The sequence below is a fragment of the Polyodon spathula genome, chromosome 6, assembly GCF_017654505.1.
Source record: "Polyodon spathula isolate WHYD16114869_AA chromosome 6, ASM1765450v1, whole genome shotgun sequence".
Taxonomy (NCBI): domain Eukaryota; kingdom Metazoa; phylum Chordata; class Actinopteri; order Acipenseriformes; family Polyodontidae; genus Polyodon; species Polyodon spathula.
The window spans coordinates 60,507,962-60,626,529 of NC_054539.1; the positions used below are offsets into that span (position 1 = coordinate 60,507,962).

The window sequence follows — 118,568 nt, forward strand, 5'->3', positions numbered from 1 at the left end:
TATTGCTTTTTTTTGTGCTAACATAATTAAAAAAGGGTTTTATAATGATCAATTAGCCTTTTGAAATGATAAACTTGGATAAGCAAACACAACGTGCCATTGGAACACAGGACTGATGGTTGCTGATAATGGGCCTCTGTACGCCTATGTAGATATTCCATTACAAATCAGCCGTTTCCAGCTACAATAGTCATTTACAACATTAACAATGTCTACACTGTATTTCTGATCAATTTGATGTTATTTTAATGGACAAAAAATTTGCTTTTCTTTTGAAAACAAGGACATTTCTAAGTGACCCCAAACTTTTGAACGGTAGTGTGTGTATATATATATATATATTAATATATATGTGGGTGGTTGTGGTATGTATGTATGTGATGGCACCGTGCTCACCCTAGTCACTTGACAATATAGATAAAATATTAATATATATATATATATATTAAATATATATGTATGAATATACATATACCTTAATATATATATAGGATATATATATATATATAATATATCACCTATATATATATATATATATATATATATATATATATATATATATATATATATATATATATATATATACTATAACTAGATCACTTCACTATGGAAGTGACTGGGGTGAGCACTTCTATTAAACTTGCTGCGTTCTGACACGATAAAAGGGATTGAATGAACAAGGAAGTCTGGGACACAAAGATTCAATTCTTGGTTATCACATCTTTATGATCTGGATAGCTAATAGATGATACTTTTTAACAACCATATTTTTTAGCACGGTACATAGTCCTTACCTTTTTATTCTGGTTGATCTTTCTTGTCGAGTTCAAATCTTTCATTTTAATGACTAAAAATATGCCACTATATACCTAACAAAAACATTTTTAAACTATGAGACATTTCAACACCAACAAAATTTTTATTTAAAGTCATTTATAAAATAAGGTTTCCAGTCTCTGGGTTAAATTAACCCTTGGAGTCCTTTTCTGTTCTTGATTAACAATAATTCAACGCACCATTTTAGGCATAAGAGCAGAGCAATGGTCCAGTACTAGAGATGTATTAACTAGCTATAACAGAATAGCTGATTAGTAACTGTGAATACATCTAAATCTAAACAAATTTAGTACTGAATTTAAACAAAAACAGTGACCGCCCAGACTGTATCCATTCAATTCTGTTTTGCAAAGGAGTTATCCGGATGTTTTTTTAAATCTACATACAGCATGTACAATATACAGTTTTGATAGCATGGTGAATTAGCCTAATATATTCTTCAATATCAATCCATAGGGGATGGAGATGTGAATGAATGAGAAAACCAAAATGCGTGGGAAATTAATGCACCGTCACATCTCTAATTGGACCTAAACCTAACCTTAACCTTTACCCTCACTCTTATGTATGTAACCCTAATGCCATGCAAATATATCACAGAATATGGAGGGCTGGTTTTGAAATCGTTTTAGGTCACTTCTAAACCCATCGGATTCCTACCTAAAAGAGCTTTACTTGGTTGATTATTAAGAATTAATTTGTTTTAAAGGAGCCACTTTGATTAAACACATTGTTACTTTCAAATGTATGTCAGACTGTATTTTTTCTTATTCAAAGGTGACTTTTAACACACTTATTAATTATGACAGATGCGCAAACACAGTGTCTTAAGTAAGTGAGCTGCTCAGAACAGCTCAGTGAAAGAACCCACTGTTCCACTCCTTCTGAGCATTTCAGAGAGCTGCAGAGCAGATTTCATTGGTGATCCAAGTGAGCATTTTTTAAGAGTGAGACTCTTCGAGCCAATTAATTAACGTGCACCCAAAATATATAAAATATATATATATATATATATATATATATATATATATATATATATATATATTAATCTTAAAACGAGTTTTTTATTTTTCTTAAAAATATTTCCCAACATAAAACCAATGTCATCATATAATAATTGATTTTGAGTTTAAGTGTTTTAAAATAAAATATCAACAGAACGAAATTTCAATGTACAATTTGTAATTCAGTAATATGAGAGAATTGGTCAGGGGTCTGAATACTTTTGCAAGGCACTGTATATATACACACAGTGCCTTGCAAAAGTATTCAGACCTTTCCTATGGTGTCCCATTTTGTGAAATTACAAAATGATGCATACACATTTTTTTAAACTTAATATTTTATTCAAAACTTGAATGTTCAAACTTAAGACTTCTAAGGGTAAGATAAGTTACAGTAAATGTCAGTAAATGTCAAGTTGATTGTATAAGTATTCAGACTCGTCAACTCAATATTTGGTGGAAGCACCTTTGTCAGCAATTACAGCCGCAAGTCTTTTTGGGTAAGCCTCTACCAACTTTGCACACCGGCCTTGTGCAATTTGTGCCAATTCTTCTTGGCAGATTTGCTCAAGCTCTCTCAAGTTGCTTGAGGATCGCTTATGGACAGCAGTTTTCAAGTTTTTCCACAGATTCTCAATAGTATTCAAATCAAGACTTTGACTGACCACTCAAGGACATTCACTTGCTTATTTTTAAGCCACTCCAGTGTAGCTTTGGTCTTGTGCTTTGGACCATTGTCCTGCTGAAAGGTGAATTTTCACCCCAGTTTTAAGTCTGAAACAGATTTTCCTCTAGTATTTGCCTGTACGTTGCTCCATCCATTTTTTCTTCAATCCTAACAAGCCTTCCAGTCCCTGATGAGGAGAAGCACCCCCATAGAATGATGCTGCCATCACCATGCTTGACTGTAGGGATGGTGTTGACTGGGAGATGTGCTGTGTTGGGTCTGCACCAAAAGTAACGCTTGGCATTTTGACTAAAAAGTTCCAATTTGGTCTTGTCTGACCACAACACCTTTTGCCACATTTTTGCGGGACCACTCGGGTGCTTTGTTGCAAACTCCATGCGGGCTTTGAGATGAGTTATTTTTAGTAATGGCTTCCTTCTTGCCACCCTGCCATACAGGCTACTTTTGTGAAGTGTTCTGGATATTGTTGACTGATGCACATTTTCTCCCATCTCAGTAGAACAGTGAACTCTGTAGCTCTTTCAAAGTTGTTGTTGGCCTCACAGTGGCATCCCTCATCAATTTCCTTCTTGCCCGGCTGCTCAGTTTGGAGGGATGGCCTCAGAGAGGCACCTTCCATTTCTTGATGATTGAGTGGACTGTGCTCACAGGGATATTCAGAGACTTCAATATTTTTTTGTACCCTTCTCCTGATCTGTGCTTTTCAGTGACTTTATCCCTGACTTGCTTTGAAAACTCCTTGGTCTTCATGGTTGTGTCTTTGCTTGGAATTCACTACCTGTCCAAGGAACCTCACAGAGACAGGTGTTTTTATTCTGAAATCATGAGAACCACTAATATTGCACACAGACAAAGGCCTTTCAATTAATTGTGCGGCTTGTTAAGGTCATTTTGTTTCACTTGAATTAATTTAGGTTTGCCACAGCAAAGGGTTTTAACACTTATGCAATCATCACTTTTCCATTTTTATTTCATATTAATTATCTATTCACTTCTTTCTTTTTGTTTTTGCTTTGAATGTGTGGAGTAGGTTGTGTATATAACACATTTAATTCCTACTTCAAAGTGTCATGACTGCAAGCTTTAAAGCAACAAAATGTGAAAACTGTGAGAGAGTCTGAATACTTTTGCAAGGCAAATAAGCTAATAACAAACACTGTACAACAGGGCCCAATACAAATCTTCTGTGCAACCCGCTTTCTCATTTTTCATATAAAAAGCACCATCCTGTTTTAATTAATACTGCGGAGGGTAATTCAAATAGAAGTGATGCTTCTCATCAACTTAAGTCTCCAATTAATTTCATGAGTCTTCGTCTCCTTTTTTAAATGCACAAACCCGCTGCATTGAGCTTTGTTGCTAGGGAGCTGACGTCACTGCCTTGTGGCTTTTGCTAGTGCATTGCTGCCACACAAGAACACCTCTGGCTAAAATAAAAACTGCTTCAGCAAGGTATTTAATTTGGCTTGTGTTATTGTGAGGTGTGTGCATATATGATAACAGTCTGATATAAATGTTTTGTTTTTATTTGTTTTGTGTATTTTTGTTTGTGATGTGTAGTACAAAATAAAACGAACAGTAATTCTAAGTGCCTATGTATATTGCAGCGAAGGCATGCACAGTTAGATAGTAAAAATGGGGAGCCAACTCCAGGACCGATATATATCCGAATCCGCAGTATAGCAAGGGGTGTGTGTGTGTGTGTGTGTGTGTGTGTGTGTGTGTGTGTGTATATATATATATATATATACACACACACACACACCACACACACACACACACACACACATACACAATGGCTCTCGAAAGTATTCACCACCCTTGGACTTTTCCACGTTTTATTGTGTTACAACATGGAATCAAAATTGATTTAATTAGGAGTTTTTGCCACTGATCAACACAAAAAAGTGCATAATGTCAAAGTGAAAAATAAAATCTACAAATTGTTCTAAATTAATTACAAATATAAAAAAGAAAATAATTGATTGCATAAGTATTCACCCCCTTTGCGATGACACACCTAAATAAGCTCTGGTGCAACCAATTGTCTTTAGAAGTCAAATAATTAGTTGAATGGAGTCCACCTGTGTGCAATTAAGGTGTTTCACATGACTTCAGGTTAAATACACCTGTCTCTGGAAGGTCCCACAGTTGGTTAGTATATTTATTAACAAAAACTACATCATGAAGCCTAAGGAACATTCAAAGCAAATCCGGAATAAGGTTCTTCAAAAGCACCAATTAGGGGTAGGATATAAGAACATTTCCAAGGCATTGAATATCCCCTGGAGCACAGTAAAGTCCATTATTAAGAAATGGAGAGAATATGGCACAACTGTGAATCTATCTAGAACAGGCCATCCTCAAAAACTGAGTATCCGGGTGAGAAGGGCACTAGTCAGGGAGGCCACCAAGAAGCCTATGGCACCAGTCAAGGAGCTACAGTCTTCCACAACTGAGCTGGGATACACTGTGCATACGGCAACAATAGCCTGGGTGCTTCACAAAACTGGCCTTTATGGGAGAGTGGCAAAAAGAAAGCCATTGTTGAAAAAACTCACATCCAATCTTGGCTAGAGTTTGCCAGAAGGCATGTGGGAGACTCTGAGACCAAGTGAAAAAAGATTCTATGGTCTGATGAGACCAAAATAGAGCTTTTTGGCCTCAACGCTAAGCGTTATGTTTGGCGCAAGCCTAACACCGCACATCATCCTGAGAACACCATCCCTACCATGAAGCATGGTGGTGGCAGCATCAGGGCCTGGAAAGCTCGTGAAGATAGAGGGTAAAATGGATGCAGCAAAGTACAAAGAAATCCTGGAGGAAATCCTGCTGAAGTCTACAAGAGACCTGGGACTTGGGAGAAGATTCATCTTCTAGCAGTACAATGACCCCAAACATATAGCCAAAGCCACACTGGCGTGGCTTAAAAACAAAATGATCAATGTCCTGGAGTCCCAGTCAAAGCCCGGACCTCAATCCAATTGAATAGTTGAATATTGCTGTTCACCAAAGGTCCCCAATCCAACTTGACGGAGCTTGACCAATTTTGCAAAGAACAATGGGCAAAAATGGTAGTGTCCAGATGTGCAAAGCTGATAGAGACTTATCCAGATAGACTCCTGGCTGTAATTGCTGCCAAAGGTGCCGCTACCAAATATTCTCAAGAGGGTGAATACTTATGCAATCAATTATTTTCTGTTTTGCATTTGTAATTAATTTAGAACAATTTGTAGATTTTATTTTTCACTTTGACATTATGGACTTTTTTTGTGTTGATCTGTGGCAAAAACTCCTAATTAAATCCATTTTGATTCCATGTTGTAACACAATAAAATGTGGAAAAGTCTAAGGGGGTGAATACTTTTGAGAGCCACTATATATATATATATATATATATATATATATATATATATATATATATATATATATATATATATATATATATACACACACACACACACAGTGCTTTGCAAAAGTATTCAGACCCCTGACCAATTCTCTCATATTACTGAATTACAAATGGTACATTGAAATTTCGTTTTGTTTGATATTTTATTTTTAAACTCTGAAACTCAGAATCAGTTATTGTAAGGTGACATTGGTTTTATGTTGGGAAATATTTTTAAGAAAAATAAAAAACGGAAATATCTTGCTTGCATAAGTATTCAACCCCTGTGCTGTGGAAGCTCCCAGTTTGCAACGATGAAAGAAATTGCCCTAACGAGGACACATTTACCTTATCATTGGCCTCCACCTGTGAACCATTAAAGTTGCTGTCACATTTTCTGGATAAAAACCCCACTGTTGAAGGATCATTAGTAAGGCTGTGAATCTGAAGGAAAATAAAGACCAAAGAGCATTCTACAGAAGTTAGAGATAAAGTAATACAAATGCATAGATTAGGGAAAGGGTACAAAATAATATCCAAGTGTTTGGATATCCCAGTGAGCACAGTTGGATCAATAATCAGGAAGTGGAAGCTGCATCACACCACCCAGGCACTGCCAAGAAAAGGCCGTCCCTCAAAACTCAGTGCTCAGACAAGAAGGAGACTTGTGAAAGAAGCCAGCGAGAGGCCAACAATCACTTTGAAGGAGGTACAGAGTTCAGTGGCTGGGAGTGGAGTAATGGTGCACCAGTCAACCATATCAAGAGCTCTGCATAACACTGGCCTGTATGGGAGGGTGGCAAGAAAGAAGCCGTTACTCAAAAAGTACCATCTGAAAGCACGTCTGGAGTTTGCCAGAAAGCATGAGAGTGACCCATCTGTGATGTGGAAAAAGGTTTTGTAGTCAGATGAGACCAAGATAGAGCTTTTTGGCCAAAACTCAAAGTGCTATGTGTGACGCAAACCTAACACTGCCCATGCCTCAAGACACACCATCCCTACAGTGTAGTATGGTGGTGGGAGCATCATGCTGTGGGGATGCTTCTCATCAGCAGGGACTGGGCATCTTGTTACAATTGAAGGAAGAATGGATGGAGCAAAATACAGGAAAATACTGCAAGAGAGTCTGCTTCAGTCCACTAAAAAACTGAAGCTTGGGAGGAAATTCACCTTTCAGCAGGACAATGATCCCAAGCACAAGGCCAAAGCAACATTGGAGTGGCTCAAGAACAAAAAGGTGAATGTCCTACAGTGGCCCAGTTAAAGTCCTGATCTCAATCCCATTGAGAATCTGTGGCACTATTTGAAAATTGTGGTCCACAAGCGTGATCCAACCAACCTGAACAACCTGCCAAGAAGAATGGGCCAAAATCACTCCGACACTGTGTGCAAAGCTGGTACATACTTACTCCAAAAGACAAAAGCTGTTATTGCAGCAAAAGGTGGCGCTACCAAATATTAATGTGTGGGGGTTGAATACTCATGCAAGCAAGATATTTCAGTTTTTTATTTTTCTTAAAAATATTTCCCAACATAAAACCAATGTCACCATACAGTAATTGATTTTGAGTTTAAGTGTTTTAAAATAAAATATCGAACAGAACGAAATTTCAATGTACCATTTGTAATTCAGTAATATGAGAGAATTGGTCAGGGGTCTTAATACTTTTGCAAGGCACTATATATATATATATATATATATATATATATATATATATATATATATATATATATATATATATATATATATAATTTTGTAGGAATCAATCATTGGAAATTCTGGCATGTGATTGGTTATAACCGCATCACATGACCAAAAATAGATTGAACTATTGCCCAACAACCATACACGACAGAACAACAGTCTAATTTCTGACATGTGATTGGTTCACATCACTGTCAGTCCAAACAACAAGAGAAAATGGCTGAAACCATTTAATAACCTACTTATGGGCCAAAAAAGCTTGCTTGAAGAACAAACTAACAACACTTTTAATCTGCAACCTTGAACATGTGCTGTATGAGTAGGCCTATCATTCTGCTGTGTATCAGGTGGTATGACTGTATGTTTAATAAACATGAAGAAACCATTGGGTATATGTATGCATGTATGTAGGCCTATGTATTTATTAAAACATCCTCCAAACAAAAAAGTATAAACAATTATGCGAGTTTAAGTGAGTGCCTTATGAATAATTGAAACTAAAGCATGAAATGTATAAACATCCTAGCTGTTTTGCATAAAATATTTTTCCAGGATGGTATTTACCTCTAATTAGCAGAAATCCTGCATTCCTTGGTTAAAACGTTTAATGTTCGCATTAAACACAGATTAGGTGACATGTCAGAAAAAAAGCCCAAATAGGGATGGAACACACAGTGTGGAGAAGTGGTATTTCTGCCAGCTAAGGTATAAAATAGGGTGCGACACATGGTATATGGCACCAGACGACCATCAGAGGTAAATAATGGCAAAGATGGACTATTTATTTATTTCTTTGTTGGGAAATGAGTAAACTCCAATCACTGTGTTGCAGTGCAATAGTTAATGATTTCATGCAGATATTAAAGCTGGAATAGGCCTGGTGGACTGGATTAGGTCTTTGTGTATTATCCCTGGTTTAGGTTGTGTCTCATCACATGCATTGATTGCGCCCCTTTTACCGCAGATTTCCTGGTGCTACACATAATCTTCACGGTCAACACTGGTATCAATACTTTTAATACAGCTTAGACTGCCCTCTCATTTTAAACACCCTGGACATGTATTGACTATGAACATCAATGTGGTCTTGCTTTCCGTGGGAATGTGAACAATTAAAAACGAAATATAGTTGTGTGGTGTGCCCTCCAAAATAAATAAATAAATAAAATGAAAAAAGCAGCACGCTGTCAAGGTGAACACGTCAGTGTGTACGGGTGCGGTACTTTGCTGACAAGTTTCCACGCCAGTAAACATGTGGAAGAAAAGAGAAGTTTAGCGCAGTCATCCAAATTATTGTCCAAGTTAACAAAGGCGATTGAACAGCAGTGCATAACACCCGCATACTGATTGTTAATACTTAAATTAAAATGTAATCAAGCCGTCAGCCTGGGTTTCTGATACTACGGGTTTAGCCTCGGTTTGTGGAACCATTTTTCGTTCGTGTTGCGTTTACTATTATTATTATTATTATTATTATTATTATTATTATTATTATTATTAATAATAATAATAATAATAATAATAATAATAATAATAATAATAATATATAATAATAATAATAATAATAATAATAATAATAATAATATAAATATGATGATGATGATGAGGAGGAGGAGGAGGAGGAGGAGGAGGAGGAGGATTGTTGTTGTTGTTGTTGTTGTTGTATTAGTAAACATTATACAATTAGAATTAGTTAATGTGTACAAAGCTACAGACCATATTTATAAATACACTCGAAAGTTTGCAGTTTTGTCGTTTGGTTGGATTTTAAGATTTTTAACGATAGGAGAAGTTTTGGAAATAAGATGTTTGAAGATGTTCTATAAGAGTCAACACCAAATTTACAAAAACAATTAATTTATTCCAGTATACTTACCTGTAAAGTTTGACAGAACAGAAAACTGTGTAGACGTGGGTATACCGATAGTGTCTCAGTTCAAGCTATAGTAAGAGCAGCGATTTAAAAAAAAAAAAGACACGTATGTAAATACATGACTAAATGACAATAAAGAAAAATAATAATTAATTTTATTCCAGATTAAACACGCCAACCTATAACATGACTTTGTCCATATTAAAATTAACATTCTACTTGATGTTCAGTGTGAGCACAGCAATAATCGCATTCCTTTCACCAGAACGAACAGACAGATAACCTGGATCACCTATAGTTGATCACAAACAAAACTTCCCTTTCAAAATAAAGGATTTGCTCCAAATCCCGGGTAATAACTACACCGTGACAAATTTTATACAGCGGGCGAAGGCAGAGATCCCACTAGTTACGTAGTTAGGAACTGTAGCAGACTTAATGAAACGTGCTGATAACCCAGCGAGAGACGTGGAGCCCGGGGCTAAATACATACCCCGACAATGTATTAGGGAAGCTGCTGGTTAGCTTAAATCTACCTTAAATCTCTTAACGATAATATCATTTAGAAAATATAATTTCCTTCACCCGAGTCCAAGGTTGAGTTACTCCACTTTATAAATTTGCGTCTTTCACACACCTGCTACCTGTATACCATGCAAATAGCAACATTAAATGAAAACTAACAAATAATCGATACACCCTACATATATTATATCTGCACTGAACACAAGCACAGAGGATACCTAAGAGTTTTACTAAAAGTCATCACTCAGAGAGAATTAAATGCGCTGCCTAGCATTGTAATATACCCTACACATCTGTGTGACTGCTGAACATAAAACCTGAGTCGAGGGAATGTGAAAATACATCCGTAACTAAAGGCCTCTGCTTTTTAAGTCCTACGTGGTTTTAGTTGGTCAACCGCAAATTCAATACACTAAACGTGTCCTAACTATCGTTTTTATTATAGCCGCTGGGAGGTTTAGACATTTCATTAGCATCTAAAAAAAAAAAAAAAAAAAAAAAAAACGAAGATTGGTGACGTCATACCCAAACAGGAGTTAGGGGGAAAAAGCAGAGAAAAGCTAAGTGGAAAAGAGAGTCCAACACTCCGCCCCTCGGCGCTTCAAATCTTTGCATAAATATTGTAAGCTTTAAGCTGAGGACTCACAGCACAAAGTCACGAAGAGTAATTGTACTTAGAAATACGTCTTTTTTATTCCTTTATAAGTTCATTCAGAATTCGCTGGCAACCCCTGCAATTTTGCTAACTTGTATGTGGCAGTGTTATGTTAAGGGCACCAGATGCTCTGCGCTCTTCGCTACTTTTCTCTAGAAGTGAGGCGCATCTTTTGCTGCTTCAGGCTTTTGTGTGTAGTCGGATCCCTGGACTAAGAACAGAGCATTTGCTTTTCATTGTGTTTCATTTATCACCAGTATCCTGAATCGAAAGATCGCAACGTTGTACCTGGCTACAACGACTCGCCGAAACATTTACGGATTTGTATGCAATCATCGATCTGGGACAGCTCAGGAGCAGTTGTCAACTCATCACAAAGACAGCGGGATTTTAAAAACTGTGCACGACTGCTTCAGCCGAGACCATGAGCAAACCTGCAGGATCAACAAGTGGGTTATCTATAGAAATACCACGTTTAATGCTTACTCTATTTGCACAGTTATTTTTCACTTTTTAGGTAACATGTATTCGAATTAAATACTCGTGATTTCAGTATTGTGTCTAGATATATAGATGTTTTAGTACATGTCTAAGTAGTAATAATGAAGCATAAGACTGAGCAATTTATTTGACAATATGATAGTGTGATATGATTGCATTTATATTTGATTTTCCGCATGGCCTTGTTAAAGCAAAAATACGACCAATGCTGAATGGATCTGAAAGCATATCACTTTATATATATATATATACACACACACACACATTGTGATATAAACTGTAACAATAATTATTGTGTTACACATTACAGAAAGCAATATACAATCCCTTGACATATATATCGCCAGCCTTTCGATAATGTTAGGAAGAAAATGCTCATAGATAATTTTAAAAGTCACATTTTCCCAAACCCTGACTACGAATAGAAAAATACAATAATACAATATTACAACACTGAGTGCAAAGGCGTGCAGCTAATGATCGTTAAACTGAAATACAAAATTAACATTGAATTGTAGCATTTAAAAAAAAAAAATAATAATAATAATCAAAAATCACTTTGGAAAAATCAATTACATCTTTCATTATTCTGGCTAATTTTGCATTGTGTTATTATCTACTGCATAATTTAAGGGGTTACAAAGTTAACTGTACCATCTACAAGTCACGATTGTCACTTTATACACCTGGCACGGAGTTCAGCAAAATAAGTAAGTTAGTTAACAGGTTTCACACTCCCAGAAAACCGTTTCTTATTTTCAGCTATTCGTTTTCTTTTCCAGCTAGAGTAATACCATGCTGTTGCTTTGTGAATGTTGTAGTCAACATATTTTTATTTATTTTTTTTAAGTGGAGGGTTTAGAAAAGTAGGGGTTAGGAATAAAATGATATTTGTTTGTAACTACTAAATTTGTTTAAAAAAAAATTGCAACTGCTTTTATTATTCTGGGGGAATTGTTATTGAAACATTGCCTATATGATTCCATGATTAAAGCCAGAATTAATATGTGTGTGTGTGTGTGTGTGTGTGTGTGTGTGTGTGTGTGTGTGTGTGTGTGTGTGTGTGTGTGTGTGTGAGTGTGTGTGTGTGTTTAATATAACATTTACTTCTGAATAAATAGACTATTATATTATGGCCTATGAGGACTTTAATGGTGCTGTACTGAAGTTACAAATGTAACCTTAATATTTTTTATCAACACTAATGTGAATGAGACGTAGATCAGTGTATAATGTTTTCATTTTTCATTTCATAGATGCAAATTCGGAAGTGTTGTATGTTGTTAGATCAACATTTGTCTAATATACATGTACAATGGTATCTATACTTAAGAACAATTCAAATGAACTAGACCTAATGTTTAAGGGAACCCCAAATCAAAATTATAAACCTGCATACAGCACAGTTGCAAAACCGAATTGATTGTGATCAGATTGTGACTCTGTTGTGAATTGGTATCAGACGGAATGCCATTGAAATATTTGTTCTTCATTATTTTATTCTTTAAACATGTTCGTAAGGAACATGCTCGGCAGGTGTAGAGCAATGTACAGTTCAGAAATGTACACGAAGTTAAAAAGCTGTTGTAAAGTTTGAACAAAATCGTGGTGACTTATTTTCTTTAGCACAGTAGATTGTGTTTCATTGTATGTGCCAGGCAGCACAAGTACAGTAATCTATTACGCCTGGGTGGTAATAACAAACCGTTCCCCAGTCTCTAACTTCTTTCAACAGTCTCCGAGGTTGATTGTAATTACAGTAATAAAATATGTCATATATCTTTAAGCAATTATGACACACAATAAGCACCAATGGACCCCCTGCGGGGAGAAGTTAAAAACGGTTTCCCTCGCTAAATACAATTGTGGTTTATTTTACTCTGCTCTCTCCTAGACTAAACCAGTCGATTGCAAGGCTCAAGCCATTGAAATGAAATCAAATTAGAAATAAACACCCAATTAACTTAAAATGGCACAGCGTGTTTAAACACACAGAAGAACCAGTGCATAGACTGTTTCACACTCGGCAGATTTAGCAGCGATTACAGTGATTTGTATGTTGTTCTATGATTTGGTATATTAGGACAACATTAGGCCTACACTTCACAAATCAAAATGCTTTCGTGTGGTAGTATTCTGTAAAGCCACTTTTTTTAAAAAAAAAAATGTTCACTTATCTAACATATGAACCTGGATTTTTTTTTTTTTAATGATGAATAAAAAAAAAAGATTGCTTTAAATGAATTTAACTTTTGAAGTTATGATTAAAAACTGTAGGTTTAATCTTATTAATTTTCGATGATTTATATGTAAAGCATTTATTTTTAGACATGCAAACAAATACAATTAATGGAGAGCATCATGACTATCTCGAGGCACGCATTGTTATTTTTTTATGGTCTGAATGGGGAAGGTGACCCTATTGGAAGTCAGTGTATATGTTGCATTCCTAAGGTATTCCTAGAACAACAACAACAAACTATGTAAAACACCTAGCGGCTAATTATCAAGCTCCCAAACGAAAGTGGATTGCTTTTCCCTGTCTGATATCGGACCATATTTGAATTCCCATGCTACTCTTTTTGACGGTTCCCTGGCGAATCAATAAGCAGGTGGCAATGTGTCATTGTAATTACACGGTCACCAAAATATATATTTTTTTTCCCGACAGCACTTCTCCTTGCAGCAGCAAGCACCGTATAACACTGCTTATCATTTACTTCTAGGAGATGTAATTTTACCTCCCTCTGGTTTGTGAACAGAAATCTTTCCTATTATTTCGATTGCTATGTCACTCTCTAATCCCCAAGCCTATAGACCTGTTGTGTAAAGCAGCTGTCGAGTTTCATTATAAGGAAGGAGCTGGCGGCTTGTCGAGATCGAGGCAGTCAGACGAGCTTCAATGGGAAAATCATTAAGTTAACACTTTCTCTAATGTCCCCATTGTCTGTCTCGAACATTGTTTTAGAGACCCTGGCTATGACGCTCGCTCCTAAGAAAGCCACGCATTCCCATGGACAGCAAATTAAAATGCACAGTCCATTGTTACAAACTGTGGCTGTTAAAAAGGAGAGAAAAAAGACAACAGTAGAAGCCATTGACAGTACATTGTACCAAACTAAACTTTTACGTTTATATTAGGTACACGCCCAGCTATTGTACAGTTTTAATATTGATTTCAAAATCAGTCTGATTTTGTCAAAAAATATAACTAGACCCACTAGGCTTTATTGAGTATAACAATTTAACTAAAGCTTTAAAGTGCTAAAGGTTGTATAATATTAAATAAGTATGTTTTGAATGGATTGTAAACTAATTTAAGCAATGTCATTTATCAAGCTAAGATTTCTAGCATTCTGTACATGTAAGCTGTTTTCCCTTTAGTCATGTGGTACTTTTCGTTCTGCTAATAAGTTTATATATTATTTTAATATCAGTCGAAAGATCAGAAATTCCTTCATTCTAAAATGTTTCAGAGAAAAGGGGAGAGCGTTTTTTCTCAACAACAATAAACAACAACTTAATTTATTATATTTTAATGCTGCAAAAAGCATTTTGCATTTGGTAAGAACATAAGAAAGTTTACAAACGAGAGGAGAGCATTTGCCCTTCTGTAAATCATTTTTATATTGTACTATAAACTGTTTTTACATTGAAATTTGGCGCACTTTACACAAGAGGTTATACGATACAATGCATCTAATAATGGATTTTTAATTGCCATTAATTAAAGATTACATATATGAAGATTTGCCGTGTTGTGCTTAAATGCCTATGGTTTATTGAAATATTTTCGTTTTTATTATTTTTTTTTTTTTTTTTTTTAAGGTCGTATTTTGGACATTCCGTGTAAAGTGTGTGGTGACCGCAGCTCAGGAAAGCACTACGGTGTTTACGCTTGCGACGGCTGTTCTGGGTTTTTTAAACGAAGTATTAGAAGAAATCGGACTTATGTCTGCAAATCTGGTAATCAGGTAAAGTTGTCTGTTTTGAAATGCATTGCATAGAAATACAATGTTCTTTTTTTTATTATTATTATTAAGTGTGTTCCAAGTGTGTCTTTAAAGAGCTCAATAGTTACCAGTGACTGAATGTTTTGAATATGTTATGTTTATTATTTTTAATAACCATTCAATCTGACATGTACAGTCCATTGCAAAACTTCCTTGTATATACATGTATATAATAATATAAAGCCCGATTTTGTGTTACAAAAGGTAATAGTAGGTCACTTGTCTTTTGTATTTGTATCTATTTGCTTTGCTGACTTTCAGGTAAAGTAGTGCTGTAAGAGAGACCTGGAAGCTGCACATAAATCTCTTGTACAGGAAGGTGGCGCTGTCTTAGGTGCTGAACCAGGCTAACTAAAAAGTACATCATTAGCGCATTTATCAGTATCGCAACTTTTCCATTTTAACAGACTGAGCCTAAGAGAATCAATTATATTAACAATGCAATTCATTCCTAGAATTGGAATGGAACACCCATGTAATTAAATATTTAAAACCAATTATACGAAATAATATTTTTTTTAAAATGCCTGTTTTTTATGGTATTGTTTATGATAATTCAATCGAAGAATATTTAATAATATTGCAAGATCGTAAAACTAACTGCCTTTCCTCGTTGTCTTCAAGAAAGAATTAGTCCAAACATTCGTCAATTTTATGAAGTTTCTTTTAGTTGCCTATTACTGTGTTTTATGTCTCTTAATTACTTGTGTCGCCTTTTTGTATTAATTTTTAAACTTGTAAAGTTGTTTTATTTAAGATTGAACAATCGTATAATTAAGTATGTAACAAATCGATGTAATGTTTGTTGTTTGTATTACTTTTCATAGGGAGGTTGCCCTGTGGATAAGACTCATAGAAATCAATGCAGAGCCTGCCGATTGAAAAAGTGTCTGGAAGCGAACATGAACAAAGACGGTAAATGTCACTTCCTTAAATTAATGAACATGCTATTACATTGATGAATGTAAGAATTTGATATCCTACATGACTGGATGACCGTCTCAATTAAAACGTAAAGGATACACATATATAAACGTTTGCGATTTTAAAAAAATGAATTCAGAAGCGACCTTTCTCACGACTGTAGCGTGTCACCCTCAAAACCTACTTATGTTTGGCCTGTTGTGCAGCTTCTTGGTGAATGGCCTCAGCCAAACGACGCAGTCAATTGAAACAGCTACACTTTTTTAGTTAATGACCTACAATTATATTATTAAATGTACATCATATAAAACCGTAATAACACTATTATCAATTTATTTTAACGGTATGTGCTTGGTTTTAAATTACTGTACCAGGGATTGTTTGCAACAATTGCTATTTAGCAATCGTGAAAGAAAATATTCGAGATATTTCAAAATTGTATCAGAGTTTATAAAACGTTTCCATGTCATGGGAAGGTCATTTATCCGTGGTCTAATCTAGACTAACTCAATTTGATTTCACCAAATGTTTCGTTTTAGTCGCACAGTGCTTCCATGAATGTGACGTTAACACGAAGAGGAAATGTGTTTGCTTTGTTCTGTCTGCCTATGAAGAACACCTAATTCACACATTCGTAACCAGATATACAATTGCGAGTCTGTTCCCCGTCTGAACACAGCTCCAGATCTAAAAACTGAACAATCAGAAGGCCACTATTCTCCTATTGTACGCTTTTGTAGATCACAAAAAATAAATTAATTAATTAAAAATCTGATAATGTATTTTAACACATGCAATCTATGTTAACCTATAATTAGTCGTTACATTGTTGTTTTTGGTTTTTAAAGAAAAAATGACAAGAAACCAAAAAACCTGATGGTTTTGTCCATGAAAAAAGCTTGTATTTTCATATATCAATTGTTTTTTTGTTTTATTTCAGCTGTGCAACATGAAAGGGGTCCCAGGACGTCAACTATACGAAAACAAGTGGCACTGTACTTTAGAGGACACAAGGAGGTCAGTGGTGCGACGCCCCACTTTTCATCCAACGCTATACCGGGTCAAGCTTTCTTCACGACAGTCTCCCAGATAGAACCACACAACCTGGAGCTTGCTACAGTCTCCAGCACCCCAGAACGGCAGCCCATCGTAGGGCTGGCGCAACCCACTCCTAAGGTATATACCATGATATTTCCATTTTTAGTTTTGATTGAACCAGAGCAATTTCAAACTTTAACGAGGTCAGATGCGTCTGCTAGGATGATCTAGCTGGCATATGAAAAACTATCTCATTTATATGTTGGGTTATTGTGTTTTACACGTGAATCTTCAAGCCGCTTTAAAATAAAAAAATTTTTTAGGAGGGGTGGGGGCAGGGGGGGGGGGGTCGGGGGCGGTCAACGACTGCGTTACCTAATGCCGGTTCTACAGCGCTTGAACAAGTGTGTTTTCATTCCACATTAAAATGATGCCACACCCCTTAAGGCGTCGCATTAGATAAGCTGCACCCTCCACCCCTCCCCATTTCATTTCATAATTGGACGGCATTTTTATCGTTGTTTTATAATACCAAGATGTATCCTGCCTTAGCTAAGGCGGCGCCCACTATTTAGACATAGTCTACTCTCTAGTACAGAAAAAAGTTAGTGCACTAAAGTTAAATAAATGTAGTGCTTTATTCTCGGCTTATTATAATGACGAGTGCTTTATTAAAACTCAATTACATTGTGCACATATGCAACTATAATGATTTTGCCTTTTTTTTTTTTTTTTTTTTTATATGCTTATAACTTTTTATTTGTATTGTATTACAGTATCCACATGAAGTGAGCGCCGCACCAATGTATCTGTATGAAGTAGCCACGGAATCAGTATGTGAGTCGGCAGCAAGGCTATTGTTCATGAGCATCAAATGGGCAAAAAGTGTACCAGCATTTTCTACTCTGCCTTTACAAGATCAAGTAAGAATCCAAGAATGCAAGTTGCGTGTTTTATTTTGTAATGGAATCAAGATGGCGGCAATTATCTACCACCACCATTCGGAGATTTTACTTTAAAACAATTCGAATTCTGTTAACTAAGCAAAAATTGGGAAGGGCCGTACAGCAGCCATGAAACATCACAGAGGCACTTGCCCATTCACAATATAATAACACCTAACACAGCAACTATTCCAGTAGTTCATTTTCTGAGCAATATCTGCCCACTTGCTTATTTATTTATTTTTTTATTTATAACACTTTTTTTCAGCTCGCCAAATACAATCGCCTTATTTGCTTGTATTTATATTTCATTTTTGGTACATATTTTTTTAAAATTATTTTTTTCTCCATCTTCAAACATTTTTTTTTTTTTTACTTTTAGCTTTTTGTTTTCAAAAGCGAACTGAAAAGGCCACTTATGTGTGTTTCAAACGTGCTTACGCCCTTAAGTGCCAATCAGGCGCCACCATACGATGCACTTCAAGATATATATACACACACACACATATATATATATATATATATATATATATATATATATATATATATATATATATATATATATATATATATATATATATGTATAGCCCAATAAAAACATGTAGGCACACTACAAGAAGTATCTTGTCAGGTGACACATTTACTTTCACCTGCTGATGGGATATACAGTATGTGGTATATTGAGAGCTTGTGTTTTTAACATATTAGTCTGATAAAACGAATACACATTCCTTTAATCTTGGCATCAATACAACCACCCCAATTAATTAAAAGGCTAATTTAATCAGCAGCTACCCACTTGCTTTGAAGCGAGAATTCTAATGTTGACAAGCTGCATCTATCATCCAGTAGGCCACATTTTAACCTTAATACTGTTAGACTACATTAGATTACTTTGATGGTGTTGTCTAAAAATAAACATTTCATATAATTGCTTGTTGAATTTATAATATTTTCCGGCTAATATGTATGTATGTATGTATGTATGTATGTATGTATGTATGATTTATTATTATTATCTCCATGACAGTTAATTCTTTTGGAAGACTCCTGGAGAGAGCTGTTTGTTCTTGGAATTGCACAGTGGGCCATCCCAATTGATTCCAACACTCTACTGGCTGTTTCTGGTAAGAATTGGGATTTTTTAATTTTTTAATTTTTTTATTTTTTATGTGGAATTACATTCCAATATATTATTAAAAAGGGAAACACGTGAACAGCATATTCCTGTAGAACAATAGGATGTACCTGTCATTTATTAAATCACATTTAAATGCTAATGTTATTTTGTTGAATTACTTGATGCTTTTTCATTGTTATTTGAAATTCAAATTACAATTATTCATAGCAAGCTTTTACAAGTGTTTGGCTTTTTTCCGTTGACCTTAAATAAAGTGAATACTATTTTATATATATAAAACTGCAGAACTGTAAAAGTATTTAATTTTAAAAGATATTTTGGAATGTTAATATACTGACATGGAATTTCTGTTATGTTTGAAGGCATGAGCACAGAGAACACGGACTCTCAGAGATTAAACAAAATTATTACAGAAATCCAAGCCCTGCAAGAGGTAGTTGGCAGGTTCAGACAACTTCGACTGGACGCAACAGAATTCGCTTGCCTCAAGTGCATTGTCACGTTCAAAGCTGGTAAGTAAAGATTGGTCTACGGTGATTGGACAAGTCAAGGGGAACACCTGCCGTAACATTGTCAGTGGTGTGTGGCGTCATGCATGTCGTTTATACCAGTGGCGGCTGGTAGTCAAAAAAGAGTCGTTGTATTATTTTATTCTGACTAACATGGTCTCTCGACTTACTGTGATTGTCCAATGCTGATTTTCAGAATCAACAAAGCCATTCTGTGATCATGCGAGCGCATTTACTGAAATGTAAACATGGCCGGCAACAAAGACGGTTATTTGCTAACCTCCAGTCAGCCATTCCACTGTCATACCAGCCACTATGAAATGACCTGTTCTTATTAACAATTTCAATTTTTGGTTGTGGCCTCCTTTCAGATTGTATTTAAATGCTTTATTATAATCTAGCGTGACAAACTGAGTGATTAATCATCGGATCAACTGCATTATCCTCCATTTTACATTGAACGCCTGTGCAACAAAATAAAACAGTAACTAAAAATATTGTGGTTCTTATGCTGACTCGATGCGAGACGAAACGATGCAATTTTAATAAACAGTCATTAATTAACATGTGCAGTGAATTTCAGTACTGCTTCAGCGGGGGGGCGGGGGGGGGGTTGTTGATGTGGGTGGTTCCTCCAATTAACTGATCAGATCACGCGAGCTGCTAGTGGAGTATTATTTATGGAGCGCCATTTGTGCCAAAACTATTCAGCCGTTAGTTTGTCAATTTGTTTCCCAATTCGTGAATTTGTCAATTTGTTTGTCAATTCGTGAACTGGTCAATCTGTTCAGCAATTCGTCCATTAATTTGTAAATTCATTAATATGAAAGGCTGTACGGACCTGCAAAATTCGAATCAACCAGAAAAACTTCCAACTGTCAATTTCTCACTGTGCCGAAAACACAGCAACCTTTCTAGCCAATGAGAGCACACACTAATATTTTTCAATGAAAATCCATCCTCACTTAAAACTGCTTCAGCCAATAATATTTAGAAGGGCATTTCAAAAGAAATTCTATTTAATATACTGGACTCCGCTGATTTTCAATGGAGACTTCCGTCTCACTGCGCGTAAAACATTGTGGTATATAGAGAGTTAGACAAAAAAATTCTACGGAGAAGCAATGCAGGCATACGGACTGTTGCTGGGTTTCGCCATGTTAAAAAAAATGCCAGCAGTTTGTTTACTGTACTATGTTGCTGTGTCTTTATAATATTTTATGTTGTAATGTTATGTATTTCTAAAGTAACCGGTGTTACCAGACTGTTAAATGTTAATCAACTGTTAATAATGTGCTTCTTTAGAGCGATTTTCTGCGCAGAACAGGACAGTGCTCAAAAAATTTCATAATAACTACGTATTGTCATAATTTGATAATGTTTCCGTTTTCTTCAAAAGGCCTTGGGCAAATGTGAAATCTACTTCAAAAGTTTTATGCGTTTTTTTTTTAACATGGCGAAACCCAGCAACATTTTGTATGCCTGCACTGACTCTCCAATTTTTTTTTTTTGCCTAACTCTCTACATACCACAATGCTTTGCCACAGAGTGCGAAGGAAGTCTACATTGAAAATCAGCGGAGTCGAGTATCTTGTTAAATAGAATTTCTTTGGAAACGCCCTTCTACATATTATTGGCTGAAGAAGTTTTGAGTTAGGCTGGATTTTCATTGATAAAATATTAGTGTGTGCTATAATATTGTAATATTGTAATATTGGCTAGAAAGGTTGCTGTGTTTTGGGCACAGTGCGAGATTGACAGTTGGAAGTTTGTCTGGTTGTTGGGACATTTATCTGGTTGATTGGAAATTTGCAGGTCAGTACAGCCTTTCCTATTATTTAATTGACAAATTAATGTATCACTGAATAATTAACAAATAAGTTTATGAATTACTGTATTAACTGACAAATTGATCAATAAATTGACACGTTCACGAATTGACCAATAAATTGACTAACTAATGGCTGGACAGTTTTGGCACAAATGGCGCTCCATAGGGTATTGTGTTTCACGCGGACAGGAATTCGCAATCGGAGGCAATGCCTCCTCTTATAAAAAATAAATAAATAAATAAAAATACTCCCTGGGCTTCTTCAGTTAAACCCTGTGCTCAGATCACATGATCTGCTTCTGCCACTACCGTGTTTAATGGGAGATGGGAGTTTGCCATGGAGGCAAAGCCTCCCCATAAAAAAAACAAAAAACAAAAACAAAAACAAAAAAACCTCCTCCAGGACCAGAACACCATCTGCCACTGCAAGTACTCTAAGTGCATCTCTCAGCAGCCAGAATTGCTGTTAATTTATGAATGTTGAATCTAAGGCTTAGGGTAAAATGTATTTTTTCTTACATTTTAGTCAATACTTGTATTTTATTGAACATTGAAAATAACAGCCTCTGATTGGTTAAACAGCATCACATGACTGTGCGTATAGAAAGCTTATGCCATGTCTTGCATACTATTGAGGTGTTTCACACTGTATAAATCACTACGCCTCACTATATTCTAAATTCCAACTGCCATTTTATTTGATTTAAGTTACAAAATCACTGCCAAAAAAGAGTGACATACCACCTATTTCCTTTAATATATTTAGGGATGAAAACAGACAACTGGTACAACACCAACTTGTCGAGTAAAGACAGCAGTCCACCTGAAATAAATAAATAAATAAATAAAATAAGTGCACCAGCAACTGTCAACAGTAGACACATACCAGTAGACGAGGAACAGCTAAATGAAATAGAAGAAAACTAAGATTGAAAAACCAAAAAAATAACAGCATGGGTTGTTAATGTACTTAAAGGCTGGTTTAAAGAAATTCATATGGGCATTCATTTTAAGAAAATAAGTCCAAAAAAATCTCACAATTAAAGGGGAATTTATGCCAGTGCAAGAAGTTCCAGTATTCCGTCTCCAGTTTTATAACGCGGAGAGCTTCACTAAATAGATATTTTAACAGTAGAAGTGTTAACATCTCTGCTAACAGCGAGTTTAAAACCAGCAATAATGTACTCCTGTCAGTCATGACAACTTTTAGAAAAGCAGTTTTAGAATGCATTTTTAAAGTGCAATACAGTAGCCTACAATGCAATACATTATATCACTATGATAATCGCAAATATTTTATTAAGACATTAACCATAACTTAACTTAGGTGAAGGTCTAATTCACTATGTATTTCTTCTAGTGCCCACCCACACCGGTTCAGAGCTAAGGACCTTTCGCAATGCACCAGCTGTTGCCTCACTACAGGATGAAGCGCAGCTGACCTTGAACAGCTATATACACACAAGGTAATATGACAGTTCTTTTTAGTTCATCGGGTAGTTATTAAAAAAAAACTAAAAACGTAAGTTTTCAAAATGTATTGTGATTTTTGCAGTTTAGTAGCTTGTTAATAATAGTAAGCTCATTACCGCTAAATGTTAATAATAGAGAATAACACCAGCTAGCAGTAATAATTAAGACAACCTGTGCCAAATTCTCGAACTGTTTCATATTATATACAAAAGGATATGCTGTAACTGATAATCTGTTCTAAAACTCTCAACATTCATTTGGTTAAAACAATAGCACTGATTGCTCAGAAAAATAATTATATAGTTTCTTTTTAACCTTTAAAATAACAACATGCTATCCTGTAATTCTTATAGGTATCCAACACAGCCTTGTCGGTTTGGAAAACTGCTGTTACTTCTGCCAGCTTTAAGATCAGTAAGCCCCTCCACCATTGAAGAGGTCTTTTTTAAGAAAACAATAGGAAATGTGCCAATCACAAGGCTGCTTTCTGACATGTACAAATCCAGTGATATTTGAACATGAATGCTTAATGTTTCATATGTCAACAGAGACGCGAGTCCCCAAACCTGAGGACAAATTAAATGTCTTTCTGACAAACTTTTTTACTGTTGACGATATTAACAGTAATTTATTGAACAACATGAAATGTTTTGCTTGGAGATGAGAGTAATTTCACTCGCACAATTTGTTCTGAATATTTGAGTGAAGTTGGGAAGGACTGTCTGGTAACAGTATGCAGAAGTTCAGCGCCATTTAACTTAGAATAGTGAATGGTTTTCAGACCCGTGTAACGTTTTATTGAAGGAAGACGCTTTCATTTTCAGAACATTGCAAAACTTGATTGTAAATGTATTACGTTGATCTATATTGTGTGGTACAACAGTAAGGTTTGTGATATACCTGAATACTAAGGTACAATTAATTCTAAATTCAAGGAGAGGTATACTGTACTTAGTTTTATTTGGGTTTTTTTTTTGTGTGATTTACTCCTGTTTTTTTATATGAAAATTTAACTCGCATCTCAAAGGCAGACAAGCTTTACAATCAGCGTGCATTTTCAGTGTGTAATATACAGCAAAAGAAACCAAATAAAGTAGAATATGTTTGCTCCAGGCAGCTAGTCGCTGTCCTTGACACAGTGCTGAAACCAAAGGCGATACTTTTGGAGAACGCTAGGTGTGGGGAAAGGGCGTGCTGTGCCAAATACATGGCATGGTCAATGCCTGGATTGTTTCTGAGGATTAAACAGAAGACACAGCTATGATATTAATTTAGCCTTCAGTCAGTACTTTGACAAGTTTAATCATATATAAGCAGCTGCAGGCAAAATATTGCTTTTACTTAAAAAAAAAAAAAAATGTTTTTGCGCTGATGTGGCGGGCTGTTGTTTTGTAAGTACTGTAGACACTAGCACTGAGAAATTCAGCACTTAGACTTTGATAGAATATGTTAAATTGTTTTGTTGTACAAAAAGTGAAGTATTACCTGACTTGTGAAATAAGTACTGTTGTATATGATTAGAATAAATAATATTGAACGCTTTTTTGTTATTTTTTTTTTTCACTGCACGGTGCACGGTGCATGGCACTGCATTACTCACAACACAACTATTGAAGTTTCTATGGAACAAGTTTATTTTTGCATTGCTGGCAATGCACTGCTGTGTACTATATGGCAATAAATGACTTTTACGTCTATGGAGAACCTGTTCTAGCCTGGGTTACCTATGTCTTTGGCAGGTAACTAAAATAGAAAAATAACTTCTAAACTCAGGGCAAAGAACAGAAAGCATCAAAGTAAAACAAAAAAAATGGGGGCGTTCTAAAACTTACCACATTACTGTCTGTATATTCTTGAATACATACAAAAAGAAAATCAATAGCTCATGATTTTGTTCTCCCTTTCATACTTTATTGGTAAATATAAAGTTGTATATTCAAATCTGAAATCTTACAGAAGAGAAACCATAAAAAACCTGCATAAAAACACCTAATTGTATTGAGACAAAAGAAACTCTCAGGTGTTAGCAATTATTTCAGAAAAATCAATTATATGCAAATGCAGATGATGGAAAACAAGCTAGTCAGTTCCAGTAATGATGTGTGTGCTGACAATAAAATATAAAGCTGCATAATAGATTCAACAGGCAAAGGGCAGTGCTGTTCATTAAGCAAGACCTATGGTCGTGAAATCTGGGTGTAAAAAAATAAAAAATAATGCTGCATGCTGCACACACTTTCTGCAAACGGGTGGTCCTTCACACGAAAGAGAGCCCCTGCATTCTATATAAAACTACATGGTTCTTTCTGACTTTCTCTAGAATTCTTACCATGTTTAACTTGTATAAAACTATTAATGTATACTGAAGAACAGACTAAAACTGTAACAGAGGTTCCAAATGAAATTATTCACATTTGGAACCATTAGTCAGGTTATTGGATTACAGAGCCCTTTATGATTAATATTTGAATTAATATTTCCTATTGAACTTTACAAAAAACCCTGTCGTTCAGTATATAAGCACTTATCATTAAATATCATAGAAAACATAAGGATCACAAGAACCCTTTTTCTAAGCATGCTTAACCGATTCATTTGTCACACAAATTGATTTCTGTAATAAATGCTAGAAAAATACAGCTTGTCCTTAATAGAAAACGTGATAACTACTGAGTAAATAGTTTGATGGCAGTTATAATTATCAGATACATTTTGCAAGAGCAAAACTGGCACAGAGGATACCATATTATATGTATATATTTTAAATCCAATACATTTAAACAGTGAAATTGTGTTGATTAGTTCTGCTGTGGTTGTGGCCGTGGTCGCAGGTCTAGCTTTAGACTGCAGATCTGATACAGTTTGATACAGGGCTGATAGTACACTCTCAATTGGTATGTGTTTCCATATCCACATTTGATATACAAATACATCAGATTATGGGACAGAGAACTGGACACCTGGGAACGTGGAATGGCAAATGTAAACAAAAAAACATTACACTGTAAAACCAAATGTTTAAGAATGATACACATGGAACAGTCAAGTCTCCATCTCCAGAGTGTAATGTAATTTGCACAGATGTCTTCACGCCCTCTCTCTTTACAAACATTTCTGTAATGAATTCTCCATTCACCCCAGAAATCAAACTGATAATTATATGTCAATGGCTGGAAAACTTGCAATCTGATTGGCTAATGAAACACTCTGTAATCCCCGATATAACTGACCTCATACCTCATCTCCAGCTGGAAGCAATATCCTGACACATTGCAAGAAGAAGAAATTGATAAATCAGTAGCAAAATACACATACTGTATTTTCATTGAAAAATAAATACAATAATACCCTCCATGTACCAGGTGTCATGAAGAGCTTTTTTGCAAAAGGAAGAACTGATCTAAAATAATGTTTGTGATTATTAATGTATTGATGATATGCACACTGTGCAAGGCCACAAAATGTCTTTATCACTATTCACACTATGCCTTTAAACCATATTAGTTGCCGTTAAACCGGTTTAAAAGTGATAAATATGGTTAACGTCTAAACTACGCAGCATTTAATACTATCCTCGAGACCACCACACCGGTTAGTACGGTTTGTCAAATGTGTGGACGCTGTAATAGCAAAGTACATTTTTTGTGTATCCTCCAATATCCCATAGTGCTTTCTGGTATGTTTTGGTGTGTGGACATTATAAATACAGTACTCAGAACAGGTGCCTGAAGGAGTTGAGAATGACTATCAATACTCCTGTACCATTTTTAGGGTTATGTTGTAACAGTGGCTCATGTAGCAATGTGGTCAGATACCGAAATCAAGGCACTTATTGATATCTAGAGCAATTAAATTGTTCAAGAGAACTTCAGAGTTCAAAACGAAATGCGCACATTTCTGATAAAATGTCTATTTGCATGTGTCACGTCAAGCACTTCTTTAATTCTCTAATAGAATAAGAGGCAAACAGGAGAACAAATCTATTGCATAAACTCCTATAATGTGTTGTTCGTGTAGGCTTACAGATTTTCACACGCCCAGAAAGAATAACACTATGTAACACAATTTTTGTTCCTGGGTAGTAAGTGTTATTTCCTAATTGCTTATGCCTCAAAAGTATAGAAAATGGCTATACAATAGCCATTTTACAATTATACTGTAAATACAATAGTAAATCTCGAAAAACTACTCACTTCTAAATCTTTTGTAGTCATCTTTGTATTACTTTAGTATAAATACATGTTAATTTGGATTCATATGTTGTTTTTTTCTGACTTTATGTGAACGAAAAGACACACATTTTCCCATTTTCCCATTGGAAATAGTGATATTTTGAAATATCACTGTCCTGGTCACAAAAGCAAAGTTTGTGGGGAATAATAGCCATGTTCTATACTTTTGAGGCACAAGCAATTAGGAAATAACACTTACTACCCAGGAACAAAAAAAAATAAAAAATTGTTACACAGTGTAATCACACGGACTCGGCTATTCAAAGTTTAATGAATCAGAGTATGTACTTACTCCTTCGGTTTATTAACGCTGGATCGAGTGATTGCAGATCTACTTTGAATTCTAGCTTATAGACAATCCAGGCAGTCTGGTGTCTTTGCAAACTAACAGCATTTATAACATGTAAAGCAATATGGTTACATTATGCACCCATTTTACACTAATGAATAAAATAATAACATCTCTAAAGCTAATAAGAATCATATCACATAGCATCATGCTTCAATATAGGTGAGATATAAATTCAAGATTATGTTTCTCATTTAGGCCAACGCAGATTTCTGCAATACTATTTCTGCCTGTAGCTTTTTAACATTTTCTAAATCAGTACAGAGCTTTACAATAATATTAATGCCTTTAACAGTTTGTTTTCTTCCAATGGTCTCTTGAACACAATATCAAATTTGCATTCAAGATACTGGAGTGCTCTCAGCAGAATTGGAAATCCTTTTTCGGTTGTTAAAGATTCCTTAACCTTTTGCTGCCGAAGCGCTTTAAAATCAATTGTATATGATCGATGACCTTTCATGTCATATCTTGGCCATCAAATCACCAATCTTTTTTTTTTTTCATAGCCGTGATAATAAGCCATTATTAGTTTACTTTTTCTACATCTTATTTGTTTCTCTCTCTCTCTGTAAAATGGAGTCATTATTTAACTGTACATTATTTTGCTGTATTTTATTGTTGTTATTATTATTAATATTAGTTCACCTTCTTTGTTTCTGTGTGTGTGTGTGTAAAAGGATGGAGAGTCATTATTTAGCTGTATTTTATTGTTAGTTTACTTTGTCTCTGTGTGTGTAAAAGGATGGAGTCATTATTTAGCTGTAGTCATTATTATTATTATTATTATTAAATTTAGCTAAGTATTCTATTATTATTATTATTATTATTAGTTTTTCTTTGTTTCTGTGTGTGATTTTTATTCTAGTTTTGCAAATAAAAATCTTGCTCTTAATAAAAGTGCAATTCCCCGTGCTCACATATTATTTTACCTGCACGTGAAGTGCTGTGCAATCCTCGTGCCTAAATACAAATATACATTTTAAACACTTGTGCTCGTAACCCATATTTATATCCCGAGTATAAGCATTAACACACTACATACAACATAAAACACTGATAAACATAAAGGGGCGGGACACTCCACCACAGACCTCTCTAATAACTATACTTTTATCAAAAACAGGGTAATAACGTTTCCAGTCTCAGTTTTTGAAAAGTCATAGAGCTTGTCTGCATTTGCCATTCCAGCGGTTGATTTTTTGTTAAATACCACGCATCATAAAACCTTGTGTAGCTCTGTAACTGTACAAGATATTTAATTTCTGATCAGAAATACAACAAAATACATTATATCACTGGAAACAGCTACTTAATACCTTTCTGTAGATATATTGGGTTTAAATTTCTGATGTAAGGTTGCCAAACTACAAGCACTAAAACACAATGTTCATGCCCGTATATGATCATTTTGTATAGGCAGCAAAGAGTTAAAAGCCACCACAGGGTGCGGATTCCAGCGCTGAGCATCGCAAGTGTGTGTAACACTCAAATACCTGATATCTGCAGGATACCTTAACTTTCCCATCTTTGCGTTCTAACTTTCCCAAATGACCCCATCTCACCTGGTGAGTCTCATCACTTCCCAAACATGCAATTCTCCTTACATCATCTAATTTAACATTTAAATGGGAAAAGGATAATCACTGTGGATCATCAGGGGCACACTCAGGCATTATCCTACAATGCTTTATCATGTGGGTACATGCAGGACACAGTGTTGGTCCTGCTAGTGACAGCCAAGTTCTACACTTTTGACATCCACACAGTAGTCTGGGGATATGCAAACATGTCCCCCTTTTCAGAGTTTCCCACAGGGAATAATGTACTGGATTGACACCTATTTCGTTGATGTATTTCAATTTGATCAGAGGGTTATTTTATTAGGTATCACTTCCATCCAAACTATCGAGGTGGACAGAACTCACTGTTTTTCATGTTAGAGGTTTCCCAAGCCCAATTATTTTTTCTACTTCATCATTAGGGAACCCCATGAGAAATGAGGTTGTTTCTATGGAAAGACCAGTTACTTGGCTGCATAGGCCTTCATTCAAAAGGAACCAAGACCTTATACAAGAGGTTTGAGGGTCACTTGTAACAGATGTAAGAAGCAGACTTTGAAAGAACACCTAACCGGTGCAGAAGCCTGTGCAAAGCTTGCCTATGGCGAGACTGTTGCTGCCTTCTCCACTGCCGACACCTTGTGTTTTTAAGAAACAAACCCATTGGGCTCTATTTAGCAAATATGTACACAGCCGCTATCACTTTGTCAAAAATGACTGTGTTTGAAAAGCCATAGCGCACAAAAGCACGATTTAGAAGTTGGGTCTCATGCATGGGCTAACTCATTGTCTGCAAAAGTGTTTTGCGATTGCATTAGGGGTTTGCTAACGTTGCTAAATAGGGCCCAAAACGTTTTAAAATCAGAATGCATATTTGCTGAAACAGGTTTCTTTCAAAACTGCATATTGAAGACATATATAATGAATGGATGTGCATGGCATCAAAATGCATGGAACGATTTTGTTAGCTACAATTACTTGAATGTCTATTACAGTTTACATTCCTCCAAATGCATGAGTTAGCAGCAACAAAAATGATGACTCTACAGATTTGTGTTTCATATTTTTCTTTATTGAAAAATTTAAATGTAAACAAAATGGTATAGCATGAAGTAAATTTGAATTTACAGTGTATAAATGAAGTTATTACCTCAGTGCTTTGTCAGTAAGATAAATCAAAATAAGCTTCAGAGTTTTTTTAATGCAAGGAAGGCATTAGTTAGAAATCAAATTAGAACCAAAATAACATTTTAAAAAGACATCTGACAAAACATTTTATTAAGGCTGTGTACACTTTGACGAACATGTTTTTTGTAGGGCGTTCATATTTTAAAAGATCAGTTTCAGGGTTAGTGACCAATATCATGAGAATTAGTGGGGTTTTTATGTAAGAGATTATCAGTGCCTGATATGCATAATGTTTGTAGTGTTCATACTTATTAAAAATTCAAACAGGAACACTGGACAATTAATACAAACAAAAAATAATAATTTGTTTAGAATGAGCTTGCTGATGAGTTAATCAAGTAATTGTCGGCAGCGTCCTCTACTCCGAAATCAGCCGTAATCTCTGGGCTTTGGGTCATAAAAATACAGATCGTATTAGTGCTCTGTCCATCCCTACTGTATTAGATCTGTTTTATTTTGCAAGGCGTGTAGCTTTTGTCCACTGACTCATCTTGCAAAAACATATGAAGACAGCGTTCATTTTGTGCCAAGGGGTGTCCAGACACTCTGAAAAGAAACAAAACACGTAAAGAGCAGGGTTTCTGATGATGCAGGTGAAAATCTGGTGCTTATCCTCTAAACTTAGATACTTATGCTGTGTTCACTGGTGTAGGGAATGAATTTGATTCTGATAGAAATGACCACTAGGGGCGTCTGTGTAACTCACTTTGGAGGTAAACCTTTGCCAAGACTATGTAACATACAAAGTTTATTAAGATTTCAAAAGCCAAACTGCAACATTCAATAATGACAAGGCAAAAAAAAAAAAGATCTTCTACTTATGAAACACTACAAGGACATACCAGTGGGTTACTGCTTCATTGTAAGCCAGCTGTACCAATATTATGCAACTGTGGCCACAAAAATGCAATTTATATGCCCAAATGATAAACTAGTAGGCATTGCCCAATAAGTGTACATACATTACAGCACACACCTTATTATTATTATTATTATTATTATTACTATTATTATTATTAAATGTATTTATTTATTATTATTTAAACAGTTTGTAGGATGTTTCATTAAATCAAAATCCCACTGGAGTCTTTATCAGAAAGTAATTGAAGTAGACAAGCATGTCGGCTAATACCTTCATCAATGTTACATTCTAATATTAACCTCAAAAAACAGAAGCACTAAATCATAGGATATTGATAGCTTTACACCCACCCACACAAACACACACACACACACACAGGATCCTCATGCAGTAAAATGAAGTTGTGTTGTTATGTATTGCTTATTTATTATAATGTTAATTTATTTTCAGTAATCATATGAATAAGTGATAATCATTTGACAGTTTAAATAAAAAAAGAAAATACACAGTTTGTCCTAAGATGTTCCATGATTTGGCAAGGAAAAGGCTATTTATTCCAGTCTCGACCTTAAATACATACCTTAGAAACCAGCAAATAACTACTACCAAGACAAAAAAAAAAAGCCACAATTGATAGGAATTTAAATGACAATTTAAGAGGGTGGCGATTACCATGATCATTTTAGTCTTTTTCACTTTTCATATTAAAAACTTTGTTTACACTCAAACATTCTAAAAATAATTCTTTCCAAATATGTTTTGAATCATGTCCAAGGGAAAAAAAAAAAAAAAATCCCAAAAAAACCAAAACATATTCATACCAATTACAGCACTCAAAGCTGTAATTATATTATGACTGACAAATATGAGCCAATAATATTCAGCACCTCTCTTAGAAATGTCTGAAGCTAACTGTCTCCCAGTTTAGAAAGGACACCCATTCACAGATGTACAGGAATAATACACATTTGTATTCACTAGAGAGTCTCAGAAGTAACTGCAGTTGGAAAACAGGCAACAAAATGTGCTCAGAAAAAGATGCTATGTGTTATATCCCATAAATTCACCCACTGGTAGTTATTGGTATAAAATGTGTAAATGTCTTCTGCTACCTCTATATTTGCCTGACAGTAAAGAAATATGTTTGAACAAAAACAAAAAAGAAAGCAGCCCTGCGTGTGAGCACGTTGCATTCATTTTCACCTCATAGTCTAATGTAGTCAGCGGTAACTTCCTTATAGCTACATACAACATCTGATGTGTGGTTGAGACAGAACCACAAAACATTAAAATAAAAAAAAAAAAAAAAAAAAATGTTGGACTAATGAAGAGATTGTGAAAAAAAATGTTTCATTAGAAAATAGCAGACAGTGCTTTTAAAATACTGATACATACAACTATTTGTTGCATGATTTAAAATTACAGCACATCATTATTTAAAGAAGGTTCTTATTTTAAAAATGATTACAGTCATGCATATTATCATTGTTTCATATGTAAATGAGGCAGCACTACTTGTTTGAAAAATTTTAATATTTATATAAATTGGATGAAAGAACTGCAAACATTAGTAGTTAAGAAAAAAAGATGCTGAGGAGTTAAATGGCATTGTGTGGTTTTTTTTTTTTTTTTTTTTTTTTAATTACTAATGTGTTACCTCTGCCAAATTATCAAGTTTTAAAGATTACAATTCAAATGGGAAGCTTTGGCACATTTACACATGAAACACAGATAATCGCTATGCCTGTAATCACAGCAAATAATTACAATTACAATATAACTTTTATTGTTCAGGCAAGTAAAAGAACACCACCTTAGATCAAAAATAAGCACAGGAGCGTGCAACATTCTTCCAAAGAATAGTGTACTGTAATTTCAATTGTAATTAACATAAATTATACATGCAAAATTCAACACATTGGAAACTCAGGTAGACTCCACTGTGCCCTTTCCTCAATTTTAATCATTCTTCAAGTAATTACCAAAAATTGCATTCTACATGACATGAATGATATATTCTGCATTTTATTTGTTAACTCCTCTGAAGTTTCGTTTTGTTGAGGACTTGGAAACCCTCCTTCTCAAACAGCCAGCTTTTGTTTGTGTATTCGGACACTTGCTAAGTTGCTTTTGAGTTCCTTTCACAGAATTAAAGGGATTCTTCCATCCCCACTTACTTGTTTAGAAACTGCTCCAGCCCCTGCCTCCTTTCTTCAATAAATGAGTCATCGAAGATCCCATCGTCTCCTCGAAAAGGAAGCTGACGGAAGAAAGCTTTCCCTGGTAGAGGGGGCACCACAACCTAATGTACAACAAAACAGAATTCAAAATCAACCTGCCAGTCTAAAGGTGAACCGTCCCATACAGTTTACATATTAAAATAGTTTGACAAAAACACATCATAAATTATAATGGAGGATTGTGATTTTCAGTTTTTTATTCAGTTATATTATTGAAAACTTCTAGTAGTTTCCTTGTAAGTTTGTAGTGAGTATTTTTTCTTGTAGTGCCCAAAAGTTCTGGAATGTGCAGGCATCCTAAGAACTGCTAAAATTAAGAGAGCTGTAGAAAATACAGTAAACTGCATCATGAGTTTCTAGTGTTGTTTAGGTCGTTACAGAATAACAGCTGTTTAATTTGCTTTGTTTCTGTGTTGTTTTATCAGTTAAAAGATTGAATAAAAAACTGTAACAGTTAGGACGGACATTTTCGCTAGTAACACTGATGAAGAGGCTGGGGGTGCAGTCGTCAAAGAAAAGGACTTGTAACCAGGAGATCTCTGGTTCAAATCCTGGCTCACTCACTGACTCACTGTGTGACCCTGAGCAAGTCACTTAACCTCCTTGTGCTCAGTCTTTTGGTTGAGACGTTGTTGTAAGTGACTCTGCAGCTGTTGCATTAGTTCACACACCCTAGCCTCTGTAAGAAGTCTTGTATAAAGGTGTCTGCTAAATAAACTAATAATAATAATAACAACAACAACAACTAGCCAAAACTTTTACTTGAAGTCTTACTTTAAAAGAGTAAGTAGTGGGGTTATGAAAAATATAGCAACAGTCATGGAATTTTACTGCACAAACAGAATTATGAGACTGTTTCTGAGTAAAATGGAGTCTAATTTCCACATGAACGTTCCATTACTCTGAAAAATCAGAAGCAGCGCAGACGGTGTTTAAAACTCACTAAAGTACTTAACTGACTAGTTAAAAGGAGAATTGCACAGTAAAGTGGACTTGATAGGACCCAACTGTATTTATTACCATTTTTGTCTCTCAATCTGAAGTGTTCATGAAGTATTCATGATTCGTAAAAGTGTTTTTTAGATGGAGTTTGGGACATATTAAAATACACTTGTACTGAAGAATGCATACGCATAGAGGGAGTCCACTTGCACAACCAGTATACCATGCTAGACATCTTAAAACTTAAACAGGTCATCTTTTTAAAATTCAATTCACAACCAGTGGTAAGTAGCACTACTGTACTTAAGACAGCAACTTGGTATGGATGTGTAATATCAGAGTTATCGTAACCAAAGTTCTTTAGGATTCACTTTGGATCATTTTCTGTTCCTGTCATCACATGCTAGTGACTTGTTTTAAAAACTCAAAACTTCAAAAGCACTACTGCAGCCTCTACAGAGCTTGTTCAGATAGTCTGATACATGCTAATTTTATTCTCTTGGTTCTGAAAGTAAATGGGCAGATTTCTCTCGCCATTTACTTCAGTTGCAGATCCTCAATCTACCCTCAAAAGTAGCAGACACACAAAACCGAATTAGCAATATGTTCTGTACAGGGCCCGAATTTAGTTCCTCTTTTCCGGACTGCACTCATATCTAGGGAACACACCAGTTATACTCAATAAAATTAAGTGAGGGCCACAGTGTGTATGTTATTTAATGGTCTGTTAGAACATTACCTTGCTTTCCCGTTCTAATTCATTTCTCAGCCACTCAAAGTCACTGTATCTTCTTCGGACACGGGTTTCCTTCAATTTGAAAATTGGAAGATTTGTCTGAAACAAACAGACAAACAAACAAACAAAACAAATAAATAAATAAATCGTATAGGCCAATAGTTTAAAAATCTTCAGAAGGCTTAAACTGTGTGGAAGCTGTCCTGCCGATTTTTGCCAGTGAAAACAGTTCATCGTCAGGATCACAGGCACAAGTCACTAACCTCATGAAAGACCCCTGTCTCTGTCCCAGTCTGTGTGCTGTCTGGACACACTGCACTATTTTAATGCTGCTGGAACCATAGTAACCCCCCAAAAAAGCTGTGGATCACCAACACCTGTTGCTCTATTACTCTTTTTGTTACAGTAAACACTCATGTCCTTGGTGCAGTAGTTAAAATCAAGCACAACTTACATTACCGGACAATCAAGCCTGACTTGTGTTTGTGTTTTTCCTTCTGGCCTGCCATATGCTCTTGACTCAGAGACTGAGCGGTTACCCACTGTAGATAACTTCTCAGAGTACAACAATGACGTTCTACGTCTTATTGATTAGATTAGTGTCTAAACCACAGATTGGGGGTCTTTATATATATATATATATATATATATATATATATATATATATATATATATATATATATATAAATACAAATAAAGAAACAAACCTCTTTAGGACAAAAAAAATACAACATGGTTATTTTAATTAACCTATACCTACCAGGAGAAGCCATAGCTGAATTTTATTATAGCATTTTTCAACTCTGGTGAAATCACCCCGGGTTGCATCAACCACCTATTTTTTTTTTATTTTTTTTTTTACTATCAATACATTCAGCACCAAAAATCTTTTTCTACAACCTGTTGTACTAAATGGCTACATTTACAGCACACTATTGGCCTGAAATTGGTAGGTCATATGGTCTTATTTGAACAATACAGATAGATATGTTATCTGAGTAATTACTTTAGACTACAAATTCAGAGACACTAGTTTTCCAACAAAGGTTCCTTAATCAATGTAATGTATGCAGGAACTAAACAAGCAGTAACCCTTAACACCTTTGCTTCAAAAGGAGGGCCACTTGGCCAACCTGACAGTGGTCCACACTCCCTGGACTCTCAGCAGTGACATGGGGGCTGTTAAGACCAAAATAAGTTGCAGAGATATTTTGGAAAATTAAAAGATTTAAAAAAAATAAGCAATAAGGAAAGTGCATAAGAATTAAGAAAACACTGAGACTAAATAAAGACATCCCAAAATCAAACAAATCAGTAAAAACTAAGATTTTAAGAATAACACAAATGAACTAAATCTAAGCTCTGATCTGCCTGCACTGAACATTCATGTGTTTTATACCAAGAGAAAGGTATGTTTTATAGGAACGTATAAGGAACACCTGATATAAACTAGGAGTGACATAGCAAGTTATATTTACCTTAAGTTAAGCACAAATTTTAAAATCATTCTGAAATTCATAGACACAGAGGAGACAGTGCTTAGCACCTCTAAAGCTAGACATGTCAACTCTGATATAAACTAGCCAGAAACTACCTCTAGAGTCCTTTGTTTCAAACTCACATAAAAACAAGAGCTTTAAGATCTGTCTTAAAAATGGCTTCCAAGCTATTACTGTTGCACCACAGCCTTGAAACTGCTCTATGGCCGTACTTGCTTTGAAATTAGCTGTTAGCAGCGAAGAATGAGAACAGCCAGACTCTCTATACGCAGGATAGTTTACATGTTTTCAGGGTAAATCTGCCAAAAGCACCATTTCACTTAATTTGTAGTTCCCAACATCATCATCACCTTCTTCTGAAATTGTTCACCTATGATGAACTCACAATTAATATGCACCAGAAGCAGGACCGGGTTTATGCCAATCTGCTTAACCGTGCCAGACTCTGAGTCACCAACAAAACTGATCACATTTTGTTGAGTTAACGACTGATACCAATCAAGGGAGAAGGTATTTACAGCTGCAAAAATGAAATTATCCAACACATGAAACATTTAGATGACAAACATAGAAGTTCAACCTGTCTCATGCATACAGTAGACATCTGTAACCAGATACAGACCGCGATGCTTGATAGTATGCCTAAGGAGGACATTGATCTTGTGGCAATGAATACTGTAGACTGCTTATAAGGATGACTGCAGTCGTACAGCTGGACTGCAAACTAGCATACAAGTGAAAATAGGCTGTAAGCTGATGCTTCGGAAAAATATCCATATTGCCACTGGTCTTATCAATGGTGCAATAGGGAAACTTCAAGCTGTTTCCTATTATCTAGAAAACCCCATGATGGTGAAAACCATAACCATCCATTTTAACAATGAACACACTCATATCTTTGAACGATCAATGTGAAAGTTTGAAGTCATGGACAGGGCATTTTCCAGTCATCGGTGCTCACGCAATCACCATTAACAAACGTCAGGGCATGACACTCAAAACGGTGATGATGGACCTTGGTAACTCAATTTTCTCCTGTGGCCAAAGATTTGTGGAACTTTCTGGAGTTACTTCCTTAAGTGGCATCCACCTCATAAACTTTGAGCCCACCTGCATTAAAGCACTTCCATCTGCAGGCTGAGAAGTATTTACTGCCCTGAGTTGATAAGCTTGAAGAAGACCAACATGCACAAGGGATCAATGGTGAAGGATCATGTGCATATCGTACGTCAAGCCATCACCAACGTTCAGGAACAACAAAAGCCACCACATTCTGAGGGAACAGTTGCAGTCACACATTCAATCAGAGGCTTGAGTAACACTCATCTCACCTCCTGCTATGCAAACCCCTTGTTACAATGTCTTCTTCACTGCCAACTTCTGAAACAGTCATTAAAACGGAGTGAACAACATACCCTCAGGACTTTTGTTACCAACAATGATCATCTGCCATCCAATACATCTCTCACTATTGTGGACATTGGTCACTTCTTAGAACCCTTCAGTAGAGTTCCGCAGCAAGATGTTGTTGAGTTTCTCACCAAATTATGTCAAGCCTGCCCAGAAATATGTGATCTAGTTTCAGCTACCACAAGGCAGAACATGCTATGTGCAGAATGTTGGTACCGCACTTCAAATCAAGAGGTGGGGCATGTTTACTCTCTGCATGTATCTGATGGTACACATTCCATGTGTCTGGAACAACTAATTAATATGGAACACAAGTGGGCACCCATTGATGGTGGAACATGTGACCACTGCCAAAAATCTACACTACTTAAACGTGAAGTCCTTCACTCAGCAGGAAGAATGCTTGCAGTCCAGCTTATGCTTTGGCAAACCAGACCAAACAGGAATACTACAAAGCGACAAGATGTGAAGTTTGTTGGTGTACACAAGAGTAAAATTAATGTGGACAACTGCAAATTATCTTCCAGTATACACAAAGGATGTCGCTTTAGGACACTACGTGTGTGTCCTCTCAGTTCCTGGCACTACAAAGTGGGTGCATGCAAATAACACACTTACTGAAGTCAAACCATGGCCAAGAAATACAAGACATGTACATTGCCTTTTATGAACAGATGGAAAGCTTTAAGATTGGACTAAGTTGATCAAATCACAAGATTAGGAGGCAAAAACAAAATAATTTCTACAATTAATATGTTCATGTAATTCACTTCAGCATTCATATGCATATGTAAGTTTGTTACCAAGTACAAATTAGTAGAATGTTGAAAGATTCTAGAAATGTATATTATTTTTTTACCGTTGATATGCTTGTACACTTCTGTACCAAAGTAAAAATCAGTAACAAGCAATAAAGACTTGGACATTTCAATGTATTTTTACTACCCATTTGCATAGGTAGGTTAACTAAATAAAAATAACTTGCATCTTGAAACTTTGAATGCTATGAAAATAGTCTAACATTATAACTTTCAATTCAATTGCTTTTGCCATTACACATACACCCCCCCCCCTGCCCACACTATATACATATCCATTAAGTGAAAAAAGAAGTGATATCTGAAACAAAAACACATTGTAAATGTGAAAAAAACGCAAACATGCCCAGCCATTTAAAGTGGAGATATCAAAAACACAAGTCAAGTTTCAAGAAACATTGGGGCAACCTTGCCCAGCACAAAGCAAATAAACAAGTCAAGTTTCAAGAAACCATTGTAAAACCGATGGGGGCCAAGGTTGCCCCAGTTGTGTCTACTAACTTGGCACAATAAAAGTGGATTGAACTTGCATAAAAAACACAAAGCCAAGTTAGTAGAAACAATTGAGGCAACTTTGACCCCCACTGTTTTTACAGTTGTGACAATTTCCTTAGTGCTAAGTTATAGCATGATGTCTCAAAACTTTTACTTTCCTGCTTTGTACTATAATAGTAAGGAACGGACTACAGTAAAATACAACGCTGTGAATGTATGTGTAGAACAAACATCGTAGTTGCAATATTGCCTGGCAGCAGGAGGAAAAAAAACCCCCAAAAAACAACATCTCCTGCATGACTTAAGTCCAACATACCATGTCAGTGTCCTGGCCTTGAAATGGTTTCCCTGGCAGCAACATTAGCTTTCATTGTACAGAACCTTGTGTATCACTCAGTTTGCAATCTGAAATGCATTTCAGATGTACAGTTTGAAAATTTCTTTGCGTGGATTTATAAATCGAAACACAATTTCACTGAAGGGGCTATTATCCCAAAGTCAGGACTGAACAAAAGACAACATCTGATTTATTTTTGCTTTTTCTGTTCAGCATTCTTACCCACAACAGGGTATAAAGTGGTCCTCCAGGGAGAAAGATTAGCCGTCTCAGAAGCAAGGCCTTGGATTACCCTTTTATTTCACCTATTAGCTTTTTACCTGAGTTAGCTCTACCTGGCCTTAAATATCACAGCTTCTTTGTGAGCCAACAAGAGGGGAAAAAAAAACCTAGACAATGCCGATATTTTTTTTTTTCAGGTGAGACTTTACATTTTGAATTCCCTCCACTCAGGTTACAGAAACAAGCTGATTAGCGCTCCCTCTTTGTCAGCCGTGTAAAGATCAGGCTTGTGAAAAGCGTTCCCTCAGAGTTCTGTTACCTCTCGGCACGGAAGTCTATAAAGTTAATCCCTGAAACAACATATCATGGTTACAGGTAATAGGCTGCTGAAGATGTACTAATCCACTTCAATTTGCCTTGCAATTCCCTTTTAAACTCCTGACACGACCCTTGAAGCTGAATGGGAAATAAGATTTGTTAATTGAAAACCATATTTAAGAAAAAGCGTTGAGGTGGGTAAAATACAAATGCTTAAAAGATTACCTCATACCCTATACAGATATAGATATTAACCTGTTTATTATTCCAAATTATAAAATGTCTGACGTCACCCTTTGATTTTTTTGATTGTTTAGTTCTATGACTCTTCTAACGAAAAGTGGCTGAGAGGCTTTGAAGAGAAGGGGAGTGCGGGGCAGATATATTGTTGATTAACATATCCACAGCTTGTGCTACAAATCCACAGAAAACTGTTGATTCGTCAACAAAAACACAGAACAATTCAACAAAAAAGTGAATGCCATTTTATTACGCAACAATCAGTTAATTACAATGCAGTATCACACATTTCAAACGTAACACTTAGCAAAGGGCTTGTGATTTCAGTTTAGCATTCATTTCACATTTCATATAGCTTTTGCATTTGTTTTGTTTAACCATTGTTCAAACAAGATTACAGCCCACTTACATTTTGCTGAAGTACTTCTTGAAAACCGATCGTTGGCAATAATACTTAGGTCTTCATCTGTTTTAGGTTCAGCAAAACAATCTATAACTTTAGTCTCCGTACCTGGTTCAAATTCCTTAGTTTTTTTTTTATTTTTTTATTTTTCCACTTTCATGTTCTACAGCTATGTCCAAAAGTTTTGCATTACCCTATATAATTAATACATTTTGCTTCATAATCAAATGAAACCTGCTGAATAGTGTTACATGCACATTTTGCTTCAGTACTACTATTTTGGCTTCCGGTAGACTTTTGAGATATAATTCTGTAGTTGTTAAAGACAATATCTAAATTATGTTCATAATTATTTTCATAACTTTTTATTTTGTCTCAATCCTAAAATTCTAGGTAATGCAAAACTTTTGGCCATAGCTTGTACATCTAATACCTACTCACTACTATCTTCACTTAATAATAACAATAATAATTTAATTATTTAGCAGACTATTATCCAAAGCAAACATGTCTACACATACACACATACATATATATATATATATATATATATATATATATATATATATATATATATATATATATATATATATATATATATATACACACACAATAATTTAAAATACTAAAAAAAAATATATAAATAGGAATTTACACAAATAAAGATTGAATAAGTTGGTTTTGAGTAGACGGCGGAAAGCAGTAAGAGACTGAACCGTCCTGAGGATAACTGGTAGCTGGTTCCACCATGGGGAAGAGAAGGCATAACAAGAGGATGAGCGGAGAGGGCGAGAGGGAATATAAGGAGACACGAGGGATTGGAGATAGGAGGCAGTATAATGAATAGAGCGACAGGCAAGAGCAAGGGTCTTAAATTGGATGTGAGAAGAGATTGGTAGCCAGTGGAGGGTGTGAATCACACTTTTGTCTGCAAGTGGGATTTCAAACAAACTCAGGAGGAACTTATGACAGCATTCCCACAACGTGAAAAACAAACATTTTATCTGAACTAAGCAAAAGAGCAAATCAATCAATTTAATCTTGTTATCGAACAAGTATCCATCTTATCGTTGTTTATCCCTTACTGAATGCAAGGCATTTTTTACCTTTGGGGACATCTCCATGCAAGCCTGAGTGTGACATATGTACACAACATAAAGTACATTATACAAGGACAGACAAACTGTAATCTCCTTACATCCCCAATACTAATATTATCCAACACATAAGGATTTTATTGTAACCAGCCTATATGTAATATGTGTGTTGTCTCGCTGATTTAACACTTTTTTCAGCCATACAGGCACAGCAACCTATTAGCTTATACATGATGGGGGGTGGGGGGACCTACTGTAATTTGTCTTCAGATGCTACAGAAAGCCACGTACCCCCACTTGAAGAAACAGCTCACCCAGCACTACAGCAGCAGCATGTACAGATTCCCTGAATTCTAATTTCCCTTGAAAGGGCTTTGAAACGAAAGACTGAATCAGCACTTCATACTGGAATGCTGATGATAAATCTGCACCAAGCTTTTCAATGCGTGGCAGCTTAGCCTTTAATTGCTGTACAAGCCTGATGTTTCCATCAATCTCAAATATTGGTATTGGACATAAACCAGCTTCATTTTCACAAAGCCCCTTTAAATGGTAAGATGCAGTGGGCTGTGTACTACTAAGGGCTTACCTGTTCATATATGATGTTGTAGAATTGACGCAATGCACTAAACTAGGTATACAAACAATGGCTGCTCATTATACAGGAGAGCTCAGTATTTACATCTCATTATAAATAGGTTTGGAACACCGTACGTCAAGGTTGAGAACTCCCGGCAAAGTTAAACAAGTTTTGTACACTGAACAGAGAGAAGTAATATCACTTACGAGTTAAGGGTTCTGTATGGCTCCAGCCAAAAAAAAAAAAAGTCCAGAATGATCAAATGTATATATTAGTTTCTGAAATAGATCATCAGAAAAGATTAAACACCCAGCGCAAACACATCTGAAGAAAACAAACATGGAATGAAATAACTAACACAATAAATTCACTGGGACACTGTAAGAGACAGACTCTTGAAAAAAAAAATGGTATGACCTTTGGAGGCTTACAAAAAAGAAGGCAGCAGCAAATGAAAATCAAATAGGATAAACTGGACATGAGCCATCATTCGAAGCGCAATTGACACCTGCTTCCGTATTTCATGTGTAGAATATTTAACTGTTTTGCTTCTATTAATATATGAAGATAGATATACATGTGTATGACCCATACAAATAAGCAAAGAATAACTGCAAGAAACCCTTGAGTGATAAATAATGTAAACGTTTGAATAAAGCGTGCCTGGTCTGGAATAACAGGTGTGAATAATGCGTAAGAGAGGTAACCTTTATCAACGCTGCGCCGAGGTGTCAGCGTAGATGTAATTGGTACAGTTATTATTTTTAGACTCACATATCACAAATCAACTAGATAAAATAAGCTAAACATTTATTTAAAATCGCAAACAATTAAAGGGTACCTGTGTGTGGCCTTACACAAATCTTTTTTTTGCAAACGGATGCACTTCTGTTTCAAAACGTCAGTCTCAATCGCTCATGCAATAGGAGGACAGTGAGATGAGCTGTTTCTGGACCAAACCATTCAGTATGAATGGGGGTGTTACACACAGGATTAATCATAATCATCACCATAATAATAATAATATTAAAAATTAAATCCTTATTTTTTTATGTTTGTTAATAAGTTGTATGAAGATTGAGTATAATTGCAAAAGTGAAGTGATGAGATTTCACTTCATAGTCCCCCACTCAAACAGCACAATATTACTGTGCATTTCTTAATATAGCTGAAGTTAGAGATGAAACCCATCATACAGTCACCATTGAGACTCACGGGTTCATGTTATGTAACTTTGTAGAGCTATAAACTGTGGTTCTGTTGCGTGTATGGGGAAAAGGGGATGGCAAGGGGTGTGGTAGTGTTGGGGGGGGGGGGGGGGGGGGGGGGGGGGGGGGGGGGGTAGATAATAATGACCCCTCACTTCTAAATATAAGCACTATACCTCTGTAAATAAATCTGATCTTAAACAATTGCAACTGCACCTGTAGCATTGTCTAATTTTTTCTCACACAGAAAATATGGCAGAGATGCAAATCAAACCAGTAAGAAAGATTGTAATATAACCAGGGTAAGTACAACAATTCTATATTATGAGATTCATAGGACATGCATACGAAATGAGTTTGAAACTAACAGACATAACAAAATTACAGCGACGGGGATGAAACTAAGTTACAGGGCTAACATATCTTAACCCAACAAAAGACGGGAAACAAAATGGGGAAAAATTATATTAGGTTCACTGCTATTTAGATCACAGGACAATGACATTTCATCTAAAAAATAAAATTGAAATTAGTTTTGTAGAAAGGAGTTTTTATTTTATTTTAAGAATTGGATTTGTTACATAAGTATATGCTGAGCCCTTGCTAGGCAACAATTACAGTACCAACTAAAATGTGAAAAAATATTAAAATGAACAATGCAACGTAAATCTAAACACCATATTATAAATCATCCATTAAGTGTTAGTGCTCACTTGAGTGTGCTTTCTCAATGTTCTTGTGCGCAAGAGTAAAAAAAAAAAAAGGGCACAAAAGAGGAACAAAATTCCATTTTTCAATAAGTCTTGTATTGTTTAGAATGACTGTGCAACATATATTCACAGAAAGGTTACATATTTGAACGGTATATGTGAAAAGATATTCATCTTTTATTTTGAAATGACTTGGAATCCAGTTTTAAGGGATCTCTTTTACTTTTTTAAATTCATTGTGGAAAATGGCACCCAACACATTTGGCAGTATTTATTTATTTATTTTAAATTGTAACCCACTCCCTACCAATAAGCCTCTTCTAACAGTGCACGTTGTTCTGAATTGTGTAGTGGAGATGTGTTGAGGCTTAATAAGCACAGGGGGCCAAGTCATTCCACTTGTTACCTGTGCCAGACTGAAACACTTACCAATAACTGACTCCCTTACTCAGTCAGCAGTATCTATTCCAATGTGGGAGGCAGCATTTTTCTATACATTGTCATTGTGTAGAAGGGATCACGAAGAGCAAAGAGTCTATGAATAAACTTTTTATGAACCAGTATTAGTGCTGTGTGTAGTGCTACGATTTTGACATCTACTTCTTGTTCACAACATCAGCCACATCACTGCTTCCACTGGCATAGGTCTGGTATTCAAATATATGCCTGGTAGCCAACATCACAGTTACTGTAGAAATAATACCAGCCCTCATTAAAAAAAAAAAAAAAAACACAAAGGATGTGCCACACAACTGTGAACAGCACAAGGCTGACTGTGCATCAGCTTTTAAGAGGACAGATCAAGTCAAGTAAAGAGCCTCCTGCCTCCCTCCCTGGAAAAACAAGTATGAAAAATGGAGGCCAGGCACAATTACAATGCCATCTCATCGCATCATATTCCAAAGAAAAGCACAAAGAGCTACATCCCTCCATCTCTCTGTATTCTCTCTACAGAGTTCAAATCTGAAGCAGAAAGCTGCTTTGTTACCATAGTATCAACTTCTAATTTTAATACTGTCATTTCATGTAGGCTACGCTAGCCTTGATACAATATGCTCCCTATTTCCATTAAAATAGTTGGCTGAAAGGATGCTGTATAGTTTGGATTACACTTGACTGTGGTTGACAGGCTGCCCAGTTTTATTAATAAGCAGAGGTCAAAGGGGAGATGCTGAAAAAACAAAAGCACAGACAGATCTTTAGCAAAGTAGGTTCTTCTGAAAATGCATTACACAACTCAAAATTTGAAAGGGGTTTGCAATGTATCACCATCTTTCATCTTCATGACATGGATGAAACTAATTTAACATAAAATCTCAAACGCTGGAGCCTTTGGTCAACACATACATACACAGTACAATCTACATGTTTGCTGATATGTATACAGTATATAGTATTTAAAAAAAGAGCTCTAGATCATAAGTTTAGTTACTAAAGCAAGGAAACATAGAATGAATTCCTTTCAAAATGCATTTCTTCCCTGGTCCACTCTTTCTCGTTATTTAAGCAAATATCCTAACAAACAATAAAGTTCACTTGTGATTCTGGACTGTAGCGAGTTATTTCTCAACGGAAACTGAACACTTTTTTGCAATATGGGATCGACCAATCAGCTATAAGAAACTGGATGAGCATTTTTTAAATAACAATGGTCTATAAAAGCTGCAACTGTAATAGACTACGTCATGCTTGTTTTGTTGGGGGGGGGGGGGTGGGGGGTGAAGACAACCACATGTATATAGTGTATACTCATGACTACTGATTGGGGGGGTGGGGGGATCCTAGTACATGAAGCAGAGGATGTGACAAGGGCCAGTTGAGGCACATCTACTTATGTTCTAAGTATTTTCTTCACCCTCTGAAAATGTGCCTTTGTACTAAAGATTAGGGCCCACAGTGTTGTCACAAGTTTCTCAGAATTTGTTTGAAATACCACCTACAGACAAAAGTGTTCCTCATACTGTTCACTGGCTACCTATCTTTGCTCTTATCCAATTTAAGACCCTTGCTCTTGCCTATCACTCTATTCATCATACTGCCCTTCATATCTTTAATCCCTCTTGTCTCCTTATATGCCCTCTCCACTCATCCTCTACTGGCCAACTTGTTATGCCTTCTCTTCACTCTCCTTCCTCCCGTGCTCGCTCCTTCTCTTCCCTCACATCCCCGATTAAGACACGATTGGTCAACTCTTCTGTCATAAGCTGGATCCAAACAACACCCTGCATCAAAACCAGCCAGTCACACTGGGTGCGTTAAGTGAGCGCTCCTGAGCATTTCTCATCAGTGATCAGAGTGAGCGAATGGAATGGCCACCTGCAGGAAACAAGTGGATATGACAGGCAGGATTGACAAATACGTTTGTCAAGAAGGATGAACTGGTTTCGACTTATGAAGTTATATATTAATTGGCTAAGTAAGATGGTAAAAATTGTTGTTTTCAAATTTGTATCATTTAATTTAATTTTTAAGAAATGTAGAGCTGTTTAATGTCATAATAACAAAAACTTTTTTTCTCTACACTATTCTAATTATGTTAGGGACTATTTTCCTCAGCGGAAGGTTACCAACAAAAAAATCAGAAGTTCAAGGTAAATATAGGTTTTCAAGTTTTTTTTTTTTTTTTTTTTTTTTTTTAAAGAGAAAATAAAGAAATAAATCATTTTCTAATAGAGCTAGAGCCCTCTCGATATGGCCTCTACCGTGTGGTAGATTACCTTGACTTTGATTAGCGCCCTCGTCTATGGCTTGGGACTCGTAACTCCAGTCGCGGTCAACTACCACATGGGCTCCATCGCTTAAATATATCTCAAACAGCCAGCTGTCCAACGCTGTGATACGTTGTACATGTCTTTCTAAACTTATATGTATATTATCATACACGTTTGTTTTGCATTTTAATGCCTGAAATTTACAGTATTTTCTTTTATATTTGGTATAAAAGTGTCTGCTAAATAATTAATTAAATAACCCATACATTTAAAACACTCAATGGTGGTACATTTAGAATTACTAAAAGAAACAACAGCATTTTACAGATATTGAAGCTCACTTATTCAAAATGGGGTCGTTGAATTTTTCTTTTAGTAATTCAGAACTAGGCCTCGGCTGTCCCTGATAAATTCAGCTCTAGAAAATGAAAGTAGTTACACAGCAAAGATGCGCAGCAACAGAGACCTGAGAAGCTCTGATGCTGACCTTGCCCCTTAAATACAAAAGCAATCCCAGCAGTCCGCAAGGGTGGATTCTGTTGTCTCTTTGCTCCTTTACAGCTGTTATTTCTCAAGAGATGCTTATTTTTGTGTTTTTCCTGAGGGGGCCTGTGGGGGTCTCTTACCCTTGTTCATTATTCTGCATTCTGAATGGGAGAGGATTATTAAAAAAAAAAAAAAAAAGAAGTTTAAGTAAAAATGTCCAGGCCTATTCTGTTTCATTGATTCTTAGTTATTCTCATGCAAGCGTCAGTGCAGCAGGCAAATTTAAAATTCACATATTTTTATGCTTGTTTTTGCAGATGAATTGTCATTAAAATATTTTTTAAAAAAGCAATAACTATAAAACTTGAAGTTGGGCTGGTAGTAAATGACAGGAAAGTTAGGTTACTTGTGTGAGATGTTCTACTTTTCAGCAGTCATATGTAAAGTAGGGTCAATGGAGGTTTCATTTTACACAATCATGCTGATTACATGCGTATGCTAATCATTACACACAAATCAGTACAGTAGTGCTATATTTAACCTAATCTGTGCCAGAGCTTGGGCAAGTTACTTCTCTCTAGCCCAATTACACAGCTTGATGAACTAGGCCTAAATGCTGAGCTAACTGGAACCTGTCCATGGATTTACAGTCAGCTTCTAATAGACTGAAACCCAAAGCTATTGAAACATATATAAATACATACACTACAATATTAAAATAAAGTATCTAAGTAATAGTCTAAGTATGGTATTGTAAAATATATGCAACTAGAGTAATGATGAAATTTGATTGGCCCACGGCAGCCATGATTTTCAGTGCAGCAACTTCATTTGGCCAAACTTTAAAGAAAATCATACCTGGATGGTGCCAAGTTTTGCTTTGAGCAGATTGGCGGTTTTGTGTGTTAATTAGACTATCCGTAATTCTATTTGTAATAACAATCTGAGCATCACATCAAACTTGCCCAGTTAAAGAATGATGATGTTTTCAATCCTTGAATCTGGGGACATTGTAACATGTGTGCAATCTATTACACCTAGCACGTTTGGGAAGCCAGACAACTGCTAATACTTGTTTTTGGTTCTATTTGTTCCACATCCCCAACTGGAAATAGTATATACCCTTGCCCTAAGGAAAAGTGCATCTGTGACAGCAGTCAGTATCTTTGACAGAAGACTGACAGATGCCTGATTTGTCCCCAGCTGTTGACTGGATGGCACTTGTTGCATGCAAATGAATGGCTAGTGTAACCTTGTAACAGAAATATAATGAGTTCTGGTTGGAAATCTCCCTCCCGACCTGTGAGGGTGCTAAGTAGCGAAAGGGGAAGTCTTTGTACGGACTGGCCTGACAGTTCATTTCCCGGGTTGGGAAGTTGGTCAGCCTGGAAGAAGGCGAAACTCTGTTACAGGAAAGTATTAACTTGGAAGGTAAACCAACACTGTACCAATAGTCACAGAAATAACTCTGTTTATCACCCCCCCAACTTATCTGGAATTGCAACTGTGTTTTGTGACCTGTTTTTCCCCCCTGCCCCTTTTGAAAATCAAGCTGTTAATGTGTGATTTACATATTCACACATTATCAAATGGTTTCTGTTAACAGAAAAAAAAAGAAAAAACATACAGTGCGTGAATACCGCCTGATGAACCTTTGGCGGTTTAGAACTACTTTTGAATTCCTGGCTAGTAAACGAACCTTTGAACACAGCCCTAACCACTAAGAATCTAAATTATCTTAATTCACTAAATTTAGGGGTGAGAATTGCTTTGACTAACATTAGACATCATATTTGGAATGATATTTGGAATGATGTTTTCGGAGGCAGTGTGGTCCAGTGGTTAAAGACCAGCAGGTTTCAAATCCCACCTCTGCCACTGACTGACTCACTGTGTGACCCTGAACAAGTCACTTAACATCCTTGTGCTCCATCCTACGGAGTAAATGTTAAATCAGTGTTCTATTCTAAGTTACTCTGCATATAACGCACGGTTCACAGCCTACTTCTGTAAAGTGCTTTGTGATAGTGGTCCACTATGAAAGGCGCTATGTAAAAATAAAGATAATAACATTGGGTAAAATTAATTTCTGACTTTGTTGTTTCAAATTGCACAAAATAAAAGCACAGCTTATTCCCCCTGTCATTTAAAAATATGAATTATAAACAAGAATTAGTTTCACCATTCTAGGTTGGCTAGGCAGACGCTGCATAGCCCTAATCTTTGATGACATTACCCAAGGTGCTGTGAAACCAGCCGCCTGTCTCATCAACATGTACAAGAGAACAATAAATACATGGATTTTTCTGATCCCTGTCTATTTCACTGGAAAAGAAATTCAGTTAGCAAGTTGAAGAAATCATTAAGGAGTTTTCATTGGGATCACTGTTGCCCCAAGAGTGCAAAGACTGAACTTTATAGTGTACTATGATTCTGAGCCCACAGGCCACATAAAACATGACAGTGACAATGTCAAAAAAAGAAATAAACAAATCAAAACAGCAAATTACCTTACAAATGTGTAGGCCTACACATTTTGTGCATACATAATACACATTTAAACCACCCACGTGGCTACATTTCCATGAACTTCTTTTATGTGATGTCAAAACAAATCTTTTTTCCCCCCCATTGTAATGTACTGCATTGTAAACACATTCTATTGCTATATACAACGTCTAAAATTAAAACCAACACTGTTTACCAAACGCTAATAATCACAGAATACAAAATATTTGAAGACATAAGTCATCATTTATCTCTTTTTTTTTATAATATATTTTGACAGAAGATTTGACAGAACACCGGGTATGACGAATGCATTTCTCTACAATCAGCCCATGCACCTATCAGAAGGTACGAGCTTTGCACTGCCTGCTCGGTTCTATTGCCTTGTAAAAAGTAAAAGATTACCGTACAGTAGCTTCAAATGAGTTCAGGGAGCAATTGTTTAACTAATAAAGCTAAACAAGAACAATTGCTATCATGTAATATATATAGCTTTCCACTATATATCATGTATTATACATTTCTCTGTATTTCAAGTATTATGGATTTTCTTGTTACTGCATGTTGTAAAGCGCTTTGTGATGGTGGTCCACCATGAAAGGCGCTATATAAAATAAAGATTGATTGATTGATTGAAAGCTAAATACAGTTTGTATCTGGGATTTTTAAAATATTCAAAAGTTATTATATTTGTTCCAACACAATACATTCAAATGTAACATAATGTGTTATACATAGAGAAACATACTTCAAAAAATATAATCCTGTCTATTTCTTCTCCATGTAACAGTCTTTGACACACAATAACTCATATCTTATGAATAAGACAATGAAGTGCAGCTTAATGCTTTTTGCATGAGGGTTGAGGCTTTTGCATTTGGCTCCTATGGATTGTGAAGGATGATAGCACCATGGAACAGTTCAGGATGGGGTCATAGAGTTCAGAAATTCCTTTACAAAGCATAAGACATCACTGACAGCAGGTAGCACTTTAGTATTGCATGAAATTTCCACAGTTAAGACTACAGGGATATCTGCTTAAAAAAAAATTCTTAAGTGCAGGTATTGGCTATGAAGTTGCAACACGAACTTTCTCGCCAGTCCTGTTGTGCTGACGAGAAGGAACACAGGCTCAAAGCGTCATATGATGAGGGTTATTATATATTCACAACTGAATTACATGGGTAGTTTTATTTCACTATAAACCTTTAATACTTAGGCGCATGGAGAAAAGGCTGGCCTATATTGTTATTATTATTATTATTATTATTATTATTATTATTATTACTAGTAGTCGTAATATTTTGTTTACAAAATACACTCACACTAACAGCTTGCAGTGTCAAGACGTGATGTCCCAATGTGAACCAACAACAATTTAAATTTGGCCATTACACAATGTCAAAAATACAACTTAATGTAGTGTGTTCTTGGTTAAACAGTGCGAAACAATTGTAATGCATTATTATTGTCGCTAAACTTATCTGACTTATCCCCCGGTTCACACATGAATTGCACACACACAGCAGCAGGCCAGGCCCCATGCTCACCTTCAGTCTGATCTCGTAAGTGGTGAACCTCCCTCTGCCAACCCCAACAGTCTGAGGATTGCTCACGTCAATCTCTAGAAAGTTACTGGGGGGTCCATAGGCGTCGTTCAAGTTCTGTGGTTTAGACATCAACCTTCTTGTATCGGCTATGGCCTCATCCATTACTTACTGATCTCTGCCTAATACCTCTCCCAGTCTCACTTTCTGTTTCCGATCAGCTGAGGTTCAGCTGACACAAACAGCTCGAAAAAAACAACCGACGAATCTTCCTGCACCGCACAGACCAATGGGAATTGTAGTTTTAAAGCTTCAAGTCAAACATGAGAAATACTATAATTTCAACTTTGCATATTCAGTAGCATATTTTTATATAGAGAATCATCGAATAAATCGCATACCACGAATGATCATAAGTATCCTGTTTATAAAAGTATGTTACTGAAAATGTGCAGTTCTGAATAGGGTGCAAACAAAACTGCAACCAACAAGACAGGTTAATATTTCTTGACTAAATTCGTTCTCAAGGAAATCGGGGTCCCCAGCCTTTCGAACTGTCTACATAACAAAAACATTTGAAGTATATTAAGCAGACAATTCTTATGTTTTTTTTTTTTTTTTTTTTTTTTAATGTTAAGATGATAATTTTTTGTTGCTGTGTTGCCAAATCATTTTTGGTATGTAATGGCTATTGTAATTTTTCAATAGCATATAATACAGTATAAATAATGACATGAGTGGGTTCTGTGCAGAATCCGACCAATTCAACCAATGACCATCTAAGAATTGTCTCAGTGAACGCACCCATTGGCTAAATTGTTCAGATTCTGCACAGAAGCTGCGCAGATGATCTCTGTGAACGCACGGACTGACTGACTGCAATTAGTGTTTGACTTGTCACTGCCGTGCGCGTGCCCCGTGACTCACTCCGTCCGTCCTTCAGGTGTTGACGTTTTATAATAAAGATGGCTGCGGCCATGTCGCCCTTGTTTACGGTGAAGTGTTTCATTCAATTTTTAAATAAAGATAATATTTTATTGCAGCGGAAACTCTTCTCTACAGCCAGGGACACTTTCAAGGGTGAGTACTATTTAAAACTAGATCAAAAGCTGTTTATTTTCTTATAATGATTTTTTTTTTTTTTTTTATAATAAGTGTTGTCTGCGTTTTGTCTTGTCAAAGTATTCATCATTTTGTCGGGGCCCTGTTTATTTAAATGCTCCCACAAACGAATGATTAAGTTGTTTATTTAAATGTAAGTCGTGTATTTTGCCCACTAGTTGTAACTTGGGTTGTAGTACATTTACAGTAAACGTGGGTAAGCAAGACAACAGTAATTCTGATGGTCTACCGTGGTGCACAACTCGGGTCATGGAGGGCCGGTGTCCCTCAAGATTTTTATTTTAACCATACCTTTTTAATTATTCTCAGCTCCTAAAAAGTTGCAGATTTCAGCCTGTGTTGTGACTGCTTCAACCATTTATATAAACCACTTAAGTTTGCACATCAAACAGCAGTTAAGAAGTGGTGATCTCAAATTATCCCAGTCAACTCATGCATGGCAATGTCTGATACAAGAAAAATCAGCGCACAAATATTCCTCTTAATTGAACTATAAGAAACGTTCACACTTTCTCTCCATAGTTTTATTATATTCTCTTGTCTTATATTCTTCTACCAAGAATATAAGAATGTGAACCAATTTCAACATTGAAGACATTGAGAAAGACTAGTTGTCTAAATGTTTGACATGTCTTTTTTAAAATTCTTAATAAAATAGTACTGGTGCTTGAAATGTATTCAGAGTGAAAGATTATACATGAAGATACTTTTTTAAGTAAAGTAAGCCAATGTATAAATTGTCTCAAAGAACGTTGCTTCAAATGTCATTTTAACTTTTTTTAATTTTCTTTATTTTATGGTGTTTTCAGTCAGTCTGAGTGGTTCTGCTACACTTTCTCCAGTATTGATTTATTACCATGTTTCTCTAAATTTGTCTTTAAAGAGTAAGTAAGTGGTGGGTTCTGAAAAAAAAAAAATAGCATTGTACATCCCCACGTGCTGCTACAACTGTTTAAATAAATGTAAATGTAATTTTTCTTTTCATTGTTAATGTCCTGACAACTTTTTACATGTGTATGTATAACTTCCAAATCTGTTTCAAAGCTCTTTTCAAAATGGCTACTCTAGTGCACTGGGATTTGAGATCTGTCCTGTAATTCACTGCAGGAAAAGTGAAAGTTAAAAATAAATAAAAATAACATAAATGCTCAGGCCTTTCTTTTCCATACCACATCATGGATTTTTATTTGTCTGTTTACCTGTTTAACAATGTGGCCAATAATCCTTACACTGTCAGTGCACTAGAGCAGCCATTTTGAAAACAGCTTTGAAACAGACTTTAATAATTAGAAGTTTAAAGCTGTCAGGATGTTAACAATGAAAAGAAACATTACAGGTATTTCATTTAAACAGTTGTAGTAACACATGGGGACATGTAACGTTATATTTTTCAGAACCCTGCTACTTACTCTAATGCCTCTTTTCCACTGTACAACCAAGCTGGTCCGGTTAAGGAGAGCCTGGGTTGTTTTTCCACTGCAGAGCCGAGTCACGCCACTGACTTCACAAGCAATGAAAGACTGCTGTTATTAAGTCAGTTTGCCACAAAGATGCGTTAATAGATCAATGGTACAGCTGTATGTTTTATATCACTATGTTTTGTAAATATATTTAGTAATGTCTTTATAATCAATAATCCACACATTACTGATTATATCGACTTACTAAAGTTAACTTCTTGTTTAAGGATAGTTTTTTTTGGGGGGTGCTTAAAGAAGCACCCAAACAAAAGAAACTGTGCCAGCGCAACGAAAGCCGTAGTTGTATGCATGGTACAGCTGTACAGTATTTTTGTAAATAAGTTTAGTATTGCTATTTTTTGCATTTTTTTTCTTCTTTATGTTAATATAATAAAGGCTAAGGATGAGAAATTTTGTATAATTTTGGGTTTGAGTGTGTTAGTTACATATACCGTATGTCTGTTTGCTTCAAATCGTCAGAAATTCGGGAATAAACGTTCTAATTTCTGATGCATGACTGCAGATCTTCACTTCTATCTGCCCACAGAGAAACTAAAACCTGCAGTGTCCCAAGGCTGTACTTTTCTCTCATCACACTCTCTGCCCGGCATGTTTGTTGTTTTTCTTTCTGAAGTGTACTGACTGATGCAACGTAATGATGAAGATACTTAACCTCACCTCTGGCTCGACTTGGCTCGGGTCGCAGCCAAATTCAGATGTTGTGAGGCCAGAATTTCACTGTTTGTTTCTTGTTCTGCTCAACAAATAGCCAGTGGAGAACCACCCGTACCGTAATGTGTCGGATGTGCCAGTGGAGAAGCTGTATAAAGCTATAAGTGTAAAGTTGTCAGGATGTTAACATTGAAAAGAAAAATTACAAGTATGTTATTTAAACAGTTGTAGCAAAACATGGGAATGTGCAACGCTGTATTTTTTGGAAAGTCACGTTGAAGAAGACTGTATTAGTGAATCAAAGTTTAAACGAAGTTCAAAGTCAGGTAAAGGCAATCTTTAAAATACAAGACCTTAAGTGACATGTACAGTATGGTTAACATTGAAGGTTAAACTCCTGTTTTACATTTTTGTATAATTTTTCTTTCTAGACTATACTGTTCTGACAGCCAAAAGCATACCACAGCCTGCTGTAGACCATCGGTCAATAAAGTATTCAAGCTTCAGTGGACCATTGGAACATTATGAGGACCTAATCAGGACAGGAGAACTGAAAGATGACCAGCAGCAGAGAATTGTTTTGCAGCATCTAGAGAAGCTGCAAAAAACCCTAAAGGGCTATAGTACCAGCCCGGCAAGTTTTCTATCAAAGGTGAGGACTGAAGGTGACATAAGAAATCGGAAGTTGGAAGGTAAAAGGTCATGCAACTCAGAAAGCATATCAAATGAACAGGAGGTATGCTTGGCATTCCATTCAATTATTGATCACATTGATTTACGGATCATTTAACATGTTGATTGTGTGTTCACCTACAGGGATTCAAAAGCATTATTAACACCTGCCAAAAGCTATTGATATGGTGTAGTTCCTCTGTAAGCAACCGGGACATCACTGATTCTATTTGAAAAGTTTGCAAGATGTTTTGATTGTCTTGTTGGGATACTGGTCATTACAGTACAGGGACTAATAGAATTCTTGCTAATGAAAATGTTCTGGGTTAAACATCAAGCATTTGTGCTGTTTTCCCAAAAGAGCCACCTGTGCTTTTAAAGTCATATCTGCTGGGAAATGCAGCTTTATATATTGGAGAATATTTGTGCTAGGGTAAATAAACATATTTAAGTTTTATCAGCTCTGCCCCAACCCACATTTTGACAGGTGTCTTGTAGTCTGCAGGAATAACACACACAAGACAGAGACATCGCTTGAAACAGAAGTATGTTCTAGGAGGGCATCTACATTAGTGGCCCGTTTGTTTTGTTCAAGTAGCATTTAAATATAATGCTTAACTTTTTTTTTTTTTCATTTTTCATTATTGAATTGTGTATGTGAAGCGTTTTTATCCTGCTAATTTAATAAAATTAGTTCATTTGTAAGTGGTAGTTTCCAAAATATCTAACACTATAAAATTGTAAAACAAATGTGGTGTTTTAAAATTAAGGAATATAGTGTTTGTGTGTATTCCCTAATGCAACATATTACTATGTTTGTTTATAAAGAAATATTTTACAGTGTACATGAATCAATCAGGCTAGTCTAGTTTAGCACTATACTCTGTTTTTAATTGTTTTACTTTATAAAATATTTGAATAGTATATATTCATGGAGGTGTAGAACACTACTGTCGACTTTAGATAAGGAATACATATTATAATTACTGTTGATTGTGACTTTAAAATCAGGTACACAGGCAACAAATAAAAAAAAAATATGATGAAGCAATGAGACTTGTGAAGAGAGATAGCATATCTGAGCCTTATAAATATATTTTCATAGCGAAATAAAAAATACATACCTTTTATACATTTTTATCTGCAGCAGGCAGTTAATCCAGTCCGGGGCTCTGCAGATCTTAACAAAGATACAGTTGAATTTGAATAGTTTACCACGATACTTCACTAGATCAGAGTAAACGTGACAGTTATGACATAACATCCATACTAACCACTAACCACTCGGATTCCAATTAGGGCAAGTTTGATTTTATTGATGCAGTGATATTTTAAACATCACATGTCACTTGTCAGTTAGTGAAATAACTTGGCAGACATGGGGGGGGGGGGGGGGATATACAGTCGCATTTTCCACTGCTTAACACATTGTTTTGTGATTTTTGACTAATTTGGGGGGTCCTTGATGACCGCTAGTGGGAGAGAATATTCCCTTTGCTCCCCAAGTGAGCACTGTTCCTGCTCAACACAGTTGTGTCATTAGTCTTCTCTTTTTCAATGAGAACCAACCCAGCTTCCTTTCTGACCTGGCGCCATTCTGATTGCCCTGCACAACCTCCACAGAGAAATAATACACAGCTTCACGTAAGCATGCCCTTTTAGGGTATATTGTAAGCACTACTTATTAGGGCTCAGAACAAATTGTGCACCATCTACTGCATATATGTCCCGCAAGTTGTGGGTCAGATATCTGCAGCAGAAAGGGTTTGGCTGATGAGAGGGAGATAAAGAGAGCGAGAGAACGGTGGCTTTGCTAATCTAGTTATTTTACAATCTTTCATTTCTGTTTCCAAATTGATATTTTTTTCTTTCATAAGTATTGCCTTCATTTTCTCTCGCGTAATTGATGGTGCTTCTCTCCAACTGTGGCCAGACTACTTCATCTTAAGTCACATAATGACACTTCAAACCTGCAAGGCAGGCTGATGGCTTGAAAAGCAGATGTCCTCATAGAGTAAATTCTAAATTTGATGATAACTTATTTTAACGACAAGTATTTGAAAACATGTATTTGAATTGCTGTATCCCAAAAGCCCTATTTCAAGAAACTGCAAGCTTGCCTTATAAGGAAGAAATGTTTTTCAACAGCACATTATAAATTCTATTAAATATTTTATTAAAATGGCCCTGAAGTGAGTCTTGCCTGAAGGGAAGATTTGAGCTGAAGTACATTGTACAGTGTACATTTGAGATTGGGTTTTTTCTTTTTGTTTGTTTTTTTCCGCCCCAGCATTCTTTCAGCCTGCATATGCGGTAATGAATGTCCTCTATTGTCTGGTCATTTTTTTATTTTTAATTTTTAATTCTGTACAATATTTCTTAACTGTGCTGCACAAATGAAATTCTTGAGCAATTACACGGCTTTGAATTAGGTCATGCTGCTGTCATTCGTAATGTCCTCTCACTGCTGTGTTTGCTTTTGTCAACCAATAACAGAAGTTTCTGGAAAGAAAAAAAAAAACCTCATTAGTTATTGTCATTGTTTACAAATGCGGTAGTCAGCACTGTGTACCATGGGTACCATGCGTATGTTTTCTGCTTGGAGAACTAATCGGACTAAAAGCAAGTCTGCTACAGTTGAGTATATTTAGCAATAATGAAGAATGGTTCACCTTTGCCAGCATGGAAGCAGCAATTAAAGAGCCAGTATCCCTCTTCTTTCTTTGGGGGTTTTGAAGCTTTTTAATTAAATGTCTGGCTTTTCGTAACTATAATACATGTATGTTGGTTTTTTTTCATGGTGTTGATTGGGACGCAAGCCCCTTTCAGTTGCTTGCATTTTGTCGTTTTTACAGTAAATGTCTTGTTTTGATCTGCCTGTCTTGGTAGTACTTTTTTAAATTGGTCCTGATAATTAGCTTTGGCAGTAGAATGACCCGCTTTGAATTGGGACTGTCGCCAGCCCCAGGATTGTAGGCTAGAAGAAACCATTCTCTCCTAATCATTTTGTTCCAGGAAGAGACCTTACGAGCATCTAGTGAAAATGATACTTGAGGCAGGTATCAAACCTTAGACTGAAAAAAAATATATATATACTATTGAGGTAGGAATGAAGTGTTCTTCTTTCAGACACTTGTATTATTTTAGTCTGTGTGATCGCTGACCTGTTGTATAACACCTGGTTGCATGTTGGATTGTTGACATATTGCAGAAAACAACCTGTCTGTCTGTCCACTTGCTGCTTGTTACTGTTTCATACAGAGTCGTACAGACACATACTTGAAACTGAAAGCTCCTTTTTTCGGGTTTTCGGCATTTAAAAAAAAAAAAGTTTTCAGTTCTTGTGCATTATAATTTGATATTTTGCTATTAAACTCTTTCATGGATTGACATTGTTCTGTGAAAATGTGTTACACTAACTAAAATAAAAATGCTTTTAAAGCGACCAAATTCCCATTGGGCATATTTTATTTTAGATTCTATTGATTTGTGTATTGATATGCAGGACAGCCACTGTAAGATCGTTATCTTTATTTTAAAAAAGTGCAGGGATGAGTCTACCGATTTTTATCAACTAATGACCATAAATTAACAGATCAAAATTTATCGCTTGACATCCCTATAATATATATATATATATATATATATATATATATATATATATATATATATATATATATATATATATATATATATATATGAATATTAGAGGTCGGCATGGGTACCCAAATACCCGGGTACCCGTAGGGATTTAAATTACCTGACCCTACCTGGGTCTCTATTTACTACCCAGGTATCGATTTATTAATTTCAGAAGTTAAAGAAAATGTAGAAAATATGACAATGCACTTGTATGCTCGGGTCTCTGGCCGGTGTAATAAAGACAGCATAACATTCTGTTGGTTTATGTCAGTGATAACTCTGTGATCCATTAATAATAACTGTAATAATGGAATGCTTTTTATCTACAATTATTGCGCAGATATAGTTTCTTACCAAAAAGATCAAAGAAATAAGTAGCCTTTATTTAAAAATAAATAAGCAAATAAATACAATAAAAATTAAATAATGTGGAGCACATTAAGTGACGTTTTAAGAAAATCAGTTTGCTAATTTAGTTTTCCGAAAACATTAGTTTTCGGAAAATGCTTTGTCATGTAAATGCACTGAGTGACAGATATTTACATAGTTTCACAATGTCCAGGAAGAAAAGCAAGGTCTTGTTATATTGTTTTACTATCCCACTATCAGCCTCCTCAAAACCAAAATATTTCTGTACTTCACTGCGCACAGACTAGCCAATCCAGAATCTGAATGCTGAGTCACGACTAGGGATGTCACGGTATACCGGTTTTACAGTAAACCGCGGTGGAAACCACAACCATTTTTCTATTCCATGATTACAGAGTTCACACGGTTTAAGGTGATATGGGCGCATTTTTTATTCACCGTTTGTCCATCGGTGAGCCACTGTGTTCTAGAACTAACTAATGAACATGGACATCTCAAGTTCTGAAAACTGCCATGCATGAGATTATCCAAGTAGGATATTAAATAAGTGACTTCAGAGTTAATGTAAACTGCCCTACTAAACAATGATCGCTAACAAACGGAATTGTCAGTAAATGAAACACAGATACTTGAAAATATCAGCAAGAACACGGCACTGTAACTTTTCATCACTGCCTTCCTATTAATTTACCAAACCAATAAGTAACAGTAGCTATTATTGATCGTATCGGTCAAGAGAAATGCAGTAAGCAGACATTATTGCAGATAATCAAAAACATATTTACTACTATAACTAAGCCTAAAATGCTACAGGTATTTCTATTATTTATTTTAAACGATATTGTTAAGATGTTGCCGCCTCCTCAAGTTGATTGTGTTGTATGGATTTTGGTTTTATGTATTCAAAAACAAATAATTTTTTTCCCATTTAAAAAAAAAAAAAAAAAAAAAAAAAAAAACTCCCATAGATGCAGCTTAACATTGCAACGGTGTGATACCCACCTTAACATTTCTTCTTTCCTTTGTGTTCGTTGCTGTTAACGTGCGGTCCAAAAAAAAAAAAAAAAAACAATTTGCGTCCGCAGTCTTCTCATAATTGAGTTTTGCACTCTGTTGAGAGATCAGTGGGCGGGCGCTGCATGTCAGCGCACTCGATTGGCTATTGCTAGGTAACACTTTGCTTCTGTTAACTCAGGGTTTTTCAACCTTTCAGCTTTCAGCTGAAGTACCCTTTACAGTTTTTGCTCAATGAATGTTATCACAGTTGTAATAAAAGGCAGAATAATCTGGTTAACACATTTCTTTTTTCTCCTGTTTTATTTAATATATAATTTTACACAACAGTCTGGGACAAATTGCTGAGTATTTGGGAATCTTTTGATTTCTATTGGGAAATGTCATTCTAAATAATACAAAATAGTAATATATATATCACGTTACTATTTACTTCCCACCTCAACATAATTATGTGTGCTGTTTAAAATGTTTGTAATGTAAAAAACATTAACCTCAAAATAAAACTATAATTAATTACTAACTAAAAATGATCCAGAGTTACTCTGTATAATTGTCGCTTTGCACTTTCTGACTTACTGTGCTTTCCTTCGTTTTTCTATTGCAAGAAATGTATGAAACACCGAAGACATATTTAAACAGCCACTATTGTTGTTAATAAAATGCAGCTGCAATAAAACAAACGCCAACGTATGATGACTGTATATGTTTACCAGAGCATTTATACTTCTAATAAGTGCAGAAACACTGTGTTTCACTGATGCAACAAGTCGAAAACAGCAAAGATCATGTGACACAATGTCATTTCCAACTCGTAATGGTTGACCTTTCGATTGAACAGGTGGAAAATGTGGATGTGATAGATTCAGGTTTTTTCTTTTTCTCACTTTGAGCTGCTATTAAATAAATAGACATTGTGGTTTAGAGAATATATACCGTTAAATTCCAGATCATTATAAACTCTTACTTTCATTTTTATTTGTGAGCCACCCTACATACCCCCTATGACCCTTAGAAGTAACCCCAGGGGGAACCGGTGAAGCAATTGATCTGAAACTTGGCATATATCATCAGCATCCAAACCCGCATAAAGTTTGTGAAGCAGACGTTGCTGCGATAAATTTTAATGTCAAATTGGCTGCCACAAATCTTATTGAAATGCACCCCTAACAACAAACTGCTGCTGTCTGAAAACTGTTTGTCCAGCAAACTCCAAACTTGGTAGTCATTGTCCCAGTAACAATGGAATACAGATATGTCAAAATGGTTCTGTTTTATAAAACAAGATGGCCGCCAGGTGTACGTTTACGTCCGAAATTTAAATCTGCGTCAGTTGACAAACGATTTACTTGACTAACTCGAAACTTCACAAGCATCATCTTTGACACTGCAGCAATGCAATTTACTTTTAAGAAACTGGTGTTAAACCGAAATGGCCGTGTGACGCATTTCTTCTTTAAACCTCCTGAAATGTTCTTCTTTGGCACCGTTGAAGTGATTGAGCTGACACTTGACAGATATTGTCAGCATCCAAACCGAAGCTGCTGTGATACAATTCAGTAGTAAAATGGCTGCCGCAAATTTCACCGAAACGCACCCTTAACAGCAGACTGCTTTTATTTGAAAACCGTCTGACCAACAGACTCCAAACCTGGTAGGCATCATTCCGGGGACAGTGGAATACAAATATGTGAAAATGGTTGTGTTTCATGAAACAATATGGCTGCTACTCCTACGTTTTCTTTTCTTTTTAACTCCAAATTTGAAAACCATTGTGTCTGTGTCAGTAAAACTTACATTTTCAAAAATGGCATTTGTGCGTTAAACAAGATGGCCATCTAATGCATTTTTGGAAAAAAAAAAAACTTTCAAAATCTTGTGTGGAACTGTTGAAATTGCTGATTTTACACTTGGCATCTTGAGATCTAAACACGCTTAGACGGGTACTGATACTGGGGCTTGGGAGCTATAAAACTGCCTGGCAGTTCTAGTTTTATTTATTTTTGGTAGGCTTAATGTTGCCTACCTGGCACCAGAATTGTCAAATAGCAAAATAATACCTTTGATCTTTTGAGTTTTTTTACTGTGAGGTTTATGTACTTGAATCAAAGTAGTAGAAAGAGGAGTAAGGAGGCTATGGGACTCGTTTCATGTTCATGTTATTCCAGCCAGGGTTTGCTGTCATCAAAAGTCACTCATTTTATGGCTGTTTAGTAGACAATGCCTAATGAGTACTGGTTGTTTTATGCATTCTACCATGACCTGCTCACTGGCATGAGGAACAATAACGAATTTCCAAAGTCCTATGTCGTCGTGCATGGTTGCACAGCATTTTGTTTTTGAAACTTTAAAACCAAGTCAGAACAAGTAAACAGAAAAGCGAATGCCATTTAATTATACAACAATCATTTCACAGTTAGATATTGTATTACACATTTTAAACATAACACTTAGAAAATGGCTTGCGATTTCTTTTTAGTATTTCATATTGTTTACTAAAAGTAATACAATTATAATTGCACATTTTTTATTTTTTTATTTCACATATCTTCTGGACATGTTCAGGATCAACAGCAATTTCATCATCACTTAGTAAATCTCCATCAATTACTTAAGTTAGATCGAAACTTTGCTTTTGCATTCTTTCCTTTAACCATTGTTCAAGCAAGCTTACAGCCCACTTATATTTTGCTTGAGTACTTCTCAAAAAGCGATCGCTGGCAATGATATTTAGGGCTTCATCTTTTTTAGGTTTGGCAAAACAATCAATAGTACTTTCTGTTGCTGATTCACGTTTCTTTCGTGTTTTGCATTTTTATTTTTCTTTCCACTTTCATGTTCTGTGTCCTCAGTACTATCTTCACTTACAATGGACACTTGTCTGTGTAAGTGGGATTTAAAACTGAAACTCAGAGGAACTCATGACATTCCACAAAGAGAGAGATAAACATTTTAACTGTTTTGAACCCTAACCAAATTAACAATATGTTCAATTGCATTATCAAAGAAGTATCAATTAAGAAGAAATATTTTAAATGGCATAAACTCAATGTTGAATCGGTAAGAAAATAATCCACAGTTTCTCCTGCCTAATGGCACTCGGCAAAGTTAATACATTTTATTTATTGATTCAACACTTATCGTTGTTTACCTTTACTGAAAATAAAGAAGTGCACTAAAAATGCACAAGTTTAAATCTGTACAGCAAGCTCAATTCAGTTTAGTACCATAAATCGTTTAGGTATTGACTAAACATAAAATGAAACCTCTATAGCTATCAGCCACTACATTTATTCTGCATGTTATTGATCTGTATAGGCTAGAGCACTGTTTTAACTACTGTATGTATAGTTTAATTTAACAATTGTGTAATTTCATGTTTTTTTCATTACCCAAGTTATTTTAGGTTGTACTTCTTTGTGAATTTGGCTCAATCAAGACGTGTCTACAGTATTGTAAACGGTACAGTTTAGTTAATGTACATGTTTCCAGTTATTTATAAGCGTGGAAGTTCCTCTGGAAACAGTAGTCATTTGTGCACACTTGTATTCCAAAGCACCTGCCAACCAAGTACTCTATCACCCCTTTATTAGATTCTATTACGATACAAGGCTGAAATGTACTTATGCATGTTGGGATGTTACTTAACAAAGACATGGTTGAATTAATTTATTATGTAGCTTTTTTTTTTCCTTTACACTGCCCTTCAGATCTGTAGGTTGACTAGACATTTCCCATTTTTATCATTGTTTGAACCTTATGAACTCTGGATTATAAAATGTGAATTCAATTTCCAGAGCTACATTTGTATCTGGAAAATACATAACTATAGTTCTGCTACATTTAGATCTGGAATTTAATAGTCTACAATAATTGTAATGTATTTGTTTGTAATCTTGTATTGGCAAAATATCATGTAGCAGTAATGAATTTTGTTTAAGCGTGAATAAATAAATGTTTCACTTATTTGGTGTATTTCTCTTCTATTTTGCAGCTTTTTACCAAACCCAAACCCCCTAAAGGCATCTATGTCCATGGTGATGTTGGTAAGTTGTTCACTGCAAAACCATTTCTGTATTTAAATTGCAAGATAGGTGTATATTTTGCTACAAACCTGTATATATTCATTGCCAGACTACACCTATTCATTGACTCAATCCAAGCCATTGAGTTTTTCTTTAACAATACTGAATACTAGAGTGGAGGCTGTTCCCCAAAAAAGTGACTCTAATTGCAGCAGATTCTTTCACTTGGGCAGCATCTTCAAGATTGTTTGTCTGAAAGCTAGAAAATAGTGCCTCTATAAAGGGAGGTTAATGGGCTCCTTGAGATCACAATATACAGACCTTTTATCCTGGAAGACAAAGGCAAGTCACTGGCAGATAGACAGCTCCAAAATTATACGAGAGTGTTTATTTCCCTGGGAAAACCTGTTCTGTTGCTGTAACAATGTAGAACCACAGTTAGAAAGGACATCTAAATTCCCCTTGCTCGGATTCAACTGGCAGCTTTTTGTATGGGCTATCACTGCACAGACAAGGCATATGAAGGCATAATAAACATTTGCATTAGTAAGTGAACTTGAATATGTCATTTTAGCACTTAATATTGCAAGTAAGGACCGTAGCTATCTATCTTGACAGTGACAGGGTACCAAGCAAGTTTTCTGTGGAGGAAGAAGCTTTTGTCCCTAAAGCAGGAAAATATACCTGGAGAAGGTAAACCGGCTATCCTGAAATTAAATATTACTGTGGGACACAGAAGCAAGACTGTTGAGTCATATCTACAGTGTCGCTGGTCTCGTGGTTTTTGTGTGAAATGATGAGAAACGTGTTTTGTAAGCTTTAGGCTTGTATTTTAAAGTTGGGACAGGATAAACTACAGCTGATTTTTTAAAAATTATTTTGTTAAAAGCATTTTACAGCATAAGGGAATACACCTGGGATGCTACAACCAACTATTTGTAATCCTGGGAATACCACCAGTAGATGGTTGATGCAACCCGGGGTGATTTCACCAGAGTTGAAAAATGCTATAATAAAGTTCAGCTATGGCTTATCCTGGTGGGTATAGGTTAGTAAAAATAACCACTTCATATTTGTTTGTCCTAAAGAGGTTTGTTTCTTTATTTGTAATCCATTTATATATGTGTGTGTGTGTGTGTGTTAATTTATCTATTTAGAATTTTATTTATTTATTTTTTTCAGGTACAGGGAAGACTATGGTAATGGACATGTTTTATTCACATGTAGAAGTTGAAAAGAAAAAGAGGGTCCATTTTCATGGTTTTATGTTGGAGGTACATAAACGTAAGTTCATTAAAATTTTAAATCCTTTACGTATGAATGTTGCCTTCTACTTGAAAGTAATGAATCTAAATATACAGCAATCCTTTTTGAGGTGTCAGTTTAAAACCCCATTTTGGATGGTATATTTAATTTAACATAATCTAGAAACATTTTAATATATTTGAATAAGCCTAAGAAAATATGAAAACCTTGCAGAAAATCTGAGAATATTTACCAATAGGCACTTTTTATCTGCCAGAACCATTATGGGTAAATTTTTGCATTTCCAGCCAGACTAGTAGTGACCTATGCAGAAGAACTGCTCGGTCTTGCTGACATAACTATTGTAACATTTAGAAAGGATGACATATGAATGTAAACCTACACAGTATGAGAAGAGATGCATCTAAATGGGTGTTAATGCCATGTTTGTAACAAAGATGCATGTGTTTTGATTGTTTCTTTTTATTTGTCTAATAGGAATCCATCGTCTTAAACAGAGCCTGCCTAAACGGAAACCAGGATTAATGTCCAAATCCTATGATCCTTTTGCACCAGTAGCTGCAGAAATCAGTGAAGAAACCTGCTTGTTATGCTTTGATGAGTTTCAGGTGAGAGACTAACTAAGTCCTTTTGGATTCTGATAAGATACAAATGTAGTGTTTTTTAAAGGTGTGACGATCAAGGCTTTAAAATCAATTTGCTTTGCTATTGGCCTCAAGAAGATAATTACACATTTACGAAATGTGATGCTCCTTCTACTTGGCACACATACATTACTGTGCTGTAGAGAGAGTGTATTGAGGTAAAGGAGGCTAGATTAAAGTGTGGTGAAGATTACTGCAAATTCAGAGCAGTTATCAGTCAAGGCTAGACCAGCACACAAGAGTCCCCATTTTGTGTGTGTGTGTGTGTGTGTATATATATATATATATATATATATATATATATATATATATATAATATATATATATATATATATTATATATATATATATAGATCTATCGTTTTTTCTCTCTTAGCAAAAAGGCTTATTTTTACTGTATATTTGTGTGCTACATGAAGTTTTTAGTTCTACACACATTTTATGATTAAAGTTATCAATTCTTTTTTTTTCTTTTTATTACACTAGCACTAATTACTTAAAATTAATAATTAAGAGGGTCTTTAAGATACGTAACCCTTAAAGTTCACTAAATGCCCACATGATGTTTTGATACAAAGTGGCCATGTGCAGCTGTTTCGTCTGTGTAGGTGAATGATCTCATGTGGGAGGTTGCTCCATTCTTCCCTTCATGTATCCTGTTCTTTAAACCATCGACTGGGTGGTATGCATAAACAGTGCTGTAGTGCTGCCGATAAGGGACCAAAGAGGAAAATGTAATTGAAAACCAAAAAATCGAGCAAAAGGAAACCAGTCATAGATAAGAATTAATAACACAGATGCATAGGTTGTCCAACCCACTAATTAAGCGATGGTACAGCCTTCACTGACGGGTACTATGTGGTACTTAACTGCGACTGGAGGTAGGCATCCCGAGCCAAAGGGCGCTACCACGCGGTAGAGCCTTACTGAGAGTACACTATCGGTATTATAACATTTTTTTTTCTCATTAATTTCTTTAAAACATCAATTTGAAAACCTATATTTACCTTGAACTTGTAATGATTCCTCAGTTGCCCTTCCACCTGAGAAGGGTTTTAGGAAAATAGTCCTGAAAATATTCATAATGTGCAGATACATAATTAGAGAAAAAAAACACACACATAACTTTATTAAGCAAATTACTTTTTGCTTGTCAGAGTTGCTTATCGTTTGTCTGGACAGTGCCTGATATTTGCATGGAGCAATATTACTCAACTGTCTATGCCCCGGGTTCGTTGTTTAAAATGCTGAGCTCCAGTCGAGCTAACAGGCTGTGAATTGGCTCATGTGGCAGTGGCAGGTGCAGGATTGGTTGCTTCTGTAGTTGCAGTGTATTGATTGGCTGGTTTTGGTGAATAATAAGATTAATTTGGACTTGTTGTCATTGTTTAACATTTGCTTCCCTTGCAATCTCAATTTTATTGTACAATCTATTAATCAATTAATCACACCTGTTTGCTAGTGATATCAAAGACAATTGCAGGTACAGGTAATACAAAGTATTAATATAATGCTGTTGTAGCCTGCCTATCGGTGAAAGAAAACTACTTCCAGACAGATCCAATCGAGCTAACGTTTATTCTTGAGTTTCCCTGATATACAGTTACTTTGTTATGCCTTTTCTGATTATACAGACAGGAATATGGCCACCTTCTGCACAAGGTTTTTAATTCCTACTGGCATACGGCAAGCTACCATCCTCGCCTATGTAAGAATTTGCATTGTACAATTTACAATTTACAGTGGTGATTAGATACATGGTGATATTAGTGTGTTGTTGAACTTTCAGGTGAAGGTCCTCAGTGTCCTCTGATTTCTGCTTTAATTTGGTCAGCTGTGGACTTGATTGTGCCTCCAACACCGTCACAAGGCCCTTTCCCATGGACAGTCTCCAGAAAATTCCAATACACTGTAGCAAAGCCATGGCAAAAAGCAAGTCAAAATGACCTTTGTTTCTGCACTGGGTAGTAGGCTTATCACTCAAAAAATGTTAAGTTTTTCACTAGAATTATTTTCTCTTTTTTTTTTAAAGCCATTTCAGGATTGGTGTCATGTGTGCCCATATGGCTACTTCACAATGACGAAGATCCGCTGAGACTGTACACAACCAATTTTTAGACACCACCTACGTATACTGCCACTTGATTGTGACACCTGATTGTGTGATACTTCTAAATGAGCTCCCTGCGCCTGACTGTTTTGATTGCCGTTGTAGTTTTCTGAAAAATCAAGAAGAATCACAGCTTCATCCTCTTTGAGACATTCTTTTAGCTGTTTCCTCATCTAACTGGTTACTGATATTAAACATGTTTAGTACATATATTACTAGTTTCCTTATTTGTTTTTGATCTAAAGTATTCCAGAGTTCCACAGGCAGTGTGCTTGAACATTACATTGTGTGATTTAGATTTTCTGTTCTTCGTTTCTGTGTTGTCTTTTTGTGTTATCCATTGTTTCCAGTTCACAGTTGCGTGTGTGAGGTCCTCATTGCTGATAGCAATTTCAATCGTCTTGTCCCTACACTGATCACACTCTGTAAGATTAATAAGTACTGCTTACTCTCAAGTGAGCAAACCAGAGTCTTTGATAGTTCTTCAGCATTACTGGTCTTGATCACTTTTTTTTTTCTTGAAAAGGACATTCACTTTAATCTAGAGATTTATTTTATTTATTGAATGCATTTATATAGTGCTTTTTATACAAACGTATCGCAAAGCAGAAAAAAGAACAAACCACAATACATTTGTATAGCATGTCACACATACACCTGCCACAATCAGACCATTTAAATAATATATTTAAATAACAGAATACACAATACAAAAGCAGCAATTTTAAAGTTACATCAGATACGAAAGACATTTTATAACAGTGCATTTTTAGTCTTGCCTTGAAAACTGTAACAGTCACAGCTTCCCTGACAAACAAAGACAGAGCATTCCATAATTTAGGAGCTCTGCAAGAAAAAGCCCTACCTCCTGTGTTGTTTTTCTTGACTCTAGGAATAACCAGCAGCCCCCCATCCTGTGATCTCAAAGAGTGCAGTTTGGAAGATACAGGGTCAGTAACTTCTGCAAATAACTAGGTGCTAATCCACTTAGGGTCTTGAAGTTAACAGTAAAATCTTAAAATCAATTCTATGCTGCACAGGGAGCCACGTAAAGAGGCCAAAACAGGTAATATGTTCACTGTTCCTGGTTTAAGTCAGAATTCTAGCGCTGGTATTTTGAACAAGCTGCAAGCGGGATACCACATGTTTTGGTATACCAGAAAAAAGTGCATTACAATAATCTGCAATAATTGCTTATCCTCCAGTCTCGGTAAAACAATCCAAAAGGGTCTGTAACGGGTGAACTGAGTTTATGATTTGAACTACCAGAACAACTTCTGCGATGGAGTGGTAAGGAGCCTCTACCTTTTTTAGATTGTGGACAGTGTAATGGTAACTCTCTTGTCAGGCATCACTTCTTATGTCGCCAGAAGAAAGAAACTTCATGACAATCATCTGTTTCTCCCTAGCAGATTTATTTTCCCTCTTTTTGTGAAGTTTTAAAGCTGGTAATAGTCCAGTGGTCTTTCTACAGTTGTTGGGCTGCATATTTGCATTTCTTGGGAATACTTTGCTTAAATTTCAGGTGTTTGTTCATGTGGCAAAGTGGCTAGTGGAGGGGAACAGGTGTAGCGGTGATGCGATGCAGGAGTGACAGACAGACAACAGTTTCCAGTGAAAAGGTGCTTTTATTTATAATCCGGGTCTGGTGACCGTAAAATAATAAATCCCCAGCAATGCACAACAATGTGTAAAGCGTGGAGATAACAAAACAGGGCACAGTCCAGAACAAAAATGAACCCACGGTCACCAGTCCTGGGTGAGTGCAGACGTGAGGGTGTGTGGTGAATACACAGATACGGTGGTGTGCAGGGGTGCTCCGGACAGTGCTGACCCTTTGCGACAGCTCCGGAGTAGTGCTCTAACTGTCTACAGTGAAACAAACACAGACAGTTAATAAACAAACACAACATGTATATGACAAAAACACTGCGAGTTCCACTCTCGCTCCTTCTTCCTCCAAACGTTCTACCCAAACGAAGGAAAAGATCAGCGTTACCCTGGCCCCTATATGTAATCCCGCATGATATCTAGGTAAACGGTTGCAGCTGCCTGTCGTTTACCTTTCAAATCAATACGGTCTTACAACAGAGTCTCGCTTCTGTCCAGGCTGACCCACTTCCCTGACCTGGAAACGAACTGTCAGGCCAGCCCTTCCAGATTCTTCTCCTCTCGTTCTTTAGCGCCCTCACAGGTCGGGAGGAAGATTCATCACCAGAACTCATATTTCCGTCACAGTTGGGCATGTTCTTAACCTGACATTTCATCGCATTATAAAAAAGAAGCGCCACCTCACTTTCGTACTCACTTGGCATTCTTTTAGCGTTTTCACAGTAACCCTCCCTAGAGAATCTATGGTTATTTTGTTTATTCTGTATAAGTACAAATCATAACCAACACTAACTTCTCATAACTGATCTATTTTTTTGTTTTTGAGAAGTATTGACTATGAGAATAATTGTAAGTTGTTGGTTATGAGAAATGTCACATTTCTCCATTTTCGACAAACAGGTGAGCTATTGTTTTCTGATGACAATGTAATGTCATCAGAAAAGTAATGTAATGTCATCAGAAAAGTAATGTTGTTGAAGCTGACACCCTGGGATCCTTCAAGAAGCTGCTTGATGAGATTTTGGGATCAATAAGCTACTAACAACCAAACGAGCAAGATGGGCCGAATGGCCTCCTCTCGTTTGTAAACTTTCTTATGTTCTTATTAGCAATGAGGATAAAGTAAATTTACATTTTGTACATGTACATTTTATAAATATCTTTATTTACATGGTTTGCTAGAGGTGTTGGTTATGAACTACACAACAGTGCCAGGCAGTAAAATTCAATAAATAATGAAGAGCATATTTGCCTGTGTCTACAGTCCTTCCCTCCTGCAACTCTTGACCTCTCACCGTGTTTGAAAAACTTTATTGATATGTTATCATTTCTACACAAAAAGTCAGTTGGTGTCGGTTATGAGATTTTGTGTGCCAAACTCTGGGACATACATAAAACGGTGTATAAATGCAAAGTGACATAGTTCTTCTCATATTTAAGGTATGTTTTAGAAGCAACTTAAATCCTCCTTTTCAGATTATTGTATAAAAACATACAATTATAATATATTTAAATGTATAACATTTCACTCTGAAACTTATAAATTAAACTCTGGGATGGGTTGGTTATAAAATCAAAATATGAAAGTACAAAAAGGCTAAAGCATTTTTAAAAATGTATTAATATATTGTGCAGAGTAGATTTAAATGTTACTGTTGTAAAAATATATAACTTTCAATAGGAAATTTAATTTGTTTTGAGAAATTTTAGAGCAGGACACCAAGTTACATAGTTATTTGAAAATTCCCTGAGTAGGTCATTTGTACATTTTTGTCTTAGGGCAGTGTATTCGATTGCTTTCCCCAAAGCAGCACACTTTAACTTGGCAGCATGTAAGACGTGTTGTGTCTATATTACTTGATAGCGCTATTTCTTTACATGGCTGTGTGATTTTGCTGTGCATACTAACTTACCTTGTAGTAAACTCAACTTGAGATGATCAGCTTACCTTCTGGATAGATCCACTTGCATACAGAATGGGTCGTCTTAAATTTAGCGAGAGAGGGAGGGAAAAGGAACAGCGTTCCTTAAGTGGAGACATGTTGGCATGTATTTTCCAGCTAGTGTAGTTTACAGCTAACTAACAAACATTTAGTAAATGCATAAACTGTAAACTAAAGTTGAGCAGCTGACTAGTCTGTATTATTTATCTCACATTTTGTTTTTGTATTGCATTGCAATCACTTGTTGAGTCAAAGTCATTCTGATTATTAAACAACCTAGCTGGGTTTTTTGTTTTGTTTTTTTTTCTCGCATCCTTGCAGCAGCCTATAGCCCTGGCAAGTGCAGCTAGAGCCATCTAGAGGCATTCTGCCTTGCAGTGAGGTCTGATAAGACAATGGGAGTTGTTCGGTACAGTGTGAAGAATGAGTGTAGTTATTGGCCTCCCAGCCAGTCTGTCAATGTTTTTGAGGCTGCCATTGAAGCTTCTGTCAACTTAAGGTACTTCAGTGGTTCTCAATAGCTTCTGTTGGGGGCCACTTATAGTCCCCTAAGAACCATTCATTAAGAGTTGAATACTGCAGTCATTATTGCAATTTTACTTTTACTCCAAAGAATTAAATAAATGGCAGTTTTACAGATGTGCAAAGAAGTAACTGTATCTGAGCAAATAGCAGGTTACCAACTCTGATAAATAATTGCATTTATTTAACTGAGAACTATCCAGATTATCAAAGGCATCATCTTCATAAATACACTGCAAAACTTTTATTATATTTTGTTGTTCCCATCTAAGATTTGTTGTGATTTAAGTCTACATTACTGTCTGGCTTTTATATTAACTAAAACTATTACTGAAAACACATGCTTATGTGTGTAATGCATTACAAGGAGCTATACCAATCAAATGAAGACTGAGCTCCAAGCTCTTACTCATGTAAATTAAGCGTTTTAATTTTTTTCTCTTCTTTTTAAGCGAGTCATTATTGAAAGCTACTGTAGGTCATTAAAAAAAATGTTTTGTCTTGCTAATGCTAATGACATTTCTCCATTTTCTTCATTAGCAGGCTACCATTATCAGTAATTTGTAGCCTTCTCTTTTGTCTCAGTTTGTAATGAATTCTAGGTATTGAAAGAGCCCAGGGTAAGAAAATGCTCCAGCTATTGTTATCTGCTTAGTTAGACTAAAATTCTTATCTTGAGCTGCAAAGTAAGGATTTCACATTTAAAAAGTACATCTGCATTCGTCTAAACAAAGTGACTCTTGCTTTACTAAGGGATGCTGTTTAAAATGTTAGTTTGTTATTTTGTAACACCGTTGTAAATATCGCAAGCTTCAACCTGCTAAAATTTGCAAAAATAAAATAAAAATGTCCTTTGAAGTCTCACGCTGAATATTATTTGAACTATTTTCAAACTTCTCAGTTTGGAAAAAGTATAGGAATATAAGATAATTTCCAGTTAAGTATTATAGGGAGTGCAGTTTCAGTTGGATGTTACATGTTATATCCATAGTTAAACTATGTGCGCTGCTTTTAAAAAAAAAAAAAAAAAAAAACTGACATTTGCCATTGCAGGTTTTACTAGAAGATCGGTCATGATCTGTGAATAGGGTATTAGTCCCATTCCAGCACACTTTTAAAATGCTAAGTTGTTTAGGTGTAAAATATCACTATTTTATCTGTGTCTAGCGCTTTTAACTTTTTATGAATCTTCAGTAAATTAACTGAATTTCAGAACAGTTGAAACTGTGATATTTATTATCCCATGCCGAAATCCCTATACCAAAGGGATATAGGGGAGACGGTTGTATGGATGTATGTACATTTTATTTCTTATTGATCTATACTATTCTGTATACAGTTGTTATCCAATATTCATCATACTGATAGCTCTGATTTGCAGCTGTGGCAGGGCATGTGTGTTACTAGCACAAGCTACTTCTATGGTGGATTCATAAAGTAGAGGTATCCCTGTGTCACAGATTTTTTTCTTTTACATATGTCTGAAGAACCACTTATGCAGTTGTAAAGATGTATGTTAGTACATTGAAATTGGAGATTCAATCTATCAATCAATCTTTATTTTATATAGCGCCTTTCATAGTGGAACACCATCACAAAGCGCTTTACAAGATGCAATAAATATGAGAAAATCCATAATACTTCAAATAGAGAAATGCATGAAACATAATATACAGTGGAAAGTACATAATACATGATAGTAGCATAATACATAGTACACTGAATACAGTGAAAAGTGAATAATACATGATAGTAGCATAATACATGAAACTAGTACAATAAATACACTGGAAAGTGCAGAACACATGAAATAGTACAATAAATACACTGGAAAGTGCAGAACACATGATAGTAACAATACATGAAATAGTGGTAGCCGCTAATCACAGATATCAAGCTTAAGGAGCATGGAAAGCCAGAGAGAACAGGTGGGCTTTAAGAGTTGAAAGTAATAGAATATGATAAAGCCTCAAGAAAAGCAGTTAAAACACGAACAGCTGTCATTTGGGCACTTTAGTCTGTAGCTACATCATGTTTGTGTCCAAGATACTTGCCATACAATGAGGAGTATTTTAGCTGTATTGGTAGGCACAGAACATATGAAATAAATGAATGTCATAATACTGATAATTCAAATTTAGTTTTTACAGCAGTGATTGTTATGCGATTGTAAGCTACATACCAATGTAAAGAATTACTTGTTGAAAGTCCACATAAAGTGTAAAGAAAGACTTGGAATTGTCCTGATATTGAAAATATTACAGCAGGATAGCAGGTCTCTTTCAGTTTGAAAGGGTTCTTTGGATTAACTTGGTGGGGTCATATAGTCCTTGTCTGTTCATTGTAGTGAATTCAGGAACTTGCTGGGGGGATGCATTAGGATGAGTTGTGTGGGAAAGGTTGTATTCCCATCTGTTCATCAGTTGGCTTGCAGAGAACAGGACACCCACCATGTGCCATTGCTATCAATACACTAGTGGTGAGGACTGGAAGCCATAGATTCTGGATTTAGAATCTTAAAGTTCACTAACTCAGTTTGTAACTTTTGAGCAAGTCATTTGAAGATGCGGTTGCTTAATAAATTGTATACAGTATCAACTACACTTTGAAGTACCCTTACCTACAGTAATTCACTGTTAGTTAAAAAAACAAGGGAACACTATTATACATGTAAAGAGCAACATATTTGGGCTGTATTCTCAAAGCTTTTTTTACTCAATTCATCTTGCACTCTTTTTCTGCTGAAAGGAGAAAAGGGACAAATACAAATTCTAAAACTGATTAAAAAAAAAAAAAAAAAAAAGTAGAAACATTACCAGTAAACTGCTTCATTCGATATTGTTTTAGTTTTGTAGCTTTTTTTTATTTGGTGCATTTTTCCTCATTTCTCCAGTTTGTGCCTTATATACCCAGTTCCTAATCCAATTGAGCTATGCTGGGTTGGGCTGAAGAAGACAGTCTTTGATAATACTGAGCTGTTGAGAAGAGTGGCAAAATATACCCCAGTGATTTTTGCAAAATGCTTGTAATGCTGCCTTTCCTTTTCTAAATGTATTATTGTTCATTTTTATGTTCAAGCATTGAATGTATCTCAGATTTATGCTAACTTCATATGGATTGGAAATAAGATAGTCCATGGATAATTACAGTGTATATTTTATTTGTTACAGACACTTTAAAATAAAGTGTAACCCTAAAGTAAACCTATTAGTAAAAGAAAAAATAAATACATCTAGAGTTTCATGCACCAAATCCTTTTACTGTCTTAGCACAAACATCATGTTTAAAAGGCCACTTTACTCTACATTTACTTTTATAATGCAGGTGTTATATGTAGATGGTACTATTATAATACAGTTCAAATTGCATTTTGACTGAAACTGCTTTTGTAGATGCGTATTTTTGTACAGACAAAAAAAATGAACTACGCTGCCCCTTGTTATTCATGGACAGTAATACAAGGCACTTAAAAAATAATGAAGCCGCTTATTTTTGTGTTGGGCCATCTGTTGTTGTTTTGTCTGCCATTGTGCAATAGTTTCAATTTCATATCAATCCATTTTCAAAAGCAGTTGATTATCTCAATCCCCATATATTGTCCTTGTTTTGCCGGAAAACAACTACACAACCATTTACAGTCAGCATAGAAACAAGGGTCCCTGTCCAGAAAGGGTTATAGAAATGTAAAACAGCCATCAAACCGTGCTTGATGTTGTTTTTTAATTAATTAGTCCTCGGAAGTGGTGGTGTGTGTTTTCTACAGCTCCTACCTGTAAGATCATTAATAGAATGTAATGTTGAGTCAGGTAACCATCCTTAAAGGAAATCACAGCGTCTGTAAATAAAAAGGTTGCAAGTTTGAGAAACTATGTCATGCTCACTTTGCTGATTTATTATCTAGCCTTATTTTCCCTTTGGTAATTAGAAGACTTTCTCTCTGTCACTTTGGTTTCAAGTTACAAATAATTTTGTAGGAGATGAAATGCAAAGTGAGACAAGCAAGTAATGTCATTCTGGTTGTTTTTCCACAGGTCACTGACATCGCGGATGCCATGATTTTAAAACGGCTCTTTGAAAACCTGTTTCTAAATGGAGTGGTTGTTGTGGCAACATCCAATAGGCCACCAGAAGGTGAGATCAAAATTCTCCAGTTCTTATTTATTTAATGTTATGTCATGTAACCGTCATTAAAGGGAATAACAGCTGGTATCTGCCACCTTGATAGGGGTTGCTACTCTGCTTCCACACTGTTGGCCATATTTAATTAACTCTTTTTTATTTTATTTTTTTTAAAGAGAAACTAATTATGTTAAACTAGGAGCAAACTAGGTTTAAAAAAAAAAACCTTTCCAACTTTTTTTTTTTTAAAACAGCACATTCTACATGCTGAATTTTGCATCCAGTTTGCTTTCAGTTGTAATTTTCAAAGCGTGGTAGCAACAGATGTGCAACCTTGAATGTACACTTCGCAGAACTACTCCGGGTGGAAAACCTGGGTGAGTGAATTATCATATCCTCTTGTCATGGGCGAATGCTGTTATGCATATTTAAGAGATACAGTGGGATAATGTTCTTGTATCTTCTTAGAGAATGCTAATATTCTGTCATTCAAGTGCCCTGTCTGTGATACAGCGCTCACTGTAATTCAGAGAAGTTTCCTCGACATCACATTGTGAATAAAAAGACTGAGAACTTAATAAAGAGCTTTTTAGATAATTAGGTAAATTATGCATAAATGCATAACAACTTCATAATAAGATGTACATTACATGAAAGGCTCCAAAATTCCAGCTGAACACTTATTTGCTAGCTGAAATTGATAAGCACAAGTGGGTTACATGGTCACACTTGAACCATGAACAGCCCTTAGATGGTGCTTTGTTACTCCCCTAGTTAGTTTAATGTTGAGATTATTCTTTATCAGTTATCTGTCATATATGAATAGAATGTGTTCTATGTGATGGGCCTTGTTTTGCATGCATATGTCAACCATTCCTTCCACTGAACTAGGGGGGGTGGGGGGTACAAAGGGAGACGGGGGCAATAGACTATAGCTCATCTGACACAACATTTGAACCAAACCTATACCGTGGTAAGGAATCTGTAGATACGAGAAACGAATTAAGTGATCGGAATGGTTCTGGTCTTCGTTCTATAAGTATGTATGCCAACGGAGAATATATATATATATATATATATATATATATATATATATATATATATATATATATATATATACACACAACATGGCTTTGTACAACATTTTGGAGGGTAAGAAAATATTTGTGTTTGCCAAAAGTATCAATATAAATTAGTGTACTTTTAAAACAACATAACAAAGAAATCATTTACAGTAATTAAATTGATACCCTGGTCTTGGAAATTATTTTAAATGACATCTGAAATACAAAAAATTCAAAACATTCGGTTGTAGATGTAAGTGTTGTGCCTGTGAGCCTTAGAGGAATATGCAATTATGGGTGTTCCTGCATAAATTTGCAAAAAAGGGGGTGGAGATCAGGGTTCTCAAATGGTATAATGAGATGCACTGAAGCTATTGGCTATTGCGACACTTATAATTCCATTAGTTAGTTAAGAACTTTTGAAAGCATGTTTTAAACTGTCATAATTAGCAAACCTTTAATAGGAAGTATGAAAAACGATATACCCTAACCATGGCTGCTGTGATTGTATCAAGGAGGAGACATTGTCTTCAGCCAGAACGAGTGATTTGTAGAATGAGAAGAGAAAGGGTATTTCATACTTTCATTACCCTCTTCGAATTAAATGAAGACCAAATTAAGCAGAGGTACAGGCTTGGCAGCCACATCATTCTTGAGCTGTTGTCTGATTTAAAAGGTGACCTTGAACCTCTCGCTCAGAGAAGCCATGCTATCCCTGCAATGGTCAAACTAGTGTCCACCCTGCATCATCTTGCCTCTGGGTCCTTTTGGGGGACTGTGGCAGCTGTTGCTGGCATTTCCCAGCCCGTTTGCTAGTTGTGCTCAATTTATTTTTGAGGCGAACACCCAAATACCTATTTTCCCCTAAAAGCAGTGTGTACTTACAAGCCTTGAAAATAAATTTCTGTGACATTTCCCTCCAGCTCATTTTGAGCATCTGTAAGAATATGAAGCACACCTATTCTATTAATGTGCAGGTGGTTTGTAATTGTGCACAATTTTAGGACTGCACCACTAACTAACTTAAATAAAAATGAACAGTATACATTTTGCTTTTAGGCTACTCATGATAATACGAATTAGTGGTATAATGCAAAATGTATTGCTGGTCCGTTGAAATTTGTATTAACGAGAATTGACTGTCCTCCTGTAAGTCAGTGCGGCACCATGATCTATTTTGCGTTAATTGTCTAGGCTAATAATAATAATAATAATAATAATAATAATAATAATAATAATAACATTCACGTTTAGTTTAAAAATGCATTATATAGAACAGTAATTGTTTTTATAATTTAAATAAAAATACAAGTTCTTTATTTACATGTAATTGATGGTGCTTGCATGTAAGCTTGCATTGCAGCAGCACAAACTACAGCAGACTAGGCAGAACAAACTTAATTTAACAGCCACTGTATTATTAATATAATAATTAATAATAATAATAATAATAATAATAATAATAATAATAATAAATATGATGATGATGATGAACTTGCGCTTGTCAAGTGACCCCAGAGATTGGATGTGCCTCCATGATACATCAGCAATCGCTTGCACAGTTTCATTCAACTTTTTTTGGTCTTCTTGGTATTTAATAAAAGAAATCCCAAAGAGCAGAGGGGTTTCGAGACGTTTCTTTCAATACAGTTTACGCTATACAACGCTTTGCTGTCGAGATGGTGAATGAAGAAATTTGCCTCTGGTTAACACGAACTGGAGGGGGGAGGGACGGTCCAAAAACGCTGAGCCTGCCACGGACAAATATATATATATATATAATATATATATAGATATATATATATATATATATTACATATATATATACGTTCTGGGTATATTATATATACAGTACCAGTCAAAAGTTTGAGTACACCTGCTTGAAACCAGGTTTTTCATGATTATCTATGCTTTTAACTGTATAAACCTGTCTATAAACACTTAATATTTAATTGTATGATACGTGTACTTATATAAGCTGATAATCATAAGTGAATTGCATTCAAAAATGTAATTTTTAAATGAAAATGTAAATCTTGTCATTTTCAATGAAATGGTCACCCAAAGCAAGGGGATTTCAGTCTGAGGCCCAAGTCAGTTAAAAGTCTGAAATGTGTATAACACGGTGTTAGAACACTGGCCTAAGTATAACAGTGTCTTTGTTAGATGTTCTCTGAGTTAACTAGCATGTTACCTAATTAACCTTTTGTCACCAATTAATGTTAACAGGTGAGGGTCCATGATTACTATAAATATAGGTAGCGCAGGCACAAGTTTGTCATTCCTGCATGTAAGGGAGCAGAAAATGGCAAAATATGCTCAGTTAAACAAAGAAAAAAAACAGTCTGTAATTACTTTAAGAAATGAAGGTCAATCTTTAGACAAATCGCAAGAACTTTGCAAGTGTCTGTAACTGCAGTGACCAAGACCATCAAACGATTTGAAGAAACTGGCACTCATGAGGACAGAACAAGGTCAGGCAGGCCAAGGGTGACCGGAGAACAAGTTAATTCAAGTCACAAGTCTGTGAAACCGGCGATTTAACTGCCCCTGAAATACAAGCTCAGCTAAATGCTACTAGAAGTACAGATGTTTCAACATCAACTATTCAGAGGAGATTGTGTGAAACATACCTCCAGGCTATGTCAGAACTACCTTAGAAGAAAAGATGGTAGGCTTCAAATCATGGAATGGCCAGCACAGTCTCCAGACTTATACCCCATCGAGCTGGTTTGGGATGAACTGGACAGAAGGGTGAAAGCAAAGCAACCTACAAGTGCAACACATTTGTGGGAACTTCTGCAACAGTGTTGGGAAGAACTTTCCGAACAATATTTGATTTCCATTGTAGAAAGAATGCCACGAGTGTGTTCGGCTCTTATATCTGCAAAAGGTGGCTACTTTTGATGAGTCAAAAATTTAGATTAAATTTTGTTAAACAAAACGATTCCATGATTTCTTTTTTTATCTCCAATTGTTTATTTGTTCTATGCTTTAATTTCAGAGTACATTGAGACATTAAACTGCGCAAATTTCAATAAAAACTGGAAAAATGGAGGTGTTCTAAAACTTTTGACCGGTTGTGTGTGTGTGTGTGTGTGTGTATATGTATGTGTGTGTGTGTGTGTGTGTGTGTGTATATATATATATATATATATATATATATATATATATATATATATATATATATATATATATATATATATATATATATATATATATATATAATACACACACACACATATACACATTATACACACACATATACACGTGTGTGTGTGTGTATATATATATATATATGTATGTGTGTGTGTGTGTGTGTGTGTGTGTGTGTGTGTATATATATATATATATATATATATATATATATATATATATATATATATATATATATATATATATACACACAATCACACACACACATACATACACATATATACACACACATATACACGTGTGTGTGTGTGTCTATATATATATGTATATGTGTGTGTGTGTGTGTGTATGTATACTGAATGATAGTCTGTGATATATGGTTTTTATTTGCCGCAGGAGGATGTCCTTGCACAAAATACTTCTAAGGCTGCCAAAGAAAGAGATCATAAATGGGTCTGTAAAACGCATTACTTTTCAAATAGAGCAGCATAGACAGAAACCCTGCTCAAGATGTTTCCTGCAACCGCTCCTGGGTCGAGTGATTGTGGTCTTGAACTTTCTCCATTTGTAGACTGTCAGACAGTGTATTGGTGCAGCCCCAAATCCTTAGAAAGGGTTTTGTAACCCTTTCTAGACTGATGAGCATCAATAAGTGTTTTTCTGAGCTCCTCAGAGATTTATTTTGATCGTGGCTTGACGTGTTTCCACAAACCTGTATGGTGAAGACGAAACTCACAAAGTTTCTTGTCTTTATATTGGGTGGGACCTCCCAAATTTACCCCCGAAGATCTATCTAATTATGTAAACACCTGATTCTAATTATCCCCTTGATTGAGCTGATAAAACCAGGAGTTCACTTACTTTTTCACATACCCTGAATCTTAATTATTCATTGTTTGTCTAATTCACATATCATTTTGTTTCAAAAGACATGGAATTGGTTAATAGAAACCCTATTGGATATTTAAGAAAAGACTGGTTTTGATTCAAGAAGGCTATCATGGTAAAACTATGGAATTTCCATAATTATCATTGGGGTTCACAAACTTTTTCTCGGCACTGTATATATAAAGAGGAGAACTTATTGTGAGTTTGCAGTGATGGTTTTCATTGTTCAGTAATTAACAAGCCATTTAAAACAGATGTAAATATGTTTGCAAAGAGGCCATAAACAGGGTTCGAAATTAATCTGGTTCAAAGCATAGTCTGTTGAAAATGAAATTAAAGTTCCAGCTGGTAAAATAATCCCTGAATGAACTGATTTAATTAAAAAATATACGGTGGAAAAACATAAAGTTTACAAACGAGAGGAAGCCATTCGGCCCATCTTGCTCGTTTGGTTGTTAGTAGCTTATTTATCCCAGAATCTCATCAAGCAGCTTCTTGAAGGATCCCAGGGTGTCAGCTTCAACAACATTACTGGGGAGTTGATTCCAGGCCCTCACAATTCTCTGTGTAAAAAAGTGCCTCCTATTTTCTGTTCTGAATGCCCCTTTGTCTAATCTCCATTTGTGACCCCTGGTCCTTGTTTCTTTTTTCAGGTCAAAAAAGTCTGTTGGGTTGACATTGTCAATACCTTTTAGAATTTTTAATGCTTGAATTAGGTCGCCACGTAGTCTTCTTTGTTCAAGACTGAACAGATTCAATTCTTTTAGCCTGTCTGCATATGACATGCCTTTTAAGCCCGGAATAATTCTGGTCGCTCTTCTTTGCATTCTTTCTAGAGCAGTAATATCTTTTTTATAGCAAGGTGACCAGAACTGAACACAATATTCAAGGTGAGGTCTTACTAGTGCATTGTACAGTTTTAACATTACTTCCCTTGATTTAAATTCAACACTTTTCACAATGTATCCGAGGGTCGTAGGAAAATCGGAAAAAATATCGAAGGGTGTAACAGATCTACGCTCTATTTCTGACTCAGTCGCACTAGGAATCATAGAAAAATCCTATTTATTTATAGAATAATATATATATATATATATATATATATATATATATATATATATATATATATATATATATATATATATATATATATATATATATATATATATATATACATATATATATATATATATATATATATATATATATATATATATATATATATATATACACACACATATATATATATATATATATATATATATATATATATATATATATATATATATAGATATATATACACACACACACACACACAATGCCTATAGAAATTCTACAACCCCCTTGAACCCCTTTGGTCTCTAACAACTTTGCACACCTACACTGAACAAAAATATAAACGCAACATGCAACATTTTCAAAGATTTTACTGCGTTAGAATTCATATAAGGAAATCTGTTAATTGAAATAAATTCATTAGGCCCTAATCTATGGATTTCACATGGCTGGGAATACAGATATGCATCTGTTGGTCACAGATACCTTTTAAAAAAAAAAAAAAAAAAGGTAGGGGCGTGGATCAGAAAACCAGTCAGTATCTGGTATTACCACCATTTGCCTCATGCAACGCGACACATCTCCTTCACATAGAGTTGATCAGTCTGTTGATTGTGGCTTGTGGAATGTTGTCCCACTCCTCTTCAATGGCTGTGCGAACTTGCTGGATATTGGCAGGAATTCGAACACGCTATCGAGGATCCCAAACATACTCAGTGGGTGACATGTCTGGTGAGTATGCAGGCCATGGAAGAACTGGGACATTTTCAGCTTCCAGGAATTGTGTACAGATCCCTTGCAACATTATCATGCTGAAACATGAGGTGATGGCGGCGGATGAATGGCACGACAATGGGCCTCAGGATCTCGTCATGGTATCTCTGTGCATTCAAATTGCCATCGATAAAATGCAATTGTGTTTGTTGGCCGTAGCTTATGCCTGCCCATACCATAACCCCCCGCCACCATGGGGCACTCTGTTCACAACGTTGACATCAGCAAACCGCTCACCCACACGATGCCATACACACTGTCTGCCATCTGCCAGGTACAGTTGAAACCGGGATTCTTCCGTGAAGAGCACACTTCTCCAGTGTGCCAGTGGCCATCGAAGGTGAGCATTTGCCCACTGAAGTTGGTTACGGCGCCAAACTGCAGTCAGGTAAAGACCCTGGTGAGGACGACGAGCACTCAGATGAGCTTCCTTAAGATGGTTTCTGATAGTTTGTGCAGAAATTCTTCGGTTGTACACACCCACAATTTCATCAGCTGTCCGGATGGCTGGTGTTAGATGATCCCGCAGGTGAAGAAGCCGGATGTGGAGGTCCTGGGCTGGTGTGGTTACACGTGGTCTGCGGTTGTGAGGCCGGTTGGACGTACTGCCAAATTCTCTAAAATTACATTGGAGGCGGCTTATGGTAGAGAAATGAACATTCAGTTCCCTGGCAACAGCTCTGGTGGACATTCCTGCAGTCAGCATGCCAATTGCACGCTCCCTCAAAATTTGAGACATCTGTGGCATTGTGTGGTGTGACAAAACTGCACATTTTAGGTGGCCTTTTATTGTCCCCAGCACAAGGTGCACCTGTGTAATGATCACGCTGTTTTATAAGCTTCTTGATATGCCACACCTGTCAGGTGCATGGATTATCTTGGCAAAGGAGAATTGCTCACTAACAGGGTTGTAAACAAATTTGTGCAGAAAATTTGAGAGAAATAAGCTATTTGTGCATATGGAAAATTTCTGGGATCTTTTATTTCAGCTCATGGGACCAACACTTTACATGCTGCGTTTATATTTTTGTTCAGTGTAGATTTTGCAGTATTTGACCAGTCTTCTTTACAAAACTGTTCAAGTTCTGTCAAGTTCCTTGGGGAGCGTTGATGGACAGCAATCTTCAAGTCATGGCACAAATTTTCAATTGGATTTAGGTCGGGGCTCGGACTGGGCCACTCAAGGACATTTACCTTTTTTGTTCTTTAGCCACTCCAGTGTAGCTTTGGTTGTGTGCTTTGGGTCATTGTCATGGTGAAAGGTGAACTTACGTCCCAGTTTCAGCTTTCTTGCAGAGGGCAGCAGGTTTTCCTCAAGGACTTCTCTGTACTTTGCTCCATTCATTTTCCCTTCCATCCTCACAAGTGCCCCAGTCCCTGCCAATGAGAAACATCCACGTAACATGATGCTGCCACCACCATTCTTCACAGCAGGGATGGTGGTCTTTGGGTGATGCGCTGTGTTGGGTTTACGGCCAACATAACACTTTGCATTTAGGCCAAAATGTTCCATTTAGTTTCATCAGACCACAAAACTTTGCCACATGGCTACAGAATCTCCTCTTTTTTTTGCATACATCAAACGGGATTCAAGGTAGGCTTTCTTGAGTAATGGCTTCCTTCTTGCCACCATACCATACAGGACAGATTTGTGGAGTGCTTGGGGTATTGTTGTCACATGCACACTTTGACCAGTCTTGGTCATAAAAGTCTGTAGCTCTTACAAAGTTGCCATTGGCCCCTTGGTAGGTAGGTAGCCTCTCTGATCAGTCTCCTTCTTACTCGGTCATCCAGTTTGGAGGGACGGCCTGATCTAGGCAGGGTCTTGGTGGTGCCATACACCTTCCACTTCTTAATAATCGTCTTGACTGTGCTCCAAGGGGTATTCAAGACCTTTTTTTTTTTTTTTTTTTTTTTTTTTTTTTTTAATTCCCATGCCCTGATCTGTGCCTTGCAACAACTTTGTCCCGGAGTTCTTTTGAAAGCGCCTTGGTGCTCGTGGTTGAGTCTTTGCTTTAAAATGCACTACCCAGCAGAGGGAACCTACAGAAACTGCTGAATTTATCTTGAAATCATGTGAATCACTACAATTTAACACAGGTGGGGAGGCTACATAACTTGGTGCGTGATTTTGAAGGCGATTGGTTACACCCAAGCTAATTTAGGATTGCTATTACAAGGGGGGTGGACACTTATCCAACCAAGCTATTTCAGTTTTTATTTTTAATTAATTTTCTACAAATTTCTAGAATATTTTTTTCACTTGGAAGTTGTGGGGTAGGATGTGTAGATAAATGAAAAAAAAACTATTTTAATTCATTTTAATTCCAGGCTATAGGGCAACAAAAGGTGAAAAAAATTTGAAAGGGGGTGTAGACTTTCTAAAGGCACTGTATACAACACATCTGTAGTCAGAAGTTTACATAATTTCTCAAGCAAATCATTGTAGGAAAAAACTTTTGTAGCAAAAGTTTTGCTTTTGTGGATGAGGAAAAAGTTACAAGAAATAGATGCCTACAATTATTTATTTCAGCATTTGTTTTATGTTTTTTTGCAAAACTCCAAAAGGACTAATCTTGTACAGTCTTCTTCAACTTATACCAAAGATTCTTAACTGGATTTAGATTGGAACTTTGAATAGGCCATTCCAGAAACTTAATTTTATTCTTCTTTAACCATTCTGAAATAGATTTTATTGTGTCCTTTGGATCATTGTGTTGGAACGTCCAGTAGCGCTTTAAACCAGGTTTTGGATGATTAGCCAATATCTCTTGGTATGCTATGGAATCCATTTTACCATGTATTGGAACTAAATTTCTTGTGCCATTAGAGTAAAAAGAGCCCCATAGAAGGATATTACCACCTCCATGCTTGACAGTAGATATGATGTTCTTTTCTTTGTAGGCCTCACCAGACTTTCTCTAAAGCAAATGACTATCAGGGAGACCAAATAGCTCGATTTTTGTTTCATTACTCCAAAAAACCTTTGACCAGCACTCATATCCATGATTCAAATGCCATTTTGCAAACTTTAAGCAATTGTCCTTGTTTTACTAAGTTTTCTTTGGCCTGCAACCATTGAGACCTTCACTATGCTATCAATCAAGCAATCTTTATTTTATATAGCGCCTTTCATAGTAGAATACCATCACAAAGTGCTTTACACGATGCAATAAATACAAGAAAATCCATAATACTTCAAACAGAGAAATGCATAATACATTGGAAAGTACATAATACATGGTAGCATAATACATGAAATAGTACACTAAATACAGTGGAACATACAGAATACATGAAATAGTACAATATACAGTGGAAAGTGCAAAATACATGATAGTAACAATACATGAAATAGTAGCAGCAGCTAATAACATCGGGTTTAAGGAGCATGGAAAGCAAGAGAACAGGTCGGCTTTCAGAGTTGATTTAATCACATGACTTGAGCTCAGTATTTGTTATCTCAAGGAACAATACTACTCAAACAAGCAACAAACCTATCTGCTCAATATTTAAAATGTAAACAGCATTATGTATGTGCCCAATGGGCTGTTGATGTAAAACTTAGACGCTTGCGTTTTCATTGTGCATCACTATATACTGTGTGTGTTGGTAACATATTTTTATGGCATGTATTTATTTGATAATTAAAAACATCTTTGCAAGATCGTGATAAGTTCTCCTCTTTTACTTGGATATATAGTTGAAGTTTCAGAGGAAGTCTACGTAGTTCCATAAATACTGCTTGCAATGGGTTTGATACCTAGGCCTGGCCATTAAGCCCACAAAGTACTAACAAGACATGTGCTGAGACTGATTGCTTCAGTGCTGTGATAATGTCTTTTTTAACTGAAAGCTCATTGAACTAGTGTCGTGGTACTTGTTTTCATCTCAAGCAAGCTGCACAGTTCATAATCCCACACAGGAGGACCGTTCTCAGAGCTGCATGTATTTGTATCTTATTAATAAAGACAGATGATGATAATGTTGTTTTTTATTCAGGTTGTATATTGCTTTTTAGGTAATTTAATGAGGAATTCTGGCTGCTCCATTAAATAGTAGTTCATATTTGCAACAGTTGATGTAAACAGCTTGAGCAGGGTTTTGTTATATTTCTATACTGCTCTCTTTGAAAGGTAATGTGTTTCCAGACCCAGTTAAGATCTCTTTTCATTGGCAGCCTTTAGATGTGTTTTGTGCAGTGCAGCTTTTCTTTGGCAATCATTGTTCGGGAATGTAATGAATTTCATGTGTCGCTCGTAGAGAAATCAATGTCTGCTCTTGTTCATCCCTTTTGTTATATGTTCCTTTTATCAATAGCGGCTTTATTTGTCAATTTGGGAGGGAATAAATTGCATTATTAAGGCTAAATAGCAAAGCTAATTCCAATTTTCTCTTTCAGACCTCTATAAAAACGGGCTTCAGAGGGCTAACTTTGTGCCATTCATTACAGTACTGAAGGTAAAGAAAGTCATGTATTTTTATTTTTTCAGCCTAACTATAATATTGATAAAGGTCGGAGCAGTATTTCTTTGATCCTCACAAAGGTACTAAGGATACATTCCTCATCATAATTAAGAGGGTTTAGCTAATAAGTCAGCTAATGATGGGAACTAATAGGCTGCTTACATTTCAAAGTTAGAGTTCAAGTGAGCAACAGAACATATTTTACAGCTTTGCAATTTAATTGTATTTATGCAAGCCAATATTCACATTATATAGAGCACTACCACTACAACTGCATTTTTAATATATATAATAATAAACTGAACACTAAAGTGTCGTGCTTGCCAGACAAATTAAAATTGTTACAACTTTTTGAGCGTATTGTTTATATTGTTAGTCTTTTGTACACATTAGATACTAGCAAAGTGTTACCTTGAATTGACAAATCCTGAAATAAAACTAAAAATGTACTTCATGACATGCTATCTCCACCATACAGACGTGAAAGAAAGCTGTGTGGAGTACTTAATGAATATAAGCCTTGCAATTTGTGTATAGTAATTATATATAGTTAAAATGAGCTTATGAACAAAATCTTTATTAGAATTGCATTCCTACATTTTAAGCAACAGGTTTTACATTGGCTTGCGAAAGTATTGACCCCCCTTGGCATTTTTTCTATTTTGTTGCCTTACAGCCTGGAATTAAAATGGATTTTTATTTGGATTTAATGTAATGGACATACACAAAATAGTCCAAATTGGTGAAGTGAAATGAAAAAAATAACTTGTTTCAAAAAATTCTAAAAAATAAATCACAGAAAAGTGGTGCGTGCATATGTATTCACCCCCTTTGCTATTAAGCCTCTAAATAAGATCTGGTGCAACCAATTACCTTCAGGAGTCACATAATTAGTTAAATAAAGTCCACCTGTGTGCAATCTAAGTGTCACATGATCTCAGTATATATACACCTGTTCTGAAAGGCCCCAGAGTCTGCAACACCACTAAGCAAGGGGCACCACCAAGCAAGCGGCACCGTGAAGACCAAGGAGCTCTCCAGACAGGTCAGGGACAAAGTTGTGGAGAAGTACAGATCAGGGTTGGGTTATAAAAAAATATCCGAAACTTTGAACATCCCACAGAGCACCATTAAAGCCATTATTAAAAAATGGAAAGAATATGGCACCAGAACAAACCTGGCAAGAGAGGGCCGCCCACCAAAACTCACGGATCAGGCAAGGAGGGCATTAATCAGAGAGGCAACAAAGAGACCAAAGATAACCCTGAAGGAGCTGCAAAGCTCCACAGCGGAGATTGGAGTATCTGTCCATAGGACCACTTTAAGCCATACACTCCACAGAGCTGGGCTTTACGGAAGAGTGGCCAGAAAAAAGCCATTGCTTAAAGAAAAAAATAAGCAAACAAGTTTGGTGTTCGCCAAAAGGCATGTGGGAAACTCCCCAAACATATGGAAGAAGGTTCTCTGGTCAGATGAGACTAAAATTGAGCTTTTTGGCCATCAAGGAAAACGCTATGTCTGGCGCAAACCCAACACCTCTCATCACCCCGAGAACACCATCCCCACAGTGAAGCATGGTGGTGGCAGCATCATGGTGTGGGGATGTTTTTCATCGGCAGGGACTGGGAAACTGGTCAGAATTGAAGGAATGATGGATGGCGCTAAATACAGGGAAATTCTTGAGGGAAACCTGTTTCAGTCTTCCAGAGATTTGAGACTGGGACGGAGGTTCACCTTCCAGCAGGACAATGACCCTAAGCATACTGCTAAAGCAACACTCGAGTGGTTTAAGGGGAAACATTTAAATGTCTTGGAATGGCCTAGTCAAAGCCCAGACCTCAATCCAATTGAGAATCTGTGGTATGACTTAAAGATTGCTGTACACCAGCGGAACCCATCCAACTTGAAGGAGCTGGAGCAGTTTTGCCTTGAAGAATGGGCATAAATCCCAGTGGCTAGATGTGCCAAGTTTATAGATACATACCCCAAGAGACTTGCAGCTGTAATTGCTGCAAAAGGTGGCTCTACAAAGTATTGACTTTGGGGGGGTGAATACTTATGCATGCTCAAGTTTTCTGTTTTTTTGTCTTATTTCTTGTTTGTTTCACAATAAAAAATATTTTGCATCTTCAAAGTGGTAGGCATGTTGTGTAAATCAAATGATACAAACCCCCCAAAAATCCATTTTAATTCCAGGTTGTAAGGCAACAAAACAGGAAAAATGCCACGGGGGGTCAATACTTTCGCAAGCCACTGTAAATCTTGTTTGCATTAGTACTTTCCAAATTCACCACTGAATTCATTTTTAAAATTTTGATTAGCTGTTGAGGGGGAGCTGGCTATACTTCAAATTCCACATTACGCAGAGTAAAAACAGTATTCCAGACGTTTTAAATAAAGTTTTTATTTTATGTCAAATGAAGTGACTTCTTTTCATATTCTTATATTGGCAGAACAGGCTGGCATTTTTTGTTCTCGCTTGACAATACTGAAACTTAATTTATGTAACATAGGTTAGTCGCCTATTTAAACATTGCTTACTCCACTTTATAAACGATTAACACCATTCTATTTTTAAAGCACTTTTTATGATTCCGTGTAGCTTTTGTTGTACCATCCTCGTTTTTGTAATGCAAGGTTATTCTAGCAGCACCTAATGCTGTGGAAACTTGGTCATTTTTGTCATTGGACTGCTTTAATTGAGAAAACCAGAGCTGTCAGGCAGCATCTTCATAATACCATGAGAGTACAACAGCTTTTATAAGACGTGAATGAGCTGAGACCAGGCCTGGAGGTCAGTGCCAGGACCCTGTGACCTCAGCTCAGCTGTCATCTGAGCTGGAGTGCCAGGTTTAATCCTCCAGTGATGTCTTTACTTATCAATTGACTTTTTATTACCGAGATTGCAGGCGGAACAGCAGGACTGCCATCCCTTTTAGCTCTTCACAATGCTGCTCCTGCAAGGGACTTGTTTTGAAGGGGTGTTTGGAGGAGGTGTTCCAACTGGGCAGAAAATCATTTCAGTCAAAATGAAGTAGTCTTGTGGTAAATCATGGTGATTAGTGGTGTGCAGGGAGAAGCAGAAAGGCTAATGGGGAATCAACCTGGAATAAAACGATGCTAAATAGAGATGAGTTGTTAACCATTGATTGGTTGGAAATTATTTATGTGAAAGAAAGCTTGTGTTTAACTGCATAACTTTTACAGCACAAATCTGTTATTCTATTATTGCTTTGAATGGTAGAATTAGTAGTCAGCAGGTGGAAGGCTCACAGTTAGCAGGACAGCAGTTACTTGGTGATGGTTTTCTGTTTCATAATAATAATAATAAAAAATAGTTGAACTGAACATTAGTCATCTTATCTGTTTTCAGTTCCTAGTGGATTCACAAAGCTTGGAAATTGTTTTGGACATATCCATTGGTAAAAAGATGTATTTAGGATTAATATTTTAGATTTTGTGCTGCATATTATTTTAATGTTTCTAATAGAATAGTTAAGAACAGTGTGTGTGTGTGTGTGTGTGTGTGTGTGTGTTTTATTTTTATTTTTTTTAGCTTGTGGCAATTTTAGTCAATCAGATATGTTTGACAAAGTATCAATGGAAGGTTTTTAAAATAGTAAAAAGCTTAATTTCACTCATACAGTGATGCATTTTGTTGGTAGTCATATGGGTGAATAATGTCATACACCTACTTTTTAAAAGTATTTATATATAAAAGGTCTGTTGTCTTTGAAGATAATGTTACAATATCCACCTACCTGGAGATCCAGTATCTTATTAGCAGTAGTAGTTGCCGCACACCAGATGCAATGGGACAAAAAACACGACAGTTTTTTTTTAATCAGGTTTTTTTTTTTTTTTTTTTTTTTTACTATGTTTGAACTGTGAGCATTTTCTGTGTGGCACCCATAAGGCCATTGAGGGAAGTAATCGATATACTACACCATAGTGTAACCAATAACCTGTCCCCCTGTAACACTTGTGTGTGTATAAGAATCTATGCGCCATTTATACAGATGTAAAAACTGAGGTACAGAGGTTATTGGTTACACTGGTGTAATAGATATACTTGGATGTTGGACATGATTCTGAGAGCTCAGAACAGACTATAAAGAAGAACAACACGATTGCTTGAGATGATACTGATATTTCACGCCCCTTCCAAATTGCCCTTTAAGTAAATTGAAATCTGAAATAAAAGCAGCGTAATAAGAATTCTGTAGGCAGGAATGACCATGTTAAATGAATGATACAGAACCCATTTTAAACCATGTTATCTTAAATCCGAACTACAGCAGTAACATGTTGTGTGTATCCTTTATGTTATGCATACCTCCTCAAGACCCTGCTTGCACTAAAAAAATAAAAAAACATTAGTTTGATTACAAGTCCCATTACCATTCCCTGTGTTAGCCTTCTGATGTAATGGGAAATCAGTTGTTGTTCTCTGAAAATCCCAAGGCAATTAGTATAGCCACAAGAGATTTTTTAAGCTTTTTGTCCCAGGCCACCTCAGAGGTCTGTAGAGAAGAACCATAATCCAATAAACGTCTCATTTAGATCATGAAAGGAAATCGGGAGGACAAGACCCACAGGAGAGGGTGTTTTCAGGGCTCCCAAGCAAGCGGGAATCACCAAATTAACCAGGAGGTCCCTATATTTTACATGCATATCTGTCACAGTTAAGAATGGAATAAGTATATAATGCAGGTGACACTCCTCTTGCCGAGGATGGGAGGACTAAAGCCAGCAACAGTTTTCAAAAGACATTTCTTTTAGAGGACTGGACAGGGCAAGGGGAGGTTGTGAGAAACCCATGTAACAAACAGTCCTGGCCAAAGCTGGTCACACTTAAAGGGAATAGATAATTAGGCATAATTAGTGTGTATGCATTGTTGTATCCCTGTCCTCAGCCAGAATACATTTAGAAGAGAAAGCCCCAGTAGTGAAAAATCTTTGATCTAAGAAGAGTCGACCAGGATTGGCAGAATAAAGGCAGTGTTTTTAAGCATTTTTTTTTCTTCTTCTTCTACATAGTGTCTGTAAGACACAAAATGATGAATGGACTACAACCCCCCCCCCCCCCCCCCCCCCCCCCCCTCCCCCCCCCCCCCCCCCCCCCCCCCCTCTCATTTAGAGCTACCCCGAGTGCTTTGAGGCTAGTCAATTGTCACTGAACAAAAAAAGCATCAAATGTTTTCTGCTGTTAGTAATGAGGTAGTGGACTTCATCAGACCAAAAGAGTTAGATATCTTTGTTTAGAGCTCAATGAACCTTCTCAGTTTTTTTTTTTTCTTAATTCAAGGCATGTTGGTAAAAAATAAAGAAAAAAAATTGGTTTTATTTCTAATTGCAGTTCAGACAATAGGGTGAATCTGAAGATGGGAAATGTGGGTTAGCCTAACTTTAGCACATTGCCAATTACAATTACTTAAAACATTACAGAACCCCCTGCAGTGTTGACAACAAAGACATTTCTGTATTCCATGTTGTCCATATCGCAGTAAAGTGTTTTTTTACATTTTTTGTTGTTGTTGTTTATATAGATATACATAGTCCCGTAGTTTTTATTTATGTATTTATTTATTATTTTAATTCTCACATCATAGTTGAATAAACTAGAGGAATTTTTATTTATTTATTTTTAAAACTTTTACTTGGGAACGTTAGCCAGGAGAGAGTGAGTTTCTGTTCTTCTGAACATCAGTGTATCCAGATAATGCTCCCTCCTGCAACAAAGCTGGTGCTCTGTTGGAACTGAGTGGCATATTGTGGGAACAGAAAAAAAGGAGTTTGATTTGCATACACTGAGATCCTTAGAAGACTTTTTCTGAAGGCAAATGTTCCCAAGTAAATATTGAAGTGTGTTGCCCACTTGAAAATATAACGCTGTGATATGGACAACACGGGCCCAGCAAAAGTAATGTATTGTGTTTCTTGTAAACTTTGTGGGGTGTTTTGTAACATGTTAAGGCTCTGAATCTTTACAAATCCTCCGCCTACGGAATTAAATATGCATACTTGTGTATGCTAGATGAGATACAGTCATCAAAAAGACACGTCAGTATTTAAGACTTAAGAGAGCTTCTGCTGCTTCAAAATCATTTTAAGAAGGGTTCTGGTTCTTCAAACAAGCTCCCAAGATTGGAACAGGTTTTTTGGCTCCATTAGGCAAACCATTAACCTGTACTCCATTACCACTCAATTGTCTAAAGCGCTTTAATCCAAGGACTCCTGCTTCTCTTTGTTGCAACTGTATATTTTATAATGAGTTTGTACGCTGTGTTCTTGCTGCTTTCATTAAAGTCCCCTCTATGCACTGCTTTTGAATACTTGGACGTTTTTCCCTCATAATATTAATTCAACATAATTTACTTACCTGTCATGTGGTTAGTGGCTGTGAAAAGAATTACTTTAATCACTCCACCCGTTGAGTGATATGATTTGCATTTCATAAGAGGTATTATGCTTGACATTTTATATATTGTACATTTTAAACCTCATTTACGAGCCATGAGCTGATTTATGCTGTTTGACGGTGACATACAAGCTGAAAACAGGAAGTTCGGAGAAGACGGAAAAGAATGGCTTTCATTCCAAGGTATCACATCTCCTTGTCTTTGTCTATTCCATGTTCAAGTAATTCTCAATTAAGTTCAGTGCTCTTTTGGTTTGTTTCTATGCTGCTCCTTTCTGTAGATCAATTTTTCCTACGCAAGTGATTCTTAAGAGTATTAAACAAGAAACAGACATCGTTGCCAGGTGAACAAGGAGTGCTGGGTGATCTACAGTTCCTATAATTGAATTGCCACAGGTTCAAATTGGTAAGCCATCCACAATGGTCCCCACACTCTAACTGAGGCACTTATATGTCTTTCAACTTATGGATGTTCACAAATTGTTTAAAGAGGGACTCTGAAGGGAGCGTTGCATGGGTTTTGGCGTGGGTTAGGCAGGGACTGTTTCTCCTCATCGCTCTACAGCAAACCCTGCTGGCCAGGTGTCCAGTGAGCTCAGAGCAGACAACTTCAGGGCTGGCCTTTGTTCTCCAGAGGCTGGTAGCTCGCTGAATGCTCTCGAGTTCCTGGGTGAAAAAGGAAGCTGGCTTGGTCGTGGGATCTGTGGACGCTCACTGAACCTCTGGGTTTCCTGAGACATGTGGGGAATTGCTAAGGTGAAGGGAAAAATGATTGGGGGCGGGGGGATTATAATTTGACACATTTTGAAGTTAAATTTTTTTTTTTTAAATATGTATATATTTGAATACACCAAATCATTGATAAATTGTGTTTTATCGCAATACTAAAATAAACTAGTACAATTGATTGACTTGCACTCAACGTATTTATCCATGTTCAAGAATATAAAACATTATGTATTTTATTAACCTTGGTAATGCAATACATCACAATGTAACAAACTGGGAATCTTGCTTTTGGCAAACTAGCAAGCAATACTACAGTAAGTGTAGATCTCTGTGACTTTCTAAAGTTTATGAGGATGCAGCATATATCAAATCTAAAGTTTTAATGAAGCCTCTAAAATGAAAATCACGTACCTATATGTGAAAATGCCAAGGCGTTTCTTCTGATATAAATAGCAGCCGTGCTCCATGAAATTATGACTGATTGTGTGTCTTTTCCTGTAGGCCACCAAATAAAGCACATGTGTTGGTCTATATGAGAAACAAGGCAAATGTACATTTTTGATGCAGTGTTGAAACTGTTTACATTGAAGATCAGCGCAGGGTTGCAATGGTTGATGAAATGACATTTCCTTTTGTGTTACAATTCTTTGCATGTCGGGTTGTAATTATGACTTATTCAACAAATTGCTTCAGAAATGGAACTCTGTTCATTAAAACATGGATCAAGATGAAAGTTGACAGCATTGAAGAATAGAATATTTCGGTCTTCTAGCTTTGTAGTGATTACTAATTATTCCCAGATCAAGAAGGATGATAGCAGAAATGCACTGATTCCATAATTTGCAAGTACTGTTGTTGAATACTAATACAGTATACTTTTAATTCTAAGATTCCACTAGTGTTGCTTTTAAAGGTGCTCCATCCAAACTTGAACTGTTTTACATTTAAACAAGTTAGGAACATAAAAATCCAATATTGAAAATAACTAATAACTGTACATGACAAATGGCAATTCCCTTTTTTAATTTCAGTGTTAAAAATTTTAATTGCTGATTGTTTATAACCTCATACTGCTACAACACACATAGTTGTGCAGTGCAGACAGGTTTTAAAAGGGGAGGGGGGCAGTTTGCCCCAGGTGTGTGTTTTTGGTAAAGTATAAACAATGAAAGAAAAAACTAAACAGACTACTTCTTTAAAAAAAAAAAAGTTTTAAAAGCTCCGTTCATTTTTGTATGTTTATATAGGAATACTGCACAACCCTTCAGTTGGACTCTGGGATAGACTACAGAAAAAGAAGTTTGCCTGCTGCTGGAAAACACTACTACCTGTAAGTTGTGAATACATTGTAGCCTGCAACCTAAAAAGGATGACTGTCTTTTTTTTAATAGAATGTTACTGGAGTGTGCAGTATTCATAGTGCACAGACAACCATGCTTCATTTACTGAGATCTCGCTTCACTAAGAGTGTGCTATTTTCAACAGTGAAGTACTGGGAGATATGGAGCAAAAAGGCACGGCTCCAGTGATCTGATATTAATATCTGATGCTTAAGGTAAAAATGATCTGTTAAAGTAGCAACTTTATAGTCTGTATGTGATCTCAATCAATAAAGATGGTTCTTCAGTTTAAGTGTGTACAGTCATTTTAAATTAGATCATTCAGTTGTATCCAGATAAATGCATTTCAAAAGCAAACAGTAGAACAATATTGTGTGGGTGGAGGGTTGCAGGGAGAATTCATTATTTAGTGATTTTTTTTCTCTTTTTTTAATTTTTTTTTTTTTTAATTCAAAATCATCTGCTGATAGGGGAGCATAATAACGTAGGAACTTGTATTTGATGGGCCAAATGGCCGCCTCCTTGTTTTGGAGCCTTTCTTATTAGTGGAATATAGTTTATTTCACATTCTTATGTATGAACAAGTGTGTGTGTCTATATATAGACACGCAAACGCTTGTCTATATGCAGGTAGTGGACAAAAAAATGGAAACACCAATGTAAAGTCACTTAATAGGGCATTGTGCGGCCAGTACAGCCTGTATGCACCGTGGCATAGTCTGCCAGCCTCTGGAAGTCTGCAGGAGGGATGCGGCACCATTCTTCCACGAGAAAGTCAATCAACTCACGTCTGGTTGATCGAGGGGAAAAGCGCCGTCTCAGACGTCGTTCCAGAATATTCCATAAATGCTGTATTTGGTTCAGATCTGGTGACTGAGAAGGCCATGACATATGGATAACATCAGTGTCATGCTCATCAAACGACGGGGCGACCACACATGCTCTGTGGATGGGGGCATTGTCATCCTGGAAGACCTCCCCCTCCACGACATTTCGGAACCACCAGAACCCATCACTGTTGGACATTTAAAAAATGTGAAAGCAGAACACACAAATGTGTACGGTCAGCTGGCTTGAATTCTCTTCCCTTCTCCCCTGCTCCTGCCATGACGTGCAATGACTTTCAAACTTGATTATTTCAACCTGCATTACTTTGTAGTGCTTGAGGGGCAAACACGGTGTAATTAACCCTTTCCAGGAATCAGGTAACCCGTTTCCTAGAAGGCTTAGAACCGACTCTGAATTCTTCTACCCGATGTCATGCTTTGTATGTATGTATGTATGTGTGTGTATTTTTCAGTATAGTGCACCATATCCGTGGTGACTCCGAACGAATCAACCCACCAGCATTGAACAATTGGTTCTTCATGAACTAGCAAATGAAATACAATTTAAATATATTTTTGAGCTGCACTTTTAATTATAAAAATAAAAAAAAAACAAAAAAAACAGAATACTGTTGTTTTCGAAGTTTAGTTTTACAAAGTTAATCCTTTTAACCAACATAACCAGTAAGATGAGTAGTTTGTTTCACAGTGCACATGCAGGCACAAACACTTGCACGTCATTTCAGTTCGGATTTCAAAGGTGGCTACTTTGGATGCTTGACTGTTTTGCCTATTTGCTCTTATTTTGCATGCAGGATAAAAGCTGGATCCTTTCTTCTCATTGTGTACACATAGCATTAATGGATTTGCTTTGCCTCTATTGCCTCATTACTGGCTTCAGCTTTCAAGTATGGATGCTATTCAGTGTATGCAAATAAGGCAGAATCATCTACCTGAGAGTTAATATTCCCTGCATTAATGTGTATTCTAAATCTAATGTTTGTATTTAGAGTATAACATCCTGTTCTTTTTTTTCTCTTTTTTTTGATGGGCAAAAAGCTAAGCGGGCTGCAGCAGCTGTTTGATGTTGGCTTCAAGTGTTATTAAATTCATATTCTATTATTCTTTTCACTGTAGCACAAGTGAAGCTGATGTGGAGGCCGTCATGGATAAGCAGTTTGATGAGCTGGCTCAAAAACAAAATGATAGTACGTAAGTTAATTTCTCTTGAAAGAGAATACATTTAGAACACAATACCCAATCTCCACTGACCAATTAATAAGTTCCATTGGTGTACATGGGTTGATGTTGCACCCTCAAGTGGCTGTCATTGTAACAGTATTTTGTCTGAATCATCTGCTATTATTCATCCAGCCAGGCATTTCCAAGCTCGGAGGGATGATTTTTTTTTTTTTTGTAGTTGTAGTAGTCGTTGTAGTAATTATCCGCACAAGACAAAGTCTTTGTTAATGTTCCCATAGTAACTCGACCAAAGATTTTGAAAGTGCAAGGCAGAGAACTGAGATTGAACAAGACTTGTGGGACCATAGCGGACTGCACATTTGAAGAGCTGTGCGACCGGGTAAGTACATGCCATCAGTTAGATGCCTGTCTATACTTTTTGTATACATCCCACCCTGACGAAACTTTTTATTGCTTGTGTTACTACTATAGTTTTATTAACCCTACCAGGAATTAAGATAAAAAAGATGCCTGAGAATGCTTTTGAGTGTGCTAAACTGTCTAATAGGCCAGTAGGAGTTGGACTGAGACCACCAGAACTATTATAAACTATTTTTGTGCAGTTCCACTGCTATATAATAATTTAAATACCCACCAACATATACAGTGGTCTTGTATCAGTTGTATAGATGCACATTCGTTTTCAGGAATAAGTAAATTTACTGAAAGATTGCCTTAGGATAACTAATAAAATAGTGTTAAATGCTGACAAGAAATTAAATGTCTAAATACAAATATTAGAATACAAGATGAGTTTACTGATGTGCTGTTTTGAATTATGTCTCCAATACTAATAACTCCAAAGAGCATAGCAATATGACTGCGGTCTTCTGAAAATACAAGCAAGGTAAAATTGCGAGAGTTCTGTGATCTTTATAAATGAATACATTTAATCAACGTACATACTTTAACATCTGCAGCCTTTTAGTCAAAAGCTAAATAAATTAAAATAGCTATTTAAGTGACTTGCCATCATATGCAAAAAACCTTGAAGTGAATGAATATCTAAACTTTTACATTTGCCACTCCAGTACGGTCCTAATAAATATGTTAATTATCAGAAGTATTTTTTAATTCTTTTTTTTTTTTTAATTCCTTAACGATACCAATGCATGCTGGCATTGAAAAGGTTGTGTTGGAGCATGACAAAAGCATTTTGTTATGAGCGTATTGATTGAGAAAGGTACCAGTTTTAATAGTCTATACAGCCTTTAGCTTCTAGCATCAGTTACCTGTCTATTACTGGGTTGGCATGACCTCACCAGAGACCAATTTTTTCCATTTAAACCATATAAGCAAAGCACAGGCTTTCCAACCCAGACCCAACAATGCCTTCTAGGGTAGGTTTGCCTGGTAGGCATGCTATTTCTCTCAGGCTTGTTGAGAGAGCTTATTTTTAAATGTGCTAGTAGGACAGTTGAATAGTAAGTGGTTCTAGACCGTTAGAATTTTTATTTAGATGTCTATTATTCCTAGAAACATTTTTGTCAAGTTTCATTGTAAAGTTTCTCAAATTTTAAAATACAAGCTTTCAGTCCAGCATACTGTAGGTCACAACTTAGTTTAAGTTCCCAAACAGTAGCTGATGCCCAGCTGACCAGCAGTTACTGGTATTTTCAGCAGGATTGCCACACTACTTTTTTTTAAAAGGAGGCCCTTGAAACCAGCTTAAAATGATACTAACAAGGCTGTAGGATGAAAAAGGTGATGTGTCATCAGATTAGGCACTGCTACAAAGGGTGCAGGCTTCTTTGGAATTCACACAGCACTTACCCTGGACCCTTTTCCATCATCACATATGGTTAAATGTATGTTTCAATGCCAAAGGTGGAAACACATCACCAGAATTTGGTCCAGTTCAGCTGGAATCGCCCTTGTATAAGATCTGAAGTATGAATATGTAATTAAAACAACAAGATGTCAACTTTTAACTGCTTCTCTTCCAGTCATCCCTTGCTCCAGTAATGTTAGTCTACATGTTCTCATCATTGTTTATACCAAAGTTGTTTTCCAAACACAGACGTTTTGTATTAAACCCAATACAGATACATGTATAGATCTATAGGGGGTAGGGGGTAGGAATTGGAGTAATATATGTTCAGTATTTCAAGATTTAATTAATACCATACAAGTAGTTAGAAGCCTTGTATCGCTTTCAAATTCCTTTTTAGATGAATATTCTATAAACCATTAAGATACATACAATGTGGGTCTGTGCTCTTGAAATGTTTAAATGCAGTGCTTCTTTGTGACTTTAGCAAAGCACATAGTTGATGGCTTTCAAGATGAACTTTTGAAGCAATAGGCTGTCTAAATGGAGTTGGGCTTTTAATAGAACACAGGTAGCAAAAACCGGCGGTATATTGAGATACTGGATCATGCTGCCTATGAAAGAGGAAAACGCTATGCATCTAGATTTCTGTAAGATGTAAAATCACTTTACCAGCAACACATTTATGGCAATTTAAAAAGGACATGCATAATGTTGCTTTCTGTATACACCATTAGTGCTTATGAATACAATAAGACACTATGGATGCAACATAATGGAAGTGTTTTTTTTTCTCCTTACTAAGTGACAGTTATAACATTAGCAAAATCACTCATGTTTTTCTTTTGTTAACACGCTGAAAAGGTTGTGAAATATACACGGCATATCAAATATTATTATGTTTTAGAACAAATTATGCATTACTGGTATTCTAGGTTTTTCTTTAATTAGGTATGGCATGGTTCGCTTGTATAAAGCGAGTTCAGGTGATATAGTTATTAGGATCAGCGGTATTATCTGTTTTTTTTTTTTTTTGTACAATAGTAATTCGTCCATATTGACAGTTTTTTGCATTTCTTTTGGTATTAGGCGTCAGTTTCTTTTAACTGTCGTACAGTAGAGGCTGTGTAAATGACAGGAAATGCATGTGTGCCATTTAGCCTAATAAGCAGCATAAATCTCACTCAAATAATTCCTGGCCTTATTAAATATCTATTTAGCTCACACTGAATATAATGTACCCACCTTTTTGGAAAATTTATCATTTCATGTGTTCATTAATTTGGCCATCCTGTAATGGTACAGTAGCTTTGATTTATATTATAATTAGGCTATATATTTATAGTGTTTATAGTTGTACATTACATATTTAATATAAAACAGTTATTGTTAGACATGCACAGCACTTGATAATTGTGTATTATGTTTTTTTTTTGTTGTTTTTTTTTTTTTTTGTTTATTGTCAGTGAGCCCTAATATAAAACACAATGTGTTGCATGCACTTCCATTGGCGCTCTCAGATAGCAACATACCTTAGAGATGCCATATTTCCGGAGGTATGTTTATAATACAATGCAGGGATGCAAATCATCGGTGAGTAGGGTATAGTGGTAAAAGTACAGCGTGTCAAAACACTTTTTGTTGTGTATATCTATTCGATTGTCCAGTTGAATCATGGTATGGGCATATGTTAGCACTAGAGAGCAGTAGTGATGGTGATGGTGACATACTTTCAGATGCTAATAAAGCCTCTTGGGATCCGTTCTGCTTTGTAAGGATAGTTGTTTTCCTACCTATCATTTTTTATTGTCATGATAATATTTTTGTGTTGCAGCCTTTGGGTGCCAGTGACTACTTGAAGATGTCCACAATTTTTGATACAGTGTTTATCCGCAATATACCCCTTCTGAATTTGACAAAAAAGACCCAGGCCAGGCGCTTCATCACCCTCATCGACACCTTTTATGACAACAAAGTACGATCTCCTTCTCACTTCCAACGGTTTTATTATTTCAAGCAGGGTCCTTACAGGTTAAAGCAAGTATCAACCTTTTTGAAAAAAAAAAAAAAAATATATATATATATATATATATATATATATATATATATATATATATATACACACACACACACACACGCAGTACCAGTCAAAAGTTTGAGTACACCTGCTTGAAACCAGGTTTTTCATGATTATCTATGCTTTTAACTGTATAAACTTGATACGTGTACTTATATAAGCTTATAATCATAAGTGAATTGCATTTGAAAATTTAATTTTTAAATGAAAATGTAAATCTTGTCAATTTGATTTAAATGGTCACCCAAAGCAAGGGGATTTCAGTCTGAAGCCCAAGTCAGTTAAAAGTCTGAAATGTGTATAACACGGTGTTTGAACACTGGCCTAAGTATAACAGTGTCTTTGTTAGATGTTCTCTGACTTAACTAGCATGTTACCTGATTAACCTTTTGTCACCAATTAATGTTAACAGGTGAGGGTCCATGATTACTATAAATATAGGTAGCTTAGGCACAAGTTTGTCATTCCTGCATGTAAGGGAGCAGAAAATGGCAAAATACGCTCAGTTAAGCAAAGAAAAAAAGACAAATCGCAAGAACCATCAAACGATTTGAAGAAACTGGCACTCATGAGGACCGGACAAGGTCAGGCAGGCCAAGGGTGACCTCAGAATCAGAGAACAAGTTAATTCAAGTCACAAGTCTGCGAAACCAGCGATTACCTGCCCCTGAAATACAAGCTCAGCTAAATGCTACTAGAAGTACAGATGTTTCAACATCAACTGTTCAGAGGAGACTGCGTGAAGCTGGCCTAACCGGAAGAATTGCTGCAAAGAAACCATTGTTAAGAGTGTAGAATAAGAGGAAGAGACTTGTCTGAGCCAAAAAAACAGAGAAACTGGACTTTTGAGTAGTGGAAGTTGGTCTTATGGACTGAAGAGTCAAAATTTGAAATATTTGGGTCCACCTGCCGAGTATTTGTAAGATGCAGAGAGGGTTAGCGCATGAGTTCTGCATATGTGGTTCCCACTGTCAAGCATGGAGGAGGCAGTGTCATGGTCTGGGGTTGCTTTGCTGGTGACAGAGTTGGTGATCTTTACCAAGTCCATGGCAAGCTCAACCAGCATGGCTATCGTAGCATACTTCGGAGGCATGCCATTCCATCAGGATTACGGCTAGTTGGGCAGTCCTTCATTCTTCAGCAAGATAATGACCCGAAACACACCTCAAAGTTGTGCAAGAACTATCTGGCGAAGCAGGAAAGTGAAGGACAACTCAAACTAATGACCTGGCCTGCCCAGTCTCCAGACCTCTATCCCATAGAACTTATATGGGATGAACTGGACAGAAGAGTCAAAGCAAAGCTACCCACAAGTGCCCTACATCTCTGGGAATGGCTGCAGAAGAGCTGGGAAGACATGTCGGGTGATTTCCTGCTGAAACTTGTTAACCGAACGCCTCGTGATTGTGAGGCTGTTATTAAGGCAAAGGGTGGCTATTTTGAGGAATCAAAGATTTAGAGACAATTTTCAATTTTCTTGAACACTGTTTTGATACTGCTTATGTGTTGTTTTGTATATTGTAACGTGTTTTCATTTTCAAGTATTTGCAGAAACGTATACGACGTAAAACATTGTCAGTTATGAAAAAAATCTAGTTTCCAGCAAGTGTACTCAAACTTTTGACTGGTACCGTATGTATGTGTGTGTGTGTGTGTGTGTGTACACACACACACACACACACACACACACACACACACACACACACACACACACACACACACTGCTGTGCAAAGGTCTTAGACGTGCTGCATTTATGAGCATCAACAATTTACAAAGCCTCCACTAGTGTTTTCTACTAATTATAACAACCTTGACTTGCATAAAGAAAGAAAAGCATTGAGTAAAGTAGCTTTCATCCATTGATTTTTCAAGGTGTGTTATCCGAAGCATAATCAACAAGTACAGAGAAACTGTAATTGATAAACCCAGGACGGGAAGACCCAAAAAGTTGTCTAACAAGGAAAAGCAATACATGAAGATAATATCCTTAAGGAATAGAAAGAAGACAAGCGTTGAATTGACGACAGAACTGGCAGAAGGCACAGGTGTCATATTCCATCAAATCAACAGTATGGAGGTCACTCTTGTTGCAGTTAGAATATCTTTGTTGAGAAAGGGGAACAAGACTAAAATGCTAAAGTATGCACAAGGACACAGAAATTGGACTATGGAGCTGTAGCAGGGCAGGAGCCCTGCACATGGAGGAGTTTTTGTGTGTATACATTGTAAATAAGTGTGTAAACTGTTGTAATTAATTTAATGAAGTACCTGATGATAGCCTGCCTGCTGTGTGTGATTGCCAGCTGTGGATAATCAGCAGGTAGGTGTGTTGCAGTACAGTGTCAGGTATAAAGAGGTCCTGTCTGTTCACTTCGGGGTTGCTGCAAAGCCACGGACAATGGGCTAAAGGTCATCAACACTACCCGGACATGGAGACCTGGCTGCGTAATCCAGGATCAGAAGTGAAACTGCCGACGGCCCTGCTAGTAGTTGGAGTCGTAGTTGGTTGTGATTGACCAGAGAAGATTAGTTCAGGGATTGTAAATCCCACTAATGTATAGTGAGCAAGGTGTATGAAGCGGGACCTCCATGCCAACTTCATTAAATTAATTTTGATAGTTTTTTTGTACTGTGTTTTTTTTTTTTTTTTTGCAGTTTTTGTACAGCTTGCTGTAGTCCTCTGTGCGTTACCATCGTTGGTAACGTCACATGAGCATCTATTTGCTTTCATTTTCTGTTTGTTTATTAATAAATCCTGTGCGCCTGTGCTGGCGTTTAACTCCACATCCATGTGTGTCTCTGTATGCTTGAACAGCGGCTACCCACACACGTGACACGAGCAAGACCCTGTCACAGGAACAATGGTGCTTTGGACTGTTGATGGGTGGCAGTTCTGTTGTCAATTCAACGCTTGTCGTCTTTCTATTTCTTAAGGATATTATCTTCAAGTATTATTCATACTTGTATAACAGCTTTTTGGGTCTTCCAGTCCTGGATTTGTCAATTACAGATGATGTGTCTCTGTACTTGGTGATTATGCTTTGGTTACCACACCTTGAAAATCAAGTGATGCGACTTATTTCAATGAATGTTTTTCCTTCTTTATGCAAGTCAAGGTTGTTATAATAGTAGAAAACACTAGTGGAGGCTTTGAGTAAATTGTTGATGCTCATAATGCATCAGAGTAGAAAAATGCAACATATAAAGAGTATTATATGCTTCACAAAAGTACAAATTATCGATAAAATACTGTTGATTAAGATAAAGAAAACCTTACTGTGCCAGTATTTTATAACTGTTGTAAAATTAGTTGTTTATCACTAGAGTCAAAGAGTGTCCCAGCTGCTTAAAACACGAGAACTGCAGAGTTTACATCTTTATTTAGAAAATAAATCTGGATTAGTTAATGGGGCATGTTTAACAAATCCTTATAAAATTCAAACGGTTTACTTTTAAAACAGTTCAAATGTGATGTTAACCTAATGTCCACAGGAAGAATAAACAGTATGAAAAAGATATTGAGCTAGTGCGAGTTCTGCTTCTTGGGACAGAAAGTAATCTCTTCTCAACACTTCTTAGTGCCAGGGTAGATAAAGCAAGAGACACAATGCTGCTGAAATACTTTGAAGGGAGGTTATTTATATACTATTTAGGGGTACAGTATGTTTTTAAAAAGATTTTAGGTTTATTTTCATTTAACATTAACCTATTTGTTTAATCAACAACATACATTATCAATATTTGTTAGAGCTTTCTTTTAATGAAGACAATACTACATTGTTTGACGCTGTAATCCGCATGTCTTTCTCTCTAGGTGCGAGTCGTCTGTCTTGCGAATGGACCTTTGGATAGAATATTTGTTCATGATCTCCATAGAAGTGACGAGGAATCTCACAGAATACTTATGGATGACCTCGGACTGTGCCATGTAGGTGATGATAAATAAAATGACTTTCCATATCAGGCTGTAGCCTTAAGCCTTTAGAGAAGCACAGTGCCATTTGCTAAAGAACATTGGCAGGTAATTAATCTCTACATTTCTGAATTTTATATTGCGAGGGTCAACAGTTATTGTCCTGACCTGTCGCAGATATGTTCAGAAACAGGCTTGAACAGGTATATAATTATGGCTTGATCAATGTAAGTCTGTCTGAGGTCTGTGGGGATAGCTGTATTAGATTTGTAGTTGAAAGAAGAGATATTAAGGAATAGAGGAATGGGTACTATACGATATGGTTGGCCATGCTCCGGCTCCGGATCCATTGCCTTGATTTTGTACAAATCTTCGCCAAGCTTTTATTTTTCTATTCAATCCTAGCCTCCTTTTGTACGTTTTGGATTGCATTTGCCTATAATCTTTCACTCACTCACCTCTTCTATGCAATTATAAAGGACCCTCTCTATATGCTTGCACTGGGTTTTATAAAAAGGTAATGGCTGCAGATACCGCAATACATCAATCTAGTTGATCATTTTTGACAATCCTTTATAATCAACAGAAATTACAGCATAGTGGAGAGTAGAGCCATTGTTTGGTGTTACTAACTTGTCAGACATCTGAATTTGGCAGTTTTTACTTTAGTCTTTCTATATACTAAGCATAGACCCTGTCTCTGTTTGTTGGATTTGTGTTTTCTAGGATTCCGCTAGCAAACTTTCCATTTTTACTGGGGAAGAAGAAATCTTTGCATTTCAGCGTACAGTGTCCCGCCTCACTGAAATGCAGACAGAGCAGTACTGGAATGATGGGGACAGGAGCAAGAAATAACCAGACACCGAGGATCAATGGCTTATTGGAACTTACAAGCATTGGGGAAACAAAATTGTTGTGATTTTAGACAATGCAATATATTTATTTTACTTGATGTCCTCATTGCATTTTAGCCATTGCAGCATTGATCTTCCAGGTGTTGATTGTATTTTATATTTTAAATACAAAAATGTTATGCAATTGTATTGTTCTACAATTAAATATTTCTGGAACATTTGGGGAGGAATTGCATTTGATTTGACAGGTACTGTTAATGTATGTTAGAAAATGCACAACAGGTTTGTTCATCAGTATGGTCCTCAAATCCAGTAAGTTGCTATTTAAAAAAGAAAACAAAAACAAGCAAAATAAAAAACTCTGGATGTGTTTTAAATGTTATTTAAAGTTTGGTGCCACACATTGTACTGGCCACAAGTGATCAAGAAAATGAATCTGGCAGTGTAATGATGTGCCTGTCTGTCCATCTCTATTTTTGTGATTAATTTAAAATTGTACATATTATTTGAGATGGAGTCCAGCGCACCCTACTTCAGTTAATTTTGCTCCATGATTGAGAACTTTTTCTATATCAAACTCAGTTGTAGCGGAAACTATTGTCTGTGTGTCACTAATTTTGTATCTGCTGTGTCTGGTTACTAACATATACTTGTTTTTAAAAGCCATATACAAACCTCACAGTTTCAGTAAAGCAGGTTAGCTCTGCATGTCTTAAGCCCATGAAACGCAAGGCAACTTTCAGGCAACTACATCTGGGAATTATTGAAGCAGCTAGTACTCTAGGTGGCATTTTCAAACACTTTTCACCAAGATGTCCATATGAGAACTGCTTGAGAAAGTTACCTTTACTGGTTGTCTCACAAGCTGCCAAAAGAAGTTGGCTGAAAATCATTAAGTGCTCCATTGGACCTTTTACATAAATAATTTATACCATCTACATTTTCTGAATTCAAACCTCCTTTTACATGTTCCTTTATTCTCTACTGTTATTTCTGCATTATTCACCCTGATACAAAATGCCAGCACAATCCACCAGTTTTAAAAGCTGTATTAAAAAGAAAGAAAGAAATTACCCAAGGGTAAGGATAGCAGTGAAATGGTACTTAAGCTAGTGAAGGGCAGGGAAATGGATTTGATGTCAGGTACTGTCTTTACCAAGTACTCTTTGTTTGTCTGTAGATATTTCAACTCATTAGGTAACTGCTGCCCTCTAGTGAAGGCATTTAGGATTTAAAAGAAAGGCAGATAAAGGGTCTAGCAATATTATGTGCTAAACATCTAATAAAAGTGCAAATTACTGATGATATTTAACAGTACAATGTTTTTGTTGAGAATAGTCGAAAGAAGTCTTAACACGATACACAAATTAAAATAACAGTTAAAAACATCTATATTGGTATGTGACCTAATTTCCAATGAAGTATCAGGCTTCCTAGCACAGCAGCCTAGTACAGTGCTCCCCCTTTATAATGTTGTAGTCAGCAGCCATAGTTAAGAGACCGTGCTGTGCTGAGACTAGTCTTAGTGTAATGGTATTATAGGGCAAATGGGAGCCATAAGAAAGTTTACAAACAATCTTGCTTGTTTGGTTGTTAGTAGCTCATTGATCCCAGAATCTCATCAATCAGCTTCTTGAAGGATCCCAAGGTGTCAGCTTCAACAACATTACTGGGGAGTTGGTTCCAGATTCCCTGTAAAAAAGTGCCTCCTATTTTCTGTTCTGAAAGCCCCTTTGTCTAATCTCCACTTGTAACCCCTGGTCCTTGTTTCTTTTTTCATGCCGGAAAAAGTCCCTTAGGTCGACATAGTCAATACTTTTTAGAATTTTGAATGCTTGAATCAGATAGCCGCATAGTCTTCTTTGTTCAAGACTGAATCGATTCAATTCTTTAAGCCTGTCTGCATATAACACGCCTTTTAAACCCAGAATAATTCTGGTCACTCTTCTTTGCACTCTTTCTAGAGCAGCAATATTCTTTTTGTAGCAAGGTGACCAGAACTAAACACAGTATTCTAGATGAGGTCTTACTAATGCATTGTAAAGTTTTAACATTACTTTCCTTGATTTAAATTCAACACTTTTCACAATATATCCATGCATCTTGTTGACCTTTTTTTTAGCTTCCCCACATTGTCTAGATGAAGACATTTCTGAGTCAACAAAAACTACTAGGTCTTTTTCATAGATTTGTTCAATTTCAGTATCTCCCATATGGTATTTATAATGCACATTTTTATTGCCTGCATGCAGTACCTTACACTTTTCTCTTAAATGTAATTAGTTATGTGTCTTCCCAGTTCTGAATGCTGTCTTGATTATTTTGAATGACTTTTGCTGCTGCATCAGTGTTTGCCACTCCTGCTATTTTTGTGTCGTCTGCAGATTTAACATGGTTGCTTACTATACCAGAATCAAAGTCATTAATGTAGATTAGCAATAGCAGAGGACCTAATACTGATCCATGTGGTACTCCATGGGCTATCTAGATCAATTCTGAGTTTTCTCTAATCAGTACTTTCTGTTTTCTACATGTTAACCACTGCCTAATCCATGTGCATGCATTTCCTTAAATCCATACTGCGTTCAGTTTGAGAATTAATCTTTTTTTTTTTTTTTTTTTTTAGAAATTTAGTCATTGTCATTTATTCTCTTAGACATTTAACATCCTCTTTTGAATGTTCTCTTGCTGTTATAATATTGGAAAAAAAAAACTTTTTGGAATTGGTTTTAACCCCCTTAGCAATGTTCATTTCTGTTTCTCCCTTGACCTTTCTAACTTCCTTGACTTGCAGTTTCAAGTACTCTTTCTGTGTACTTTGTTCTTGGTCTCTTTTAAACGCTCTATAAAGTGCCTTTTTAAATTAATCTGTTAAACCATTTTGTTTTAGATTTATCTACTTTTGGGATGCAATTGTTTTGCGCCTCTAGTACTACATTTTCAAAAAACACTCTATGACTGGACCGTCTTTATACTGTGGAGCAGGTTATAAGAGCTGCCTTATAAAGGGGAGAGCACTATAATTGGTACAAAATACACTTTTAAACTTAACATACAAGTGAGATCAATAAAGAAGATAAAAGATCTGGAATGGCCTCTGGAATCACCAGATCTCAATCCAGTAGAAATGCTTTGGACTGATCTGAAAAAAAGCTGTAGCCAAGCAGTGTATCCAATCTGTTTGAGCTGAAGGAAACATGCAAAACAAATGGGCCCAGATTTCACCAAGATGTACATAAACATCTGAAAACCGTAATAAAAGCAAAAGGAGGGGTGTCAATACTTCTGTCATGAACAAATACTTTCAATTGTTATATATATATATATAAAGATTTGTTAAATTAGTAGAAATTGTGTATTTTTCTTTTTGATGTATTAAAAAGTGGTTAAAATGTACTAAATGCTTGGCCTTAATCTGTTACCTTGAATTATGGTGTACACATCTTAGGGTGCCAAAACTTTTGTCTGTGACTGTATAGAGGCACTGGGGCCACAATCCATGTTGAGTTTATCGCATGTGAATTTAAAAGTAGTGGTAGGAAAACCAAAATCAAGAAATTAAAACAATATCAATCAATTCTTACTGACTAGTTGGGAAAGAAAATGTCACATCCCAAAATGAACCCTTCCCAAAAGTGCATGAAATATCCTGACAATATTTAGTACAAATGTTTAGTTCTGCAACCAACACACTTACATGCTGGATAACAAACACAGAGTCCTTGACATTGTTGTTAACATTCATATCTATTGGAAGTACAGTATGACATTAGTGTACCAGTAATTCAAATAATGACATAAAGTAATAGTTTGTCTTCAACAGATCACCTTTTGTTTTCTCTTCTCCTCTTGTCTGACAAAGTTACAGAAAACATTATTTTGATGTTGTTTTTAACTTAGTGGAGCGTGAATAGAAATGCATGTATGTATTAGCAGCATTCTTCTTTGAATCCCAAAATATTGGCGTATAAAACGTGAATGAATTTTTTGGTGTCTGTGTGAGTGAATTTTGAAGGTCAGGTGATTGAGGATATTGGTAACTGTCATAAAGATAAAAATCGTAAAGTATGTTACAGTAATTTGATTTGCAGTGTTTGAATGTTTTCATTTCATTACACTGGATATTCTAATTCTCATGAAATATACCACACAGTAGTGGTTGTGCTCATTTAATGTATTTCTACAAAATGACTTCATAAGAGGGTAATAATGTTAATAACTAATAAAACCTAAGAAAAACTATTTTAAATCATAGAATAATTATTCATTTGAAACTGCATTGTCCATTTACTTGCTATACTGTACACTTTCTTCACGGTACTATGCAAATAAAAACAACAATATACAGTGCTGCGTTCAGTATCTCTTATTACACGCTGGTGAAGGCATTAACTAAAACGTGTGTCAGCGGCAGTTTCTTAAGTTTTACCTTATTTTTTCAGTGAGTGTTTTTGAAGTCATGGATGTCTTAACTATATTTCTGTATTTGGTTTATAATTAATGCAAGTATAATAGAAATATAGGGTAACAGTGTTGCACTCTGAGGATTGGCCCGTTACTGTGCAGGTATTAATGTTTAAAAAGATTCAAGTAACAGGTAATTCTGAAATGCCACACTAACGAGCTAGGAAAAATAAATTGAGGAAAAATTCCAATTCAAGCAATGAACATAGCATATTCAGATTAAACAATAATGTGACTATTTAATCAGAACAAAAGACTCAATTTCGATATGAGTAAATGTTTTTCATAATTTCCTCAGATACGTTTTTCCAGCTATGAATTAATTGGATTGAGCCTGTACAAAAAGTACCACAAGAGGGCAGCAGAAGATTACTTTTAAATGGGTCTTTACCACCTTATTTTTTCAAAGCGCTGATTCTTTACTACTGAAAAAGCACCTGGGGATTGTATATGTAAACAAGAAATCAGCTGTTTCAAATACATTTTCTTCCACCAATAACAGCCGACCTGGAGGAATGTAACGTTTGGGAGTGGGCTGTGTTTGTTTGGGTGAGTATCAGTGACACCCAGAGGCAAGGGAGAGGCAGAGAGAGTTTGCAGCCAGGAAACTTGTAGAACTGGATGAAACTTTATTTTCTTCTTTAGAATATCTTGTAATAATTCTTGGCCCAGACCAGATATCTGGATCCTGCCAAGTATAATAGCATAATTATTTCACTGATTAGTGTGTTAACAAGACAGCCACAAACATTCTACAATTGAAAGGGATTCAGTATTGAGCCAGGCTCAGAAGCAAGCTTCTAACTCAACTCAAATAACTCATTATTTTGTTTCAAATACTGTTTTTATGAATGAAAATAAACAGTTTAACATTAATGAAACAATTGTACACCTTACAACATCTTACATTCAGGTTTTAGAGTAATGATTGCAATACTACCGACAGTCTTGATGTTTGTTTCAACTGATGCGGGTGATTAGAAAGGTCATTTTGACAGTGCTTCTGTGAAAAAAAAAAACCCAAAAACATCCTAACCAAATGAAAGGATGTCAGTCCCACTAGAATGGTGTTCCCTGAAAGTTTGATGCCTCTGGCTTCCAGGTTTAATAGCTCTGTAGCAAAAAATAATAATAATGAAAAAAACAAACAGCAATCATAAGTGCCCCATTGACTTTATAATTGAAAAATATCAAGAAGACAAACAAGACTATGACTTCTTTAGATGATCTCTGTAATTAGTCACTTTGCCTTTCATTGCGTGTTGAAAGGTTGGAATGATGTTCTAAGAAACTGCATCAGAAAAAAGCTGATCCTATCTTGCAGTGTCACTTCATGTGCTCTTTGTTGTATCTAAAATGAACATAATAAGTAACTTTAATTGTCACTGTCCATTACACAGTATACAAAAAGTTGGTGCCACAGACAGGATGATGCATGACTCAAGAATGTTAAGCAGTCTGGTGATGGCCATAGTTAATATTTTTTTGGGGGGGACATTGCTTTGTGCTGTACCATGTGATATTATACAAGAAAAGAATTGCAAACCGGTTACACAGATACTGTGCCATGTGTTAAAAGTATTGTGCAAACATGACAATAGATGGGGCCTTTAATTTATGTTAAATGTTAGGTGACTGGGGTCATGCAGTTCCAGGCCCTTCATTTAAGGTTCATCTGGTACCTTCATCGTTGTACACCCTGGGTTATATCAGCCACCTATCATTATTTATCCCAAGATTATTCCTAAAATATATCTGGTAATAATATAATCCAGGTGGATTCTCTGGTGCTGTAAAATGCTATTAAAACAATCCATATGTGGCACAACCTGGCTTTTGCATAAGAGGCCGTGTACACATCTTGTGTCCTGCATGTAATATTTAAGGATAAATAGCTGGTCACTTTATCTTTCAAATCACATGACAAAATGACCATTCAGCTCATACAGCCTCACTTTCTCACTCACTCACTCACTCACTCACTCTCTCTCTCTCTCTCTGTCTCTCCACATAGGGTAGGTGGGACTGGCAGAGTTGAAAGTTTACCATGAGTATAAGTAAATGAGTGTAAATCTCAAATGATGTGATTTGGCTAATTTCTAGTCAATTGTTGAAAAAAAGAAGCAAAGCCAGAGTGCTTGTTATGTTTTATTAATTTATTTTTAATAAAGATTTAGAGGACAGATCTCAAATCCCAGTGCACTAGAGCGGCTATTTTGAAAAGAGCTTTGAAACAAAGTTAAAGTTATAAGTGTAAAGTTGTCAGGATGTTAACAATAAAAAGAAAAATGACAGGTACGTTATTTAAACAGTTGTAGCCACGCGTCACGTGGGGACACGTAACGCTATACTTTTCTTCGAACCCCGCTGCTTACTCTTTAAGCTCCTGTGTATTTGTCAGATTTGAGATCCTTGTTGGTCTATTACAAAAGAAAAGATAAGCAGTGTTGACAATTGGGTAAAAGCCCTGTGATTGAAACATATTTAGCTTTCAGTTGTTGTATATTATATTCGTATATTATGTTTTGATAGGGTGGCTCGTGAACGACAGTGGGGAAAGAAATATGTATGACTCAAGCTGTGTTAAAGTTGTGTGCAACTATTCAGCAACAAAAAAGGGGAACACAGAAGTATGTTGATGACTTTTCAAGGTGCATTAAAGAAGGGTGCCCAGTGAAACAGGCTGATGTGGCTTCATCGACCACTAGGCCATGGGGTAGAAGACAAAGCTCCCAAGGAACCTGCTGGCACCTTATCTAACTGTAAACATTGTCCTTCGCCTTTCATGAGCACTCAATCACTTCGTTATGACGACATCATTTATCTCTGGAGCTCAAGAAAACGGAAGTCATTACTTCAATTTTCCTCAGCTACATAAATGATGTCAGGAAAACGTAAGTGATCACTCTTGTGATCTCGACATAGCAAAGTTTTTTTGATATGATTCGACTGATCGTTTTTCCAGTCTGATTATTAGGGCACAGCTGCATTTTAGTATTACTAACAGCAATAACAGCTGGTTCAATTGTTTTCGGCGTGTCATAGAGTAAATCCAGATTATCATATGTATCGTTTCTCGAGTCAAAAATACACAACTCACTCGATATATCGTGGGTCTCGGGGTCCAAAATAAATCCCCTATATATCGAGGGCCGCGATTTAGCGTGAGACCCATTGAAAAATAGAAATAGGCTATACTAAACACCCACTCCCTTGTTTTTATCAGGTGCGTCAGTGTCCAGTATAAATCCTCTGTGCAACCTGCTCATTTCTTCGTATAAAAATCAGTGTAACAAATGTTCGTATAATTTGTACATTGGAGGTTAATTGCTTCTCATCAACTTCAGTCTCCAATTAATTTCAAGAGTCTTCCTCTGCTTTCTCAAATACACAACCCCGCTGTACTGAAATAATCCATTCCCAACAACATATGAGGCAGCTGACGTCACTGCCTTGTGACTTTTGCTAGTGCATTGTTGCCACACGTGAACACCTCGTCGGCTAAAATAATTAGCTTTGTGTTATTGGGCAACAGATGTGTACATGATAACAGTACGATATTAAAAGTTTGCGCTGTAACTTTCAGACACAAGTTGTTTTTTTTTTTTTAAAGGTTGAAAATCCCTACTGTAGGGATGTCAGCATGTGGAATTAACTGGCTGTCATTAAACATGGTTATCAGATTGAAAACAAGCTGTCAAAACCTCTACTAATGATTAAACTTGCACATGAAACACTAAAACGTTTCCCTAATCAGCGCTTTGTGATGGTGGTGGTCCACTATGAAAGGCGCTATATAAAATAAAGGTTGATTGATAATTACCAGTTACTGCTTACTAAACCATACCCAGTTAATATAAACGCCACAAAAAAAGTTCTTTGAAAAAAATATCATTAAAAAATCTAATTCACCTTTACCGTAATGCATGCATTTTTCACGTGACATCTAACAAAAAATATGCTAATCCAAGTTAGATAAGATTTACTCTCCAATTTTTAAATACAAAAAAATAAAAGAAACAGCAGATCAAAGACATGCTTGTACAGTAATGTGTTATCAATAACTTACGTGTTTGTAGAAGTAAGATTTGGGGCAAAATTAAGATTACTAGACTAGTTTAAATTGTGATACCTGACTCCATGAACTCCTATAGAGATTCAGGTCTTTTGTTTGCTTTGTAATGGTGAAAAAAAAAAAAAAAAAAAAAAAAAATTCTACACGTGTTTCCTGAAATAGTATAAGATTAATCCTGTTTTTCATAAAATCTCCGTCATTTAAGGCTTTACTGTTGCAGAAACAAAGCAAGGGTATGTATCCTAGTGAGGTGCTGACAATCTGGTTTCTATGGGAGTGAAGGTTGTGGTGCTACAGGGCTCATACAGTACCTATTGAACAAGGTTTGGGGGACACTGCACCTTTAACGTGTCATATTGGAATGGCAATTGTATTGCAGCAAAAACGATCATGCTGCACGTTATGTTGTGCTCCTCCCCCGCCCCCCTTCTTGTCCCGTGCCATGCACACAGCAATGCAACTGCATTCTTCATTCAAATCAACGTGCTAGAAATACACAGTAAAATCACACTACATATGAGACTCGGGCGCACACTCGGCAAATAATACGTTATTCTGTAACAAAAGAGCTGCAGTCTTCCTTTTAAAAAAAAAAAGAAAAAAAAGAAAAAACACAGGTGGGGGCGGGGTGCGCTAACTGAAAGCTGACGTTTTGAGTTAAGCCTTCAAAACGTCAAGCTTTGAGGGTTTAATTTACGAGAAGCCAACCAATACACAGCGAGACAGGATTCTGCCCCTCTCTTGTTTATAAATAGCATGACGTCATGTGTTTGAGACAGTCGAACTTGCTTGAAGGGGGGCGTTTGTTGTTGCTACAGTGACGAATTTGATGGACATCAAGGCAGACGCAAAGGGCGGGCACTTTCACACAGTCTTAAAGTTGTAACAGTGAAGTGTATGTCAACATGTATTCAAAGATACAGCTGTTGAACAATTTTTTTTTAGTGAGTAGGAACATGCTTAGCGCACAATATGCAGCCTCTGTTTTGTTTATATATATATATATATATATATATATATATATATATATATATATATATATATATATATATATGTTGTACATATCTTTCTCAAGGGAGTCTGTGTTTGAATCAAAACATTGGAGGTATGTATAGGTGTTGTTGTTATTGTTTATATTCAAATCCATGATTTATTCTTACATTATGTAATGGTGTTCTATATGTGACATTAAGAGCTCCCCAAGATTCTTCCACAAGAGCCTGTCTGCTGCATCTCTCATCCTTGTTGCTCTGGCGTGTTTCCTAATTTCATCTTGCCATCTTCTTCTTGGTTCTTTATATCTCTTGGGATCCAGTCTAGTATCTCCTTGGTCCAGCGATGGTCTGTTCTTGCTACATGTCCCGCCCACTTGCATTTCAGTTTTTTCGCTCTTGTAATAATATTGCATACTTTTGTTTGCACTCCTATCCATTCCTTCCTTTTCCTGTCTTTTCTTGTTATTCCCAGCATGCATATTTCCATACTCCGTCGAGTCATTTGCATCTTTTGAGGGTCCAGGTTTTGCATCCGTAAGTTAGCACTGGCAGCACGCATTGGTCAAAGACTTTCCCTTTCAGAACCATGCTTAATCTTCCAAAGGCACTCCAGCCCATTTTTGCTTTTCTGCTGATGTTGCACGTTGTCGAAACTAACTGTCCTAAGTATACATAGTTACTGACTTCTTCAAGCTTGATCCCATTTGCTTCAATTGCCTGTGAAGTGGTGTATTTTCTGAACATGACTTGAGTCTTCATCAGGTTCATTTTCAAACCTGCTTTGATGCTAGCCTCTTGCTAGTTATTGCGCAGTGTTTGGACTCATGATTAAGGGACTACACTGGCCAGTAGTCATGCTTGACACTAGTACACCCATGCAATAAAGGAAATACAATGACACACATACCAGAAACTAATTTAAGGGTTCATCCTTGTTAAGTTCCCTGGTAACAACAATGTTTACCAGGTGACAGCTAGACAGGAGTATAAGTAGGCTACTAGGGAGTCAGGACTGGACTTGGTTCACAAAGGTGAATACCATGGCATAGTTTAGATATTTTCTTACAGTACTTCAGAGGACAGCCTTGACGAAATGGCTCATTATCTCTTAGAGTCAGTGCAAATGCCAGATATATTCATGTACAGTATACTGTAGTAAATTAAGAGTGGTGAAAGTTCTGTCTGAGCAGATTGGGTTCTAACTTCTGGGGAGACAGTGGTGATAACTTCAATTGAAAATACTTTAGTGAAGTCTGGTGTCCTGAATAAAAACATGTTTGTTTTTTTCCCCTGGTTGTTTCTTTAATGATAATGGTTACAGGGACTTAAATGTATTTCTTTAACCACTTGAACTGGAAAATTTTCTGAAAATACATGAAAAAAGAGGAACTAATAATAACCTGCACCCATAATTGAGTAACAACCAATTGCATTCCTAAATTAAAGTGTACCCAAGGCCTTACAAAACAACCAAAAAATGTTTGTATGTGTTTTTGCTTCATTTTTAACTTTAAA

General features: G+C 36.2%; 3 protein-coding genes across 4 annotated transcripts; 2 read left to right on the top strand and 1 right to left on the bottom strand.

The window, feature by feature from the left end:
• Positions 1–11,102: 11,102 nt before the first annotated feature.
• LOC121317718 (nuclear receptor subfamily 2 group E member 1) lies at positions 11,103–24,709 on the top strand. The gene is made up of 9 exons (XM_041253867.1): positions 11,103–11,127; positions 15,008–15,153; positions 16,020–16,107; positions 17,057–17,292; positions 17,931–18,077; positions 19,129–19,225; positions 19,602–19,751; positions 22,940–23,045; positions 23,406–24,709. The coding sequence occupies exons 1-9, from the start codon at positions 11,103–11,105 to the stop codon at positions 23,566–23,568; spliced, it is 1,158 nt and encodes a 385-aa protein (XP_041109801.1). The 3' UTR covers positions 23,569–24,709.
• A 5,744-nt stretch (positions 24,710–30,453) lies between these two features.
• Positions 30,454–51,979, bottom strand: LOC121317415 (sorting nexin-3). The gene is made up of 4 exons (XM_041253327.1): positions 51,753–51,979; positions 35,164–35,259; positions 33,420–33,544; positions 30,454–30,926 (listed from the first exon to the last, which is right to left on the bottom strand). The coding sequence occupies exons 1-4, from the start codon at positions 51,912–51,914 to the stop codon at positions 30,821–30,823; spliced, it is 489 nt and encodes a 162-aa protein (XP_041109261.1). The 5' UTR covers positions 51,915–51,979; the 3' UTR covers positions 30,454–30,820.
• A 721-nt stretch (positions 51,980–52,700) lies between these two features.
• On the top strand, positions 52,701–109,129 carry afg1la (AFG1 like ATPase a). Of its 2 annotated transcripts, XM_041253328.1 has the most exons (13): positions 52,701–52,829; positions 55,435–55,655; positions 64,695–64,746; positions 65,908–66,009; positions 66,469–66,599; positions 76,852–76,951; positions 88,280–88,338; positions 96,742–96,824; positions 98,799–98,869; positions 99,143–99,243; positions 102,509–102,649; positions 106,567–106,680; positions 107,392–109,129. In XM_041253328.1, exons 1-13 carry the CDS (start codon positions 52,715–52,717, stop codon positions 107,518–107,520), a joined length of 1,419 nt encoding a protein of 472 aa, XP_041109262.1. In that variant the 5' UTR covers positions 52,701–52,714; the 3' UTR covers positions 107,521–109,129. The 2 variants fall into 2 exon arrangements, with proteins under 2 accessions (XP_041109262.1, XP_041109263.1); XM_041253329.1 differs by lacking the exon at positions 102,509–102,649.
• Positions 109,130–118,568: the final 9,439 nt, after the last annotated feature.

What these genes read in the sequence shown, in the direction of transcription:
- LOC121317718 (XM_041253867.1), top strand. Translation starts at nt 11,103, where the DNA reads ATGAGCAAACCTGCAGGATCAACAA. An exon ending in TCTGCAAATCTGGTAATCAG is followed by an intron (nt 15,154 to 16,019) that starts GTAAAGTTGTCT and finishes TACTTTTCATAG; the next exon opens with GGAGGTTGCCCTGTGGATAA. An exon ending in CACTCTACTGGCTGTTTCTG is followed by an intron (nt 19,226 to 19,601) that starts GTAAGAATTGGG and finishes TTATGTTTGAAG; the next exon opens with GCATGAGCACAGAGAACACG.
- LOC121317415 (XM_041253327.1), bottom strand. Translation starts at nt 51,914, where the DNA reads ATGGATGAGGCCATAGCCGATACAAGAAGGTTGATGTCTAAACCACAG. An exon ending in AATTAGAACGGGAAAGCAAG is followed by an intron (nt 33,545 to 35,163) that starts GTAATGTTCTAA and finishes GTTGTACATTAG; the next exon opens with GTTGTGGTGCCCCCTCTACC. An exon ending in CTGGAGCAGTTTCTAAACAA is followed by an intron (nt 30,927 to 33,419) that starts GTAAGTGGGGAT and finishes GTTTCTTTTCAG; the next exon opens with AGTGTCTGGACACCCCTTGG.
- afg1la (XM_041253328.1), top strand. Translation starts at nt 52,715, where the DNA reads ATGGCTGCGGCCATGTCGCCCTTGTTTACGGTGAAGTGTTTCATTCAA. An exon ending in TATGTTGGAGGTACATAAAC is followed by an intron (nt 66,010 to 66,468) that starts GTAAGTTCATTA and finishes TTTGTCTAATAG; the next exon opens with GAATCCATCGTCTTAAACAG. An exon ending in ACACCTTTTATGACAACAAA is followed by an intron (nt 102,650 to 106,566) that starts GTACGATCTCCT and finishes CTTTCTCTCTAG; the next exon opens with GTGCGAGTCGTCTGTCTTGC.